We start from the raw sequence: 144179 nt of genomic DNA, 5'->3' as shown, positions 1-144179 counted from the left end.
TCACAGTGATGCACACATACAATACTTTGCCATGTCCTCTGTCTATCATTTCTTTTCGTGCTGAAAAATACTCAGTCGTGCAGCAGACAGATGTTTTGATTTATCCCTCAGTGCCCAAAAACAGTGGCAACTTCACAAAACATCTACTGAGCCCTACAAGCTTCTTTTATTTAGAAACAGAAATGAAACAAAAATTAATTAGTTGATTACCCACACAACACACTAGCAAAATTAATTGCAATAAATAGTCCATCACTTTCAGAAAGTTCAGTAGGGTAGGAAGTCTTTGTCCTAACTTATGAAGACCGGACTTGCAAATGTGCAATGAGTTTGAGTGGGATAAACACCTCTCCAAAGGGCTGTTCTGGAGGGGACACTTGCAACGTCCCTTCCACTGACAGGCAGGCCCCAAATCTTGGCTCCTACTTTGAGACCGAAAACAGGAGACAGGGGATGAAGGAATGGGAACAGGGGGCAAAACATGCTCCATTTCCATCATACTGACAGCATATAACCACAGAGAAATCTCCCACTGCAAACCTACCTTTTATTGACATTAGAGGAGGATTAGAAAATCAGTGAGAAACCTGTTAACATGTCAGATTTCCCTGATGGCAATGAGAGCACTAAGACATCACGGGAGCTGCTCTGACTTGGTGCAGCACATACTGAAGCCCCAGTAAACTTCCCTAAACCACCAAGTACACAGGCTCTGCTGCTGTTGAGTTTCCTCTTGATGCAGAAATTATAGATTTCTCTTGCTGCCTGCAGTAACTGAACTTTATCTTTTAAACACACAGAAAGGAGTCAAACTCTTTTTGTGAAATCATCTAAGTTATAATGCTTACAATGTCACTACAGCCTTTAACACAATTTGTGCAACATCATCAAGAAGTCTGATGGAGAGATAGTGGACAGCTTAGGGAAAGGAAAACAGAGTACAAATCATGTTCAAAACATATACTTGATATTTCTTCAACAACTTGAACCTGGACCAAAAAATCATAAGTATGTCAGTATTATTTTCTGGTGATATCTTTGAATGGAAGATAAAGTATCTTTTATTACCATGTAAATACAACCTTCTAAATTGCCACAACTCAGAAATAAATTACACAAACATGTATAAATGTCAGGAAAATGGTTTCCAGAATAAATAATGTTTTGCAACTCTTCATTTAGCTATACAATGTTTTCTAACTTTTTAAACAAAAATAATTTCCAAACTATATTTTTAGACAATACCACTTATACACTGAATTTCTGTGGAGTTAATTATAAAATGTAGATTTCAGTGATTTGAAAAATCGCATGCCTTTCTTTTAGATAGACCTGCCAGAAACTAGGCTCTTGTCCTGCTGGGGGACTTCAACCACTCCAGCATCTGCTGGGTGTGTGGCACAGGGAGCTGTAGGCAAACCAGAGGAATCCTGATATGCTTGGAGGATAACCCCTTGAGTTATCCAGGTAATACAGTGGGTGAGGAAGGCCAAGGCAAAGCTGGAGCTGAACCTGGCAAGGGACACAAGGAATAACAGGAAGGGCTTCTACAGTTAACCAGTTCTACCTATTAGCCAGAAAAGGAAGGTCAAAGAGAGTGCACTGCACCAATAAACACAGCTGGCAAACTGGCAGGCACGGATGAGGAGAAGGCTGAGGTACTCAATGAACTCAACTCAATTTTATCTCAGTGTTCACTGTCAGCATCTCTTCCCACTCCTCTCAAGTGGGTGGAATGCGAGGTGGGTTCTGAGGGAGCAAAGTCCTTCCCACTGTAGGAGAAGGTCAGGTTCATGACCACATGAGGAACCTGAACATACACAAATCTATGGGGCTGACGAGATGCATCCCAGAATCCCAAGGGAATGGGCTGGTGTAGCTGCCCCACCACTCTTCATGCTATTCAAAAACTCATGGCAGTCAGATGAACCCCCTGGTGACTGGAGAAAGGGAAACATTGCATCCATGTTTCAAAAGGATAAAGAGGAGGACCTTGGGTACTACCAACCTGTCAGCTTCATGCCTGTGCCTGGGAACGTCATGGAATGGAGAGGTCCTCCTAGAAGCTGTGATAAGGCTCACAAAAGACAAGGATATGATCTGTGACAACCAGCACAGCTTCACCAAGGGCAAGTCCTGCCTGGACAACTCAGCCTTCTACAATGGAGATGACTGCATCAGTGGGCAAAAGAGCTATGGATGTCATCTATCTGGACTTCTGTCAGGCCTTTGACACAGTTCCCCACAAACATCCCTCTTGCTAAATTGGAGAAAGATAGAGTGGATGGGTAGGTGGTTTGGTAAATGAGAAATTGACTGGATAGTCACATCTAGAGGGTTGTGATAAGTGGTTCAATGTCCAGATTGATGTCAGTGGCAGTTAATGTCCCTCAGATTTCTGTACTGAGACTAGTGTTATTTAATATCTTCATTAACAATGTAGACAAAGGTATTGAGTGCACGCTTGGAACATGTGTAGATGCCACCAAGCTGAGTGGCATGGTTGAGACACCTGAAGGATGGGATGGCATCCAGAGGGACCTAGACAAGTTGAGCAGTGGGGCCTTGTGAATCTCATGAGGTTCAACAAGGCCAAGTGCGAGGTGCTTCACCTGGGCCAGGGTAACCCCCAGTATCAAAACAGGCAGGGGAATGAAAGGATTGAGAGCACCTCTGCCGAGAAGGACTTTGGGGGGACTCAACAATGTGCACTTGTGACCCCAGTTCATTAGAGAACAGAAGTGGATTGAAAAGTCCTTTCACACACACAAACAAATTTAGCAATGTGAAATATCCCTTAAATCACAAGGGTTACATGGAGCACAGTGAGGCCATGCTTATGAGCCCAGCACATCTTACAGAATAGGATTTTTCAGCAGCTCCATTTCCATTGTGGGGTAGGTAAGAATTCCAAGTGCACAAGAAATGTGGGTGGCCATGGAGAGGGCAGGGCCTGGGAAATGCTCTTGGTTTTTCAGCAGAGGTATTTGAGCCTCATGGCTCACTAAAGGACTATTTTACAGCTTGATGCTCTTCCATGTTTCTTAAGTATATTCTATATTAAACATGAACTAAAATAGACAGAAGCAACTTACCATAGAAATGTTGAGGGCAGCAAGCTGAAAGTAGAAGAAAAGTATTATGTTCAACCATGCCAAATCCTGCCTACAGCTCTGGAGTTTACCTAAGTTCAAGCTAAAATGAGGCTTACAAACCATCACTAAGAAATAAAAAGCCCTGTGGAAAAAAGCCTTCCATATGGGTTTTTTGACCTGTCCACATCGACCAGCCTCTCAGGTGTTATTTCAGGGGCTGGGAAGGGGCCAGAGCTATAGCCTCTTCCAAGTGGAGCTGTGGGAAGGGTTTAGCTAAGCACCAGAAGCTCTGGGGAGAGAGATGAGAAGGCAGAGATAGGAACCTTAGGTAAGAAGGAGATGTCAATGGGTACAGCAAAGTTTTGGGCAACCAAGTGCTGAAGAAGGTGGAGGAACCCTTCAGCTGGGCTGGTTTCATGGTGAGAGCACTCTGGACTGCCATGTCAGGCTAAGATTAAATGAGACTTAATTAACAGTTCATTGCTGTTGAACAGAACACAGCTGCCCTACAAAGCCAGTTTCATTCAACTGTGCATTAAAAGGTGAGATTAATGCTTCTAATAGCTAAAATCCATGCTCCTGATTTCCTGTTAGTTTTCCTTGTTTGTTTTTACACATCTTAGGAAAAGCAAGAAGGTATCCAGAAATTAGATTGAGGACAGACTGTGAAGAACTAGCTCTTTAAACTTGTTTTATATCTTGTTGAATTTTTACAAATTCATTTAGCATTTCTTCACCGTGCTGATCAATGTGTTACAGTAATGTACTTATTGGTTATAAAAAATCATTCCTACCAATATGACAATGACACAATAACCAAGACAACAAGATACTAACACAGTTAGTCTTGAGACTCACAACTAATTAAAAATTAGTGAGGCACTACAGACATCCTGACTTGAAAAACAAAAACTTTGGTTTTCTTGCCATGCAGTTCAGAAAAGCTGATGAAGGGAAGTACAACTGATTAGCTCTCTCCTCCAGGTATAAGTCCAAGGTGTCTTCAAATGGAAGAAAAAAGGTCTTGTGCTGTCAAATGCCCTGGGAGGGAAAGAAGCCCAAGCTGCCTGAGAGCAGCTTGTATCTTCTTCATCCCATTTGTGGCAGCTCCATGTGACTTGCTCACTGGGTGTTAATAAACTGCTCATTTTATGGAGTTTTATTAAAATATGAATCTGAATATCCTTTAGGGAACCCATTGTTTTGCTGTTTCTGAAGCTCTGTCAGGAATGAAATCTGTCCACAAGTCTCACTGCAGACTGCATGTCTTTGTTATATCTGACATAATAGCAATAAAATAGTGCAGCAGAGTTAAGACTTTAGAACTTGGGGGTGTGTCTTGAACATGGGGTCCAAGTTAAGGCTTTAGGAGGGGCTAAAGCCTTAGTGTGTCATTCCAAGGGGAATGAGAGGGGCTCTTGTATTTCCCAGCAGATAACAGAGTTTCATGGGGAAAGAGAGCCACTCGCTCTTGCATTTAAAAGCCCTCAGGAGGGATTAATGACATCTGGTTGATGTCTGTGCAAATAAAGACACACTTCATGCTGCTGCTGCAATCCCAGGAAATGGGGGGAAAGTGAGTTTTTTGCTCATGTCCAATAAAAACTAAATGGGAATTTAATCTACAGGTACTTCTCTCAGAACTGATCAAGAAGTAATTGAATTAAGCAGACAAACTGCAGTGGCAAACCCTGAGCCCAAATGTGTCTTGATCAAAAAGCAAGTGCTGATAATGCATGCGCTGCAATAAAACTGATTAGGCCACTGACTGGGAGGAAATTGGTGGTTTTGTTGTTGTTGTTGTTATATTGACCAGATCCTCTAAGTCCATTAATTCCTTAGACCTGTGCTTGGGTAACACTTAGAGCACTGCAGAACCTGTTATTTGAGAAATAACCTCGGTAAAGCCACAGATGCAACATGCAGAGATAAATGAGACAGGAATCAAAGCCACACAAGCTGGCTATCTTTCTTCTATCAGAAGTGAGGTGAAAATCATTAACTAGCTCTCAGAGGGAAACTTAGGCAGAAAGTCCAAGTGGATGGGCAGGAGAAGAGGTGCTGCAGTGTAGTGCTACCTATTTCAGGTAATTGAAAATGCATTTCAGCAAGTTTGCTGTGGTTTTCATTCAGAAATTATTTAGCTTTGATCTTTTGCTTTCCTTTCCTGATATATGCTAACCACCATCAAAAATGCGTTGTGATCAGTGCAATCTCCTCATAGATATTTTACAGAACATGTGACATCCTGAATACTATTACCAGGTTGAAGTAATTGTCATCCCACTCTTGCCTGTCTGTGATTCTTTAGTAGTCCTCAGGAGTCCTACAAACAATATCCAAACTACACAAACACCACACCACTTTTCCTTTCTGTTTACACAAAAATATACATTTGTACAGATAAACTTAGACCAGCTGATTACTGTGGAAATGACCACCAGCCAGAGGGAGGGAACATCTGAAGGATAATAATTTTATCTTCAGCTGCTTCTGCTGGGAATGGGAAGAGGCTTTAACTCACTCTCCCAAAAGGGAGTGAACAGAAACTAGTGTTTGGGGTTTTTTTAACAGGCATCAGATTTCTGTGCAGCATGAGCCACAAGTAACTCTGCAAGACCATGGGTGAATGAGGATCTGAGCAGAAGTGGTTGGGTGCTGAAGGGCAGAGTGAGGCTCTGTAGTACACAACAGGAGACTACAGAAATGGGGGAGACCTTGGTGCATGCCAATCACAGCCAGCTAGCACAGCCCCAACTCCCTTCTTCCCACTAAAATTTCACAGGAGCAGTTGCAAAAGAAGTGTTTGCTTCATCAGAGTGAAGTATTTTCAAAAGTTCTCAGTGATATAGGAATGAAGGTGTCTCTGGCTTACAGCAGTTTCCTCCATGCTTTTGAAATCCCAGCCTGCTTGCCTCACATACTCACACGACCTTCATGACTGCTGCATCCAAGCACCTCACCGTCTTTCAGACATTAATCTTCCCAGCAGTCTGTCAAGCAGCCTGGCTGTACCAGCTCTGCTTTACAGCAAGTGATAAATGGCAGTACTGAAATCAAGACCTAGAGACACAAAAAGACTCAGGCATTCTGCTGCCCAGCATGATGAAATGTGTGCCAGGGGAGGTTTAGGTTGGACATTAGGAACAATTTCTTCACATAAAGGATGATAATTATTGTTTACTGAAATAGGCTGCCTGCAGAGGTGGTGGAGTGACCATCCCTGAAGGTGTTTAAGGAGAGACTGGACATGGACAAAGTGCCATGGTCTAGTTGACATGGTGGTGTTTGGTCATAGGTTGGACTTGATGACCTCAGAGGTCGTTTCCTAGCTGATTCTGTGATTCTGTGAAATGTAACATGATCCAGCAGCATGTATAACCTGCTGTCTTTACAGTACACGGGGAGGCTCAGGGATGTACAGCTTTCCTTCCAGTGCCCCACATGGGCTGCAATCCATGGGCAACAGGAGGCATGTCGCTGCCCCACGAGGTGAATGAACCTTCACATCCCTTCAGGGCATCCAGGGGATGTGAAGGTTCATTCCCACTGTCACACAATCATTTACATAATAAGGTCCTTTTGAAGCCATCCCAACTACTTGACACTTGTTATAAAGCTCCTGCCAGATGCCATTTCTTAGGTAACCAGAAGTTTCTCATTTCTGACCTAATTTCTTTGTCACCATTTCTTTTTTTTTCTGCTATTAACACTGCCATTTAACCTAAATAGTTATTTTCTCTCACTGTGATTTCAACACATGATTTTTTTCATGAAGGGCCTGTTTTCTTCATATCATTAAGCCAAAGAAGTCACTCTCAGTCTCCACATGGAAGATAGACATCCCATTGCTTTGATCACCCTTAGAGCCTTTCACCACATCTGCTTCAGTTTATCTTTTATTAAAACACAGCTGATCAGAGCTGGAACCAGTTTTCTAAACAAAATCATGCACAAAGCCTTGCACAGCAGTGCTAATGCTTCCCATCTCTAGGGGGAAGATGTTGTCTGTCTCATCCTAAAACATGAGTGTATCTTTTTAGGTCACATTTATCTGCAGCTGTAGCACTCCTGCAGCTGGGCTCAGTTGCTGTGAGTGCTTGAGACGCACCAGAGTCCAGCCTGCCTCACACCTCCCTGCTTGTTGCATGTTTAGCAGCCCTGGAATCAACACACTTAACTCATCCCTGCTTCATGCTTAACTCTGGCTTTGCCCACTGTGGTCTGTTGTGAAAAATGCCCACGGCCAGCACGGGAAGGAAAGGGAAAGCCACCCCCTCTCTTTTGGCTATTTTGCCTATCAACAGGAGCCCAAAATAGTGAAAAGACTCAAACCTGACTCCCATAAGCCTGAGGCTTTCACTTCCAGGTGCTGGTGTCTCTCTATATTTTGGGCAGGTTTCACTGAAGAGGACAAGACAGCCAAGAGAGGCAGCCCCACTTGCTTTTGTTTTTTTCTCTAGCCAGTGCTATCAGAAACTTCTGACTGATTAACAGAGGACAGTCTTGTGCTTCTGAAGTGCATATGGCCTGACACCCAGAGCAATTTCTAGAGCATAGAGGCAAATACTCCAAGGAATACAAATGCAATAAGAAACAGTTCCCTGAAGCTCCCCATCCCTGCTGCATCCAGCTGGTTGGGAAATTAGTATTTCTTTCATTATGATAATTTTCATTTAATAATTAATATAATTTCATTTAATTAATATAATTTCATTTAATAATTCATTAATATAATTTTCATTATTATAATTATAGTCCAATTTTAAATACCTGCCATAACCTTCTGGAATATGTACACAAGCACTTTATGAAGCCTTAAAAACAAAATTAAGAAAATATCTGTACAGCAACAGGAATACCAAATCTTCTGGGGTGTCCAGTGGCAGCCTTCCTGTTCTTCTGGGATTAAAAGAAAACAAATATAAACCCAGCAGAGCATAAAGCAAAAAGTAATGAGCATGCCAAGGTATCCTTTGATAGAGGTATCAAGCAGGAGTGCTGTAATTGTTCAGCTTAGTTCTTCATTTTAAGAAACTTCTAACACTGTGAAGTGTCTTTGATCTGAACAAGGGAACAAGTGTTTTTGATATGGAAAAAAATAAAGGTGCTTAGAGAGGTACAGATCCTGTGCTTCTTGCATAATTATAGAAACGTAACCAAAATGGAGCTCTTTGGTGACTACAGGCATCTTTGATGGCATTTGCCCAACAAAGTGATGGGAGAGACTCTGGGAAGGTGTGGGCCAGAAGTGTACTGCACTTGTGAAGAGATGTATTGTGGTCTCCAAACTGCCATCAGCATTTTGGAAACAAAGATGTCTACCTCTAAACAGAGGTGATTATGCAGAAAACAAATTTAGAACTTATTTTTAAGTCAGTTCAATTTTTATGTCACAGCATTTTTTTGCCTGCATTCTTAGCATTGCTCTGGAATGACAATTGAAACGGAAACTACCTCATTTAGTGAACAGCCACACTTCAGATGAGCTGTTTGAAATGCTGTGTGAAGGAACCATGTGCCATATATTTCTGAGACTGCAGTCAACAAGAACATCTCATGACTGACTGCATCAAAGTTTCATTTAGAAATAAAAATGATCCAATCTCTTTCTGTAGGTAAAAGAAGTCTTAGCAAGGCTTTCTGTCCTGTCTACTGTGTGAAATCCTGAATTTGTCAGCTGGAGCTGTAGAAACTGAACCCAGATGCATCACCAGTACTGCTTTTTTTCCACTGTTCTTCCCAAGTGGACTGCAGGCTTACCATGGTTGTTGCCATTATTAGAATTTTCAATTGCAAGATGTGATATGACACTATCTACACAAACAGGAGGAAAAAACTAGCACATCAGGGGCTTTCCCCTGCAAGTCAACAAGCATCAAGAGCAAATGGAAAATACCAGATCCATCAGTCATGCTGGCATCCCAATCCCCAAGCACCACAAGGCTATTAGGGACAGAGAAATACTTTGTGTCACATATTTGAATTACTGTGTCATGGTGGCCCTCAGTAACACCCTGTAAAAGGTCCTCAGAAATGTTTCCCCAAACTCTCAGGAATGTGACAGAAACAGTTTGCCCTCAGCCAGGCTCCAAGCAAACAGAGCACATTGTAAAAACCACAGTCCATAACTTGCTGCATCCCACTTGGTTACAGATGCAGATGCAGCCATGTACACACATCTGGCCATGGGTGCGTGACAGCTGTCACCTCTCCAGCTATTGCTCTGGGACATTAAGTTCTGCATGCAGCAGTCAGTAGCTGGAGCTGAAAGCAGTGGGATCCAGCAAAAACAACTTAGTTTTGCAATGCTCATCATCCCTTCCAGTGTCCCACCATAAGTGTAGTAAATAGATGAAATTAAAGCAAGAGAACAGCCCAAGGTTCCCACGTATACTAAAACTGATGGCCACCAGATTCACAGAAGCAGTGGTGCAAGTGGTATGAATTAAACTCACAAGTGTTACTCATTTTTCTGGGTGCAAAACCCCCTATTTTTTAATTCAAATATGGAGGGAATCAGCAATACAGTACATGCAGAATAAATTAGTGGTTCATTCCCAGACCCAGCAGGCCATAACTCTGCCTGCCCAGTTGTTGTTTCTATCTGGTTTTGGTCTCTGTGACTCATAAAGCCAGCAGATGATTTCTCCAAAACCGCAGACATTGGTCCTTTCATCTACTTCTTCCCAGCTGATCTTCAGCTCATTTAGGTCCTTGCTAATGTTTTGTTGACACAATGCTCTTGGTCATCCCTGACTTGTCTTCCCAAACATTTTCTGGACCCCGATGGTCACAGGGACCTGCCAGCTTTCCACTTCAGTATCTTCCTGATCTAATGAGCTTTCCTACCATAGCTTACTGGCTGTGGTCTAGCTCTCTCAGACATTTCCAGACCCATAACCCATAACCCGTATGTTCTCTTAACTCTTATTGACACAATGCTCTTGGTCATCCCTGACTTGTCTTCCCAAACATTTTCTGGACCCCGATGGTCACAGGGACCTGCCAGCTTTCCACTTCAGTATCCTCCTGATCTAATGAGCTTTCCTACCATAGCTTACTGGCTGTGGTCTAGCTCTCTCAGACATTTCCAGACCCATAACCCATAACCCGTATGTTCTCTTAACTCTTATTCCCTGTCAACATCATGAGAACATGTAAATGACTTTAACTCTTACCACCCATATTTGGTTTTCCCCAGGAAGAAGAATATGTCACTGCTTTACTGTTTTACCTGTTGAAGGGTTTTTCCACCTTCTCTCCTTGATCTCTGCTCTGGCGTTTCTCAGCACTACTGGCCTTTACTGTCTCTTGTTGAACTGCTACCGCTCTTTTTCTCCAGTAAAAAGCAAATGAGAATTATCCAGGCCTTCCTGCCATGTCAGGTGCTGCACTTCTGTCTGTGTGCCAGGAGTAGGTGCTGCAAGGGACCCACACACCCAGGGCTCCTGCCAAAAGCTGGCACTACCCCAGTGCTGCTGTTCAAGGCATCCCTTTCACCCAAACAAAAAAGAAGAGGTGATTACCATCACCTTGGTCCAATTCCTGATGTTACCTTATAGCAGCTGGTTGTTTTGGGGTTGGTGTTTTATGCAATGTTCACTGTTCACACAGAGCTGCAGTTTTTTCTTCTGTTTCTTCTAACATCTCCCAGGTGCTATGATCTTCCCTGGGGTCTCTGCAAACCACTGCTACTCTGAGGAGATCATTGCCAAGACTTTATGGGTAATGGCTGGCCCAGGCTCCCCAGTGCAATTTCTTGTGTTTCTGTCACCATCTGTGTTTAGGCCATACACAACCTCCCGTCTCTGAAGCCTTCTCATCTATCCCCATCGTCAGGCACCGTCCCTTCCCACAGAGCCAAGCTTTTCTTGCTGGCTGAAGACCAAACTCCAATTAATCATAGAATGGTTTGGTTCAGAAGAAACCTTGAAGATCACCTAGTTCCAATTTCCCTGCCACAGCCTTCAACTAGACCAGGTTGCTCAAGGCCCAAGCCAACCTGACCTTGAACAATTCCAGGGATGGGGCATCTACCACCTCCCTGGGCAACCTCTTCTTCACCACCCCAATGGTAAAGAATTTCTTCCCAAGTTCTAATATAAGCTCACCCTTTTTAAGTTTAAAGGCATTACCCTTTGTTCTATCACTACATGCCCTTGAAGAAAGTCCCTCTCCAGCTCTCTTGTAGGTCCCCTTTAGGTGTGGAAAGGCTGCTTATAAGGCCTCCCCAGAGTCTTCTCTTCTCCAGGCTAAGCAATCACAGATCTCTCAGACTGTTTCCGTAGGAGAAGTGCTCCAGTCCTGTGAACATCTTCATGGCCCTCTGGACTCTTTCCAACAACTCCATATCCTTCTTATGCTGAGACCCCAGAGCTGGATGCAGCACTCCAGGCGGGGCCTCACCAGGGAGGAGCAGAGGGGCAGAATCACTTCCCTCATCCTGGTGGCCACATTGCTTTTGATGCAGCCCAGGACACAGCTGGCATTTAGAGTTGCAAGTGCCCATTCTGAGCTTCAGCGTGCCCAGGTGGCCAAGAAGGCCAATGGGCATCCTGGCCTGCATCAGCAGTGGAGCTGGGGAAGGGTCTGGTACACAAGTCTTTAAAGGGATGCCTGAGGGATCTGGGGGTGTTTAGTCTGGAAAAAGAGAGGCTCAGGGGATACCTTCTCACTCTCTTCAACTCCCTGAAAGGAGGTAGTAGCTAGGTGGGGGTCAGTCTCCTCTACCAAATAAGAAGCAATAGGACAAGAAGACACAGTCTCAAGCTGTGGGAGATTTAAGTTGAATATTAGGAAAAAATGTATTTACCAAAAGGGTGGCTAGACATTGAAAAACATTTCCCAGGGAAGTGGTGGAATCACTGTCATGAAAAGTGTTCAAAAACTGTGTGGATGTGGCACTCGGAGACATGGTTTTGTGCTAACATGTTGGTGTTGGATTAATGGTTGGACTCAATGATCTTAGAGGTCTTTTCCAGCACTTCAGTTCTAAGCTTCTTGTCAAGCCACATTCCGAAGTCTTTTTTCTAGGAGCTGTTTTCAATCCATTCTCTTCCCAGCCTGTATTTGTGGCCTTGCACCTGTGCAGGACCCTGCCCTTGGCCTTGCTGGACTTTACAAGGTTGATGCGGGCCCACCTTTCAGGCCTGTCAAGGTCCCTCTGGATGGCATCCCCTCCCTCCAGCAAGTCAGCATCCCCACATAGCTTGGTCTTGTTGGGAAAATTGCTGAGGCTGTACCCAATCCCAGCATCCACACTGCCAACAGTGATGTTCCACAGCACTGATCCCAACACTGATTCCTCAGGAACACCATTCATCTTGGGCCCCACATATCAAGCAGGTAACCAAGGCATTCCCAGTTATTATTGCAGTTAGCACGTATGTCTCTGGCTTGGCCAAGCCATGGCCTCTCCAGAGATGCCTCTCATCCAGAAGATGCCCCTCTGGGACCAACCCTGGTGTTGTTAATTCTCACCACACTTCCACGCTCACTGTTTTGCCCAGAGGAGGTCTGAAGAGCAAAACCCACACATTTTGTACAGCACAGCTCACCCCAGCAAACCTTGAAGTGGTGGTCATGCCTGGAAAAGCAGTTTTATCTTTCATTTATCGGTTTTCTCACTATGTATCAGAATGCAAAGTGGGGTTGTGGGGGAACACAGTGAAAAATGATACTTCAAAAGATTTCAGCATGAAAAGGTTGCTACATGTTTCTGGCACAGGGGTCTGAATTAGAAAACTCAAATATGTAAACACACCCAAAATGGTACAAAAGATCAGGCCAATCATATCTGCCACATGACTGACTTTATTATAACTGGAAGTCATACAGGTACTGAACAAGGATTTTTTTAATTCTTTCAGATATTTTGTGAGCTTCAGAAGGGAATTCTTGGCATGAATACTGCTTGAAAAAGGGCTTTTCAGCAAATGTATTAACCTTACAGGATATGCCAAAATGAAAAAGCTGTCTATCCATGGATTTCCTGTATCTTTTGGCTTGTCCATACAATAGAAAAAAATTGGGGGGGGGGGTTATTTATGATTATTATTTTGGAAGATCAGTAGTGCACTTAAGACTTTAATCCTGGTAGCTGAATTGTACAGTCAAACCACTGACCTGTGGACTACTTGCAAAATAGAAAACTTACAAAGGGCTTGACAAAGATTATTTCTCTCTGCAAAGCCACAAAGGTGCCAGCAGGTTTGGGTCCAGGTGCCATCCTACAGCTTCCCCTTGAGGACATGGAAAACAAGGAACCTGCTCTGATTTTCACCCTGGAACCCTTCCTGTTCCAGGAATGGCAGCTAGGGCAGGGGGAGGCTGAGGCTCCCTTGGGGCTGAGCAATGAGCAAGATCCTGTGGGTTGAGCATCCTCATCCCATCCCATCCCATCCCATCCCATCCCATCCCATCCCATCCCATCCCCACCACTGCTTCCAGAGCTGACACGCTGCAAACCCCCCTGGCTGGGCTGGCGGCACTGCCTTCCTCTGGTGTGTGAGAGGCAGTGCCCACAGTTTCATGTCTCAGCAGGCCTTGCTCAGTTCAGTGGTAATAACATGTTTGCTACAGGATGTAAAAATAGAAATGTATGGATGTGGTAATCCTTCCCTGAAAGCCTGGCTGCTTAGGGAATGGCTAAACAGGCAACCTAACCCCCATCACACTTTCTTTCATGTTTTTCATCATCTCTAGCTGTACCTGTGCTGCAGACTGAAGGTGGCCAAGTCTGAGGGGTGGGGTTGAGAAAAAAATAAATCAAGGACTTTGTTTAAGCAGGTTTTTCTGTTAAAGAAATTGTGTCAATTCAGAAATGTTACATCTTCATGGAAGTAGTTTTAGCTACCATTGCTACAAGCCCTGCCTTAAGTCTTTGGAGCTAAAACCAGATCTTAGCAAACAAACTAAAGTATAATCCCTCTTTTTCAATATACTTACCTGTGTGAATTGCTGGCATATAGCACACTGGCAGAAAATCACTACTTTTCACTCAGGTGTTTTTTGTGTTTTTTTTTTTTTTTATACAATTAAAAGAAAGAGGGAAAAAAAATTAGAAAAGAAAAAAATATGCCGAAAAAATGGGGTTAGGGAGGAGGTGGTGTGTTTAGGCATATCTAACAGAAATAAAGAAATTATCCTCAATTCTCCTTCTCTAATCAGAGATCTGTTCATCAAATCCACTTTAAAGAACTGATTGAGTACATTGCTGGCCAGTTTTAGATGTTCTCCACATGAAACACCAGAGATGCCTCTTGGTCATTTTTTCCCTTTCAACAATGAAGGCAAGGAAATCAACAATAGCCAAGGATAGGGGAAGCAAAGGAAAAAAGCTGAACTTTGGTAATACATGCACAGATTCCATCACAGCAAAAAATACAATCAGTCTAATAGCATATCCTAGGCTGAGTATATATATAATAAAGGCATAAAGCAGTATACAGTGCTTATTGACAATACTGGGGTAAAGTTAGTTCAACTAGAAATGTAAGCGATGAGGTAGTTTTTGATGTGATGATGCTGACAGTGAAGGAGAAGCTCCTCAGCTCTTCCCTGGTGCTGCTGTGCTTTCCCCTGAGAGCACTGCTGGCTGAGGGAGTAGGTGAGGATCTCATCCTGCTCACTGCATGTGTCACAATATTCCAGTGGAATTTCACCTGTAACAGCACATAATCCAGGGGCTGCAGTTTGGACTGGACAACAGCCTTTTGTTCCCAGCTCTGTGGCAGAGCAGAGCTGCTCCTGCTCCTGGCACTGTGCCATGGGGCTGTCTGCTTGCTCAGTGCAAGGCCCTGCCTGTCAGCCACACAAACAAGAGATGCTGCAGGCACAGGCACATCTGTGTCACTGCTCATGAAAGGTTTTCCTGGTGACAGGAATGCTCTGGCCAAACTGACAGCACTCTGGTCACAGCCTTTCAAATTCCTTTCAAAACCCTGAGCATACCACCACCACCTTTGAGGAGGTTTGCATTCTTTCATGGCCAGGAAGATCTACCCATCTGTGGGACAGAGCTGGAGCCCCTGTACTCTCGTGTCATTTTCACTGGCCTGTTTATTTCTGTGTGGGCTTGCAACCCAAAAAGCCAACTGGCCTTTTTGGCATTCTAGGCTGCATCCAAAACAGCCTGATCAGCAGGTTGAGGGAGGTGATTCTGCCCCTCTGCTCTGCTCTTGTGACACTCCACCTGGAGCACTGCATCCAGCTCTGGGGTCCCCAGCACAGGAAACACACAGACCCTTTGGAATGAGTCCAGAGAAGGGCCACAAAGATGATGAAAGGGCTGGAGCACATCCATGAACACAGGCTGAGAGAGCTGGAGGTGCTCAGCCCAAAGATAAGATTCCAGGACAACCTCATGGCAGCCTTCTCTGACCTAAAGCAGGCAACAAGAAAGCTGGGGAGGAACTTCTTACAAGGGCATGTAGTGATAGGATAAGGGGGAATGGCTTTAAACTGAAAGAGGGCAAATTTAGATTAGATATTAGGAAGAAATTCTCTGCTCTGAGGTGAGACAGTGGAACAGGCTGCTGAGAGGTGGTAGATGCCCCAGTCCTGGAAGTGTTCAAGGCCAGGCTGGATGGGGTCCTAAACAACCTGACCTAGTTGAAGGTGTGCCTGCCCATGGCAGGAAGACTGGACTAATGACATTTAAAGGTCCCTTTCAATTCTATGATTCTATGATTTATGTTTAACACCCCAGCCCTGTGAGGTTGTGCATCAAACCCCAACAGTTTTCAGGTCTAAGAGAAACCAGACCTGGTTCCATGGTCCATATGTCCACCTCACAGCCATCATCACTGGGCTCTCAGTGGTTTGAAGATATCAGGACAAAAAGCTTTCCAGGAGTTTCTCCTACTGTTTATACTGCCTGAAACAACATTTTTCTCCAAAAATCCCTAGATCTCAGCAGCCAAAAGGCAGAGCTGCATTTACCCTGGGACTAAGAGGAGCCAAACAAGAAGGAAAACAGAGGAGCCTTGCAGACAGGAGTCTAGAAGGAAGACATGGGGATGGGGTGAGCCAGAGCTTGCTCAGGGAGCCGCCTGCAGCCGTGGATGCCTCCCTGCCTGGTGCTGGCTCCGGCGGCCCAGACGGGCAACAGGAACCATGACTGGCACTTGGCAGCAGGATAATTATAATCTGGGCTATGCAAGTGTGGGTTAGCTCTCACTGAAATAAACTCCTCGAATCTAGGATGAATATCAACATTGTAGGCACAAGGGGCAAGGCAGTAAATTGTAGTAGGATGAAATACCTACATTTAATTATGCAAAATTATATAGAATTTGAGAGTTTTCCTGATGCATGCTATTTAAAGCTATGCCTAAGCGCACTTCCTTGTCTGAATAAAGCAGCGTTTGTTGCAAGATGTGGGCTTACTTTGTAGTTTACAATTTATAATCTTCACCACATTTTGTCACTTTCTTATTTCTTAACTGAGATGTTTCTGAACATCTTATTTCAAATAATAGAACACAGCTCAAGTGCTGCACTATATACAGCCTCTTAAAAACTCATGTACAGGGTTCTGTTGATTTTTTTTCCTCCAAGATACTGATACTTGAGTATGCTCTTCACTTAAGTGTGTAACACATGCATGCACAGACAATAGTCATTGCTCCACCAGCCTAAAATTCAAGCACTTGTACACCAGGTGGATGGTGCCAACCCCACTGATTTTCCTTGCAAATAATTTTTGATCAAACCAACCAGGAGCATTTAAATAGCCCCGGACCAGCCCAACTGAGCTCATTCTTAGTCTCCAAGGTTTAGCCCTGCTTTGGGACATTGCCTTGGGAGCTCTGTGCTGCACTCTCATCATGGTGGGGCTTGCAAATTACAAAGTAAGGAGCATCCATCTCAAGGCAGAGGGACACCTAAATCGTTTCCAGTGTGGGCAGAGGAAATGACTGGCTGGGGAAGCTGAAAGGGTTGCCACCCACACAGTTCAGTGGCCCTAGAAATAAAAGAGGGTTTTATGTGCAAAGAAGAGCCTGGAATATTCCTGCCTGACTGGCTTGGCATGCAGGATTGTGCAGAGAGTGAGCTTACAGCTGCAGGCCAGTAAGGATGCACAGGATGTCAACAGAGAGACAGAAATTTTGTTTCAGCCTCAGTGAGCACAACATTTAGCTGGTGATGGTGACCCAGACCTGAACCACTTATTCACATGCAGAGACACATGGGAATATCTCTGATCTGATGATCCTGCCACTACCCAGCCCTGAGCATCCTCCCTGAGCTGCAGGGCTATCCTGAGGGGTGGTCAGTCCTGCACAAGCCTTGCAGCTGCACTGGCTGGTAGGGCCAGGGCCTGATGATGAGGCAGCAGATCTGATGTCCTCCAGGTGTACAGGACTCAGGACAGTGGAGTCATGGCTCTGTTTCTCAGTGTTGTGGTTTAAATCCAGCCAGCAACTAAGAATTGCACAGCCACTCACTCCTCCCCTCCACCTCCCCAGTGGGGAGGAGAATAGGGAAGAAAAAAGTAAAGCTTACGGCTTGAGGTAAGAAGAGCTTAATAATTGAAATAAAATAAAATAAAATAAAATAAAATAAAACAAAATAAAATAATAATAGTAATAGTAATATTGGAAAGGAAAGAAAGAGATGAAACCCAAGAGAAACAAGAGGCACAACACACTTGGTGACCAGCTGCTGACTGATGACCAGTCCATCCCCAAGCAGCAATCCTCGTGGCCAGTGCCCCAGTTTATACATTGGGCATGGCGTTCTATGGTATGGAACATCCCTTTGGCTAGTTTGGGTCAGCTGTTCTGGCCCTGCTCCCTACCAGCTTCTCATTTGTCTCCTACTGGCAGTGCATGACAAACTGGAAAATCCTTGAATTAAGGTCAGCACTACTGAGCAAAACCCAAAACATCAGGGTGTTACCAACATTATTTTTGTACTCAATTCAAAGCATCACATTGTACCAGCTACATTGTGAAGAAAATTAACTCCATTCCAGCCAAAACCAGGACACTCAGATACAGTACCAGGTCTTCATATTCCCAAGCAGTGAAGGGGAGTAATCACAGACATAGCTCATTGCACGGGACTGCAGCAACACTTACTGAGCAGATGTTTTCAGCATAGTATCAGAATTAATGAAAGAATTAAAGAGCTTCATAAATAATAAAAGAACAAATCTCACTTGAATTTAACTATTTCCCCTGGCTGAAAAACAAGCAAATAAATCCAAAGAAGCTGCTTAATAGATAGCCCCATATTTACTACTTAGTTGAAAAATCTTAAGATTTCATCTGTGGATATGTTTCATGTATGGATATTTATGTTGACAGGACAGTGGAAGGAAATGACTGTAACCTAAGGATTGCTCGTCCCTAAAAATAAAATGAATCAAATTCATTGGGAAAGATACTTTAAATTTCAATCTCATGGAGCCAGATTCATTCAAGAGCAGCCTCACTAATTTCAGTGTGTGAGCAGCCTCACTAATTTCAGTGTGTCTGTAGACACCACAAACATCAGTTTTCTTTTGCGGCTATGCTCCACCGAGATAATTTTAACTGCATTATTAACTTAAACTTCCTCCTTCCCAAAGCATCAGGATGAATGCAGGCAGTTGCTGTGCTGCCACAAAACAGCTTTGCAAGAGCAGAGGCAGATGAAGCGAAGGGGAGTGAGCTGGTGCAGCAATGACAGAAACCCAGACAAATCTGCACAGGGCATCCCTTAAGCCGCAGTACTGTGGAAGCTGAGGCTCGGTTTGCAATGCTGACAGCAAAATGCTCCGTGATTTCACTGCTCGTAACACAAGATGAATCACATGTTCTTCGTTGAAAGCTAATTAGATAAAGTGTCATCTCCCAAAGGCTCAAGCTGTGCAGATGACAACAGCCAGATCACTGCCTGAGTGGGTGTTTCACAGCCTGAGCAGTGAATTGCTGTAAGTCACCAAAGCTGCCTCCACCAGGGTGAGAAGGAGCAAGAAGGGATGGGGATGGGACACGGTGGCTGCACGCACCACAGTAGGGAGAGATGCACAGTCTGTGACATCCAGGCTGGCTCCCTCTCCCAAGGGACTGGGGCTGGGACTGGCAGTGGAGTGGGAAGCCTGGGAAGGCTGGAGTCACTGGTTGAGGACAGGCATGGCTATGCCCCTGCAACAAGATGCTAATGCCTTCCTCACACCTTCATCACCCTCTCACTCTTCATCACCCAGCAGCAGTAGCTGCCACTGCTCTGGTACTCACTCCATGACCTCCCTGGGCCCAGCCCCCTGCCTGGGGCAGCAAAACACCCAGCAAAGTTGTGGCTTGGCTGTGGCATGGTACCAAGCCAGGAAGGGAAGGACCAAGGAGGAGGCCAGGGCTTCAGCTCTGGTTTGTAAGGCTGTTCAACATCCACTTGCTTCAGTGGCCTCTAAGTCAACTGTAACACAGCAAATGAGGAACAATAGTTTGGTTTTATTAAAAAAAAAAGAAGTCTGACACAAATTACTTCAAACATTTAAAAGTGTTGTAGTTGATGGAGTAACTAGGTTGTTGGCAAAATGGGAGGGGGGAAACTTTACTCAAGAGATGGGTGGGGGAACTGACAAAAAAACATTTGAGAGGACTAAGTTTTGTTTACACTAAGCTTGTCCTTAGTCCTTTTTGTTCTCCATGTATTAACATTTGAATGTCAACCTGCTCACACTTTCCTTCCCAGGCTAAATTCTGCTCTGTGAACAAACCACAGGATCAGTAGGTTACAAGAGATGCCATGAAACCATCAGAGCAGCACCTGCACAAGGCTGCACATTGTTCCTCCACTGCCTCACCACTCTCTTGAGCGGCATCTTTGAAAATTCCTGAGGCCAAAACAATTTATTATGTGACACACACATCTCAATCATCTTATGCTTAGACTTGAGGCACTACCCTGCAGCAGGCTGGATGGAAGAGAAAAGCATACAGCACTATGTTACTGCCACAAGTCCTGCTGGGGGCACCTTGTCTGCACCTCCTGCACAAACCATCCAAAAATTTCAAACATATCTGTGTTTGCCCCTTCTTGCAAACCCCTAGACTAGCAAACAAGTGTGAGACAGCCGAGCTGCATGTGGAACACTGTGCACTGCAAATGCAGGCAAGCTTGGAGTCACACAGTGCCTGTCACGTCCCAGGTCATCACTGAAACACAATCTCTAATATCTCCCCTGTGCAGCTGCCACTGAGACCTGCCTGGATGCGCTGCTCCAGCCGTGCCAGAGCCCGTTCCTGGCTCACAGACGCGAGCGGTGCCGGTGTCGCAGCTCTCACAGGGCAGGGCTCTGCACCCCCTGCTGCCCCCGCCAAACCAGAGGTACCCGGGGTCCCACAGGCACAGCTCCGCACAGCCACAGCGCCCTTCGCCGGCCGCAGCCGCGGCAGGGGCTGCCTGGAGCCCCAGCACGGCTGAGACTGCAGGGCAGCAGGGGGGAAGGGGCTGCATCAGCTGAGACTGCAGGGCAGCAGAGGGGAAGGGGCTGCATCAGCTGGGACTGCAGGGCAGCAGGGGGGAAGGGGCTGCATCAGCTTTAGCATCCACAAAGTCCCGTCTGCAGCCCGGGTCAGTCTCAGAACTGCCAGAGACTACTCAAGCCTGGAACTAACCGCGGCTCAGGCAGGGCAGAGCTCACCAATGCTGCAAGAGAGCAACCACAGGCAAGTCAAACAATTTCTCTTTTCAGCAAGTACTCAGCTGCAAGCAGAGTGCAAGTAAACAGGAATGATTTAATTACCATATAAAAGTAATTAATTACACACAGGAATCAACAGGGTTGCCTTATGAGACACTGGTGGCACATTACTGTCAGCTGTAGAACAGTTAGCCACAGACCTACATGAGCAAGACCAGACACTAGTTTCTGCTCTTAGAGTAGCAGAATTATTTTGGCAGACAAAAATAGGGTTTAAAAACATCACCAAAGACCATAAAGCAATTTCAAAGCAAGTAATATAAAACCAAGGCTGGGGTTGCTTCAGTGCTGCCCTTGAAATATGAAAATAGGCAGCTGATCAAATTAATTGGTATTGCTCATCAGGAGGTTTAGTTCTTTCTGTTAGAGGGCTGGGGATGACTTACATGACCTGAAGTATGGATTTGGCCAATGCTGCTTGTAGCAGCTGGACTGAAGGACAGATCATCCTCCCCCAGCTTCTTCCACCACTTAGTGCATGGCCCCAGCATCCTCAAAACGCTTCATGTGCCTCCTCTCCATTCTATCCCTTCTGCCAAAAGCATAGAATGAGAAATTTTGTCTGAAGTTAAGAATCTAATGCCTACCTTTGGGCTGTGATCCCATGGCAGCCACAGCCACTGGGGAATTAGATTCCCACTGGGGAATTGCTGCCCACACATTTAGCAATGGTGCCCCAGACGACTTTGAGCATGGTGAAACATGTACCTTGAGTACAGCAGGTGTCACCAAGCACTGATGGGAGACTTGAACCTTTCCAGACAAGCAGCTGAGGGCCAGGCAGGACACCTTACAGCACCTAATGTGGCACCATGCAGAGACCAGTCAATGGAGTCAGTTCAGCCTGCAGAATGAGTCAAGATTACCTTAAAGGAACTTAGTACCAGCTCAACTGCTCTGCTCAGTCATACACACCTAAATCCAGACACATTTAGGTGGCATAATCCTGAGTTGAATCCCACACAGAGCCTACAGAAAGCAAGGGGACTCATCTCCCATTAACTCACTCCTGTTGCTCATGGTTTTGCTGAAATAGAACTAGGTCCTTTCCCCGTTACCTTCAGATAATCATCAGAAACCTTGTGACATATGGCAACCAACTCCAGCCAGGTAACAGTTCCAAGGCTGGGGTTTTGCTCTAAATTATTCTCCTTGGGGAACTAACAGGCCAGTGCAGCATCAGCCCATCACCTAGGAGATGACACTTTCTTTCACACACAACATCATGTATCACATCTTATGTACCTACTGAAGATTTGCCCAATTTACCTGGAAAATCAAGGAATAGACCAGTCTCATTGCTGGCATTTTATGCAAGCTCACAGAAAAATAGTCAGACATCAGCTATCCAAAGTTCCAGAAAACAAAGGGCTCCATTTAGATGCCTGAATGCCAGCATCTATGCTATTTGAGATGCCCTAAGGCACCCAAGATACACAGGGGGTTGGCAGATACCACATAGGACCTATGGAAGCAGCAGCTGGAGACATGGAGACCATGCAGGATACCCCAGGGTGTCTCAAATGGTACTTGATGCCAAAGCACAAGCAACTGAACCAAGTTCTAAAAATCATGTTTCATACTGAAGTCAGCTGTAGCCCTCCCATATCTAATCAATGTGTATCTTGCAGAGCAGCTAAGCTGAAAAAGAGCTACAAAAGAATTGCATCCTTATTTCAGGTCTGCTGAAATCTGGCAGAGCTTACAGACTGTGTCAGCTTATTTTGTTATGAACATATAATGCTCACTGAACCCCATGAGCTGCTGTGATAACAATCTCTGCCAGCTTGCTGAATGGATTCCTTTCAGTTGCTGCCTCTGAAGTTATGTGGCTAGAACAGAGCTTCTGCAGTACACCAGTGCACCAGGAACACCAGGTTTTAGCTAAGGGAGCAAGAAATCTGTCTGGAAAGATTAATGGGCTCAGAATTGATTACCAGACTGTAGGAGCAGAAGGTCATTGTGTCAAGGCTCCTGGCTACTGCAGTGAGAATGTACTACTGGCTAATCCTCTTACAAACACACGCACTTCCACGAGGAAGAATACCTCTAATGATTTAAGTCCAATTTTTATATAATCAGCACACTGTTTATTACTGTGAGGCACTACAGTCTTAACTGAGCTAGATGACAGAAGAGGATACAAGTCTTTCATCTGCAGTTAATAAATCTGGGGTCCCAGGAAGGCTGTGTAGGTCTTTCATAGAATAATAGAATAACTTAGGCTGGAAAAGACCTCTAAGATCATCCCAGTTCAACCATTAACCTGGCACAACCAAGTCCACCACTAAACCATACTCCTAATGTCAAAGCTACACATCTTTTAAAAACCTCCAGGCATGGTGACTCCCCTATTTCCCTGGAGCTCTTCCAATATTTGAAAACCCTCTCAGTGAAGATCTCAGGACCCAGCAATAAACTTTGTACCATAAGTATTTCCAAAAACTGGTGTTAAATGAGCATGACTAGGTAGATTACTAATTTTCTGGACTATCAGCAAGGAGTAGTGACATGATTTTTCCTTTAGGAGTTACTTAGTGTGAAACAATCATTGCCCAGGTTAAATCTGAGAATAAAATTAGGAGACCTAACCGGTTAAAACCCAGAAAATATGACTTGTCTTTGGATTTTATTATTAGGAAACTTAATAAGAAACAGTTATTTGTATGTACCAGCATACACCTTCCCATCCAGTTTAGCACTGTAAGTCATTTTTCTGTAGCACGCACTTAAACAGCCTCCATCCTTGAGCACAGGTTATGTGAGTGAATACTGCCATCTAGGCAGGCTTTTGGAGGCAGCACCTCCAAAAGAACACTAATCCATGTTTGCCAGGGAAAAATATTCTATTATCCAAAACAGAGGAGAAAGGAACAATTTTTATACTATTAAAACCAACACAACACCAGTCACCGAAAACACAAAACCTGCCCCTCAACCAGATTGTAGCAGTCCACATTAAGAGCAAATATTTTCTACATGTTTATTAAGAAATATATTATTTCAAATATCAATACAGGAAACCTGAATTTAAGCTTTGTACTACATTAGAAATCACTTTTTTCTGTGAAAACTGTAAATACAAAGTATATTTTGTTAAGACTATTAATTACCAAAGTACATTTTACTAAGGCAGTACTTTATATGCTTTGAAATACAGTAACAGTACATTTTTAGGAGACAGTTACTAAAATATCTATTAATGTTTTACAAAGACAGAAATAATTTTTAAAACCATTTTTCTTCATATGACCAAAATAGCTTCCATCCAGCAAAAAAAAATATAAAGTATGTAATGCGCCTATCTTATTTCAGACAATAAACAAGTTCTATACATGGCATTTACAGGAGACATACACAATTTGACAACAATCTCATTTTGACTGGATACATTAAGAACTAGCTTCATTATCAAGTGTGAAATTCTTTAGGGAATGCACAAACTGTGAAGACAGAATCTTACAAAAAATGGTAAGACCTGAAAAGATGACAGTTTAGCACTTTCCATAGATCCACTGATATTGAATGTGAAATTATCCTCCTCAAGTTCCTCCCCGGTGTGTTTCACCTGTCTCCTTGAGGATTGCCCTGAGCAGGTTTGTGTACAAAGGTATTCTTCTTTCTCTGAGAAAGACCCTCCTGAACAATCACAGAAATGTGATTATCTGGCTACAGCCCTCCATCTCCTCAACCCCCCCCAGTTCTTCCCCTATTCAGTAAGAAGCAATGCAGCATGAGATTGATTTGTACAGAGAGCAAAGCAGGCAAAAAGAAGAGGAATTGCTTTTTGCCTAGCTGCTTAGTAGCAAACACATTCCAGTTCTAGAAGGAAGGATATTGCAGCAAAGATGTATCAATTAAGCCTCTACCTCACAGCAGCAAGGCAACAAAAGCTCTCCTCCCCTCTCAAGAAAAATGCAGAAAGGGAAATCAGTATTAGGGACTATTTTGCATGAAGCCACTCAAGTAAAACACTGATGCCACCAGGTAAAGCAGGTCTCTATCACACAAGTTGGTCTGGCTGTGTAAGGTTTATTGTGTTGAAAACAGTCACATTCAAATAACTTCTTTGGGTTCTTCCAAAACAATAGCAAAACGAAGAGACTACATGAGCATAACATGTTTTATTGAATAAAATTCTGCTTCTAATATTTACACAGTGAAGTCTAGATGTAACCTAGTGAAGCACGGCAATGTGCAATTTTCATTCAACATCTGGAATATCTTTGAATACATCTGAAAGTACTTACTGTAACAATCACCTGCCCATCACTGATTTCATAATTAAGGAAAATTTGAACTTGCTGAAGAATAGCCAAGATGAACATTCAGGATAGCTGAGTTAAAAGAAAAGTCTGCTATGTAAATTCCAAACCCAAAAGATCTGATTAAATGTCAAGAGTTTTGAAGGCAGCTTCTGTATTTCCCTGTTGTTCTTCTCCTCTCTGCAGAAAAAGATGACAAAATAAATTATAAATCTGAAGACTGAAACTAATATCTGCACATTAAACAGACAGCTCACTCCAGGGTAATCTTAGTTTTTAAATTCATAATGTCCTAACTTCAAGGTGTATGAACTAAAACAAATTACTATCAATTACTTACTGATTTTGTATTAAATACTATTTCATGTCTGCCAGGGTAGACCCACAGAAATTAGAAATGCTGCAAATGATACGTAGAGTCAGCACAGCACACCACTAATTATTGCCATTTACTCAAAGAAATTTATGATGAACTACCTTCCCTCCTACTCTAGAATGGTCAGCATTAAATGTTTTGTATTTTTTCTACTAGATATACTCTCATTCTACTATTACAGAGAAGAGGGGTCTGGTAAAGAAACTATAGGCAACACCTTTCCTGTTTACAGGGATTTTTTTAAGATAATTTCATTATTGATCTTGCTTGAGTTCTCAGCAATGTCTGAATGCAAGTATAGATTTGCAGCAACCATACTAACAGTCTAACTCATAGCTCTAGTAGAGTGGTATCTTATATGTGGACTACTCACTTGTAAGAAAGACATGATTCACTGACCACCTGTATGATTTTTGTCATCCAGAAGGAAAGGATTATAAACCAGGAATGTTGTGTCCTACCCAAGTTTCTAGAGGTTGTTTTATTCTAGTGGGTTACAGATAGCTCTTATTAAGCAGGCAGTCTTGTCTGCCACATTTTTGATTTATGTATTGAAAGAAACAGGTTGTTAGTCCCAGGTTAAAAAGATCTTGCACAGTCTCTCATATCTTATTTACCAAACAGGGAGAGAAAGTACAGTTGTCCTGTCCTCAAGCTAACCTGTATGAAGTCCTGCCAAACAGCCAGGAGTGCAAGGAAGACACAATTACTAACTAAAGTACCTTCCAGGTCCCTTCCTGTTTCCCAGCACAACCAATTTCAACTGCATGCTCGGAAGGAAAAATAAATTTAAATCAGCCCCATAAGATCCCCTAACATCACCTAACCTTTAAGCACCAAGATTAAACTTCTCATACAATAGTTCTGCAATGAAGTTCAGTGTGCTGCATTTTTAGAGACTAAGTTTGTATCAGTAACAGTGGCTCTCCATGAACACACACACTCTTATGGAGGTAAAGTGAAACCTAGCTTTAAAATTCAGAATTTGACAAGAAAACAAAATATACAAATGTGGTAGTAAAAGCTGCAAAATTAACAGAAATGCACTTAAATACCTGCCATTTCGATGCTACAGTCAGCCTTCAATGTATTTGTGAACAAGAGCATATTTTATAAATCTTGTCACTGTTTTCTTTGGTTTCATGGCTATCTTCTGTTTCTTCTTTTAGGGTTCTTTCCCTCCTCAAACAAACAGCCAGACATTGTTCCATTTAACCAGGAAATGTATATCCATCCTAATCTCACTGCTTTTTTATCTTTATCTGTTTTCCAACTACAGAGAGTTATCTGGAGCACAGCTGCCTATCTGGAAGCTATTTCTCATATACCTAACATCGCTAGAAATTTTAATAACTGAGGAGCTGCTGAAAGACAGAGACTTTGCTCTTGCCTGTCTCGTTGGTGAGGTACACAGGACACATTAACAAACACTGTCTTTACGCAGGAAATCCATCTGTACTGACAAACTCAAGATAAGCAACTACCTGTGTGTGAAATGCTGTCAACAGAGGCTGAACAAAACTAAATGTACATTAAGATAATAATGCTAACTTTAGAAATTATTAACCACAGTACCCAGACATTTTTACTTTTCTAGTTCTCTCTCCCCTATCCCACTGGGGGGAAATGAGAGAGGCTGTGTGGGGCTGTGTTGCCAGCTGGGGTTAAACCACAACACCAGCTTGACCACTTCTGTAACTCAAAAGCCAATCCTACACCCATCTTCACCTCAGGGAAATCCTAGCTGCCCTGTCTCTCCAACAGTAGGACAGGAAGGGGTCCAACCCCTCTAACATCCAGAAGGACTGGCTGTGCTCAAATCCACACAAACTGTATAACCATTTCTTAGAGTAACATATGAGATGGTTTGGAACACTTAAATTCATCACTGCACCAATGGCAAGTAACAAATGTTACCATGAGTACAAAAATAAGCAAATATAAAGCAATCCTTTAATTTCTTAGAAACGTAAGTGAGCTACCTTACAGGCAAACTCTGTGGAGTTGACAGCAGAATGGAGGTCTGTTGCAACTGCTGTGTCAAGTATGTAAGACCAATGTATAGCAGACAGGGAACATTAATGTTCTCTCATAGAAAAACACAGAAAAACTTTGAGCAGCTCGTTCTGTGACACTAACATCTAGTCACACCAACCAAAATATATGGTGCTACGGGCCTCAACATCTGGGTGTTTTGTTAGACAAAGCAGAAAGCAGAGTCTTCTGTGTCTTGACACTGTTTTTCAGACAACCTCTAATAAACCTGCTCCTTAACATGCTAAGTCCAGGCAAATTTTTTAGACCAGGGTCAGTGTGGATTTCCAGCGTCGAAACTGGGTTGTGCGCAAATTCGATGCCATCTCAGAATCCATTTTCCCTTCACTTTACCATCCTACAGAGGAACAGGGGGTTAACTAAGTCTCTGAACAAACAAATGCCCTCAGTTTGTCCCCCTTTTTTTATAGAGGACCAAAGGTTTGGTCCTTTGGTTTCCTCTGAAAAGGAACAAATCAGAGGCTATCTAGCATGAGCCAGTAACTTGCCTCGAGGAACAGATACAACCAAACCATTCTCCTTATGTAAGATACCCTGACTTTGCTACAGAGGTGCCAAACAAAAAAGGAAATAAATCTTTAATGGGGTTACTTCAACCCAGAACAAAGGCAAGGACAACTGTTATAAAAAGAAGAGCACTGATTACATATTCTACAAAAAATATGACAGGTCCGAAAACAGCTTTACTTTTAATTCCAAGGAAATGAGATGCACTAAGAACTGCATCACCAGCTGGGCAAGGGAGGGGATTGTCCTGCTCTGCTCTGCACTGGGGCAGCCTCACCTCCAGTGCTGGGGGCAGTTCTGGGTGCCACAATGTAAGAAAGACATTAAACTATCAGAGAGTGTCCAAGGAGGGCAACAAAGATGGGGAGGGGCCTTGAGGGGAAGCTGTGTGAGGAGCAGCTGAGGGCACTGGGCCTGTTCAGCCTGGAGGAGACTGAGGGGAGACCTCACTGCAGTTACAGCTTCCTTGTGAGGGGAAGGGGAGGGGCAGGCACTGATCTCTTCACTCTCATTATAAGGCAGGACTAAAGGAAACAGCATGAAGCTGAGTCAGGGAAGGTTTAGGTTGGATATCAGGAAAAGGTTCTTCACCCAGAGGATGAGTGGGCATTGGAACAGGAAACTTAGAGAAGTGATCATAGCACCAAGCATGACAGAGTTTAAGAAGCATTTGGGACAACAATCTTAGGCATGTGATGGGACTCTTGGGATGTCTTCCCCAGGGCCAGGAGTTGGACCCAATGATCCTGATGGTTCCCTTCCAATTCAGCATATTCTGTGATTCTGTGAAATGCTCTGGTACGTCAGTAATAAGCCATTTTTGAGAAAAGTAGAACTACATTATTTTTTGCAGAAACTGCATCACTGGTAGCAATCCCATTTCTCATACAGAAACTCTGCTTTTGAAAGAAACAAAGAGAGCAGAAACAAAAAAGTCTCCTGAAAGTAACTCTGGGAGTTGGAGATGAGGGTTTGAATCCTTTCTTCCTGAGACAGGGTGGTGGGGTAACTCTAAGAAGGGGTTTAGTCTTCAATCTTTGACTTACAAGACCAATGTTTTTATAAACTATTAGAGTTAATTAGAGTTTGAGTAGTTTATTTTCTAGGGTGGCCGTAAGGGGGAATAAAACTAGGATGATTGTGAAGTAAGTGAATGAGGCTAGTTGGCCAATGATGATGAATGGGTGTTCTACTGGTTGGCTGCCTAGTCAGGTTAGAATGAGGATGTTAGCAACTAGAATTCAGAATAAGATTTGTGATAGAGGGCGGAAAGTTATTGATCACAGTTTTGATGTGTGTAGTAATGGAGTGAGGAACAGGACAAGGATTGAGGCGGCTAAGGCTAGTACGCCTCCGAGTTTGTTTGGGATGGATCGGAGAATGGCATAGACAAATAGGAAGTATCATTCTGATTTGATGTGGGGAGGGGTTTAACATTATGGTATTGGTAACCTTCTATCCATGGTTCTAAATTTAATTCACAGTTTAATATAGAGGTAAAACAGACAGAAGAGGGCACCCGTCATTTAGGGCCCACCTTGGCCCTCCTGTCTTTGGGGTCAACAGCTAAAAATCCCTTGCCCGTCCATTATAGTTTCTGTTGTTTTCTTCTTCTCATTTCTCATGCACAAGATCCATCAAGACTATATCTCAAAAACCAGGTTACTTTGTTCAGTTAAAGGAAGCACAGAATACACTGTGTTAACATATTTTCTAAACGCTTAAACTTTGGTCATTATACACCGGAAGTTCTCCCACAGCACAATTCTAAATCCTCATCAGCCCACTCCACAGTCAAATGTTACTTAGTATAATATTATAATGAAAAAAAAGATGTTACAGACTGTGAGTAACAGACACAGGAATATGTGTTATTTCAGTGTCTTTGCACTCTGCAAACAGCAATCTTCAAGCTTGATCAAATTACACTGAAGACCGTAAAGAAAAATTATTTTTATAATTAATATTAAACAGCAGTACTTCAACAGAACTGTAAGACACTACAGATGCTTCATGTATTTCCAATGGTTTGTGTGTGTTTACAATACAGGGCCAATATTCAGAGTAAACTGGGTGTTATTTGTACATTGCAGGATTACAGGCCACACTGAGGACTGAAAAATTATAAAATTTAACACTATGGTTTGCCTATCAAGTAACTCTTGAGTATTCTAATAGAGATGAAAATATATTCTCTGCATAAGTATTCTTTTCACCCTTCACTTTATACTCTTTTCACTTCTCAAGATTCAAGACACTTAATTTTTTAAATTGATTATGCAAGGTAATTAACTTTAAACACTGATTTCAATGGCAGTAGTCAAAAATATTCAGATGCCTTTAAGACTGAAGGCCCAAAGCTGTAAGAGGCAATTCTTATTAAAAAGAATTAAATAAACTAATAAATTAAATAAACAATTTAATAATGAATAAATTAATTAAATAAACAAGTAGTACTATAGGCCCAAACCTTACAGTAATCCTGTCAGAACCCTTGCAGGTAACCTGTCAGTACAAGCTGTTATTCCTCACCTGTACTATTGCTCAGTAGTTAATCATTCTTCTAAGAGCATCATAGCATTTCCATTTGTCTGGGATGTAGAAAGGCTCAAAGATGTGAGGGAAGGGAGTGTCATAGCCACATACTCTTGCAATAGGAGCTTCTAAATTCAAAAAGCATTCCTCCTGTTAACAAAAATACAGAATAAATGTTAGTGAGTTCATTCTTTTCAGGAGTCTTGAATCACAAATTGGGGTCATATGAACTTTGCCAGACAGACAGTCCTGGAACCTCAGAAGTTCTATTTATATCACTGAATAAGTAGTCATAACCAGAATAGTCTTCCTCTTGCACAAAGGTCCTAATTAAAAATACAAATCATATTAATGTTATTTTCATTCTCTGCATGTGTGCTGCATTAAATCATAGCCAGATTATATTTAGTACATCTGCTATACATTCAGACAACTCCTGCCAAGAAACAAATATTTTAGGAGCAAAGGAGTAAGAGTCTCTTTCCTGTGCCACTTTTAAACATATAGAAAAATGATATAATCTAAGAGTGCATATTATTTCTTGGATAAAGGAACATAATATTCAAAATTCTTTCAACTCTTAGATTATTAAGGCTCTGTCTAAGCATTAAGTAGTTAGGAAAAGAAGTAGATTTGCATATCTCCAACCTTTCAGTCAAATCCATGCTGTACTCAACCCCCCACAATTTGTGTTCTACTTGGAGATCAGATTTGATAATGATTCACAATGTTTCATTACTTGACCTAGAAGAGCACAAAATATTACAAACACCACATTAATTTGAAAGTAACCTGTAAATATGTAACATTATCAGCCTTAATAACCAAATAAATAGTAGGGTTTCCATCTTCTTATTCTGAAGTGCCAGAATGATGGCATGGACCACAAATACCTGCGAGAAGTAGATGTAGAAATAACTTAGCCAGACCAAACTGATGTTGATGCTGATTTTCAGCTCCCTTTTCTCCCCATATCATTAGTATAGGTATTTGCTTTCCAAAGCAGACAAATGAAGTGATAAAACATATCTCATCCTGGTCTCTCCTTTATGGCGTGCAGCAACTGAGAAATCCTGGCCAACTTCCCCTGTACTTGGCTCAGCAAAATGGAAGATGAAGTATTATCTACCGGTCCTTTTCCGCCAGGCCCACAGGGAAAACAGTTAAAAAGGTTTTCTACAAATGCTTGAACGAAAAGTTAAAATGCTTTTCTACAAACGAGTGCCAAGTATTTTCTCAGACTGATGAACTGTTTTGAACGCACGTTGCCTTGCAGTCCATGGCAGCCTAATTCCACTTACTGTGCTTTCTATACATCACTGTTTGGCAGTATAGAAGGTACTGGTAACACACTGAGATCTCAACCTTTCACTCCAGCATTGTGAGATGGGTTTTTCTGGACAATGAACCAAAGTAAAAAGTCCAAGAAGTCATGTGATTGCACACAGTATCAATTACACTTCATAGTGCATTAATTCACCTAGAAAACTTCACACTCTGAGTAGGTCTGAGGTAAAAGATAAAGGCAAACAATATAAATATTTTTGAGCTCAATTTCTAGGCACTCTTTTCTTTGCAAAGCAAAAGATTCACATCAGCACAAAACCCTGGAAAGCAGAGTGTAGTAAGTCCTTTATCTGTCCATGAGATAGATCATGATGTCCTACTCTGACCTGCTGTCAAGGGTAATTTTGATACTAAACAGACCTTGATTCCCATGTTGTAACTGACCAGTAAGACAAGACAATAGATTTTGGACCATCCCAAAACTGACTGCCCAATCCACCTGCCAGTTGCATTACACCAAAACACGCAAGGCTCTCAGCCCTGCAGTGCTGTTTTCAAGTGCCCAACACAGACCACTATCTAGAAGACAGACTGTTTAAACAAACTGATATCTCCCCAGGAAAGATATTAGGAAAAAACTTTAAACTTAAATGGTTTTGGAAGTAAAGTAGTAGGCATGGGATTTCTGGTTCAGTGTAAAATGTTTAGTTTTGAAAACCTGTATGAAAAAGTCATACTCTATCAGCACAATATCCATAACCTCCAAAATTCAATTAAAGTAAAAAATTATTATTTTGTTAGAAAAGTGTTTATGAAACCAACAGCTATAGTTATTAGTTCAATCTATTGAAAATTTTTTAATGTAAAAAAATCCAACAAAACATTAAATTGCTGTTCTTGCCCTGCTTCCTAACTGCAGAAGCCAAATTCTGGCCTCAGTTATTCAATATGACTTTTGCCAATTTTCCTTCATTTGCTTGATTTTCACTGAAAGCTTTCTGGAAAATATATTATTATATTAAGATATAAAGGCATATAATTGGTCACATAATTCTAGTTGAACATTCGCTGCTTAATACACTCTCATTAAGACTTTTCAAAACACCTTAAGAGCACAGGTCACAATAAAAATGTGTTTTTGAAATTCACAGCAATCAGTCAAATGTATCACACATGCAACACTTTAAAACAATCACATGCCTTGATTTTGTAGAATAGGACCTAAAAACAAGGACTTGCTGGATGTTACATAATTGTATGTGAAATGGATCCTCCAGTATGTGGTACACTCAATCTATTTCCCCAAATTACAATGTCTCAGTATGCTAATATAGAAAATTTTATCCACGTTTCTTTTAGCTTTATTTAAAAGCATATTTTACTTTTATCAGAGATACAGGTACTCATTGCTCAATCAGGGTTCTGAGTTAAAAACTCTTAAAAATCTTTGAATGAGAACTGCAGACATTTACAGAGATATATACTTGTACAAAAAGGATAAAATAAAAAATCAAGTCCATTATTGGGCATTACTGAAAGAAAACATTACTCATCCATCTGCAATGTATGGAAAAATAAAGCAATCTCATCTGCTGTTTGGAGTAAGTGCTTTCAGGCATCTAGGCAAGAAGAAGATAGTTAAGAGGTTTTTTTTGCTCCAGCCTGTCTTTCCTCTGAAGGGAACCTCTACAATTCTACAGTCACAGTAAAAAGATCTTCAAATGCAAACACTTTGGTAAGTAAGTACTGGTAAATGAGACTATTTAATGCATAGCTGGCAAATCAAGCAAATTCAAACTTGGTCTTTCCCCCATTTCAATCCTACTTTATTTTTTTCTATATTTTGGATCTATTTCATTTACCCCTGTAGCTGGCATGGATTAAAATCCATAAACAGGATTTTTTTTATTGTTTTTAATTTCTGTTGTGTGTATAATACTTCCTAAGTGAGAAAGCTTTCCTTTAAAAATAAATTACTTCTGCTATATATTATGTCCTCAGAGTCTCTCCCACACTATTCTTATTTTGCAATACTAGAAGTACCCCAAAAATTAACAGCTACTAAAATTCCAAAAGGCATCTACATGAGACTACTGATTTTACAACTCCTTCTTGAGTACAGGAATTTACTTCATGAAGGATGATAAACAAAAAGTTTATATAAAAGGCTAATATGAATACCATGAGTTAGATGGAACTCTTGATGTTTATTGTGGTATTACAGCTATTATAATAAAAAGAAGACTAAACATAAAGTCCATTACACAAGGCAAACTGTAGGAGCATTCTTCATGCAGGAATACTCATTTTTTGGCTGACAATTACAACAAAATTTAGACTCAGAAATTCATTTGCAAATGAATTGCAGGATGCAAAGCTTTAATTAAATTGTGGTCAGTACTGTCAATTAGAACTCTGAATTTTGCCATCTCATCTACAGATTATAAAATTTTAAAAACCACGCATTTAATTAAAGAACTTTTCAGAGGGAAAACTTACTGCATCAGAGTTCAGTTTCTGTTCTGGATTTTTATTCAGATTTATTTATGCTGTTTCCATGAACTCAATTGTGGGGCTTAAACAGTTAAGAAAATTTATTTCAGACCACTTTTTTGTGATTCTTACATCTATATTATCAATTACTTCCACATACAGATTTTCAACAGTAAATTACCTATTATTTAAAAAATAAGATTAAACCTATTATAGGTTAATAATGAACACGGAAATCTCATTTATAATAAAATCTGTTCTTTAACTCATAACTTATATTTTCAAAAGAAGCTTTCCAAAGACATTTTCAATCAAGTCCCATTTTATAAAATGTGGATTTCATGCAATAAAGCTGACACTAAATAAAGACTAAACGTCTTTTTCCTTGGTTTCTGCTTAAAAATGTCTTATTTTAAAAATCTACTTTTTATAACAGAAAAATCAAACGTCTTCAGTTTTCACGTTTCTCAGTTGCAGTACAATACCTTCCTTTACAGCTGCAAGCACCAAATGCCACACATTTTAAACACAATTTGCTTTGATAACAAATATATGTCACATTCCTATGAACAGTCACTTCTACGAGCTACATAAGTACTATACAATGCACCCACGAGATATTCTCAAGTTGAGATATGAGTAGAGAGAGTGATCTATACATTCTTTCTTCAGAGGAATTTTTTTTCCAACAGCTTAGCCATTTTTGTCTTAAAGTACTTTTATAAATCTTTTCCTGATAGTTACAACCATGACACAATTTTTCCTCAGAGAACTCCGCAGATGTATGTTATAAACTTTTAACTTCTATCAAATATTTTTCTCCTGTTCAAATCACTCTAAGACTATATAACTTAGCACAGATTAATAATAATCCATTTTATTTGTTATCAATTCTTTGAATATATGTATCTTGTCAAATACATAAAAATTGTTAGCTGCTAAAATTATTCATTTTGTAATTGCCAAAAGAGATCATACTTTTACTTACAAAATACTTCAGTAATTATAAAACAAAGAAAAATTTAGGGGAAAAAAATGTCCGTTCTGTGTAATTAATTGCCTTGTTACCATTAAAATGTAATTAACTGCAAATATTGTCTTTGCAGTAATAAATCATATAAAAGAGTATTTATAGAATAATTCAAATTTATTCCATAAAAGATAAAGTATTATAACATAAAATGAACAATTCATACACAGGCTTGAAGATTGCTTTTAAATTTCATTTGAGACAGCTTAAAAAATGAATGGAAAAATCTTTAATTACCCAATACACAACCGGTATGGTCTATTAAATTTTCCTTATCAAGTTAACAACAGAACCACTCCAACAGACATTGACAGCAAGATCATTAACTTGAAGCTGTTGGCTGAGTTGTCTTGGTGGCAGACCTGCACAAAAAAATTGGCACTGCATTCCCAAGGTATTCACAATACCAAATGAAAAAAAAAGGAAAACCCACAAACCAAACAAACCCAAAACTTTATTTATGTAAAATAATTATCTTTTCAACAAGGAGGAAAATGAATAAAAAGTAATTTTTATTTCTTCACAACCTAATCCTGTGTTTTATGCAAAAAGTCAAAGACTTTCTATGAAAATACTATACCACTTAAATTGATTCTGGTAGAATCTAGGACTAGAATTGAAATATATTCAACTCAGAAGAACACACAGACAGGAATTAATGTCTTCCTGGTAAATGTATAATTTGCATTGTTTGGGGAATGAGGTGCAGCAGCCAGTACAATTCTTCTCCACAAAATAACGGGCACAAGACAGATACACTCCAGAGGATGTGGAATGACTTGCAGATTATGGAATATGCTACTTTAAATTAACCATAAGAATGTCTTCTGGCAAGTCAAGTTTTTGATAATTAATTGCAATTCGCTAAATGATCACTTTCCATCTTTTTTGCTACAAATACTAGAAATACTATCTTTTTCCAAGGCAATTATGTTATGTATTATGTATGCAGAATATGACAAAATTATTCAAACAGAAGTTGTTCCTCTATATAGCAGCAAACCACCTTACAGCAAAGTTACTACAAATTCTGTTATTCTATAGGATATTCCAAGTTTCCTGTGCACTTTTTAAGTGGCAGTTACAAATATTTGCAGCAGGACCCACATATTTTCTAAAAGCATGCCCAAAACGCCAGAGCTAGAATGATTCCCCAGGCCCATGAGTATCTGAACATTCTTGCTTTTTTTAGCTACTTGGCATTACTAACTGATCTGTTCAGTAAATGATCCTGCAAACTTCTACACGTACAATAACATGGCTGGATAATCCAAGGGAAATCAACAGAGCTGAAGGGCCTGCACAAAATTATTCTTACGCGAAATTGTTTGCAGATCACAGGTCATTTTTCTGCATGAATGAGCAGCTGGTCTGTACAACAAACGTTTGTTAAGATTTGCAGTAAAGATTAACCTACTTCTAATTACTTCCTACCTTTTAATAACAAAGCTATGTAATCAAACTTTATACTTTTCGATCATCATTTATCACCTACCATTCTAATTACTTATTTAAGTATTTTGTGAAAACATCTTCTGGTTAAGCTCAGCATGCCAAAAGTGACTGGAAGGATTTGCTGCTAAGAGTTTTAATACTCAGTGAGTGGTATTTTTATTTTTACAGCTGTTGAGGCAGCTGAGAGATTCTTGCAAAGACAGCCTTGTCAGTCTACGTATCTGGCACAGTAAAATTCTCGTAGAAGTATTTCGCTCAACACACACTAATGAACTTCAAAGGAAATGCAATTTCAGCTGCTGTTACCAAACAATTTAAACCAGCACATTTCCCTTTTCATACTGAAGCATTTGCATTTTGGGACAGCACAGTGAGAATGATGCTGTCAATGTGACTGTCACCAATTCCTTCCCCAGGGCAAACCTACAGCTTGGCCAGGCAGCCAAGGCACAAATACAAAGGAATTATCCCATCGTCTCATCAAAAGGTTAGGGCTTACCTCATATCTTTCCAGAATTTTTTACATGATCACCTTTGAAAAACAGGCTCAGAGTGGAAGGGATTATTAGATCACATAAAGATATACGGAATTTCATGCTGAATTATTTAAACCAAGTCATCATTTTACTTATAAATTCAATTTATCGGAAGACGCTTCATGGTTCAAGCCCTTGGGTAGAAGAATTCTAGTGAAAAGCTTCAAGTTAATAATAAATATTCTCTCATACAAAGGCAAAATTAACCGTTATGAAATTGGACTGGTGAGAATAGACACAATTTTTATTATACAGAAAAAGTTTTAAAAGTTGGAGAAAAATGTAATGAGGTTTTAATATAAAGGTTTGTGCAAAAAATTACTCAGAAATACTAAAATAATTATATTAGAGACTGAGCTTTTGGGTACAGGTTAAACTAAAAAGCATGAAATAATTATTTCACCAAATTTCTTAGAGTAATTAGCTTTTCTTCTTTCCTGGAGAGATGCAATTTTTTATAGTTTTGATCATTCTACACTTCATTTCCTAAATTATATTCAAACAGGCTATATTGATATTACAGTGTAATGAAAAATTGCCATCAAAACAAATGAAAACAAGACCTCTAGGAAAATAAGAAATTAATACTTCATTAATTTTTGCAGCTATAAATAGTCAATGCAACTCTGTTACAAAAGTCCAAGAAATGGGCTGCAAATTAAACATTTTTATTTTAAAATGTTTAATAAGACCATAAACAGTTCACATTACATCTCTTAATTTAAAAACTGATCCAAAAATGAAGACAAAGAATAACATATTTTGGAGGCTATTAAATTTCGAGTTTCTTTTATGCCAGAAAAAATAGTTGAAAATTATTGCCCTGATTTTGAGGAGTCGATGAAATGCATGTATAAAAACAAATGTGTGGGACCTGCGACATATTCAGCAATATTACACACAGAAATACAGATAACAGAATTAATTATTTTTACACAAGAGAGAAGCATAACATAGATGTCAAATGTTTATTTTAGGAGTCTCACTGAAGTTTTCATTGGATTAAGCCCAAGTATTTAACTTGGTCTATGTTTTTGATCATTTAAATAAATTTCTTAAAATGGTTATGTGAACTTTATTTTTATGCTAAATCATTTACACAAATTTAATTTTCACCCCACTAATGAACTTACTGTTTTTAAGTTGAAACTATAAATCTTTTATATAAGCTAACATATGTCTTCTATCAATGTTATCAATTGTACAGTGAAATTTCTTAAAGAAGAACAAAGTAAAATACCGACACAGCTGCCTTAGTTACTGTGAAGCACCTCTCATCATTTTCTTCATTTCTGTTTCAGTTAGCACTCAACATAAAATTGCCATTAATGAAATGCAAAAATAATCTATTGGTAGTACTGCAGAAGGAAAATTGCAATAGAGTTCACACTGAGATTTTTTTTTCCGCCTATATGTCTGCTAAACAATAAAAAAAAGTGCTTCTCTCATGCAAGTACTTGAGAGAAATTCTCAGTTTATTCACTAAAATTTTTGCAGAACTCGATCCATCAGGACTCTACTGGACTAGACATCTGTAACAAATTACATTCAATAGCACAATACATAAAATCAGAATATCATAAATATAAAACAGAACTATAGTACAAATTAATTTACTCTTTACAAGGTCTGATTTTATTAAGCTAATTATTACACAGCAATCCTAATTTACATCTGCCCTGAAAAAAAAAAAAAAACCACTAGTATTATGCTAAGGCAGGATTTTTTGACAATTAGTGTTCCCTATGTCAGATTTTTTTTTTTAATTTATTTTTAACATAGTTCTTGAAGTACATTGGGATTCTGGCTTCATCCAGTACTGTGATTGTACAGTAGCACAAACTCTAACCTCCTGCAATCAGAGACTGTGATACATGACATACAAGAGGAAGCATAAAGGGAGAACCCAAAATGTAGAATTCTGTGAAAGTCTGGGATTTTATTTCCTTTGCTAGTGACCAAACTCACCACTGCTTGAGTCAGGCTTCCTGTCACCTAAAGCCACTACTGATGTCAGAAGTGAGGGATTAGGTGCACCTACACTGATGTGCTCGCCCAGCTGGGCAACCACAAACTCTAAGCACATTTTCAAACAGCAGTTATCCAGCCATGGACATTTCTGTGCCCACCAGCCCATATGCCTGATTTTCTCTCAACAAATGAGACCACCAGGCCGTGCACAGCTGAAGTTGGAGCTTTTTCCCCAGACTTCTGACAAAGAGTAAGGATATGAAACTTGGCAAGTTCTCAGAACTGAAGACCTGTCTTTGACATCACAGAAAGCCAGAGCTTCTACCACAAATTGATATTGATATATTTGACTGTATTGTACTGTATTGTGGTGATAATACTGTAATGTCGTTATTGCTTTTTTTATTCACACTCCTTCTGCGTGACAGGTCATCTTGAAACTCTTTTTCTAATTTCAAGTTATTCATTTCAGATCCATTCACATATAGTTTCCCCCCAGTATTACTTTAGCAAACACTTTTCTGCTGGTTACCTTTGTTTATTTTCCCAGTAAATTTATAAACAGGAGTTACATTCCTTTAGTCTTCCTTTTGAGAGTGGAAAGAAGGCAGGCACTATTAAGCTATTTTCACAGAGCAAGATCTCCACAGCTTCTGATGACCCTAACAGCTCCTGACTCATGTCACCTAGCTTCAATACTTATTTTAAAAAACTAGTTCACTACACCACTGTCTTCTGCAACAAAATAAGTCCCTACCATTTCTACCATAAGGACCTCTCCTAACACACTTGTCTTTTTATCCACCTGCAGGATACATAACTGAGCTGAAGCCAACTGATACACCAGCTCTTCCTCTTTCACCCAACAAATCATTTATAGGTTTATGCTTAAAAAAGTTAGGAGTTCCTAGCCATGCAGAAACTCTGCCTCTGAGACCCTCCAGATTGCCCAGGTTCATTATAGGATTCTAATTTTTACTATATCAAAAATAGACTGACTTTGTGCCTTCAGAATTCTGGGGTTTAAACTAAGAAACTAAAAGAATGTTAAGATCTAACTAAGTCTTTAAAAATGCTTCTCTCTACAACTTGGTAATATTTTTGAGAGCCCACCATACCACAATCCCCACATCATATACCTTGCAGTTCTTGTACTGACATGATTTTGTAATGTCAGGATTTAATCTGTCAGGTTAATCTGCCACAATCTACAGTCACTGTATAAAGCCCAGCAATTCACTGACAAATTAAATTTCAAAAACGTGAGGCTGACAACATTTTTATCAGAGCACAACAACACAAGAAAATTAGTACTTCATGCTTTTAGAAGGGAATTATTTGTCAAGACTAAAACCAATATTCAAAAAAATCCAGCCAGTACAGAAGTTATTATGGGGCTTTTCTCACTGTATTTGGTGAGATTTTTCACTGGTCAGATGGTAGAAATACAGTCAACCAATCCTGCTAACAACAGTAAGAATGAAACATGCAGACACTGCAGATATGGGCTTAGATCACTAAAGATCCACTTTAAGTGTCTGATATACTTTTTCTTGATCAAGACAAGAAACATGTTCTCAAATGTCTTCTTTTGTGGCTGACTTTAAAAGAAGTCTTCAAGTAAAGTTCACACATAGCACTAGTTTCTTGGTTTATTTCTGCTATGAATTCAGGGATACTCCAGAAATTACGGGGTTTGTTGGCTTCATAGTTTCCTATCCACTGTAAAATCAATACTACTTTGAATACTCTACAAAAATAGAGGTTTAAGTATCTTTATCTGAACAGTATATAATTTTTCAAGGCATTTCTGCTTATTTTAGTGGTCATCACAAATTATGTAGAGAAAGAAAAGCTTAGCTTGTAGTGGTTAATAAACAACTTCAGCCTAGAAGACACAGTGAATGAACAGATCAAGGGCTGAGATTTGCTGCAGCACAATGACCAGCATGCTGAAATCCAAGTTGCTGCTGTGCAGTTTTCTTATTGAATACAACGGTTTCCTTTATTCAAACATCTTCTGAAAGTTTTCCCAATTATTTGATATAAGTTTCCTAAATTATTAAGGCTATTTTCAAGACTTCTTTCTTTCTGATTTCCCTCCAGCCAAAGAATTTTTAAGGGTAAAACAGGCAGTTTTGTGTAATTCATTAGATTGTTACCATTAAAAGTCAAGCAAAGCTATTTATGTTCTTAAAAGGGAGACAATTTTAGGAGACAATCAACAGGATCTCTAGCTCTCAGGCACTGCTAAAAAGTTTCAAATCTCTCCATAGGGATATTCACTCTAAAATTAAATGTACCATCCTTCGAAGATATTAATCCTTACTGACTATAAAGGAGGCCTGTAGGGCATAGATTGGAGATGCAATTTCAGATCAATCCCAACTTAGTCATAATTTAAAAAATTCAAATCCATGCCACCTTATAGCAGTGGCAATCTCTGACATGAAACAAATATTCACAATTAAATGAAATTATTGCAGAAGGTAGACTGCTACAAAATCTGTGGTACCCAGTAAGAGTGTCCATCAGTAACAGTGAAAGAGACAATGATATTGAAAAATCAATCCATATTTCCCTTTCTTTTCAGTCAGATCCACTGCCAAGTGTGGTAAAATCTTTATGGACATAAAATACAAGATGATATATATTGTCAGTACACAGACAGTGAAAAGTCTTCAGATCTTTCAAGTTTCTCAACTACCTGGAATTCAAAGCTGGTATAATATCTAGCTTTACAGATGAATGAAGATTGCAAGTAATCAAACATATAAAAGGAAAATAAATGCCATTCATTAGGTGACTTCTGAAATTACTCCTATAATTTTGGTAAACCCATTGGCTTCTGGAAACTTCTAAATCCATATATAATGTTACATATAGTACTCAGAGCCAAATGTTTCCCTCAACTAGCTCAAAACTCCATATGAAAATGGGGTAAATTCAAATCTTCCTACTCAAAGTTAAATCAGAATTTCAATCCTTAAACAACAGTACAAGTTTCTTTATAACTTGTGCAAAGATGGTAACATCCATATTTATTCACATAATCCCAACATGCTTACTTATAGAAGAAATCCTTTTCTTAGTAGTCTCAATATAGACAGCAATTAAATACACAGGAATTAGAAGGATTTTGCCTCAGAGGAAAGTAGATTTTTCAATTCTGGTTCAACCAAGTGGGACTCTTCTCAGAGAAAAGCTGCTAAAATTGTCTTGGTAAGGCAACATTGATGATGTAAATTGGTTTTTGAGTAACAGTAGGGCTACCTCCTCTGTATTACTTACCAGGCTCCTTGCACATCTGAAACATTTTCAATATATTCTGGAGACAAATTGCTTACCTGAAGCATTCTGAATAAATGGGAACAATTTTCTGACTCAACACATAGCAATAGATGGTGTTACAACTCATATTTCAGAGACATTTTGTCTCCTTTCACTTCTGCCCTTTGGGACTGAATAGAGGTAAATCCATCAATATATTTATTAGCATATAATCACATGAATTCCATCAATATCAATATATTTTGTGGTTGACTCAGACATATGCATATGCAGACTTGAACTTGATACCTACAATACACAGAATGTGTATTGTGACACCTACAATACACAACAGTCAATGCTTTTTATAACCAGTATTTCTTAATCTCAGCAAAACAATGTTTTTAATGTAAGGTGGTGGCCAGGCTAGCAAGAATCTGATGTTTGGAACCTAATCCTCCTCAAGTAAGGTATCTGAAGCTATTCTACAACAAGCAAATAAAAAATAAACAAACAAACAACAAAGTCTATTTTTTTAATTACTCCCATGAATAATAAATAACCACAGAGATGGGTAAAATTTGAAAGAGGGACATTCTCTTGTGGCACCCCAAAAGTCACAGTGCCACTGAGCAGCAAAGAAGGGAGATCAAGTAGGGCACTTCTGCCCATGGCCAGGGTGCTCATCTCAAGGGTGGCAGCTCCTCACATAAGGATTTCATCCAATGGACATGAACACAAAGCAGAAAACAGTCCAGGGAAGAAGCTCAAACTTTCAACCAAGAACTTCAGAAATTCCACCTGGAAAGACAGAACTAGGATTCCCTGAAAACCCTCCTGCTAAAACTGGCAAAAAGATTTGACATTGGCATTTTCTGACAGAACAGTATTTTGCCAAAAGGACCGCGATTAGGATCAGTCCTAAAATAAAGACAATTTCTTTTTGTGCTAAAGAATGGAAGTGTTACATGTAATTAGCTTCCTGCTTGATTGAAATAATAGATTGGCAGGGACTAAATATTAGCAGCCCCAGTGGAATTGGTTATTCCTCTTCCAGGTCCTCAGCAACATTCATCTGTCTCCTTCTCCTACCATTAATGTCTTGGATCTAACTCTGACTTACAGAGGTATTTAAATGTAAGAATCTGAACATCTTTTACAGTTCATCTTGAAGAAAAATATTGAAACTATGTTAGGCAAAGGGACACATACATCATATTTCTACTTGCATATTTCATAAATGAATTGCAATGCTTGTTTCTCTGGAATAACACCAGTCAATGCTAGCCACCCGAGGGGCCTTCCAGGATTTAATTACTGAAACTTGGGCCTACAGATAAGTTTTTTTCTGTGGCAATACTGAACAGTATAAGCTTGACTGTATTTAGAGCAGCAGCCAATCCTAAAATACAGTTCATCCATCTCAGCTGTCCAACAAAAGCATGGAGCTTTCCCATTATAATGCAGGATTTAAGGACTGGGGTTTTCTGCCTTTTTTTTTCCCCCTTCAAGTTTTTGCAGGAACACCACATGAGTTGTCTTTGGCCTCACCAACTATTTCTTGTATGCTTTTTGGATATCACAGTTACCAGTATTTCTGCCTCCCTGATGGAACATCTTTGGTCTGAGGTTTCATGATTCAGAGCAATTATATCATAAAAACTGAATGTTAAAACAATTCATTTACACGTATGTTTATACTGCTCCGAAGATTTTTTACACTGAGATCAGATTATAAAGCACATGCAACTAAACTTGTGTTTCAACTTCAGCTAACAGACAATTCAAATACAGTAAATTGTTTTAAATTAAGAAGGCTGCATTTTATTTTTAAGTTTGTGCATTTTTATAATTATATTATACTCTAATGTATTTTGAAATTAATTAATTATATTATTTGGCAAAAATACAAATGTAGTGCTTTTATGTTTCTATTGTATTATTTAAACCTGGCTTTGATTACAAAACCTATGAACAGCTGCAGAAAGAATAATTTTTCCTTTAGTCGTAAGCTATATAAAAGAGATAAAATGTAAAAAATTAAATATATAGAGTTCCACATACCATAAAATAATTATTATCATATTTTTAAGGTATGGAAAACTAATTTTTAAGATTTACAGTGCATCAATCAGTGAGTTTTTTAAATCAAAAGTTATGGGGTTTTTTCTAAAGGAAAATTAGTAATATGGTCAACATTTTTCTGATCTTTAGAATTAAATTTAATAATTTCTAAAAAGTAATAAATTATAAACATATTAATTTAGCACAGAAATAAATTACTTAAAATAACAGTTCCGTCGTTAAGTTCTGAATGTATGTTCCATAATTCACTGTGAAATTTTATGCTACGAAATAGGCATTAAAATGGCTTTCAGATTTTAAAGCTGTAGTGCTACTATTAAGCAAAGTACATGGAAGCAATTAACTCCAATTGTAACCATCTTATGCTGTGTTTATAGAAAATTAAGCTTTAAAAATACTTATTTAAAATTGTGATTATTCACAAATATGTTGGATATGCATAAAGAGAATTAGAGGTAATCTATTATGTTTTAGTATCAAAGTATGCAAAGAAATATACTGTATTACTGAAGTAAAACCCATACATTTTCTTTGGAATATATTTCATAATTGTTACTAATATTTATATAAATATGATCACTAAATTGACTCATTATTACCTCCACTAATCACTATTTTGAATTCTTTCTACAATGTAAACAAAATTACTGGCTCAGAATTGTCAAAAAAAAAGTTGCATAGACATTAACGATTCCATCCCTGTGACTTGTGAAATGCCTTCCCATTTTAAGCTTACTTAAAACTCAGATTTCAGTCAAAGGCGACAGCAATAAATAACACAAAGGGTTCGGTCTGTATTTTTTGTGAAAGAAACAGTGCAAAACATGCTAAGGCACTAAACTCTGTTTTAGTTATTTTACTGCTCGAACATGTTACAGCCCACTAAACTGCGGACTAAAAGCAAGAAACATTTCATTTTTAAAACAACTTTTCAGTTTGGTTTTTGTGCCCTCAGGCATGGACTCCAGTTCAGCTCCCTGGGTATTTTGGCTATAGAGGAAGACAGACATCCATGCCATCAAATATTCACATTTCTGCAGTAGCTGGTCAAAAACTGTAAGAGCTAAAACAACTGATTTTGCTTTATACTTATTGTAATTCAATTCAATTGAAGACAGTGACCAGTCTGCTTCAAATGCTGCTCTGGAAGTGGGCCCTGAGAAAAGCCATCTGTTCCACTCAATAAAATCAATTTTTTGGGCCCTCTTCCACTTTTATTTCTGAATTTAAGTGCCAAACACCTGCAAATTCTCCAGGCAACTTCCAGATCCAAAATTCCCACTTCCCTCACATTTCAAGACATAAGTGCACACTGCAGTGACTGGCAAAGCTCCTCAGGGTGGAGCCCCCACAGTTAGGGGGCATCTCCAGGGGGAACAGAGCCGTCCCTCCGCTGAGCAGGCAGGGATGGCATAATGAACACTCTCCAACCTTGGGCAGTGCAATTCAGTCCCTCAAGTCACAAAGCAAACATTGAATATCCAGGTTTGGCACGTTTAAGATACCTAAAAGCAGGTTTTGTTACTCAGAAGCCACTGAATAAACTTGTGTTACTGTTTTACTACCCAGAGGAAAAAGGCAACAACCACAGCTGAGTATTACCTGAAAGGACTTGAAGATGCACTTGGACAGTAAAATATTTAATTTAGAACTGTTTTGTCAACAAAATGTCTGAAATCAGTCCAATCAGTGGGCAGTTTCTAACCTCAGCTGGCTATTTTAGAGCCAGCATCTGGTTTAAGCCAGTTGTCCAAAACTTCCTCACAGTTTGAGGAGAAGAGAGGGGAGGAGAAGAGAGGGCCCTGCGGGGCATGGCAGACCCTGGGCATTCTGTGGTGTGACTGAGACCTCTGCTTTGTGACTGCAGAGGGAGCTTATGGCACCAAAACTTCCCAGTCCCTTCACGTACCCCAGCCCAGACAATTGTCCAGTCAAGCAACAATTAAAACAAAAATTAATTTCCCTTTGTATAAAGAGTTATCACCACTAAATTTAATGTATCTGGCCCATAAAGAACATACAAAACTGCATACAAAGAGTACACAACTACCGTGAGCCCTGGTCATCCTGACCATTAGCTACATAGTGAGGTGAACCTTTGTTTTTCATACAGTGCAGTAAATCATGCTGGTAGATGACACCATAGAGCATGTCTAAATCAAGAGAGCCACTGAGGAATACCTAAAAACTATCCAGCCAAAGAATTGCAAAGAATTGGCACTAAAATCTCCCTCCCTCATGTCAAAAAGTGCTACAGGGTTAAAAGGAAAGTATAAAAATACTCTGTGGTGGGGAAATGCTCAACAGCTTTTAACACTGTAACACACTTGCCTATTAGCATGGTTATCTGCTTATCTGATATATTTGTCTTCTTAGCAAAGATCAAATATTTTCTCTGCCTCCAGGACTTCGCATTTTACAGCATCACTCAGTGCCTAGATGAAATAAGTGCATCTATCTGGGATTAATGAGTCTGGCCTCCCTCAGTTTAAAACATAGATACCCAGGTTCTGCAGCTGAAAATCCTAATTTTCAACTTTCTTGCTATAAATGCTAAGCATTTCTGAGCTGAGAAAGAATTTTCTTTCCTTAATACTCAAGGGTGAAGACGGCAGGAGAAAAATGAGTAACGGGTCGCTCACCATTTCCCAGCTACAGAAACAAAACCATCAGCAGTTCCAATCGGATCAAACACTTTGCTCTGTACGTCTGAATCAGCTTTTCCAACCAACTGAGTAGTTAGAGGTTACAGCACATGATAAAATCAAAACACCAACGGCATTTCAGAGCAAATTATTGCAAACATCAGGATCTTCAAATATTCAAATGCAGGAGATAATTCTTAAGTCTTCTGAATAGCAAAATGTCCTCACTAGTAAAATCTGGCACCCACATAGCAAGGTAGATCTTATGAACCTGAGCAAAAGTCTAAGAACAGCCTTTGAAGTTTCAATTAAGTATATTTTTATTTTCTAGAAATTGTGTTCACAATGAAGAACTAAAAAAGAAAAGTGAAAGTTCAATAAAGTGTAAACATAATTACAACCATATGCAACAAATCTCCGTAACAAAATATTTGTGCAAAAGCCCGAGTGACCTGGAAGAATATCTCTCAACAACAGAATATATTTTCCTGATACAGTCCTCTTGCATTTTAAAATAACAATCTTTGAATATTTTTATGTATACAATCTTCTCAGTCTGTACAACTATGAAAGATAAGTCACAGGTAATGCCAGTTTTATATCAGAGCTTCAATCACATTTACTTATTTTGTTGTGCTTCAGAGGCTTGTCCTCTAGAATAAATGTCATCTGTCATTTTAAAGACTACCATCTTGATTGCATATCCCCTCTTTTCATGAATTCTGAACTTTGCAAACATTCCTGAAATCCCCTGAACTCAGTCCTCCTTTTGGACTCTATTCTGAACTCCAATACTATTTTTTTCCAGTAGCATTAGTGAGATAATTAGAATTAGAATTAGACCAATTGCTTTGCACAAAAATCCAAATTTCTTTCACTGTTTCAGGGTATTTGACAACTCAGGCATTGAGCAAACACACCACTCTGATAAAGCTCATGTTATTAAGTATATTTCTTACTGCTTAAAAATTTGAAGGATTTTCTGCTTCCTTTCACTTGTTAAAGTGTCATTTTATCTATAGCACTACACTAAAACAAGTCAGATTTTTTGACAGACCTATTTCACTTTCTTGTATTTTAATATCAGAGAGAATTATGATTTAAGTAATTTTAAAAACATTTCTCAGCTGCATTGTGGGTAACACTACTGCTTACTCTTTATGTATGTAGTAATGTTTGAAAGGACACACTGCCTCTTTTTTAAGAATTATTTAAGGTTGGGATTTAAAAATTTATTTTGATATCCCTTACAAACTTCCCATTGAATATTTGCTATTATATAGGGTAAGGCACTGTTTCTGTAGTTATCTTCAGAAAAAGAGCTATATATTTAGCCTTTAATTCCTCCTTTTCACAGACACCATTACACAAGGCACTCCTACAGTCTGGTGAACTATGGCTTCTAGATACTTGGGAAACTATCTATTGCTAGATCATGCAGGATCTTTATTAAAGATGCTATGGTAGCTGAAATAGTATTTTGATTGGGTTATCATACCATAAATACTTATTCACAGATTTTTCCCTCACTGAGATTTTTAAGTGTGACTCCTTATTTTATAGCAATCTAGAGGAATGTAGATATATTCAAAGGTATTTCAAGAGTAGATTGTCCTTCTGCTTCACTTACATTTTATTAATAGGCTCACAAAATCACAGAATTTATAGGGTTGGAAATGACCTCTAAAATAATTCAGTTCAACCATTAATTTAGTAGCATTGCCAGGTCTCCCTCTAAACCATGTCCCAGTTTGCCACATCTACACATCTTTTAAATATCTCCAGGGATGGTGAATTCACCACTTTCCTGGGCAGCCTGTTCCAATGCTTGACAATCCTTCAGTGAAAAAATGTTTCCTAATATCCAACCTAAACCTTTCCTGGTGTAGCTTGAGGCCATTTCCTCTTGCCTTACCCTCCTGTCACATGCGAGAAGGTACCAACCCTCAGGCTACAACCTCCTTACAGGTAATTGTAGAGAGCAACAAGGTCTCAGAGAGCTCAGTGCTCACTTCCATCAGCTCACTCAATATCCTTGGGTGAATCCCACCCAGACCCATAAACCTCTATGTGTCTGTGTGGTGTAGGAGGTCGCTGACCACTTCCCTTGGGTTATGGGATCTTCATGCAGATCCCCCTTTCTGCCTTCCAGCTCAGAGGGCTGAATACACAGCTATTAGATATTGTCTCCAGTGTGAAATTCTTAGTCACCTCTGCATTCTAAAGCTAATCCCCACACCCTATTTTCAGAGATCAGAATGTTAATCTCAGTTCTAAATACATTCTTTATCTTATTAGAAATGCTGAATTATCCTAAATAAACAACTGTTCTTTGAAAAAAGTACAATAGTCCTCCTCTACTTGGTAAAGAATCATTTATCTGGAGATAAATGGTTTGATTCTGAATAGACAAAGCAGTGTCTTCAAGTGCTAATCACACGTAATTTATTAAAGTCTCCTTTAAACAGGAAAACTGAACAAGTACTCCTGAAAACAATGTGCTGTCTTATGAATGTTTATGAATTTTCTGAGAAGACATTAGCACTCCTTACTCAAAATTAGGGATTTTCAGCATGTAATTCTTACCAGACAGGGAATTCATAAATCATCTATTGTAAATTATGCAGTCTATTGTAAGTGATGCAGACAATTCACCTGTCTGTTATTACTCCCTCTAAGAGTGGATTTCTCCCTAACTTCAGTTTAAGTGAGGCATCCTAACCTAGCACCAAACACAAGATACAGCAGAGATTAAACACCCTCTGCATATGTTAATCAGTTTTAGAGAAGGGTCAGTTCTTCTGTGTAAAATCCCATTTCATCTGCTATTAAAAAAATAGATAAAAATCTGACCTTAATCAATTAAAACTATGTCTGACAGTTTGCATTAAGAAATTATCTATCCACAATAAAATTAAAATATTGGCTTATATTCAATTACAGAAGCAGCACAACTGCCTTTGGAGAACATTCCAAATCAAGCATAGATATATGCAGCATAAGAACAGGCGCAAATGTAATGGATTCAACATTTTCTTTGACTGCTATTAAACAATGTTTAAGTAATGCAAAATAAACAGACACCAATCAACACATCTCAGAGTTACAAAGATCAGATGTTGCTATCATTTGCAAGTGAAGCTAGCAAGCTTTATATAACAACTCAAAGTTTAAGGAACTTATTTTCAGTTGTTGACATTTTTATTGATTGCACTGACGCCAAGTGGAGGTAAATTACATGAGCAGTGGAGCTCAGTTAAGCAGTAATTCAATACAACTACACAATATTTGTTGATGAGCACCCACCTAGAGCAGAAGTCTCAGCAAGATCAATTAGCTACTTGCCAATACTGCCACGGTTTAGGGGATGTCCCTTGTATTCTAAGTCACTGCACCTCTGCAACTTTTGGAAAGACTTTGTGCTGCATTCTGCAAAGTCCCTCACAGAGTGCCCTTGCTTAAGATGCAATGCATCTAAAGACAGTAACAGTTTTGCCTGCAACTTCAAAATGCTTCTCTAATTATTTTTATGGCCTGAGTTAAAAACAACAGTTTACCATTACAGGTTTTTCTTAGATCATTTTAAAATATCTTCTTGTAAATGAGACCATATGATTGTTTTCCTTCTAGGAGTATTTGAAAGAGCTGCTAAAATAACTGAATAGTGCTGAATGTGAGAAGAGGCAAAAATAAAAATAAAAAATGACACTAGAAAGAGAGAGTAAGAAAAAACAATGAAAACTAATCTTGAATTATGCAACAGGGTCATCTAACTTGATAGTGTAGAGATCTGAAGTGTTCTCCAGAACACCCAGTCCACTGCCCCATACAGAACCATTCTGTTTCACACAGACAGGTTCCAGTAATCCCAAAGATAAAATGGATTCATACACAAAGACTTTATGGAAACTATGTGACACCAAGAATTAAGAGATAAAGTAAAAGCCTTTTGTCAACAGCAGTCAAGGTTTATCTAGCATCAAGGATCAGGAGAAATATGGTCAAGCAATCCTAGATAAGAGACGGACACTCATGTTCCAATGCTCTGCTGCTTTTCCTGCTAATTTTTCCCAAAGAAACACATCACAGATTCCCAAACTTTCCAAACTGAAGTCCCCTTTTATCTAAACCAGCTAGCAATATAAAAACCAGGATTCTAGGAGAGACAATTTTTCAGATTTCCTACTGAGCACTGTTCCATTTGTCTACTTTTTGAGCCCAATTCCAGCTGTTGCAAAGGAATGCAGTGCAAAAAAAAACAACCTTTAGACAAATGTGATGCTGAAAACCATGCACCTCTGCAGGACACAAAGTCTACTAGACTCCCAAAATAAATACCTTCTTTCCTTCAAAAATAATAAAATATTAATTCAGCTTTTCTTTTCCAAGTATCTCAAAGTATCACTGTTTGAACCTTAAAGTATGTCAAGAGAATGTTCAAAGAAAACCCAAATTGACCTGTTTGATGATGACTGGGCTTGACAGACCAGATGAGAGGTAATTTAGGTAGTGAAAGATGTTAACACAATACATAGCAAAAGCATTCCGGTCTCATATGGTCACTGCAGCTTTTCATATTGATACAATAATTGCCAGGCATTGAGTTGCTATGATTTTTTTTCAGAAATGCTATCATTAGTTTTCTTTTCTTTCCACCATAATATTCTAGATTAATTAGGAAAATTAGTTATGTAAGAATAGACTAGCCCATGCACTTCTGCCAATCCATTCTGTTCAGGCCACTGGGCCCGGTATAAACAAAACCCAGCATGGCCTTTCAGCTAAATCAGGAGGTTGACACAGGGTTGGGGTTTTTGCTTAGAGGGACTCCCTGGTACCACAAAAAGATTTATAAAAGCTGATTTCTTCCTCACATCCTGTACGATTGTAGGAATCAGACAGAGTAGGGATGTGATCTACAGAGCAATATAATCAATTCACATTTTTAGGCAGGGCAAGGAGGACGTACAGAAATGTGAATTTACAGCTGTAAGCCAGTCAGCCTAATATCAAGTTTCTAGAAAGACAGAGCAAATCATTCTCAACTGCATCTCCAAGACCACCAAGGGGCCTCAATGCCATGTCCAAGAGCAAAAGTTGTTTGGGAATGGTCAATATTAATTAAACAAGGGCAAATCTTGCCTGATCAACCCAACTGCCTTCTAACACGAGATATTAAAGATAATGGACAAGGGAAGAAGAGTAGATGCTGTACTACCAGGATTTCAGCAAGGGTGTCAGCAGCCTTCCTTTAGTCAAGTTAGTGAAACACAAGCTGCAAAAATGAGCACTGTTGGAAAACTGTCTGTATCTGTCAGGTTCAAAAGGTGGTGATCAGCGGAACAAAACGTAATAGGAGGTAATTAGTCGACATATTCCTTGGGGATCAGTGTTCACCAACAGTTTTATCACCAATCTTCAGGGATGGAGCACACAAAGCAAAAATACAGAGGGGACAAATATGGGGGGAAAGGATTGATAAGCTGGGACAGAGGCACCTCATCACACAGAAAAACTGAATGACAAGCACATCGTGGAGCACAAGTCCTACACCCAGTATCCAAGCACCATGAGCACCGCTGCCAGCTGGGGACAGCTGGCTGGAAAGCAGCTCTGTGGAAAAGATGGAAATCCTGTCAGGCAATAAGCTGCATGACAGGTAGCATCAGGCACTTCCAGCAAGGGCAGGTAATGGCATTTTGGGTTGTATTATCAAGTCCAAGATCAGACTGGTTTTAAAGACTTTGCTTCCAATGTCTATGTTTCAAGATTTTGAAAATCTTATTCCTTACATGACACAAATGTGACCCTCGTGGATTAATACTACAACTGGAAGTAGTTCTCAGCTAATGACTTCTTCCTCAGCTCCCACTGTCTTTTCTTTCACGTATTAGGACTTTTCATGGATTTTCATTTTAAAAAATAGATTAAAAAGCGAGTAAAGGAAAACAGATAGGCCAAAGTCTGACAGATACATTTTTGTCGGGTTTTTTTCCTTGCTTTAAATGAACACTCTTTGCTAATGAATCATAACACATAACCCCTGTTCATACTATATTAGTTCAAAAGAATAAAAGCCAAAAATAATTGGCATCAGCAAAGATTTCAGATTTAAAGAGAGTGAGCACAATACATGCCTTGTGTTATTCCTCTGTACTGTACCAGAAACTCTGTAATATCCCATCATTACAAAATGTGCTTGTGAAAGAATATAAAAATAGGCAAACAAAATAAAGACCAAAACACTCAAGCTCAGAACACACAGTGCACAAAGTACATTCCCATTGTATTTACCCAGTCATTAGCTATCTGTTTGTATTGTATATGGGGAAGTGCAAAGTAAATCAGAAAGCCTGCTTGCGTAGGCACTGACATCAGGACTGAAGGGTTATTAGACACTGGACAACCTTTGCAAAAAGCTTTTATGATTTAAAAACTTTCTAAAATAACAGATATGGATTTACTGTGAGAACTGAGAAATTTCTAAGCCCTCATTGCTCTACTTTCTCTAATTAACACTCTCTGCTATGGTGGGCACAGTCCCCAGCACTGCATGACAGAGGTGTCATGCCTTCTGTTGATGTAACACTCTTGAGTTTCAGAATGTGATTATTTAAAATCCATAAACACAGTCCACTAGATTATGCATTTCTGTTAATCAAAAGTCGTTATTTCTTTACCATGCCATTGCCAAGGCACACAAAAATGGAAGGAAGAGTGGCCACGACTGTGAAAATATCTCCAAGATCTGTCAATAATCTTAATGATCTTCTCAAGAGCTGCAGCTCACATTGCCAAGTACAAATGAGAAAGCAGGGAAAAAGAGTCCAGAAAAACAACAGCACAAACACATCCTTTTCAGTCCAAAAGAATCTATGGAGCAATAATTCAACTCACATTCATCTTTAGGACACACACAGACATGACTCTTTAGCAGAATGGCTACTGTAAACCTGTGGGTTTGCAAGCACCAAGAGAAGGGTGTAAAAGCAGCATGTTGGCACATATCTCCCCAAAAATTGGTTTTTACTACTATTTCTTGTTATCTAAAAAAATGTTTTGTCAAAATGGACAGAAAAACAAAATCACCTATATAGGAAGCTTAATGTGATGACTGGTTTTGATTTTTCGTGATTGATGTACAGCAGCAGTTCAGCATCATTCATGTAATTTAGTCCAGTCTGGAACTTAGGAACAAAACCTTCCCCCACCAAAAAAAAAAGAGAAAAATTTTACAGTTTAAAAAACTTAAGAGTTACTATTCCATTTTGGAAGCATCAAAACAATATTTATTTCACTATTGTCAAACTTGAAAATTGCCAGTAAAATCTGCAGCCATACTTCTCCATTTTTTTTCCTTCTGATCCGTGTACGCTAAGGTTTCAGGAAGCATAAGCACTGCCACTTCCTTCAGGAGAGATACAAAGGCATGTTGCAATATGATTACTTTTAATCACTTCAGCTGCCAGGCCAAACTTAATAGTAATTATCTCAGCCATCTTCCTCAATCGCTTCATGTTTTAATATATCTACTGCTAGTAAATTATGACAAAATTAAAAGCAAACACAGAGCATTTTGCAACTGACTGGAAAAAGGTATGATGAACATCTAGGACTCCCAAACAGTGAAGCTGTCTGGAATACTGTCAGAAATTTGTCTCTACGCCTTTGCAGAAACTGTCAGTTACCAGGATTAAAGCTGTTGCACAGTGCAGCTATTTCCAAGCAAATTGTTAAGGCTTCAGCAATTGAAGTGGGTGTAAATAACAATTTTCTAAGGAAACAGGGGGTTTCCTCACAGCCCTCAATAGATATCAAGGGGAAGAAGGAGAAGATACCACCTTCAGGTTTTGTTGAAAATGATGCTGTTTGCTCTATTCAAGTTAACACATTTGTGATATCTAGTGAGACTCCATTCTAGCCAGTATCAGAGGGGATTTAGTTATGACAGAAGGCAGCTTTGGGATGTTTGATACTACTCAGGCTGTATTTTTCCTCTCAGAGAGAACATGCTTCACATCATTCCCTATGGCTGAATTGAAGAGACTTTCTTCCCTCAGCTTGTGACAAAGAGGAAAGTAAAGGAAATGTACATGTGCTTTATTCAGTCACAATTGACTGGCTTGTCAGATCTGTATATCCAGTAAATCATGAAGCCCAGCCTTTCCTAATGTTATTCCACACTTTTATAGCTCCTTCTTCCTGATGGCTTCAATCAGCATTTTAAGTGTTTACTTCCACTGCAATCCTGGCTGTGATATTAATGTCGTCACAGTTAGTCAAGAATAGAAGTAACCTATATATTGGCCCTTATGTTTCCCATCATTTATTTCAACCTTGTTTTGATACACTGTAATCACTGGCTCTATTTTTATGCCTCTCAGTACCACTGACCTTAACTATTGCAAAGCAGGACTGCATTAAGATAGATGTTATACAAGGGCTGATAATTGGCCCTCATACCTCTCATAGTCAAAGTGCCAGGTAACTCACAAGGCAATGAGCCCTGGGCTGCTGCCTGCAGCTGGCACGATACCTGTCAGCACACAAATAAAGGACCAAGATTTCACACTTGCAATGAATTTTAAATATTGCACAGGCAATTTTTCAAGTAAAATAAATCTGATTTACTTCCACAGGTGTAAGTGATCTTCACCATATTTTTAGCATCACTCCCAGCTCATGACTCAGAGTAGGACTAACTTATGCAGAACTACATCCCACAGTGAAGCACTAAAGCACTGGAACATACGCAAACAAGCAGCTTTTTTTTTTCACAGAAACTATTTTAAAATGTCAATGAGGAGGACCTGGTTTTAATAATGTAAAATATACCTACCATAATAAATATTTTAGGGGCTGATTAAAGAAAAACTGCCCACATAATTATAAAAATGTGTAGCCTATAGAACTTCAATAACAAACCAAAATTCTATTTTAACACTGTAAAACCATTTTATTTTAGATATTCAGCAATTTTATTTAACTACCAGCTGCAATCAGATTAGGGAAGATATTTTCTTTGGCAATGCACGTTTGTATGCTTAGAAATATATTTTATTCTGGTCATAGTTTAAGTTAGTAACACTGGAATGCGAGTTTCAGTAGCAGATTTTTCTTTCATCTTTAATTTGAGCAGTATCATGTACTACCACAACTCAGACCTGAAATTCACTTCTGCAATATGAAGTCACTTGGCTGCCAGCATTTCAAGAGTTCTCATATGTATCATAATAATTCTGTATTTAAAACTGATATGCAGGATTTTCTTTAAAATTCATAGCAGCTAATTTTATTATGTCATCTAGAGTGCATTTAGCTGTGATGTTCACAAGAAGTAATAATGAGTAATAGCCTCACCATGGCATCAATTATTATTCAATTTCTGCTTACTTTCTCTTAGACTGTTTGTACACATTAAATACAAAATATATAATCAGTGTAACAGAGAAAACCCTATTATTTTACCACATTGGATATTCCTCTGTCCAACAAATGTCATATGCATGGTAGATATTAACATATTTATATCTTTTAAATTAATCAATTCCTGGGAAAGCAATGTTTTTAACCACAGGAAGCTCAAATTATGTATTCACAACATCACAGAAGTCACACAACTTTCTAAAAGTTACGTGATTGAAAGGTTCCCATGAAAACTCTGAATTCAGTATGGAAAGATTTCTGAAACATAGTTCTCAGACATCCTTTTTTGCAAGCCATCCTACCTATAAATAATGCTTGCTCAGGGGCAAGTTCAGCCCATAGGTAAGCAAATAAATCAGAGGAAGGGACAGGAAAATAATTTTTATTCTAAATATTAATTTTATCTCTACTTCAAAAAACTCATTATATTAGCATTATAGATTTCTGTATCTATTGGCATAATACACATGCAAGCCAAGTGTCAATCTCTATCCATGGGGAGGCAAATTTCATCAGCTAAATTTGCAAACCATGAAAGACATCACTGTTAAACACAAAAGTGCTGCTGCCTCAGGAAATAAGATACTCCCAAATCTACAAGCCATTTTAAGAGAACCTTTCAAACCACACAACTTCACATCTTCTTATTTCCAAAGCACTCTAAATTTAAAGAAGTTCTGAAACCAGTAAATAAATAGTCAGATATGGACAGAAAACCCAACACCTTTTCAGTCACACAATCATGAGTGCAAAATTGCTGGGTAAAAATCATATCTCTCTCAAAAGGTAGAAAAGCTTCTTTATAAAGAAGTTTTGAAATGTTAGCTATGCCAAAGTTAACTAATGATGTGTTCATCTCAGTGGTTCAATTACTTTCAAACAGAAAACTTAGATACAGACCTTCCCTTTTTCTTTCAGTACTTTCTTTTGAAAAAGTATCTCTGTGATTATGACATTTTTCTCTCATTTATTCTGCAGATGATCTATGGACTATCAACTTTAAAAGGAATAATCAGGAGATTAGATTACTTTAGAGTAGATTAGATTAACCTTTTTCACTCAGTTTCTTGAATGAGAACCACTAAGAAAAAGAAGCAAGCAATACTGTTTCAGTAAGCTTCAAGACAGATGTGGATTGATTTTTTTTTTTTTTTCATGTCAGGCCATGTATTTAGGTAACCAAATACAGACTTCTTAGTCTAACTACAGGTATCTTATAAAGGAAAAAACCAGACACCTTTAAAAAGAAAACTTATATGAGAAGGACTGGAAAACAGAAGACAGTGGAGTCTCACAAATAGCTTTTAAAAACAAAGGCTAAAATAATAGAATTTCTTTTTCTGATTGTCAGTGACAGAACCACCATAATTGTGGCATATTTTTCAGATGGTTGTGTGACGCCCACTGCACTGCACTGCATTGCCTATTAAAACTTCCAGCAAGGCAAGACACACTGGATAATGAAGATTCCTTCTTTACTGCTGCTTTTATCATTTCATGTGGCATGGGTGTAATTTTGAACTGAATCACTGTGTTAAGGAACACCGAGTTCTCACAAAAAATGTACTTCAATTTGACTAATAGGGCTTAAAAGAAGTGTGCCCAAGCTACAAGTTTACTCTTACAGTTGGATGCTACACAGCTTCATTTAGGTCTCCCAGTATATAGTAAGTACTGGATATTCATGCAATATAAAGTACAAAGCCATAGAGGATCCTGATACAATGTTGATGAAATCAACCAAATTAGAGCAGAACAATTACATGTTTCCTCTCTAGAACACAGAGTGATATATGATTCTTATGCATCTCTCAATATTATTCCTAATACTGCAATATTAGCACACAGTCTTGGCATATTATTTCTTGGCACTTTTTAGCTATTTACTTATTGCAAGATTATTCATCAATGCACAGCAAACCTAACCTTGTTGGCTGAACAAAAGAAGGTACAAAAAAGCAAAGCACTAGAGTCTTTGCTTTAAAGAACTAGAGCTTTCCAATTGTACACATGTGCAACCAGTCAAAGAAGAAAACAGGTGATTCTTAGGGCAAATCATCCTCTCCATGCACTGATATATAAAAGAATACTAAAAATGGAATAATAAAAAAGAGGTATTCAGAATGAAATCTTAATTTCACAGACTTCATCACCAGGGCCTACATTTGCACTGTGGGCAACTCAGAGCCAAGTCAATAAAGCCAGAGACACGTGGGGATTGAGAGGATATGGTATCCACATAAGAACTGAAATCTGTGCAGCTTGTGTTGCCTACCACCCCCTGGGAGAAGAGTCAGGTCTTTTTTTAATGTTGCTTTGAGTAGAAAGTCACATTTTATCTATGTTGCTTCCTAATCTGCATTACTCCAAATGTAGGACAGCAGTTTCTTTAATATGTAGAGAAGAAATGGCATGTTTTCACTAGATATAGGGAAAAAGTGAAACACTTCTGTGCCCACTTAAACATCTATTCAAGAAGACATTTGCACGCCTTAGACACCCAAGTTACTGTTAGTCATTTGCGCACACTTAGTGCTTCAGCAAAACACAGCTGGGTGATGAGCATGCCACTTGCTGGAACATGGATAAAAGGCACATCTTCAGTGATGACAGGGAACAAAATATTTTTTCCAAACAAATGTATCTGAGGAACAATTCCAGCCTCAGCTACACAGATCAGCTTTTACAGAAACTTCAGAAACTTCTATATGTAGATTAATAAAAGATGGATTTGGCTCTTTGTAGAGAAACTTTTTCAGTTTTGAATGTTATTTTATAAAATTATTCCTTCAGTGTTTGGCAAAGAGGAAGCAGCCCTCCCTCCCTCAGTCACAATGAGCATTGAACCTTCACCAGCCTTTTCTGCTTGTGAGATAAGTGTCATTATAGAAGGATTTGTGCTGTGTGTGCCTGGAACTTTGTCTCTTGCTCACCATGATCACTGTTAAGTGTGGCAAGAGTAACAAACATTTCCAACAGGATGCAGACAGATGCCAGTACTGCTATAGCTCTTCCATAAATGCTGCCTTTCAAAATCCCACAGTGGTAGCAAACAGCACAACTACAAAAAGCATCACAGGCATGGCTGATATACACATATGAATTATATGCACAACTAGGAGTACCTTAGCTCATTCTCTTTTGCTGGTGTTACATTACAGAATAGAGCTTTCTCTAGCACAGATCTTGTCACAGGTAAGATCACAGGAAGAGAGGGACACACAAGGTTCTCTCCCAGTGTGGTTATTTTTGTCATGTAATGGACCGTAACTGTCCTTTTCATTGGAAATTAGCTCCAGGCTTACATCTGCTATTCAGGCATTTTTACCTGCCTTTAATCACTTTTGTAGCTTAATTGCCTCACTGTAACTGCTAGATCCCTGCATGATTGCAATGAACATGTATCCATTTGCATTCAAAAGGACTGTTGGACAAATAAGACTATTTGAAAATTTCTTTCACTATGCCTACCTATAACAGGGAAACTTGGCACTGTCATAACTTATCCTACTGTTGTAGATCCAGATTTGAGGCTTTAAGCCAGGTTTGATATCTGGGGCACTGAGAAGCTGTGCCTGCCCCAGGGAGATCAGGCAGTTTCCTTCTCAACAAAGCAGCAGAAGCTCCTAGACTAGTTTTTTGAGGTAACAAAACTGTACCCTCCATTTTGTCTTCTATATTAAAAATCTTAATGTAGCCAACAGCAACAGTATAAAATTCACAGTACTCTGGAAGAGCACAGAAGCTCAGAAGAGCTCAAGAGGCTCTTTTTACATCTCTTCCTACAAATATATTCATCACAGAACTGAAATAATTTGATTTTATGAACATACATAAAACATCAATAAATACACACACAGTTTTACAGGCCTTTATGCAATTATTAAATTAAACCTGCAAGAAAATTAAAAAGGCAAAGTTCCTTACATATTTCTTTTTATTTTTAAAACTTCATTGAGCCATTAACATAGAAGGATAAATTTTTCTGTGTTGCTCTATAATTTTTCCCTATTCTCAATAGATTTTTATATGCTACAGGCCACTCTTCTCTAACCATGCTACTCTGCACTATGTCTGTTGCTCTAAACTAATAGTCTAGCCAGATTATTTCCAAAAGCCATATCAAATATGAAAGACCAGGAAAAAAACAGAATATACTTGCATGAATCAGCACTTTACAACCCCAAACCAACAGACTAAAATAATTTTTTCAGTAAGTAAGACAAGGTAGTGATTGTATGGTCCAAGGAAGTAAACCTGACATGCAGTGTAATTAAAAACCTTCACATTTTTCTTTACCCTGGCTTGCAAGGGTGCCTTAGTATGTTTTAACTTGTTGTACCTGTGGCTAGTAAGGGATTCTAGCATCCCACTGAGGCATTTGGAGAAATTATGCCAAAGGCTGAGTGACTTTCACCACCCAAGTAGTTTTTTACAGCTCCAGGGCACTGAAAATTGAAAGAAAGGTCATTATTACACTTTAAAGGAGACTCCTGGGCTCCCTATCATAAACTGCTGTTCAAAGCTCTTACTAGTAGTTCTAAAGCAACTCATAATTTACTAGGAATTAAAGATAATGCCAAAGAAAATAAAGCAAGTTACACATGGTATTGTTCAGCTTTCAGACAGGAGAGAAACTGATTATCCTTGAATTAGTAGGTGCTCTGCAGAGTTGCCTTATTCCAGAGCCCTGTCACAGATCATCTGTAATTGGACTAAAGTCAAAATTTCAAAAAACTTAATTTATATTAATTTTCATTAAGCAACGAGTGATTTGACAGGGTGTAATATAAAGGCCTGCTGAGTAATAGGCTTATCAGGGACCCAAAATTGCTAGAGGGAAGTTCATAGTTCTGATGTTCTCCTAGATCATCATTAGCTGTATTTACATATCAGCTAGATCTGCTGACATTACTGAACTACAATATGGTATTAGAGGGAAAAAAAAAAGGAAAAATATCACTGGATCGCACAGCAAAAAACATAAGATCAGTGCAGTTCAGAAAAGGTTTTTTTGCCCTCCCCACAATTAAAACCATTTCATTTCTATCAGCTCCATGAGCTATCAGAAATGTAAATGCTAGAATCACAACATGATTCTAATCAAAACAGTTTGCATTAAAACTGTAAATGTAAATTCTAACTTAAAGTAAGTAAAAAAAGGTTCCTTCCATTAGAAGGATTCCTGACAACTAGAAAAGTGAAAATGCAAAGGGAAGACAGTGTACAGAAAATAGAAAATTTAATTCTGCCTCAGTGCCCATGTTTTTGGTCTTTTTCAGAATTAGTATATGGAAGACTAAACACATTGTTTGAAGTTATAAATCACATTGAATGAACATGGATGTATCAACAGGACAATGATGCTGGAGCTCAGCCTCAGGCATATGAACATTTGCATGCCAAATTAAATATTAGAACATGGAAAAAATGTCCTCATTGGATACACCAAGAGCACACTTTATACTCTACACTTGAGTTATTAGGGTGAATCAAACACTGAATTGTTCAGTAGTTAAAACTTTTGATTTCACTGAACCACAATGACTTTCAGCATATTCTTCCACTTTACCACTTTGTATTGCCCAGGGATAAACTTGTTCCTCTTCAGGAATTTGCATTTAAAAATAAAAGTACTTGGCTGCACAATTCTGTACCCCACCAATACAAGGAAAACTAGTTCTGACAGGAGAAGACAAACAGGGTTTGACACAGCTGGAAGAAATGCTAACACACAATGCAGCTGAAAGTGGGACAGGAAAGGGTTATTTTGTTTCAATCCCAAAAGCTGTTGCTCAATACATCACTTGAAAATAACTCCATAGAAAGCATTCAAGTTAACCCTCAGTTTTAAAAATGCTCTTTTCTCAGTTGAATGCTTTTGTTAAAGGTGCCTATCTTGCAGGGCTTTGCCTACCATAAATGGCAGCCTGGAGAAGCAGGCAGTCACAATCTGATCACTGGCTTGAGCTCTCCCTGTTCTATCCATGGTGAGGTGTTCATGGGCACACACCCCCCTTCCAACCCATCCTTTCCATCTGTGAACTCTGGTCCTGCAGCAGCAAAGCTGGCCTGTGCAGCACACTCCAAAAAAGCAGGCATTTATCCACATACAGTGGGAACAGTCCCCCAAAACTTCACTGCTGGACTTGTTCTCTCACTTACAGAGGACTTTTAGTAAGGCAGACCTTATTGTTCTCCTCTCCATTCAGTGCCTATGGAAACTGCCAAGCTCCTGTCCCATTTTTCATGTAAACAAACAGCTTTAGCCCTATAGCACATGGGAAAAGCTTACTTCAACCCATATTTTTTAGGCAGAACAGACCTAAAGCCAAGTAGATGGGGCACAGTCACATAATGCAGAAATCCATGTCCAAATCAGTGCCAGTGGGATTCAAACATGGTTTAATCATTTGCTGCCAGAAGAACATGCCACAGGTGGCTGACTGAAACACCACCTGAAGGCAAGGCATTGGTTCATGTCCTCTGTCACCCATGGAATGACACCGTGCCCAAAGCCGGGAGGAGCGAGTGTGCACGAGCAACCTTCTGGCTGGCTACTCTTGGCCCACGCGCCCACTCCTGTGTGGACTTCTTCATGAAGTGCTTCACAGAGCTGAAAACACTTCAAGCTAAGCTGCAGATGAATAAGACATTTTGATATTTGTTATGTCTATAGAGACTGGACTAATTGGACATGTAAACACTTAATGCTTTCATCTTTACAGAAGGTATTCTGGGGCTCATTTTATGAAAATCCACCACCATTTTTGAGCACTTCATTTCCCAATGTTGAATCTTGTTTTAGAATTTGAGGGGTGAGAGCTTGTTTTAAGAAATGTATTTGGGAGGTTTGCACAGTACAGAATACAGTGTCCTGCTCAATATTTGGCTACACTGAATTCATTAAATCACTCTTCTCTGCTCAGTATTGAATTTATTCCAGCCTAGAGAGAACATAACAGTCCCTTGTAGCTGAACTATAACATATGCCACTATTACAATCATTTGCTGTTTTCATTGTAGAAGAATTTGTTCTTCCTTATGTTCACTAAAATTAAAGAAGCATGTGTAAATTGGACTTTAACACATGATAACATCAAACAAAATATCCTAGAAGTCCATTTCATCCTGTACTGAATTTCTCACATCTTCTACGGCATTTCCTAGTTATTAACCAAGACATCTGTATATGTATAAGTATCAGAAGGTAAGACAAATGAAAATTAAGATACTTCCATGCAGTGAGACAAACTAGAACAAGAGACTTTTGTGCAATAGCCAAAACAGTTTCGGCCTCATAGATTTAGTGTGAACAAAGTCCCAGGCACCACCCTGTGAACAGGCATTGCTTGTTAGATTTTGGCTCTCTTTTAAATGTGATACAGGTTCAGGAAAATGCCATCTCTGCCTGACAATCACAACCACCAAATCCCAACAGTTGGGCTCACAAGCCCAGGACTGTGCAGGCACTACAACAGTGAGGGGCAATGCTCCTCCACAGGGCACACGGTGGAGTACAAGGCACAGAATTTCTTCTTTCTTATTTACAAAAGAAAACAAACAAAAAAAATCCTAAATGTTTACTGCTATATCCAAGCTCTTTAGAAAGCTCTTTTAAAATAAAGAATAACTCTCAGTTTGATAATTAATATAAACTATTCACACTAAATTCTTACATCAAATTCCTAATCTGAAAGAGAATTTTTAAAATACTGATTTTACTGAACTTTTTAGAATCACTGTTGAATCTTACTTTTCAAATATTTTTCATAATGCATAAACCTTTTTTTTAATAGATGAATAATAAAGATTCATTTCCTTTGAGAAACCCTGGGTTTGTAACATATTGTCTATTCACTTTTATTTTCTACATTGTGTAACAAAATATGCTGACATTCAATGCTATGCAAGACTCCAGACTTGTATAGCAAAAATTGCTTCTAGTTCATCCTGCATCATAAACTGGGAGTTTGCTGAACTGTTTAGAGTCACATTTAATAAACACAGGCAACATTTTCATGTACCTTTGTCTCCAGTCACTGAATGGCAAGTTTATGCTGGTACTTCCCTTACTGCTCCCAATCCCTCACTTCAGAAATAATCTTATTGGTTTTCATCATTATGGCTTATTTCTGTATACTCTGATTTTCTTTTCCTTCAAATCCCTGTTCTTTTTTGTATTGCTAAACAATTTATGACCACCTTGAATTTACTTGCCTGTATTCTAGCTTCTCTTTATATTCTATACTAATATTTTCTAGATCACACTCCTACTGACAGAAACTGATGGTGTGATCTATAAAACCAGACTTTTATATTGCAGTTAGTGATTGCTGCTAGATGTGCCAAAAGAGTGATAGTGAAAGTTAAACAGAATAACAAATGAAGCACCACATTGTGTCAATATTTCATCTCTTCCAATTCTGCTGCCTATTGTAATTGTGATTTACTGTATTGTAATTGTGTCAAAGGAAGTTAAAAAACATTAATTCAGATGTGATAATTTTCTTACATCAGCTGAAGTACCATACTGCTGTACCTGTATGTTTTAGTGAGCCTTTTTCTTGGATATTTATGTTACATTTAGTCCAGAGCCTCTTTCTTTAGCCATCCCATTAAATGGCACTCAGTGAAAAAAGTCTGTGTGCTATGAAAAGCTGTCCAGGCCAGCCTCAATTATTTTTCTAATCAACTCAGGGAAATATATTTGAGTCTTTTTATTATTTCTCCAGTTGAATAGAGAACAATTAAAATTTCCTTCATTTCCATAATTATGTAGTTCTAACAATTTGTACCTCAAGCTCCTCCAGTTTCTTAACACACACACACATTCCATTATGTCTCAAAGGTCAGTTCAAAAGGCAATTTGTTTCAATACACCTTGTGAGAATGAAAACATTTACCTATAAATGAAAAACAATTACAACAGAATCACTGCTTTCAATAAAGTCAGACTTTAATACCAGTTTACAGCCTGTTCATTAAAGTAAGATTTCAAGTGTCACCAGCACAAAATCTGATGCTATTGACCCTAACTTAAAAATCAATCCCAAAGTTATTCATTAGTTCCTTTGGCACTAAGTACAAACACAGGTGCATAATCTGAAACTCAAACCTGGTCCCATGGATATTTCTAAGTACTGCACTATATTCACTTCCTCAAAGCACCACAGAGACCCACCGAGGACTGCAACAGCTTCCTTGGAAACCCCACCTTAACTTCTACTCATGGAAAACTGAAACAATGGAACTATTTGGAAATCTCAATATCCCAAATTCTAAAGACACATAATGCAATGTTATGAAGAAGTATTTGGGACAAATATTCTGAAAGCATTTTGTTGGAAAGGTGAAATTTTTCATTTAAGACTGTGTAAAATAATAGTTACTCTACACAGTTCCTTTTCAATATCAGTCAGTACCAGGTCATTTTATTTCAAATGTTCACACCGCTGAAGTTGTTACATTTCTTTTTCTTGTTCTTTTACTTTTTTGGGCATATTTTTCTCCTATGGCAACCTGCTTTAGGATAAAAATGCTGTGAACTCTGATGTCTTAAAAAGCTATTTCACGATACACCCACTTTTCCTTTTCCTGAAATGCTTCTCACAAAACCAGCTCATCTAATAGCTTCCCCTAATGCCACACTCTAGCAGAAAATTACACCACTTACTGGAGATTAGGCCTTATTTTGCTGTAGGAGAAAGAAATCTAAAGCACTGGTGATCAAACAGTCAAACACTGTTATATCCAATTTATAGATACAGAACGCAAGATTTGAAAAAACAAGATCATGTAACTCAACTCTCAGAAACAGGTTATTTCACTGAGTTTTCTGAGCCCTATCCTCTGACTGATACCAGTCTTCTGGGTAATTCTGAGAAACACACCGAGTCCTCTGGAAGGGCTCCTGAGGACTGAGCTGTGCTCACCTGAGCATTTCTTGGGTAGCTGACCCAACATCCCCTGTGCAGGCAGATGCCCAAGGACAAAGTACTGACCAGGCAGTGAGAAAAGAAACTGTGCTAAAAACAGGAACCGCAATTAAGTCAGAATTGCTCTGTTCCTGCAAGAATGATCATCTGTGCAACTGTCTACAAAAAACAATGTGCTAACTTGTTACTTTATAGACAGCAAATTTTACTCATACACATTTCTTTTATTTTAATAACAGCATATATTTTCATGGTGTATCCAGCTATAATGGCATCAATGTAAGCAAAAATCAAAATTCCTAAATGAAAATTTAAATTCCTTAAATGAAAACATTTAAAATTATTAGAGTAATTTTCTATTTTTAGTAATTTCAGACATTACTTACAGAGAATGGCTAGAAAACCACCAAGATCTTCCTAAGATGTACATTTCCTGTATTTGCAGGATAAGTGCCAGAGGTTATATGCTACTTCCCTGAATTTATTTCAGCTCTATCAGAAAATAGCAACCACCATGAAGCCACAATACAAGCTTCCTTTTTATCCCTTTCTCTCTCTGTTTTCCCATATCTGTGTTTCCCCAAACCACCTTGGCTCCCACATCTCTCCAGCTTTGATTCCTTCTCTAAACATCCCACAAGGCTTGAATGATTCCAAAATGCTTCCTCCTGCATTCCATACCAAGTTCCCAGTGCTGGCAGGCAGCAACTCTGCGAAATAATCTGAAGAGTCTCTTACTCTTTGTGCTAGCTGCTCCATCCTGCCTGGTTCTCTTTTCTTTTTTTCTTTAATTTTTGTTTTTAAACAGGACACAGTTACTGGGTTTATGTTTCTGTGTATTACAAATGATTAATATACTGATGATTTCCACACACAGTTCTTTATTATTTTGGAAGTGACATATCAGTGGACTTCTCTCCCAGTGCTTCTCAAACTGTGCTTTATTCAAGTTTAACCCTTCCTCTGCTGAACAGAACAGTTTTGCAAGCTTTGATACAGAATATAAAATATTTGGACTTTTAACTGCACCTGTATTGAATTTGTGCTGGTATCTGTAACTCACTTCAGAATAGCCATTGAGAGCACATATGAAATACTGGAACAAAGGGCAAAGTTTTGTCATGTAGAGTTTTAAGAAAATCATGTTTTCTTGGTTTTAGTTTTACATCTGAGCAGAGCAAATGACCACTTAGTGCAGTAACATGCCCCTTTAAAATATTCTGTACTCGACACACAACAAATCTGATTTAACATGCTCTCCAAACGCTGCTTTTAACCTCTCATATGCAAAAAGGAAAGTATTCAATGTATTTTTTCCTATAGTTCGTGACTGAAAGCCATCATTACCATTTGATCTCTTTTCCTTGAATTGCATATCACATGAAGTGTATGTGACCACTAACTTTTAAAATAGCCTATATACTTCTATTCACCTTATTTCTGTGATGAGACCTCACAGCAAGGATGGAATAACAATATGGAAACTAACCATCTAATCCAACTGGGCATATTTTATTGAAGTCTTATTGCTTCCATGTGTTAGAAGAAACTAAAGCCAACTGCAATCCCCAATTTTTGGCATTCTCAGTATGCATTGTATCCAGCAAAAGAGAATTTCACTTTTTGTTTTCATTTTTACAGCACAGTGATATTAGACATACAGACTTAACTCGATCATTAAGAAAACAAGATTTTTAAGTGAATAAGAAAAGCAAAGTCTTTATTATGCCTAAAGCAATACTGTTCTTTAAAAGTTGTAACTTTTTATTTTAATCTCTTTTGCAGTATAATCTTTAAAGAACTCATATCAAAATTTTAGTATGGGTGATAGAATCTTCTAGAATGGAGATACATAGTAATTATAATATGGTTATAACACAGAGTCAAGTCAGGCAATTTATATGAAAGAAACTTGTCATGGATAAATGCAATGCCAAAGAGTTATATTCAAATTTATTCTGAGGGAGCACATGTAATAGACCAATATTTCTTAAGATACAAAGCCTAGTTTCCTAAGAAAGATGAATATAAAATTATGAGCAACTATAATAAAACAAGTATTTTCTTTTATTATTGACAGAAATAAATAGCCCTCTACTAAAGCATTTTCCACTTTGTTTTCTAAACAAGTGATATTTGTCAGATATACTTCTGATATGAAAAACAACACCTCAAGCAGGATCAATCAGGTAAGTGGCTTTCTCAGTGGAGATCAGAGAATTAAAAACTAATATTGTAATTTCAGCAATATATTGGGCATCCCATGTTTTTCCAATTATATTTGCTGATAAGATTTTTTTTCAGCTCACTTTTTTATCCACCACATATGCTTTCCTTAGTTATTTGGAAGATTTTAACTTTGCTGCTCACCTTAGAATATCTTTCTCCTCAAGTGTTGATAATAATACAAGATGCTAGAAGACAGGCTCTTTTGTTTGAGTCTATTTCACATTTTTGTGAGAATTTATAAAGAAAATTAATTTCCTGCACTCACAGCTGGCAGTACCTTATGGTTTTATTAGTCCTAGTTTAATCAGAGGCTGTCTACTGAAGAAAGGAGGTCAAATGCTGATCATTTAGAAGGATGAAAAATCATAGAATGGTTTGGGTTGGAAGGGACCTTCATCTCAATACAGCTCCCTGCCATGGGCAGGGACATCTTCAACTAGACCAGGTTGCTCAGAGCTCCTCCATTCAACCTGGCCTTGAACACCTCCAGGGATGAGGCATCCACAGCTTCTCTAGAAACCTGTTCCAGTGCCTCACCACCTTCACAGTAAAGAATTTCTTCCATATATTTAACATGAATTTCCCTTTGTTCAGTTTGAATCCATTACGTTTTCTTATCACTAAAGTTCCTGATGAAGTGCCCTTCTTCAGCTTCCTTGTAAGATACTGGAGAGCTGCTATGAGGTCTCCATGAAATCAAATATTTGGTTCTTAACACAGAAAACATTTTGGTAGAAAAAATGAATTTAACTTAACATGATTACATTAAAATTAGTTCAACTACTCTTTAAAAGAAACTGTACCACCAAGTAAAGAAACATAGTATTCTGATTCCTTCTGCATATTTAATTCAGAATTACACTCCCAGAACTATTCCTTCCCATAAAAAGGCTAATTACCAAATTTTAATAACTGCCTACATGGTTTATATTTTGAATATTGGGAATTTTAAAATCCTATTTCATTCTAGTCCTTTAATTTAACTATCCTAAAATAATCAAAATAGAGTCATCAAATAGCGATGTACACAATTTGGATGTTTCCAGAAACTGTAACTACTGATGTGCACAGGAAAGAAATCAAGTTAAAGGGGAAATTTCCAGGGAGGTACAGGTATAAAACTCATCAGAAAGCTCAGGAGGACTTCCAAAACCTAATGCTGCAGCTGTGACACTGATGGACATCTCAGCCTTTCCAAGCTCCTCTGTGTGCACGAGCTTGACACGTGCATGAGCATCACCACAAACACGTGAACAGCTTGTGCAGACTTTTCTCAAGAGGTCTCCGAGCACTGTGTGTCACACTGTGTTGTACTGTACTGGACATGAATGATTTTCCTTTGTCTGATTTCAACATTCCTAGCATGCATTTTTAAGTAGCTCAAGGGATAAGCATATGAGAAAAATAAAAAAGAACATTAAAACCAGACTACACATGAAGATTTTCCCCCTGCATCTCACAGTGCACATTCTCCATGTTTTGCTGTGAAAGTTAAATTTCTAGCTTAGCAGACACTATGCACAGTGCCTAGTAGGAACATCATTTCTCATCTGTTCCAATAAAGAAAGGCAAGTATGCAAAAAACTGCAAAACAGAAAAACTTTAAAAAAATATAAAACCTCTACTTTTAATGTAGTATTAAGTATTTCTTCTACAGGGAAACATTCATCCACACAGAACACTTAAAAACAAATAACCTGTGTACCTGAACTGTGGAACTGATTTCAGATGCAAATCCTCCTGTCAGGGGAGCCTCATGGCTAATCAGCAATCGCCCAGTCTTTGCCACCGACTGAAAAGGAAAAACAAATGTCCAAAATGTCACCAAATTACAGCTCTTGTGATTTCTTACTTGTACTACTCGTGGAATATATGAAATATGTGACTTTGTTAGCAGTGTTAGAACACAGCTCCTTTTCCCCTCTTGCATTTCCAGTGAACAATAAATTATCCTCAAATACTCAACTGAGTCATTAATAGGATGGTTTTATACTTACTATAAAAGTATTCACATTTTCCACTCAATTTTAAGCAAGTATCAAGAATAAATTTAAACCCGTTTCATATTAATTTACCCTATCACTGCAAACTGTAACATTTCTGAAATAGAATAAAGATTTTAACAAGTAGCCAGTAAAAAATTGAGTCCTCAAAATACTAAAATATACATACACAAAGAAATTCTTCCCTGATATCGCTGTACAAATAGATCCTATATAGCATCATAAACCACTGCTATTCAAAAAGTTGCTAAATAAAAATTTTAGCAAGAAACGTGTGGATTAGTGCTGCATATTTAAATTTTACATGGCAACTAGTAGTACCATTTTCTAATTTTAAATTTCAATGTTTGTGCAGTTGTTATGTAATACACTTCATAGCTAAATAAAGAGCATAATATATACAGATGACCTAACCATCTTTGATGAAAAACCAAAACTGTGCTCCTTGCAGACTGTAATAATGAAAGCAAAATATTTTTAATCTTATGGGAAATATAAACTTCATCATACAGAAATATATTGATGTTTATTGGAACTATGCTAAATCGCCTGAATCAAACAGTATCGGATACCTTTAATAAGAAATACGGTAGCAAAGTCTCTGCTTCCATGACATGCATTTTAAAATTATTATAATAAAAAGGCTCATTAAAAAGTTTCATAAACTTCTAGATATGCACATGAAAAAAAATCAGATTATTGTGTATGTTAATCTTTCAAGAACAGTTGCAGTCCGACATTTAAGATAAGTACATAGTGTACTGCTGGTTGAATATTATCTATTAGTGGAATGGCCCAAGACAGTGCTTGCTATTAGATCAGACCTTCTGAATACTGTGATCTTTAATTTAATGTCTACACCAGCACACTCTCCAGTCAGACAGCTCCATGTTATCTACACAATAGGACACAAAGGCAATACCATAATTATGCAGCTTTCTCTCTGATTCAAGTATTTTACTAACTCTTTTGCTTTTCTAGCAATGACTCAATCAGTGGCTCTAAGCAGTTCATGCACAGATGTACTGGCAACTTGTAGGCTACCAACATGTTCTGTATACTGTACGACGAAATGGTCTGAAAACATTCAGAGCTAAACAAGACAGAAAAAGTAATTTCAGCAGTTGGAAAGTAATCCAGTTAAATAGGCTGATTTCTGGGGTATTTTTCCAGCACTGGAAATTCATATCTAAAGGAACAGAGGTATTAACTGCACTATAAAACTGTCCAGTACATCAGAACAACAGTTCCACGAACAAAATGTACACTCTAGTTTTAAGCTGATATGATTAAAACTGATACAATCACTTGCTATAGTAAAACTGATACAACTAATCAATGTTAAAGTTCGCTCTGGTTGTTCATTTTTTTTTAAATCCTCTTAATTTCAAAGAAAGATTCTTTTGCATTACAAGCTGTCATTAAAGTTACAGATTTTGTTTCTCAGATAACAGAGTATAATCTAACACTGTCGGTATATGGGAAAATTCACATGGGGTCAGACCAATAATCCGTCAGTCCAGTAAATTATCTCCCCAAAGAGATAATTTAATGTTTAGGGTAAAATAAGAATGTGCTCCTTCACTATGTCTCAGTCTCCAAATATTTTCACATCTCCCATTTCTTGAATTCAATATTGTCTTTTATACTAAATAAGTAATAACTTTTATTCATCTGTTCTCAAATTTAATCCATATAAATAAAGAAAATGCAGGGGGGAAGGGAAAAATAATCTCTTCTTGGTAACCTGCTTCTACTGTGTGAGAAATCCTTGTTTTTACATGAGATTCCCATGGGCTCCAAGGAAGTCCATGTCTGTGGGAGCTTGTTAAGAGTGAACAATCAGCTGTGATCACCAAGCATTGCATACAAACAACTCAGCCCTACTATAATACACTATATGCACAAAATCATGCAGAGGTTTGGAGTTTTTAGAACCCAACCAACCCTACAGTGCGTTTTTCAGGAAGACATGCAATCTAAAGTATTTCTAGTGTTTGTAAATGAGTCATACCTATTGGTAAATTGTTCCAGTTTTTACATCCCTTCCTGGTTAGAATTTTGCACCCTACTTCCAAATTAATTTGGGTGACTTACTTTCAAAGCTGCTGCTTCGTGTTTTATTTCTGTTTGCTAGAAGGAGGCACTATCTATTATCATATTTCTGCTCCCAAATGAATACATTAAGAGTGTGATCAAATGGTCTCTTAAATATGATTTTGATAAATTAAGAAGACTGAGCTCTAAATCTTTCAGCAAACAGCACATTTCCAACTCCATCATTCTTGCAACCCTACCCTGAATCATCTCCAGTTTTCTATGTCCTTCTTGAAGCACACCCATCTGGAACTAGCATTCCAGATTTTATCAGAACATCATCAAACGCAAAGATAATACAGCTGCAGTACTGCAGCTCTTGGATGTATGAGGCCTGTTGGCCAAAGCATAACTGGACAAGTCCAGCTTTCACTGATAACTGGAACTCCCTGCTTGTAGGAAAGAAGGTTAAAGGACAATGGCTTCCTGGAATAAAGATGAAAATACAGTGTGCCTTTATTATTTCAAGACACAAAATTATATTTGGATATACTGAAAAACATCTTATGTGCCTGAGCTTAGCTCAATTAATGAGCATATCTTTATCAGTAACTGTCTATTTTATTGTTTTCTCAGCAGTTTCTTACCTCTAACTTTTTACCAGTAATGGTTATAATGTTTTCCATATATTTGACAGAAATGTTAAAAAACAGGTTCCAAATCCAACTTTGCAGGAACTTGAGACTATTTCCATTCACTATCACATTCACCACACAGTTACAAGTCAGCTCACTACTAATGTCCTACTTTTCAAACTATGATAATTTATTTTTGAGCACCTATTAAATGTTCTCAACGCTGAACAGTTGAGCATGTATTTCTAATTACGGTTGAACAGCTGCTTATTTCTTGGTAGTGTCTTCTGAGCTTACAGATCATTCTCCCCAACTAATTTAGTGCAGGTTTTTTGTGGAAAAACTGATCCATAAGGTATCAGACTAAGAAATTCCTGGTCAATAAATACTTTCAGTTAGCAAACATTTTGCAAACATACTGCAGTCCTTGTATGCCCTCCTAATTTTAATTATTATCTTGTTTTTTCTGTCTACATATGACAGCACAATACAGTAATAACAGCAGACAATAACAACAGATGGGATTCTTCTAAATACAATTTTTAAATATCTATAATCATGAAAAAATATTTCAGTTGGCATAGCTTAGAACAAAGCCAGGCAAACACATTCATAGTGTCCTAGAAAGCTAACATTTAATTTCAATATCTTCAAATGAAAATTTAATCTTACTTCCTAGAAGTAAAATAGTTATTCAGTTAAAAGTGCAAATTTCAAAACTAGCTGCTCTACTATCTACAGGGCACCACAGACATGGTTAGTGATTATTTGCAGGTATCATGATTGTTCTTTTATAAGGCATTAATTTCACTTTATAAATCTATGGCAAAACATTAGTTCCTGTTAATTTAGACAAGGGGATTATTCAACTGCCAGGATACCAAAGCCCAATATTCAGAAGAGCATTTAGAATACAAATAAATGCAGCTCAATAACATCAGATAATGGAGTCCTCAACCTTCAGATTTCCTAGGAAACGTCACTGCATAAAACCAGAGAAAACAGTGGCTAAATCTGCACAGTGTAGCACACTGGCCAGCACATAATCCTACCATTTTAGCACCTTTTCTGAAGGTGGACAGATGGATTGGTTTTATTGGTCTGGATTAGGTAGAGAAAAGGATGGCCTTTCAAAGAACAATGTATTTTGTCCCCTCACAACCAAACATTTGTATTTCTATAAAGGATAGATTTGCCCCACTTCCCCAACATCCCCATTCTGTCTTCCAAAACCGCAGTCTTTACAGTTTATTACCTAAGTAAAAAACTGAGATTTTGAAATGCATGCACATTCTGCATCTCATGAAGATTATTTTTGAAAATACATCTTCAAAAGTGTGGTATGCCTTAAGAGATTAGCACTGATAAAAATGTTCCTTCTTTACAACTAGAAGTGTTCCTTGCTGATCTTTAAAGTCTACATATACTTCAGAGGGCACCAAGAGATTCTGCATGTATATCACATCTCAAATTAAATGAAAATTGAATTTTTTTTTTTTTTGCTATCTTCAGTAACAGACCATAAAGGGAAGTCAGAAGCATTATCCAGGCACTTAGAGAGCATGGCTTCTTGTATCATGGTCACTCTGTGCTGTCACAGCCAAGTTCAGATGACACAACCCTGGGCTTCCAAAAGGGACAGGTCCTACCCTGCCCAGAACCTCTTTTTCCCAGACCATCCCTGACATCCCCTCAATGCTGAGAGGGCTACTGGTGAAGTCACTTGAAGGGGATAAATCTGATTTATCCTGTACAGTTAGTACAGAGCAGCAAACATCACTTCAGAGACAGATTTTGAGATGGAAAGTACATCAAGATTTGCACAGAAAAAGCTTCAGCAGTGCTCTCTCCTTCTGGAAGGCAGCAGTGACCCAGGTTATGGCACACCAATGCCACCTCTGCTATATCCAATCATTAGAGAAGAGACTCTAGGGCTTTAAACTATTAAATTAGTCCTCCAAAAAAACACAGAAACCAATACTTTTCCACCTCAATTTCACTGTCATTTCTGTTTTACATTGGTGTCATTCACAAGAATGACAACTGATAGTGCATCAGAGAAAACAGCTAACAGCACGATCTAATAAGGAAATGCAAAAAAACCTAATGCCTTTGCAAAACAAATGCTTTCAGCGTGCACTCTGAAGGTTTTCTGAGATGCAGCCCAGTGTTTTTATAGTGAAGCAGCTGAGCAAATTGTTTTCAACCTGCCTGACCACACTCTCTATCCAAGAGTTTCTATAATCACTTTTCTGTTCAACTCTCAATTCATTTTGTTGGATGTTTTCTCCTCTCCTACAGGCACCGATGACAGAAGGAAACAACACAAGCCTGGCACTTCCAAGCACTTTGAAATCCAAGTGCTAACACTACCAGTAACATGTTCTGCCCTTACTTAGGAGAAAGCAGCCAACCAAAATGAGTTTGATGCTAAACCACATGTAACACTACTGCTCTCCACATATAGCAACACCACAACTACCAGTGTAACCAGCTGGTTCACTAACACAGACGCTGCCTTTAGAGATACTATCAAAGTCAAACTTTTCTTATAAATAGCTGATATTTTTCCACAATGGTAAGCTAGATATTTTCGTTAAGAAGAAAATTTTGTTCTCAGAAAAAAAAATATTTTCCATCTCTTACAGAAAAGGATTTTTTTAAATTATGTTCAGTTTCCCCTTTAAATTTTTGCATGCCTTTGATTGTGTTCTTTAGAAACTATAAAAATTTCCTGCATAATCAAAAACTAGCTTTCCACAATAATTTTTAAAAAGCTGGCAAGAACACTCAAATTATATTTTTAGTGTATTCCATTTTGTACTGAGCATGTATGAAGCAATTATAAAACTGTATAAAAATGAACATTAATTGATATGTGCTTTTCCCGAAAACAAATCAGAATATGGAAGCTTTAAAAAAATTACTTGGTAAAGTTTCAATAAATGTCTTGAAAAACATTTTCCTTTTTCATTTTTAGACCAGCTTAAATGAATTTGTGTTTGGAAAACGTAAACCCTGAGGGAGGCTACTCTCCCCAGTCCATTAGTTCTACCTCCCCTTTAATGTTTCAATAACAAATTGCACAGCAGCATTCTTGGTACTGAACACCACAAGCACAGGGATAGAATTAAGATCCCAGATTTCTATTCAGCACTTCCCACTGAGAAATATGTAACTTAATCTGCCAGATAAATCACCGAGGATTACATTCACTTAGCACATGCAGATCCACAGGATGACACATCCCAGCTACAATGAATTGTTTGTGCATGGGACACACTGACAGTCTAGAAAATGCAGTTATTCCGTCCCCTATTTCCAGACATCCCAGAGGATGAAACCCACTGGATTTTTGTGATGTCTGCAAAACCAAATAGATCCTCAAGCACCATTTTTCCCCCCTAGGGTCCTAAGAAAAGGAATAGAAAGGAAGAGGAACCGTTTGTGTCCTAGTAGCCTGGACACAAGAAAATCCTGCAGCTTCCTAACAATCATGTTCTAGTTTGCAAATTATAGCCCAAAAGTGCCTTCTCCTAGAAGCAGGAAAACTTGGAAAAGTATGCCCTCTTTAAAGGTCCAAACAACAAAAACTCATTCTTAGCATTGAAGAAAAAATGAAACAGGAAAACAAAATAACATCATTTGCTGTGGGTTTCAACAGAACTAGATTTCCAGAAAAGGAAAATGAGAGATGTACTCTATCACAGTGTCTATGATCCATTTCCAAAGTTGACTGAAACTCATTGAGTCATTTTTCAATAAAACCAAGACAATTCCCAGGTAAACAAATGACATGAAAACCATTATTTCATCAGTTCAACAGCCCAAAGCATGAATGAGATTTCTTAACTACTGGTAACAAAGCAGTCAGCCTTACCCTTCTGTTAAAGATTCTCTTAAGTATAACAAATATTATCACAGTATTGCAATTGTATAGCAGAGAATCCTAGCCTAACACTGGCAACAATCTATGAAGAAAAGATAAATCTACTTGGAAAGAAAAATACTTGGAAAGAAAAATAAGTCATTTTTATTACACCACTCAGGAAGGCCATTGGACAAAAAAATCTTTAACCAAAACTTCTCAAACAATAAAATGAAAAAAAACATAGGCAATTCTGTAATAAACTAGTATGCTGATTAACAGCAGGGAATGGAAAACAAGTCTATCACCTTTTTAGCTTGAGACAAACAGCTAAACAGTTGCCAATTTGAACTGACCCACATTAGCAGAGCACAAATCTTAGTCTTCCTGTTACTACTTAACCAAAATTGAGGCTTCTAATCCACTCCTGTCTGCGTTTTCAGCTGACGCAGCCAAGGTCTGTGCTTTCTGACCTACAAGTCTGGAATTCATGGACTGCAGATGGCACAGCCAAAGCTGCTGGGACGGGCTCAAACCTACTGCCAGCTTTGGAAGCACAGAATGAGTTTCCCCAGAGCAAAAGGATCTGTGATAACTAATTTGCATGTCAAGAATGATGACAAGCAGATCCTTTACAGTTCCCAGACTGCAAAGAGCCAAAGAAGAAGATACTTTGATTCTGGTTTCTGTCAAGGAGAAGCAAAACAAAAGAGATGACAACATTAACAGGCAACTGTGACAAGGGAACCAACAGAGAACAGTCATCCAGTAATGTTGAACAAAATGTGTGACCTTCGCATATCAAGAGTGGTAAGAGGAGCTGTCCTGCTACACAACCCCGCTCTGACACGGGCCCTATACCTTTACCTGCTTTCTCTGAAGTAAAAGATGAAAACAAGTAAAATCCACAACACCCTCTCTCCAAAAAAACAACCAAACAAAAAACCACCACACAAAACCCCAGAATTTTTTAGTCTCACCTCCTTTCCAATTGATTTCAAATCACAAGACCAGATAATAGAGAAAATCAACAAAGACCTAAAGTATGAGGCATTACAACTGCAAGTATCATTCAGTGTACAAAAATGTAGAAAAATTAAGAGAAATATTAGAAATGTATTTGCTGCCCAATATGATGTCTATCTGAAACCAAATGATTAATGCCTAATCAAAGAAATTATCAAACCACATACTCAAGTATAGTATGTTGTAGACAGCTGCCATGCTGTCTACTCAGCTCTTTCAAAATGCATACTCTGCATTTGAATATTGGCTTCCAATAAGGAGCAAAGCTCAAAAAAAGAAACTTAAGTTCATTTTACATAGCCCCTATAAATCTGTTCTCTCCTAAACAATCAGTCCAACTGTGCTTCTACCTGGCTGCTTCTTTTACCAACTCCTTAGTATTAGCGACATATAGCTGGAAGAAAATCCTAATGAGAGCTCAAAGAAAGGGGAAGCAACAAGTAAACAATTTGGAGCACAGAGAGAATTTGGGCTATATTTTTGACAGTGCAAATGCAGAAGCAGAAGATGATGCTACCAGTAGCATGGATGAAGGAAGGGAGGGAGGACAGGCCCTAGTACAGATCCCTGCAGTCCTTGCTAGTCACTGGCTTCCGGGTAGAATCCTGGGCTCTACCCACTAACCATGACTATGCAAGCACTCAAGCAGTATTTTACCTACCCAGCTGTCCACTGGACCAGAGCTGTTCATTGGATACAGGAGTATTCTGAGAGTATCAGAGTTTTCTTCCAGTCAAGGTGTCATTCACTGCTCATCCCTTGTCCACAGATCCAGACATTCATCTCAGACTTAGCCTTAGCAAGGCCACACTTACTTTTCCTCATCTCATTAACACATTCAGAAATCATACAAAACATTCAGTTTGGGTGAAGTTTTATCAAAAGCAGCTTAAAAGCATTTACTGATAACTCTTTCATGAAATACGTCACATTTTCTTAAATTTGATCACGAGATGCAACCAAGAGCTCACTGAAGCAGAAGACATGCACCTGTGAGCAGTCTGAGTGCTGTCAGTAAGATGACCCACGGCTGGGAGCACTCCAGCAATCTCAATACACGTTTTCAAACCTGCATTCTACATCATTATTTAGAAAATTTTGCTGTTTTCTTCTTGGGCAAATCTGCAGTTGCATCTGAATAATGGGGTAGACTGCATACCCTTAAGCAGAGTTGCAGATGACACCAAACTGTGAGGAGCAGCTGATTGGCCAAAGCAGCTGTGCTGCCATCTTGAGAGACCTGGACAGGCCAACAGGAACCTCGTGTAGCTCAAAAAAGGGAAGCACCTGCCCTTTGAGACAGAGTAGAGATCCATTCTGAATTAGGTGAAGTGTCTAAGACAGGTGAAAAGCCTGTGAGGCCAAAGCTGAAAGAAAAACTGCAAGACAGAGACAGTGAGGAGACAAAAAAACAAAAACAGAAACAACCACAAAGTCGATTTGCCCCGACCTAAGAATTCCTTTGATAAAGAAGAACTGGCAATAAATGTCACACAGAATGAATATGTATGAACCCATTGTGAAACTGTATGTATATGCATTTAGAAGGGAGATAAAAGGAAACCTGAAATCCTCAGGAGTACGCATGCCTTTTGAAGAAAATTTTCCTCTGCATATGTTGATGCACACCGTAATAAAAACATACCGAGCTTTACAACTTCTACAAAGTTGTGAGGTTTCTTCTTTTCTCCGCAAAACACCTTGGGGAGGAACAACTCCATGCACCTGTGCACACCGGGGGCTGCACAGCTGGAAAGCAGCCTGGCAAGAAAGGGAGATGGATGTCCTGATGGACACCACATTGACCATGAGCCAGAAATGTGCCCCTGCAGCAAAGAAGGCAAATGGTATCCTGGGCTGCATTTGGAGGAGAGCTGACCATACAAGGGATGTGATGCTGCCCCTCTGCTCAGCATTGGTGAGGCCACAGCTGGAATGTTCCATCCAGTTCTGCACTCCTCAGTAAGACAGGCATGGACATACTGGATTGTCCAACACAGGGCCACAAAGATAATTAAGGGATTGGATGAGAGGAGTGGGATGCGGGGTCCTCATTGATATAACTACAAACCCAAAGGGAGGGTGCAAACAAGACTGGGCCAGACTCTTTGCAGTGGTGCCCAGAGGCAGAGTTTCTGTTGTTATGCTGATGTTGCATTCTGAAATCCACATCAGGACAGATTTTTTCCCCAGTCGTATGTATGGCAGAAATAGTTCATAAAGAACTAATGTGACCACAACAGCGAAGCACATATGAAACATCTTGCAGAGAAATTTAACACAACCATAAAATCTACTGACTCAGCATACCAGGATTTTAATATTCCAGTAGGTATCATTTTACACTATAAACGCCAAAAATAATTCCAAAATACTAATGTGGATTCTTCTTGCACAGCACCAAGAACAATGCTGTGGCATAAAGATAGTGGTGCAGAGAGAAAGAAAAATGAAAACAAGCACAGGAGTAATGCAAAGTAACATGGAAAATTTTTTAAGTTGCAGTCAAAACCAAATGGGGTTGCTACAGGACTAGATAGAACATCCTAAGAAACAGTGAAGAAAGGATAATAAAACAGTTGTGGCTTTTATATCCTACACAACATTGTCAGCATATGACTGAGATGATCAGCATAGAAATTTATAAGCTTCCTGCAAAGCCAAGAATCAAAGACAGATCCCCTGTGTGCAGAGTAGCATATGAAGAGCAGCAGAAAATTCCTCTCCAAAGAACTTGCAATTTAAATAGCTGAGACTGTGAAAAGCGAAATGAGGTATGACACATGGCAGGGTGCACCTCAATACAGTTTGGGTTGCCTGATATAATTTTTAATAGAAGAGGGTTAAAGTACACTAAAAGGACTAATATTCTATCAAGTAGTGACTAACTCTCCAATGCCTTTCAGTAAACTTACTCTTGTAATCCAACACTGCTACAAACTCTCGTAATACTTTTATAACATCATTCTACATACCCTAAAACAGATAACTGCTGAGAAAACAACAGGTGATAATAACAGTCATGGATTGTGAGGACAATGAAGAAAATTGATGTTTTGTGCAGATGGACATTCCTGCTTAACTTAAAAGTATTTAAGAACACATTAATCAACTTCATTAAGAGATGGGCAAAGAAAAAGTACTTCTGGAATTCCACAGCATGACTTTTTGACATCCATAAGACAAATTTCTATGTACAAACTAGACTGAATTGGTTAGGGATGTAAACTGATTCAGTATTCAAAAGTTAATTTAAAAATAAAACTCATCTGGCTTGTTCTTATAACTTCAGATACACTACAATGATTTAATTGCATTATTTTCCTCCACCTCTTCACATCTCATTTACTTTCTGGCACTGGAAGCTCTCCTTAATAGTGACAATTAATAATTTTAATATACATTTGGTGCAAGAGTATGTTTATTTCTGAGGACTCCACATACAATCTGCTAACACTACTGAAATAAGTAGCATGAATGTTAAAAAAACTTCTTTTAACCGAATACCTCTAGATTTCCCATTCATTGTGTTCTAGCAATAATTATGAGCAGATTCCTTAAATAGACATTTGAAGTATAATTTCAACTAAACTCAAGGAAAATATTAATGAATCCACTGTATTGGTAACTCATGACTCCTCAGTACTTTGAACTATGTTTGCCTACCTAACCACAATTAAATATATCTATTCAAATAATCCTTATTTGTGTATAGCCTAAAACATAACATTTAAGAGCAAAGGTTTCAGAAAACAGGAACTTTTGCAGCAGCTTCCAACCTTCACCAGTGTGAATAAAACACTTGGGTAGACTTATCCCTCCCTCACCCTCTACATCATTTAATTCCCTGTCTATGGGAGCAAAATTAGAAAGTCTCAGGAAATACAGATGAACAATACTGCACCAAAGAGATCCTTTTAATCCCAAAATCTACATGGACACATTATAAGACACCCTTCAAGTCTGTGAGGCATCACCACATTCAGCTGACATTCCATGGAGAAAAGTCCTTTTCTGAGTTTTAATTAATTGTTAAACATACTAATTAGTGCTTTCATAAATCAAATTGCTACTTCAGTTTTTCTATATTCATGTTCAAATCCAGCACTTATTTTAGGTGTTAAGTGTTGTAAATCTGTTAATAAATTAAAATTTGAGATTAGCTAGCCCTCCTCTTGCCTTTCAGAAATTACATGCATATTGTTTATTAATATTCTCAGGTTTTGAAAATTTCATCTGTCCCTCAAATTCCTGGAATAATCAAGCTGACATAGTGCATATTCTTTTCACTATAATACTTTTTTTTTAAAAAAATAAATTCCAAGCTTTCAAGTCTGAGTGTTTTATGAGGTTCCTCCAAGATAACCTTTAAGGAAAGACTGCAGTCTTCTAGAGCCAAAAAGGTAGGGAAAACATCCACATTCCATAAGATGAAAGTCCCAAAATCTTAGAGGGATCTACCCCAGGACTATGAAGATACCTAAACCGCTGAAATACTACGAGCCTCTAGCTAGCTTCATTTATCTCCTTTCTTCACAACCACCACCATTCTCTCTGTTCAGTACCCCTGCTCTTCCAGGTGCTCTGATTCTCAAGTAGAGTCACATCAAAAAGTCAGACAGTGAAACCAAGTTATAAAACAAGAGGATGAATAGTGCCTCAGCCATTCTTTTATTCTTGAAAAACAGATGGGATCCTGGGCAATTCTTAAAGGCCCTCCATGGACAATCCAGTGCTTTGTAAGATCCATAAATCCTCTATTAATCCAAATATTGTACTATACTTTTTGTATAGAATATATTTTATATATTTTCTCTATACCAGATAGAGAACTTCCCCAGCTACTTTGGAGGATCCAAGAATGGGCCAGCTAATTCACTGCCATACTCACACCCCAACAGACACACAAAAACAATGTTTTGGAACAAATCTTGGCAGTACTTATCCAGAAGCAAAACAGTATCCTGCCAGATATGACCCACATAACAAGTCTCCTCAGAATAATTTTACTGAAGCTAACTATAGGTTTGGAGAACTTGAAAGAAGCCAAGAACTGTTCTTAAAAGAAAAGAGAAAAATAGAATCAGGTCACCAATAAAATAACTAAAACAGACTGAAATTTCATTGCTGAAGACAATACTTTCATTTCCCCCCACTGAACTGGTTAGTAGCTTTTAACACAATTCAAATAACCCTGTAAGACAAATAGTTAGAGTGTCCCAGCAAAAACCTGCTTTGGTCCAAAGAGAAAGATTAAAATAAAAGTGATGTTTCTTAAATTTGTAGGTGAAGAGGAAGACTGTAAGAATATAAGAACCTGAAGGCAATACAGACGGAAGAAAATGAAAAGCACAGGAATGTCAATGAAGAACAGCAAGAAAAAAGAAAAGGCCATAGCAAGAGAGATGCCAAGTTCTGGAAAGAAAATATCTGGATTCTGAAAGGTATGGAGATAGGAACTGAGAAAAGCACTGGCAATACCAAGTGTGGTATACCCCTCGTTTTTTACTCTGGCTCATACTGGGAATTACAGCATGACCAGGACAGCAGCAAGACTTTGTTTCACCAAACCTCCCAAAGAAGCAGGAGCTTCAGAATCTCTGCATCCAGCATCTGCTTCATTCTTATTTCATCTCTGATAGCACAAATTCATGAAGTTCATCACAGACACCTGAATTCATTTCACTGCAGATGTTGAACCCACTCAGGCTTTATTGGACTCAGTATCTGAATAACTAACATGGATTATACAGGAAAGCACAAGACAATATAAGGGAAACATCTGAGCAAAATAATCACTAAATAATTACATAAAAATATGAAGCAGACCAGGATGATCAAGTAGAGGTATGAAAAAGAGAGCTGAGCCACCTCTGCCCCTTGCAAAAAGAAGCATTAGCAGGTGAAGTGATAGATATAATTATTTGAATAACAGATTGTTACAGAATTTTATGCTAATTAGCTTGCAAACCTATGCTTTAAAAATTACTGTATCCCTTGTTTATGTTCTTAATATATTTTTTCTGTTTTACTTCCCATTTATTTTTCTAAAGCAACAACCAATTCACCTTCTCCTTTCATTCTTTCAGCATCATATTTTGTCCTATTCTCTCTTCTATCTTTTGTGCTCTCTTCATTCAAACTATCTCAGCAATCCTCATGTCATTTCTTCTACAATCTCCATTTTTTTTCTATCAGTTACACTCTCTCCCTATCTGACCAACTTCAACTTACAGAAGAAGGAACAGTCATTTTCAAGACATGCATTAATTTTCAGTCTGTCAGCCAAGAAAATGAGGGTCCCGCAACCTGAGCTCATTTTTCTGTCCATTTGTCAGTGTCCTCATAGACATTTTGCAGCCAAATGCAAGTCTTAAAAATATTAAGTTCCTGAAAGCTTTGTAAAAATCAGTCTGTCTGAGGAAGAATAGTACTCCTACTAAGTTCATAACCTCATGAAAGCCAAGCTGCACTTAACACTCTCTCTCCCACAGCTCTTTATTGGTAAGCACCAATAAATTGTCCCTGTCACTTTTTGTCTAGCCATCCATTTTAGAAAGGAGCTGAGCATCTTAATGTAGGTAAATGGAGAACATGGAATGATGGAAGGCAGGAAATATCGGACATAAATTCATAGAAAAAGTTTCACTCCTCATGTAGTAATTATGTTTCATTATTTATCATAATGTTGTTATCCAAACTAAAGAAATAAATTAATTTCTGTGTCTTCACAGCATTACATGAGAAGGGAAAATATGGTAAGGCCAAATGCAAAACCCATGGAACACATATCTGAGAGCTCTCTAGGGGTTTTTTTCAGGCTTCCATTTCATGGAACAGTCCTACTATGCCATTAGAATTTCTAAATCATCAACACAGAGTTGATGATTTAGAAACTCAGTAATTTGCCCATAATTTCTTCATTTAAATTTCCATGAAAATACCATTAAACAATAGCTGTTTTCTATTTAAGCAATAACTCTGTTGCTTTTATAACAATCAATTTGACCTTTTTGATGTCCATCACTCAAGCCACTAATTTGGATATAACTTCTTTTTCCCAGAAGACTACAGCTACAGTGCTTGGGATAAAGGTAAATAATACTTCTCAACATCAACTGAAAAAGATCACATGGTGACTCAAGTCTATATAAATTTGCAGGTTTTATTATTCCTGTTTTCTGGACCAATTGTATGTAACAAAATGTCTGAATCATATAAAAAAAGGTTAATATTCAGCAATCTTTTCTTTAATAGATAGACTTGAATTTTAGAAACTCTGATTCTATTTTCTGGCAAATGCCACTATTATAATCTTCCAGCATGTTCCATATGTCTTGCATATCCAAGCTAAAATTAATAAAAATATTAGATTACACTAAAATAAGAACTTCTAATGCTCAAAAACATTACTGTGGTGAATTATATGCTGTTTAGGGCTACTTGTATTCAACCAAAGTCATCCTCCAATTATTCATTTCCATAAAGTTTAATGGTCTTTCAGCTACTGAGAGCAACAATAAGCCAATGACATTTGATGGGTTAGCACAGGACAGTGAAACATTAGCACACACAAAAACTGTCACAAAATGTAAGCATTTGCCACTGACCTCAGTGGAAATCTCTTTAGTGACAAACACCAAAATCAAGCCTCATATTTGAGACAGGTATTTCTTGACACATAACTGAGCTTCATTTAATCGTTACATCAAAACTTGTAACATGCTAGTCCAAGAATCACTAATTATAGTCATTTTAAAATGTAGACAAAAGAAATTCTACATATAGATCAAGAAATACATTTTATTTTTAAATAGCTTCTCCTGGTGAGCAGAAAAAACTGTGAAAGTAATCTGGGGAAAACAGCCTGATATAAAATTTTTTTCATTGATCACTGATCACCATAGCATTACAATGAGACAGCAGCATGAGAAAATCATCAGACATAAGAGTTTGCAAATATTCCTTATCTATTTGGTATATACTCCTAAAAGAATTAGCTATTTGGCTTCTTCTGTTCAACATGATACACAGGCACTTGCATTTTTCACTTACATCAGCAGCTTAAAAGACGTTGAACCCTTTAAATGCTTATCAACTAAAAGGCAGCAGTCATCTTTGTACACAGCAGAAAAAATAATCAAAGCCTGTAATTCATTCACTGCAGAGTTCTGACTATTGCTGAATAATAGCCTTTGTTCCCTCCTGTCTGATTATTTCATATTCCTTGCATATCTGAGACAGTCTTTCCTCTAAGCAGTTTGAAATGTCACAGTCTTAAACTATGTGTCACATGAATATTTTTCACCCAAATTGCTAAGGCAGTTTTTATGTTTGATGCCAGAAGGAATACAGACAGAAAAATCATGAAGTTGCTGTAAGGACCATACAAGGCACAAATGAGACCTTCCTGTCTTGAAGCTTTAATTTCCAAATGCAATATTATTGAATAACACTCATTCCCAGTCTGGAATTAATGCTGCATCACTGTAATCACTGAAATGCCTGTAGAGATCCCCTCATTTACATCCTCTACATATGCAGGGCCAGAGAGAGAAGGCATTAAACACAGATCTATGGAAATACCAGGGAGCTTTGTACATCTCAGAGCAGGACAATGAAAGAAGCATAACCAAGCTTGTCAACAGAGCAAAACTATATTCAACCAGAATGTCAATTCATTTTTGGAAAGCAGTAATTAGCAGAGCTGTAGTTTTGTTAAGGATCTCTAAAAACCTTGGTTTGCTAGGGGAAGGGCCAGAGGGAAGACCAATTACCCAGCACTGTAGGTAGCAAACAACACATGGTTGTTTACTATTTTTCTCCAGTTTTTTTTACTCTGAGCAACATTTGCTTACAGAAAAGCATTTGCTACACACCACTTCTCACAGAAGCTCAGCAACTTACTGCCCCAGAACAAATTCTGTGTGCTCTGATATTCTTTAGAGGTCTATTTGCAAAAAGCTTTTCAGAAGCCAGTTTATCACAGTTTCTGGAGTTCTCAGGTAAAATTTTCTTCAGTGGAATGCAACCATTTCAGAGAAAGACTGTTGGTTAGTCTTTGTTGTCACTTGGTTTTCTTCAAGAGGAATTGGTTAAGCAAAAGTTTAACAGTTAGAATGCTATATTTAGAAAATTGAAAGAGGGTACTAAGGGAAACTTTAAGAAAATGAGAAAAAAGACCTAAAACTTTAAAAGTTAGTGGAAGATCTAAATAATTCATCAGACAATCATAATTATCTCATGCAACACTGGAAAAATGAAAGATTAATACAAAATTTATAAAAGGGAAGATCACAGCATAAAGAAATCGAGCAATTTCACAAATATCTTAAAGGATCTGTAAGACACTTGACTAATGCAAATCCCAATTTCTTCCTCAATACTTCCACATTTCTAATGATGTTTACTTATGAAACCATTGAGCCTCTAAATTATGGAATTTTAGATTGCTCAGAGCTTCTTACTTGTTTAAAGATCAGCATTTCTGTATTGCCAAAAAATATTTTATTCCTTTAGAACACAGATGGTGAAAACTCAAAACTTCATCACATCAGCAATTTCCTCTGTACTTTGCTGAATCATCAGATGCTCAATTGTGTCAGTTCTGATATTACTTTAGGTGATAATGAAATAAATACTAAATTAATACAGGAGAGAGGGGGAATGTGATTCTTCTACAAACCTTTATTTTGACTTTTTCCCAACAAAAAAAAAGGTAAAAAAAGGTATTTTATTCTAGTGTGATACAGGTCAGAAAATTTACGCTGATGACTTGAGCAAAACAAGTTACAATTATACTAAATATGTGAGAAGTAGTGATGTCACAGAGAAAAAAATATATAGCTAAATTTATCTTTTCTATTAAGTAAATCCCAGTGTGCTACTAAGTAATTTCTGAAACAAGAAAGGGTCTATATATTAGCTTTTCAATTACCCCAAGTAATTGCCTTAGAAAATCTCTACATTTTGAAACACTTCAATATTGCATCTATGCAACTAGATATAACAGCCAAAATTTTACAGGTTTAACTTCAACATAGATACATCAATCCTGATGATACTTACATGTCTAGATCATCAAGATGATACTTTAAATCTAGACACATACATACCCAGTAACATATGCATTAACTACTTCAAATATATTTTGATTGTCCAGTAGAAAGGACAATTTACAAGTGACTAGGCAGACAGATCACTCTGAAAGATTTATTTTCTTTCACTGGAAAATAAAACTGTATTACCACAAACTGCTGACAGTGTTTTAAGATCCAAAAATCACATCTTCCCCTAGCCAATCTATTATTTAAAACATCACTGAGCTCTCAGCCAAAAAAATGACAGTATCAAGACAGTTTTCTAATGTCAGCAAAACACCATAGCTGGTAATCAGAAATTAATTGTTTCCATGGGCTTGTTAAAGCGCAACATTTTTTCCCATTATATTGCAAATGGTTCCATATTAACACATGAAAACTAGGTCCCACTGCTGAGCTTAATAACCTAAATTGTTTTTTCGCCTCAACACCATCTTCCCTGTAAGAAAAAGCAGTTAGAAAACACACATCTTCTAAATTTAATTTTAAAATTGAAATTTTTAAGAGAAATGTTTTAAAACTTTGGAAAAGTTTTAATAAATCAATTTTTCCCTTTATTACTAAAGTAACGTACCAGTTTAATGGCAAATAAAAAATAGATACCACTTGCTGTTTAAACTCAAAACTGATTCCCCTTTTGCAGCACAGCCATATATGTCCTTCTTCCTTAAGAAATCTGTAAGCTTCCAAACACAGCACTGTTGTAAATTTCAAAGTCTAGGGAGCATGTAAAAAAAGGTACCACAAGTGCCAGATGTGATTTTACAGTTTTGTCATATGCACATCAAGGAACTTACTAAAACTGGCAATATGGGGGTTCTCAGCAGGACAGAGAAATTAGAATGCACATTTATAGCACAATCATTATACAGTAACCAAGTGGTATTAAATTACCACTTCCTCTTTTTCTCATTAAAAAATTGATTAGCATTCTCTGTAAACTTTTGTTAAGTCTTAAGCTACAAGACACAAACCAAAGCACAGTTCCAATTTACAGCACACTTCACTGCTGATCCAAGTAATGTGACTACAGTTTAAACAGAATACTGCTTAGGCAAGTTAATAAGCACCTCACATATGAATCAAATGGAAAAAATGAATTAATTGCATAATCTTAAACTTATATCAGGGTAAGCATTCATTATGCTGACAGCTTCCTCAGTAGGCTCAATGAACAAGTCCCCTCACACTACACATTTGAAAAACTTTTGAAGATTTTTCTTATGTTTAACATAGTTATTTTAGATTGCTTCAGATTAAGACCTTCCAGTACTTTATTAATTTCTGACTGCCTTTCTTATTTATTGTTCTTCATATTCTCTCATCAATGAGATGAAAAATCAGTCTGAACTAGTTCTCCCCAAAGACTTTTTATAACTTTATGAATAAAATCTCTTATTTTAAATTAAATAAATTGGCAAAATAACTATATAACACCAGCTCACAAGCTACTCAGTTGATTAATAGCAAAAGCATTTGCAGAATAATCACACAAGTAGAAAAGTAGGGAAGAACAATGTCAAGACAATAAAGGAAATTTATTTTGTACTAATATTCACAAAAAAGCAGAGAATACCCAATTTCCCAGCAGATTTAGCACTGTAGTGAGATTCATTATGCAGTAAGTAAAATTGCACCACTTGCAGTACTACAGATGGGTAGCTCTTAGTTAAGTCATGGGTAGAAGAACAGGACATGAATCAAGCATATAACATTCTAGCACTGCCAGTGGAATCTCCTGCTTTTTCTCAGATGTCACTGGTCCATCCTGCATTTCCTACCACTAAGGCTCGGTTTTTTCCATTCTTCTCAAAGTAACGATGATGTATACATGCCACGGCTCAAAGCACTTCCTTTCTCTTGGCTCCTCATTTTAACTAGCTTGTACTTCAACTACAAAGACTAGAAACTATTGTAACACATCTCTGTGAACCAAAAGGGGACCTGAAGAAGAGAGCAACAAGAGCAGTAGCAAATGTTGCAACAGTCATTCCTCCCGCTCTTTGTGTCTGGGAGAGACTAAGACAACCTCTGTAATCAGATACTTCTTTTCCTTTTTTTCCCTTTGTGCCTAGAAGAATCAAGTTGAGTAACAGCAAAGCTTTTCTCCTTTTCAGCACAGAAAACAGAATAGGCTCAGATGCCAGTAAAAAACAGGTGCAAAGATCTCCAGAGATCTTAAAGGGCTGATATTAAAGGTAAAGTAGATGAGCATCTTCCAAGAGATGAAGCCACATGGTGTCACAGCATTATTAATCATTTGCTGTACCCACCATACAAACACCAACAATATAAATGTAATTTAGCCGGGAGCAAAATTTCAAGCAGAAGAGACTAAGAGTTAAAGTTAGTCTCTCCCTTAAAATTGTCATGTGTTGTCTGAAAAACAATACCCTGCACAACAGGCAGCTTTTCAGTTCTGTAGGGTTAGTTCTATAGAACAATTGAACAGAAATCACAGATAAGGGGGAAAAGCTGCTAAAGTACACTCCTAAAATGTAGCACCACCGAAAAATATAATTAATTATTTTGTCTTATAATTTCCTTTTATGGTGAAGTCCTCAAGAACTTTGAAACATACAAAGTTTAGGATTCTCCAAACTGCACATCAAGTGAAACAATTTCTGCAGTAACAGCTTTACATATCAAAAGTATATTTTGCAAACAAAAAGCTAAGAAAATGAAATTAGTCTAATTTGCTTCTGGAGAGAAAAAAAAATGCAGACATGGATTTTTTCCATGTTAAACCACTATATAACCATGCAATAATTAAATACACGCATCTCATTCTAGGACATTTTTTGTGACATTACAAACCATCCGTTTTTTGGTTTTCTGTATCTCCATGCAAAAGTAAAATGTCCACCGAGCCCAAGCAAATTCTGTCCTATTCTATCATATTATGAAGTGAAATATCATAAATTTCAGGACAATGCAAATTACATACATAGGAAAAGTAAGCAAATTGCAAGGTTTTCAGATTACTTCAACCTCCATATGATAAAAACTAGTAGAGTTTTACAAGTAGTAGAGGACACATTAACATATAACCAGAATTTCAAACATTTCAGTATGGTAAAGGTCTTAATGTATCTCAGAGCTATCAAAAATTATATAACAAGAAGTTATAATACATATAACCAGACAGTAACTGTTCTATCATAAGGAGTCAATAAAGTAATCAGATATTCAGGATTTCATGCATTAGTTCAGCCCATTAGATTGCAGGGGGCAGAATTAAACAGCCCAAAAGAATTTCGAGAGACTTGGGGTATTTTAGGAGTACTCCATAACAGCTTGAAAGAAAAAGTTACTCTGGAATAGATTGAATTTATTTAGAAGAAATCCAATCACAAATTGACTGTGCTGAACACTGTTGCATGGCAGACAAAAAATGAAAGCAATCTTTAAGTACAGACTCTTGAACACAAAACAAAGATGAGAGGGTTAGGAAATATTTGTCCAGTTCCACATTAGTAGTATCAGAGAAAGTAGCAGCATAATGAAAACCAAGTAATACCAAGTACAGCTCTAAGACCTTTGGAAAATATCTGAGTATATATATCTTAAAGAAAAATAAAGCCTTCCTGCAAAAAAAATTTAACAATATTTGCCTTTGAAAATCTCTGTAGTCTATGCTTTTATTATAAGCATTTCAGATTGCCTTCACTGTGAACATAAAAATACTTACAAGAGGCTAAATACAATGCACTGTGCTATTAATAAAGGCATATTGTTAGACAATAATTCAGTAAAAAGTAGATTAAATCTTGGCATGATCAAATTCAACATCATCTTCAGAAGTACCAAATTACTGTAGAAATACTTAAAACTTCATTCTCATGGGGTAAAGGTTAATAAAGCACAAATAGGAAGAATCTACAGCATGTGAATCCTAAAAAAAAAAGTAGTCTAAAAGAGCAGCTGGATCAACTACGTGATAATGGCAAGAAAAATAGCTACAGACATTTAAAGAAAGGCAATACTGTAGAGAAGCAATAATTATGTCTGTGGAAGAATGATTCATCTATGATTACCATCATGGAACTTCATCCCAACTTCCATTAGAATTCAATCAGCACCACTTGCAAGGAAAAAAATAAATGCACATACTGGAGCCATAAAATAGCTTCTAACCATAGACTATGTACCACTACCCATTTATTTGCATAAGTGCCCTTAAATCTGAAGGTTGTAATACATTATGTGAGCAAAAGGGAAAAGGTTTGATGAAGAACTGATGGACAGTATCATCAGCACTATATGTTAAGAGAAACCACTCACTAATGACTTTTCTCTACCGATGCTTTTTTCTAATCAGACTCTTTCTCAAGTATCACTTGTCAATATATAGGCAAAAAGACTGAGAACTATTTTTATATTGGGAGGGAGAAAGGAGAAAACAGAATTATATATAGACAAACACCTTGGCACTGAGGTACTTCCCTTAAAAATCAAGATGCATAGGAACAAAAAACAAGGCTTCAAAGCTTTCTTAAAACATAAACAAAGACATGAATAATTTATTTCTAAAATGGTTATGTATATATTCTCGTAACTTTAAAAATGCCTGCCTCCAAGTATGGCTCCAGTGTTCTGCTTCTGGAAGCCAAGCAACAGTCCACAGCATGCTCTAGTAACCTGAAACTACAAGACCAAAAGACACAAGTTTCTTATGGAAACAGTGACAAAATTAACTGTCATCATGCAAGCAGTACAACTTTAATCATATTTTATAGGTGCAAGATCCATTCAATAAGAAATCCAAGGAGCAACATGTAAAATGGCAGAAGATCAAGAACAGATAGCCAAGAAACATAAATCTGATCCCAGGATACCTGTGCTACAATTGTACAGTTCAATGCCTGGTGAGTGTAGTTAATGCATAAAAAACCCACATCAGGGTTGCTGATCTTGATTTTCCTTTTATTCACAGTCCAAATAGATGAAGTAAACTTAAAGGAATGGAACAAGCTGGTAGACCTATAGGTCTGCTAGGACATGCTGCCTATTAAGCATAGGACATGAAAGATGTACTACTGAAAATTACTCACTGATGACATCTGACAAAAATGCCACTTGTGCATTAAGGATAATGCTTCAATACATGATGGAAACAAAAGCTCCATCAAGAGCCTCGATGAAAAACAGGCACAGGGTTGGCTCAATCTGTATTACCCCCAGGTTCCCTCTTTGGAACTCTGTATTTCTTCTGCTCAGATTTGCTCTTTCCAATGAGTAGCAGATGGGTTTGCAGCCTGACAAGCATTTTTGCTGACCTCCATGAGGGGGTCTGCAGAATCCTTCCTGAAGAGGAGTAAAGTAACACGGAGTGCCCAGAACTACATACATGCCTTCACTTGACGGTAGCATAGGATCCTAAAGAAGCAAATTCTGAATTACTATTCTCAACATTTCTTTGCACTAAGGTAGCAACCATTCAGAGACAGTTAAGATGACTAATTAGGTATCATTGTGCATGGCAAATACTTACCTTCTAAATAATTCAAAAAGGTGCATTTGCAAATTTTCACTTGCACAGTTAAAATGGCAGATTGATACTAATTGGTTCAACATTTAAATTGACATTCTTGCCTCCGTTCAGGGTGAATAAGCTACAGTAACTTGCACAATCCTTTAAGAGTACTTAATTCTGAGCTAGATTTCCTACTTCCAGTAACACATCTTTTTCAGTATAAAAAACACTACACCTACAGAATTTTACCCTGAATGTAACCAATGAAGCACTGGGAAGTGTGCCATGGACTTTTAAATCAATACCACACCATCCAGCAGTTCATACACAGGAAAGTCCACACAGCCTAATCTATTCAAAGTGTCCAAGAAAATCTGTTAAGTATAGTGAAGGAAATAAAACTTCTGTTTGAAAATTTCATTTCTGAAAGGGAGAAAAAGTGCTTTTAAGCAATTTTGTGGCTTATAAATAACCAATTTTATAGACATTTCATATATCACTCATGTTTCAGTTTTCTGAGCAGTGTCCTTCATGGCAGCTTATTCTTTCAATAATAACACAGCTAATCAATCAAGTAGTGGAAAAGTGTTATCTGTCTGGATTAGGAACTGACATCTTTGCTGTGGCTGCACTAAATGCAGATGCCTGCATGCACATGCAACAGCTGAGGAGTCAGCAGAGCATTTAAGGCTTCTTTATCAGCAGGATATGTTGAGAAACACATTCATTTCATGCATTCGTGTTTACAGGTGAAGGTATAATGGGAAAAAAAAATCACTCCTGATCCACATCAATAAAACACACAGATGTAGGATGATGTCAGAATAAGCACAGGGAAAGCATTCTCTCCCTCAAAAAAATACAACTCTATGGACAGCTAGCTCATCTCTCTTTGAGTTAGAACTGCTTACCACTTATACTCCAATCCTAGTGAATAAAACAAGAGCTATAGTCAGAAATTAGTGAAGACTGTCAAAGTAAACAAAAGATCTAAAAAATTTCTCATCAACCACAATGACATTGTGTTTTGAAAATGTATACATAGACAAGATGCCCAGTAATCTAAGGACAGCCTTTGCCATTACACTTGCTAAGGAAGCAGCTAAGGCAGCACATACCCTTTAAACAAGCTTGTGTCACTTTTCTGACACATAACAACAAAACTTTTTAAGCTGGTTTATATAGCTACATATTGGGAGTTGATGCTGAGTTTACTTTCAATCCTGCACGGAAAAAGCACATGTTTGCTTTTGCTTTATGTCTCATTCAGAAGTAATATACTGGGAAGCCTGTGCATGTACAATGTGTACAATCTACCCCATTTTTCTTGCAAAACACCTTAGAAAGATTACAGATCAGCATGCATTTTAATGTACAGAAATGTATATAAAACACACAGATTCTCTGCTTTTATCCTAGTATAAATGTCAGATATGTTTTTTAAACAGCCCAACTACTTACATCCTTTATGTCAGCAGCAGGTGTCATTTCTCAGGTGCAAAATTAGAGTTCAATTTGCCTCATCTAACATTAGGAAAATTACAGTTTCTCTTTTTTTTTTTAAAGACCAAACTTTTAAACCATGACATTTCCGGAGGCCAATTTATCTCATGAAAAAAAAAAAGACTGCTGATGCTGTTGTGGAAGTATCCTTTCTCTAGAATAGCTCTATGAGCTCCTGTAATTTCATTTCTCTTTCATTTCTCCTTCTTAGACATCTGAAGATTAACAAAAGAAAAATCTAGCCCCTGTTTGCATGCTGACCTATAATTCCAGGAATTGTACCAAAAAAAGTTTCAATAACTGCTGGGAGCCATTAGAAGTCCATGGTAGCCTGCTCCAGGTAGGTGCAACCTCATCTCCTCATGCAGATAACAAATGCTAACCTATTTCAAAACTGAGAAGAATCTCAAAATCTTAAAAATGCAAAGAAAATATCAGTAAAATTAGGCAGCAAGTTTTATTCATGCTAACTGTATTTATTCTTTATGTTTATTTATGTTTCTCTCAGAGATATTTATTCACAAACGCGCTCATAGGAGCAATGCAAAGCCAAACAGATGCTTAACTTGGCTAGAGGAGGCCTCTGCTGGCAGTTGTGAAGTACAGCTTCTCACAGTTCTAGGCAATACGCATTTTGAGGACAATTTTTGGTATTGAAAAAGCTAATAAAAGCAGACCAAGCAGTTAGATTTGCAGTGAAAATCTCCATATTAGTGCTCATCTCCAAAGCACTAACAATTTCAGCCTATCCCTCTTCCTGGCTACACCACAGCTGTGAAATTAAAGTTGCATGTATTTCCAGCTAAGACTAAAATGACAGCCTTTACTGATCACAAAGGACACCACTCCCAGCAGTGAAACTGAGGGATGTATTTTATTTTTACAGCAAAACCCAAAGTCCTGGTCTCCAACACCACACAGACTCCCATCAGCCATGGACCATGCATTCCAGCACCAGCAGAAGGGCAATAAGGTTACAGCACATTATGTGCACCACCATCTGCATCCAACAGACACATTTCAAACACACAAGTGAGACAAGGAAAAACAAAAAACTGGCTTGATGTTTATGAGTGCTGACACAAGTAATAGTCAGCAACAACAAGTCAGACCTGTAACAGCTGATAATTTGCTTATTGGTTGGACTGGAGTAAAAGTAATTCCATTATCATTTAAGAGCCCACAGAGAGAACATAAGCAGACCAATGGACAGCTGAGGACTTTCTCTGGAATGGCCAACTTTTCTATTCATCTTTTGGACCTTGACCCTGGCATCTCAGGATGGGAAAAACAAGTCACATCACCCAAACTGATGCTGTAAGCCACTGTCAACTGCAACAGCTGCCACATGCAATTCCTCTTGGGATGAGACTAGAGCAAGCAGCTAGAACTGTAGTTACATTCATCTGTTTACACAAGTAATTACCTTAAAAACTGTCCAGGATGCAAATTAAATTAAAAAGTTTCAGTGTTACATAATGCAACCAACTAATGCACAAATGCAAACCACAAATTATTTTCAGCTGAGCAAAACAGAAAAGATCTAAAGAAGAAGAGAATTTAATATTTCTCCCATCAGCCAGCAAACAGCCAAACTAACATAACAGCAATGCTAACTAAAAACATTTACTGTTTGGTATTTATTATAATAAGCAGCAGAACTGCCTAGCCAACAGGCACTATACTTTTTTTCAAATGATTCTCTTAATTCTTAATAGTAAACATATTAACAGATTTAAAACAACAGGTCCATCTATTCTATCTTTTAGAGATATGGAAAACCTCTCCTACAAGGAAACACTAAGAATTGGGATTGTTCAGCCTGGAAAAGAGAAGGTTTTGGGGTGACCTAATTGCAGCCTTCCTGCATCTGAAGGGAGCCTACAATAAAGATGGAGAGCATCTACAAGATGCTCTACAAGAGCATGTAGTGACACAACAAGGGGGAAGAACTTCAAACTGAGAGAAGTGTTGGATTAGATATTAGAAAAAAAAAAAAAACACCTTCATTGCAAGGGCAGTGAGGCACTGAACAAGATGCCCAGAGAAGTTGTGGATGTCCCAGCCCTGAAAGTTCAAGGCCAGGCTGGATGGGACTCTGAGAAACCTGATCTAATAAAAGATGTCTCTGTCTATGTCAGGGGAGTTGTAACTACATGATCTTTAAAGTCCTTTTGGACCCAAACCATTCTATGGTATTTTTATTTATGCTACAGTTACCTTAAAAGATGTTCAGGACAGAACATGAGCCAAAAATCTTCATGGAGTATCCAAATTTAAAGAACATATCTGCAAAATACTGAACAACTAAAGCTCTGCACTTCCTCTGCACAGCTACATTTTTTCCTGATGGTGTTTCAGTGCAAGTCCAACCCAACAAAACAGATTTAATTGCTCTTTCAAAGAGATACTGTTTTCAAAGAATGACAGCTCAAATCTTCAAAGAAGGAAAAAAGAATTACCAAAAAAAAAAAAATCATTTTACTTGTCCAGAAGAGATTGTGAAGGATTTATTATGGCCAAAATTTCACTTCATATCGATGATAGTAACTCAACTCATTTCATTTTTTACAGTTAAAAAGTACATCCAAGTAACAAGAAATACACTTCAAACAAAAAAATGAAAACACTTCAATAAAGAAGATCAAATTGATATGAGGCAACTCATAGCTACACATTTAAGTACACAATTTGTAACACATCCACAACCGACAGCAGAACGCTGCCAATAGCAAATGCACAACATGGATCTTTCCTCCCATAATCTATTCCATCCCATCCCACTGGCAGTCCCTCAGATAAATAAAACTGAGGAAAAATACAAGCTTTGCCATAGAGTAGCAGACCAATGGCCCATCTTTCCCTTTATCATACTTAATGTGTGTATATGTTACCTGACCAGAAGCAAGGCCCTTACTGAGCAAACACAGAATGACAGAACACTTGTCTACACAATTAAGATATTCCAAGTACATAGAGTCAGATATGTGCCTGATCTGCCCTATTTAAACATCTGTACAATCTGAGTTAGCTGTACATGACACCATATTGCCTTAAATTAGAAACTGCAGGCAGAGAAAATATTTGATGGCCCATGGCTGCTCTCATCCCTGTGGTACACTACAGTTACTAGGCCTGAGTTAAGAAAGTGGAGACATCTCTCAATCTTCTGAGTAATTTGTTCAGGAGCATAAAATGAGTGAGTCAACCCAGCCTGAATTAGGACCCAAGGAGTTGTTAGCCATGGTCCTGCAGGACTGTGGATTTGCCAGATTAAGGAAACTTTCAGCTCTAGCAGAAGCAGTAAGTGTTCTGTTAGTGACATCAAAAACTTCCACAAAGAAGAAAAGGAATTTCCAGTACCCAGGAATTTCAATCTAGATAGTCTGAGAAGAATAAATGCTGCTTTCTCTCCCCAACTCGAGAATTCATATACCTTAAATAAAAACATTTATTTCTAAAAATACAGATAAAGAACACTAAGGCACATTATTGCAGACCTATAACTAGATGAAGATCTTAATGTAAAACAGCAAGAAAAAGAAAATATAAAGATTTTCCCAAGACAGCAGGGATGTTAGAAAGACAAAGACTCAGAAATTGTGGAAAAGCAATTTTCAGGTGAATCTCTGATCAAATCATACCCTCTGCTTGAAAGTAAAGAACATGTGTTCTGACATTATTTTGAGCCTTGAAACATAATTCTCTTTCAATGCTAAAGTAAATGTCTGGTCCATGTAATGTGCATGTACTCTGCATTTATGATACAGAACAAAAATAGAGAATATATACAAAGAAAAAACATAGGTCTTTTTAAAACAACCTAGGTTGTTTTTAAATGAATATGTATCATTTCCTTACCTTGCAAACAGTCTCTGTATCCCATGGTAAGATGGTTCTCAGATCAATAACTTCACAGGACACACCAAGCTTTTCTTGAGCCATTGCTGCCACCTCTTTAATCACATGTACCTGAAAAAACAATGTATCATCACCAAATAATCCAAATTATGCAAATTGCTCTAAATTATACATCTGGAATACAAGCAGTAATTTAACATACCACCTGCATGTTGAGCAGGGATGTTTCTATTCAATAATAACCATTTAGTATTTACTGCATTCTTCTTATTCAGTACCGAATTATTCCCAGTATTTTAGCACCACTCCAAAAACTCAATTAACTGAAGAAGCACTGAGAACAAAATTTGCTTTCTAGGGAAGTGTCTTTCAGATTATACCTTACCCACCAGTCAAGGAATCTATTTAGTAGATTTATATCTACTGATTCACTACTATTTAGTAGTAGTGAATCACAGTAGATATAAATCATCCACATCTACACCCATCCTTTACATAAGGTGTATTATGCTAAGAACAGAAAAGAAAGAAATACTCTACACATTCAAAACTGTATCTTGACATTAGGTTATAATACACTTTTCAGCAAAATGTATCTCAAGCATTGGTTTCCCTAAAACAAATATTTGCAAGCAAATGCTCCAATATGGAAAATAGGAACTGTTACAATTCAGATTATCCTCCACAAGTATCTCAGCAAGAAGCATTTGCTCATGAGATATGCGGGTAGAAAACTTTCTTAATATGATGTTGCCAATAAACTCTGGTGCTCTCTTTATTGTTAGAACATTTCACAATACAGATTTGGATTGTGGCAAATGACCTCCATCAAGCAACTCCTAGGCATAGCAAAGAGATTGAGCCAAGGACCATCCCCAGAAATCAATTCGGATAAAGTCATCTTCATCTCGAAGGCAACAGAAATTTAGCAACCTGGACATGGTCAGGCAACGTCAGTTGCCTGAAGGTCAGAGGGCATTAATAAATCCTACGCAGACCCAAATAACAACAAAAAGCACAAACCCAGAGATCAGTTCAAAACTCTTTTGTCACAAAAGTTGTAAGATCCTCTCCTCTGAAAGCTTCTCAGATACAACTAGGCCAAGAAAACAGTAACTTCTGATTAGTCCACACTAGACTCAAATTTCTTTTCTGTAATTCTGGACTATGAAGATCTATTTTCTTAACAGCTTTTTCAGTATTTGCAGATCTTCATCAGGGGGGCAGGGGAGGGTGGCCAGTGATGTTCCTGAACAGCTTTGAAATGTAACTGTTAAAATCAAACCTATACCAATCCCTACTTGTATTAAATGTCCCATGGATTTTTAACTTTCAACAAAGGGACCCAAGGTTCTTTAAATCATGCAGTGAAAAGCTATACTTTTCTTTCAGCGTACTATTTTGAACTTTTCTTTCCCACTACCTTCCTCAGAGTTACATCTCACTGCCCCATTCTTAAATCCATCGTTTTCATAATCATAAAAAAATCATTAGCCTGATGCACAGGTACCTGTTCTATACTTCCAGAGTCATCTTCAACCAAAAATGGGTAAAAACTTACACAACAAAAAGCAGGTTTCATAGAAATTTAAACACTGGCAAACATTCATCCCAGCATATAGTGATGGAAGACACACACATTTTAATGTCTGGCCCTTGAGTTTGAATGCAAACATCCCCTACCCTCTGGGCCAGGCTTTGCTGGGTGACAAACAGCTTGTAAGAGAGTTACTGACCTGAGTGCCCCAAGCAACCATTGTCACATCATTGCCTGTTTGCAGCACCTCAGCTTGAGACAGTGGAATCTTGTAGGGCTCTACAGGAACTTGTTCCACTGAAAAAAGAGAAATAGGGGAGAATAAGCATTAGATTCCTTTATTAGTCAATATTATCCCATAAAAACATATAGTAAAACTTTTCTTCACTGTTAGAGCCATCTAAAATAATAGACTAAAATTTCACTGAGTATGTTACTGGTGCCCAGTGACAGGATGAGGAGCAATGACCACAAACATAAACAGAAAAAGCTTTACCTCAATATGAGGAAAAACTTAATGTTGAGGGTGGCAGAGCACTGAAAAGGCTGCCCAGGGAGTTTGTGGGGTCTCCCTCTCTGGAGAAATTCAAAACCCACCTGGATGAGTTCCTGTGTCACCTGCTCTAGGTAACCCTGCCTTAGCAGAGGGGTGGGACTGGATGATCTCCAGAGGTCCCTTCCATCCCTAACAACTGTGTGATTTCATTAGCATTAGACCAAAATAACTGAGTATTAGCATTCATTTCAAAGGTTTAGCTGCAATTCAAATTCTTTTTAATTGGACTGTTACAAATATGTTCAGTGTAGAGTTAAATTTCTGTTATATACCACAACAAGATTATGCATCTATACACATGCAAAAGATAGTAATGAGTTCTGACGTACATCCAGTCAAAATGTCAGCATCAGATTTGGAAATGGACACTGCTACAGCTGATTAAAAAAACTCAAGTAACCACTAATTGATCAGAATTCTTGATTATTCTAGTAATCATCAGAAGAGTCTTGAAATTATACTTTAATACTCAGACAAGAAGGATCATCTGTGCCAGCATCCTCCTGATGCTCCAAATACAGTGCTCTGAAGTTTTATGTTTAAATTGAGGTTAAAAGTTTTCAGAACCTACATAAGAATGTCAGCAAGAACTTCTGATTATAGCAGTTTTAAATAAATCTAAATATTTTTCCTTTAAAAAATGTTACCTAGTCACCAAAAATACACCACAATTTAAGAGAGAAAGCAAGAATTAGGTATCTTATCTTCCCCTAAGACATTCAACATAGCTCCATTCAAGACTCATTTATGAGTTTTCAGCTGGAAAAATGATAAGTTAGGTCAGTTGTGCTAGTTCTGAATCAGTGCTCCAATGCACAATACATTGACTGGTTTAATGACTAAAACTATGATTAAAGACATCCATATATAATATTTTACAAGAAATACTGGTTTTGATCTAAAGATGAACTTGTCTATGCATCAGCAAGCCAAATAATACTTCTTGAAACATATTCTAGTGATAAGTAGAAAAAAATAAATCTTCTAAATACACAGAAACAATTTATAAAGAAAACACTCTGCCTTTTTTTGTTAACATATTTCATAGCTCGTAAAATACATATTGAGTTCCTGCTGAACAAAATTGCTTCTTGAAGTAACAATGAACAATCTCCCTGAGTGAGAGCAGTAGTGAAGTGGTTAGTATTTTTCCTTCCCTGTTATGGTAAATACAACACAAGTAGAATGACCTAGGTTTCTTTCTGGCTTACAAGTTCCAAATGTAACTTCAAAAAAATAAAGTAGCAAATAATTTTCAATCCTGGCAGACAATTTTCTTTTTTCTTGTTGATAATGATCTATAAATACCATGTCTATTACAGAACCAGAGAATGACTCAGGTAGGAAGTGACCTCTGGAGATCACCTAGTACAAGCATCCTGCTCTGTAACAATTTTTTTAATAACAAGTGGCTAGAAAAATATAGGGCTGGGAAAGAAAGGGGAAGAAACGCACATCCAGCAGTTGCTCACTGCACATTAGTGGCAGACCAGGTTTCTATGAATTTTGCACATTGTACAACCCTCAGGCAACAGAAAGAGATCCTGAAAGATAATGAAACTCACAACTATACTAATTGGCATTGCATGACTGTCTTTGTCATGGAATGGTCACCTACATGAAACCTGGAGAACAAGAAATGGAAAAAGATACCACAGGACCTTCAAGTGGAAACCCAGGATACTGACAAGAATTAGAAGGTTCTGAAGAGAGGATGAGCCAGAGGAAAAACTAGAAGGTGTACATGCTACAGAAATAAGAGCTTTTTCTCTGTGCAATGGTTTAATCCATTTAGGGAAATAAAATACAACATACAATTACACAAATTAACTAATTTCTTACTATAGCTGAACCATTCTGCACTAAAATGTCCATTAAATGAGCTCATCTATCATACATGACAATTTTAAATGGAAAATTCAGCTTGTCAAAAATTTACAGGAAAGTCCCATTTGGAATGATTTTTCTTGATTGCTTTGCAAAAACTCCTTTCCCAACTAATACTGATGAAAAATAGGACATGGAATTATTCTATTAATATTCTTTCATAATAATTATCTAATCCAGGATAACAATGTTTACGTACAAAGCAGCCTGTTCATCTATTACTTAAGAAATCAAGTATTTTAAATCAAATGTTTCAAACACAGACTTCAAATACAGCAATTAACAAAAAGTTGTAATTATCAGTGAAAAAGGGCCATGACAATTTTAAGAGGGTACAACATCTGTTGCATTTTCTAAAGGAGCAGTCTGAACAGCAGAAAGAAAATACATGTTTTCTCATCTTACCTGCCTTGTCTCTATAACAACCACTGATGCAAGTTATATTTATTTCTACACCACCCATGTCATATATAGTACAATTAAATGAAACTGAAAAGGTCAGAAAACATCAGAGTAGGTTCTCCACAAGATGTCTAAACCTGATAATGTCAGTGTGACTCATCTTCTCCTTTGATTCATAACCATTATGTTCTCTTGACACTGCACAGGCTGTTATAAACCAAAGCCTCTTTTTCCTTTTTAATTCAGATATTTTCTTAGTATATCTGATATTTAGGGGGACATCACTGCAGCACTTTCAATAACACTATGATCTCGTAAGTTAAATAGCAACAGAATTCTCTCTTCACACGTGTACTTGCATATTTAACTCTAGATTTTAACTCATAAAGGTTTACATTTCTTTGCTCCTTCCTAGTATAAGACAATAGAAGGAAGGAAAATAGATAGGATAATAGATAGAAGGAAAATTAACATATACAATACTTCTGATAAACACTTGTATGGTTATGTGAAAGAGAAAGCATCTGCTCCTTGAAGGGTGTCTAGAAAAGGATCTTTACAACATAAAAGGGGCTAACAAAAAGAGAGAAAAGCCATGAGGAAGGACATACAGGGAGAGAGACCTTACCACAAAGGTTGAGAGTTGCAGTTACAAAAACCAAACCTGCTCAGTCCCACTTATTGATAAGGGTATGGGGCATATGGGAGTGTTTCTTTCAGTAAAGCTATCTGATGGGATGATAAAGAAAAAGGAGAAAAAAATTGCAGACATACATGAAGACAAATATGACTACGAAAATAAAGAAACCTTGTCAGGAACACTCAAAGAAGGGTTATAAATTTTTGGTGGCTGGAATGGAGTGGAAGTTAGGATTTTTGTCATTATTTTAGTTTAATCTTTTTCCTTGCTTGTTTTAAACAAAAGCATTATTAGCTTCAGGCTTCCTGAATAAGGACAGATACCCTGTCTTTTAAAGACTATCCCACCTACAGTTTCTTTTCAACTGTAATTTCAAATATATCAACAACTCTGAACAAAATATCACAGACAAATACTTAGAGGTCTCATAGGAAGAAAGAAAAGTCCATTAGAAGAAAATGACAAGGCTCAAAAGTCTACATTAATTTTACAGACAGAAAATCTCCTTTCTCATTAACATCCTTAACACCTTAATTTTTCAACGAAGTCCCTACACACCCACTGTAACATCAGTCACAAAGCTCTCTGAACAAACATGTCTATTCACATGGAGCAAAAAAAAAGCTATGGTAGGGGCAATATAATTTCATTATTCAATGAATGAGCCATCATCATGGAAATAAAGAAACTTATTTTCATCTGGAACAACAAGATCCCAAATCTTAGGTGAAGTATTATATCATGCTAAAAAGAAAAGAAAAAAAAAAAAAGAAAAATTAAGTAATAGAGAACAACTGATACCATTTTGTGTTCTTGTTTTGGAAAGCCTGCATGTTCCCAGCCTTCAGAAAACCCTGTACTGTCTTGAGACACTAATGGAAAGCACAATAAATGCAGACATAGTTCAAGCTTACTGTCTAAGTCAGAAAATTGTACAAATTCAGAAACTTTCTCCTGCTAGAATCAACACATTCACATGGGGTGTTGTAAAAATTTTCTTTAGGAAACACAAGTAAGTCACTTTTTAAAACTCTTCTTTCCACCATTTATCTTATTCTTGTTTACCAAGTTTGTGTCTCGTTGCTGCTGCATCTTGATCTTATCAATCATGATGGCCCCAGTGCATTTCTGAATTCACCAGGCCACCTGGTTTCTATGGTGGAATTACCAGAAACCCGGACTGTGGCCAGGAGAATAAGAATGAACTCTAAGAGAGATCAATTTTATAGGAGAAACTCCCAGACAGCAGTCATCTTCCAGGCCAAGCTGACCTAACCCACAAAGGATAGTAAAGATGACAAACTAACGATAACGTAGAGAAAGGTTCACAGTGGAAATAAACAGAACATAAAAACCATTGTAGAAATAATAAAATAACCATGTAGATGAAAGAAGTTACCTGTTGATACAAATGTACTATATGTACATTTGCATATATTGTACATACATTTGCACATTTGTACATATAAATTTCAACTTACACCACTAAACTGATGTTCTTAGAAATTTTAAGACAAAAAATCTTGATACAGTCTCTTAAAATTAGCCATCAGAATGCAGGAGGAAATCACTGTCTTTCAGAAATTACCAACAACAGCAATGCTGTAGCTGGTTACTGACCAGCACATACATCACATTAAACACTATTTCAGCACATCTTTACTCAAGATTTCCATCACAAGCCTGATTTATATTCAATAAATGATCCAGTAGTTGCTCTACAAGTCATTTCCTCAAACACAAAAACCTCCCTATATTCTCAAAAGCTGTGTGATTTTGATGTGCAGCCTTTCATGCCAATATAAAAGCAAGTATTTTATTAACTCTACAGTCTGTACTTGTGACTTGTAAATATGGGGGGAAGGGGGAGAAATAAAGGCCTGCTTTAAAAACACTTCATCTTTTTTCTTTGTTTAACAGGACTCAGGCTCATTTTTCAAACTACTTTCTCTAAATGAGTGGACAGAGGCCCTTCAGTTGAATTTTAGTAAGCCTTCAAAACACACTCAACTTAAGGAATGCAACATCCTATGGATACATCACACCCACCACACTAAAAATAGCTGCACTTTTAAATTTACATTGCTATTGGGATTTCTGGGCTTTTTTTTTTTATTTAAAAGCAAATAAGCAGTTTTATCAGTAAATATCCTATTTGATCCTGAGTTACATTACTATTTCTTTGTAGTTTTGATGTCTGTTTTCTAAATTTTTCCCTTATTACTGTCTGTCTAGGAAGAGGATAAATTCACTGACAAAATGGATGCACTGATGAAAAAGTGCTTTTAAAAGGTCCAAAGCAAAACAGAAACATTTTGTCTCTCACTCAAATACAGTCCACACAGAGTCAACTTATAAACTGGACTGATGGATCAAGCAGAGCTTGCATATAAAGCCACAGGACAGGGAAATGCTACAGGTAAGTCAGGGCTTCTGTTCTATTTTATCAGTTCCTCATCCTATTTCTCTGCCTGTCTCCACATGCAAAAATTTTAATCTGTTTTCTGTTCTGTCAAGTTTCTCTAGTCCAGTAGAGAAAGAAGAAGTAACCAGCTAATTTTTAGAACCAATTCAAACACCATCATTGTCAATTTCCAATGTTCCAATATATTACATGTAACTGAGAGCTGTTAAAACTACTCTGAATCAGAAAGGTCACTATGACTAAACACAAAGTAATGGCAATCACATTTCCTTTCAAATAAGGTTGAAAGCTAAATGAGGAGATTTTGAAGATCTTTAGAAATTAAGCATTTCAAAGAAATTTTAACTTTGAGAAAATGGTGATGGTGGGGCTCAGTTCTTTTGGAAAAATAAAAACTGATCTGGAATCTTTATTTTAGTATTTAGAGTTACCACAAGAAAGCAGTTCAAATTCTGCCAAATTTATACTGGAATTTGATAATGAATAATACCTCTTAGTTCTACTTCTTTTGTTAACCTTAGACTGTAAAGCATTCCACTTCCAAAGCTAATTGAGCATAATTGAGCATAAATCAGACCGAAAATGTTTATCTTTGCAGTCAAACTTCAAGAATTTATTCAGTTTTCACAATTCCTCTAAAAACCCATACCACTTCATAGCTAGAGTCAAGACTTCTACTGAAGCATTGTTTTAGCTGAGGCTATTAACATACATGTGCAAAAAACCCCAAACATTGTTCCATTATTGGAAAATACAACATACAAATCTTTACCTGCAGCTCTGTAAAGTATTTTAGGTTCAAAGAATATGCATGGATTTTTATCCTCTATGCATGACAGCAGCAATCCTTTGGCCTGCAGAGGACTCCTTGGAATAACAATCTGTAAAAATATTTTTAAATAGTTTAGTCAAAATTGAAATTCTGCTAGAAACTGCCTCATAATACTTAAAACTAAGCAATTATTTGCTTTAAACAAATCTACCTACAGATTGAGCTGTTCTTACAAAGCGAATTGACATCAGTGCTTCATTATTAAAACACACTCCAAATTTTGAATTTTATTTTGTTCGCTGATGATGCTTCAATAGTCCCCTCTATATAGTGATTGAAATACTAAGGTGCTCAGATAAGGTAGAACTAACATCTTAACAGTAATATTTGAGGTAAAAAGGAACATAAGAATGTCAGTCAGATTAATATACATATATACATAAACTTAGTGAAGTTACTGTAGATGTACAACAAAAAATGCAGCTGAATGATCCTCAATTACTTGGGTAAAATTTCATCAGAACAGACCCTAAAGGTATTCAGACTTAGTCCAGTAAGTTTTGAAGGCTACAAAATAGTTACTTAAAGCTGACTTTTTTTGCTTACAGTAGAAGCTTGAAATTTGTTCTTTTTGGAAATAAATAACCAATAAATACCTTAAATCATTATCAAGCAAAAAACCTAAGGCCTCCAGATGTAATCCAAATACTTGAAAGGAAACAGTATAATTCATTTGCCAACAGAAGAGTTAACTTTGGATGATCTAAGAGAATTTCAATTATGAAAAGAAAATTACCAAATTATCACAGTTAAAATGAAAATAGAACCCAAGAGCCAAATTCCCTCAAATCAAAAGAACCAATTCATTTCCATCCCAGAGACCTCAAAGAGCTGCAAAATGCAGCATGAAGTCTACCAGCAAACACTTTTGTAGATGTGAAGTTAGAAGTCACTGAAAAAATTAGTTCTAGCACTTGTTAAAAAAAAATACATTTTAATTACAGCCATGGCATCAAAATATATTTTGAGAGTAATATCATTTATTTATATAAAAATAATATAAAATAGTGAAAACACAACCTAAATCTCCTATTACATGAAATTAACTTGAGAAGTGATTTTTCTAAACAAGGGAGAAGCAGTTGATTAATATTTCACCAAAGCATTTGGTAACAGACACATGGGAAATTACCCACATTAGTACAGCTCCTTAGGAATGAATCATTTTTAGGACAGACTTTATTTACCTTATTCATTTACGATGTTAAATCAGAACATGGCAATGAAGACTATTCCAAAGCTGGAAGCCACTACACTAGAGAGGATGATACTAAAAAGACCCAGTTCACAAAAACAAACTGAAAAATACATATTGAAAGTCACATGTTTAAGGACTACATTTTTGTTACAGATTTAGAACTCAGGAGTAGAAATTCAGATGTGAATTTATTATCTGCTCAAAAAATGACTAGCATACTACGCAGTTAAGTCCTAAAAAAAAGTAACATAGCCAAGGAACTGTTAGTGCTATTGTAAAAATCGCTGCTGGAAACTCAACTGGAATACTTAATGTTTCTTTCAACCCTTTGAAAAGAAAATGAATGAAACAGATGTCAAAAGAGCTCCAGATACTGTTAACAATTCTTTGATACTTTGATTTCTTTAGTCTAACAAAACAAAGACTAAAGAGAGTACAAGTGCTTTAGGCTATAAATGGACAGATAAGTTAAACATACAAGTTAGTCAAGAACAAATTTAGGCTGGAAATCTAAAAGAAAGCTTCTAACCATGAGAGAAAATATTCGTACAAGGGAATGCAGAGAATCAATATTAATGTCTTCCATGTACACTCTCACAACAGTGGACAGAAGATACAACCATCCAGTATTGTTTTCAAACCCCAATAAGTTTTCCCTAAGTACCAATGACCACAATCTTTCCCTGAATAACTAAAGTTGTACAAACTCCACTTGGCTTGAGCAATACAAATTCTACCTGCCACCTAAGAAAAACATAAAATAAAAAGCCAGAAACCTCTCACAAAGTTTAATAAGAGGGTTGTTTTGAAAGCCACTCTTGCCAAAGATCAAACCTTACCCTTCTCAGCTTGTAAGACACTGACTTTCCTCCTGTAATATGGAGAAAGTATGCTTAGATACGGGACATTTGAAAATGCATCTGAAACACCAGTTCATTTTAACTTCTTGATTTCTATTTTAAGGGCCAGGGTTATTCATATATACCTTCAATCTTGAAACATTATGAACTGTACCAACAAACAGCTTTGCAAAAAATATTAAAGAACAACATTGTTTTCACAAAGCAATAATATTCAAAAGATAGAGTCTAAAGCACTTCTCTGTGCACAAAAAGCTAGTTGATTGCTCCATCAGCTCCACAGAATTAATGTGCCTTTAACTAAGATGACGGATCGTAGTGGTAGAAACCTATTTTAGCATTTTACCCAAGGAAAAGTGAAAGAAAGTGAAAAACTAACAGAAAGATCAGAGGTGGGAACAAAGAAATCATATTACACGGAGTGACTAAATAAAATTCTGACTTACTAACTTGTTCATAAGACTAGCCATCAGCCTAGGTAGCTGGTATGAATCAGAAAGAGTATTAATCACCAGAGTGGACCACTAAACCTCATCCTTTGGTTTAGTGTATAGAAATTTGAGATTGATCTACAAGATCAGCAGAAATTAGCTGGACCTGGAGTCAGTATTTTAATTATCTAAGCTATGTTTTGCTTTCATACAATAATAAACTACTTTAGTTTTAAACAAGCTCTAGAAAACATTTGATTCAATAGCCTGGCAAAAGACTTTGTAGATGGCATTTGTCTATAATCAGGAAATACTTTCAAGTTCAGAAGATGACCTCAAATACCATAAAGAACACCCAAAGACAAGAATGTATAGAATTCCTCAAACAAAATTAAAGAAAGTGTGAATGATATAGGTTTGTTGTTTTTTTGGGGTTTTTTTAAGAGAAGAACAAGTAGGAGAAATGGCTATGGCCTCCCTGTAGATGAGTAATATCTGAAGCTTTAGGACACCAAAATCATACAGAGACAACAGTATAAACAGCAGATAAACAATGAACATGTGTCTTTAGAATACAAATACTGGTTCTGCTTAAATCTTCTGCATTAATCTGCCCTGAGTCATTGCTCAATGGACTGGATGCCAGCTAACCGAGAAGTACAAGTTCACAGACAAAAATTTGGTCAGGAAAAAATGAAGAGCTGGACAAATTCTCTTGGTCTGAAATGATTATATCCTGCACTCCCTTTCTCTAGGAAAGTTATCCACCCAAGCACTAGGTGTCTTCACTTCAAGGGAAGCCACCATCTTGGGCAGAAAGCTTGTCTGAAGTTCTCACTCCAAAAATCACCAAGCAGTTGAGTTTGGCAAGGACCTCCAGGGGGTCATCTGGTCCAATGCCCTTGACCAAGCAGAGGCATCCAGATCCAATTGCCTGGAATCACATGCAGACAAATTCACCTACAAGAATGGAGACTCTGCAAATTCTCTGAGCAATCTGTGCTTCATGGTGTTCAGAAAGAACCTCTGGTGCTTCAGTTTGTGCCTACTGCCCACCACTGTCTTTCATATAAATTAATGCAATAATGCACTTAAGAGAGATGCAGAAATTTTAAAAAAATTTAAAGGAAAGTACTACTTTTTGTCAGCTTTTAGGTTCTGTACTATACTGGACACAAAACTATGTAAAATGTATCTTTGTAATGCAAAAAACCAGACAAATACAAAATGCTATGTGTACTAAAGATTGCTTCAATAATGGCTAGAAATTTTCAAACACTTAACAGAGCTTAAGTTTTCTAATAGTTTTTAATTAACATATTCTGATATTTTATTCTGGATTGACATGTACTCTTCTTCCCCCCTCTGCACCCAGACTCATTGCTAGTCAGGTCCATCATAAAACAAACAAACAAAAAAAACTTCATAAAATAAGAGTTATTATACCTTTATTCCTGGACAGTGAGCAAAAAAGGCTTCTGGACTTTGAGAGTGATACAGTGCACCATGACCCACACAGCCCCACGGGGCTCTAATGGTGAGGCTTCCACAATTGAACAGATCTCCAGAGCGGTACCGATATTTGGCTGCTTCATTAACAATCTGGGAAGATTTATACACAAAAGTAACATTCAGTCCAATACCTCTAGTTATGCATCAAGACACTTCAATACATGCAATGTAACTACATCATCTGTTCCATGCATGGGATTCAGAGGATGACATTAGAAGCAAAGGAATACTGTAAGTCAGCACAAAGACAAACATTTTCCAAGGCAAATCAACCAATAATTTTTGTGTTCAAATTAGATGCCTAAGCCTCAAGGGCAGCCTTATAATCCAGTTCTTTCATCATTCTATACTGTCAATCAGCCCAGTCCAGATCTGTACTTTGTCCTGTGGACACGTGGCCAGCTGCAGCTGTATGCAGAAATGAGACTGTGTTCAGAAGACATAGGCTGTTGACTTTATGGCTGCTGAAGCCAACACAGCCACAAAACCAAAAATTAAAACAAACAGACAGTTGCCTCAAACCAGATCTCTAATTTCCATTATTTAATAAGCCTTCAAATTGGCCATGGTACAGTTTACTGTTTACAGTACAGTACTAGCACTGTTTGCAGTTTACGCCTGTTTACCTAAAGCATGCATAAATATTAGTAATACAGCTGTGGTTATATTTGCAAAAATTACATATTCAAACCAAGTACTAATGCTAACAGAAGAGTAATTTAAACAGATGTAAGATTTATTTTAACTGCTCTCAAATTTATTAGTACCAACCTGATCAAATGCTGGAAAAATGTAATCTGCAAATTGAATTTCTGCAATGGCTGTAGCACCTGTAACAGCAATTCCAATACCAAAGCCAACAATTCCTTGTTCACATAAAGGGGTGTTGAAAACTCTGTCTTTACCTAATAAAAAAAAAAGAAAAAAACACACAATTCCTTTAATATAACCAGCTCTAAGCAGAAAACATTGTCCCAGAAATATTTTACTTATAAACAAGTCACATGCAACTAAGCATGTCGCTGTTTAGATGGGCTTTTTTAGGTGCAGCAACAATAACCATCCATTAGAGGTACAGATACTTTAACTTGTAACAACTTAGAGAAAGAAAAGGAAAAACTGAATGAAAGCTAAGAACAGTTCCTGTAACTTACAACGTTCTGAACACTTGAAGGAAAATTTGTTCTGACGTATTCACATTTAAACATGCATCCCCTCACCCATGCTTATATGGGAGTGAAGACTTAAAACTGTCTTTAATAGTTTACAATAAAGGTAAATGTTGCTTCTTCCATTTTTTTTTTTCCAGGCACTGACAAGTAACTGTCCCTGCTCAAAGGCAGACAGATGCCCAGGGGCACCTGTACAAAAGCACACTGCCTCTGGCCCACACTCCCCATCAGCAGTGCCCATTCTCACCACCCTTCTCTGCCAAGGTAAGGTCACATTTACATAAGTTGCTTTGTCCCCAAGGAACTGCAGTTCCTGCTACAAACCCAAAACATTTCCTTTCATTTCTCCCCTATGGGAGTGCAAAGTTTCTGTGCCCCAAATATGCATCAATCTAATAGATGACTGCACACAAAATTGTTCAGTTCATGAAATTAAAAACAAGAAGGAGTGGGAGGGAGATAAAACACCACTAAAAATCCTGTATAAGACTTATTTACAATATTTTCCAGCAGTACTTTTCTGCCAAGGGAGTACAGCAGAAATATCTTGGTCGGCTATTAAATCTTCCTTTTAGAACACTGGGTAGACAGTAGGTTTCTATAGGAATCCATCATACATGAAAATGCCAAGACTTCAAATTGGATGGAAAAAATGTGCACAGTGCACACCAGTGGCTATGAAATAAATTAAACAATAACAAAATAATCATGAATCAACTAAGCAAAAAACCAGACTGAACTAATAAGTGGGAAAGCTGTTACTAGCCGGACTTCTAATTTCAATATCTCTAAGTTCAACTATAAAAAGGAAAGCTAACAAAAGTTTTCAGAAAGGGATGATTAGGGAAAAACCATTGTCCAAGTACTAGCATTATACTAAAGAGAGGTATGTTTTACAAATCTTTAAAGGACACATCTTCCATTTTCACAGGTCACCCAGCACACCACTGTCACCCCTTGTACCCTGTCCATATGTATGTATGAATGTATAGATATATCAGTGAATATGTTTTTGGCTCTCCCTCTGCTTTCCTTTTTTTTTTTCCCCTCCACCAGCAACATTCATTTAAAGCAAGTAAAAAAAGAAATGCCATCAAATGATACTACAGTGTTGGTGGTGTCAGTGAGGCTACACAAGCCAACAGCAAGTCCAAAGAGCTGCCACAATTGCAGGACACACCATGATTTCTCATACAAGACAGTGGAAACAAAGAGAATCCAAGATTAATTTTCCCTCTAGAGGGACCCTTCATTGTGTAAATTGTTCTCATTCCTGAAGGAGCTGTAATCTCAGTTCCTATATTGCATTCTCTAGTGCACACTCTCCATTGACAGACATCATGGCCAAAAAACAGGAAAAACGTCCTGTGTAAATGTGTAGCTGTCCCAGGCCGTACCACCACAACTGTGAAGGTGCAGAAGCCCTGTACCCATATCCATCTGTAACACCATAAACACTTGGCAAACACTTCCTTCCCTCCCTTTTATTTGTCTAGCATACCATGAATTAGCCATCTTGATTCCCTTCTCTCGCACTGACACAATTAATTTTAACTTAAAACAAATCTTATTTTATTAAACTAAACATGTATTAACAATATAAAGGCCTATGGTAATGTTGGTCATTTTCTTTCCTACTTTCTATTTTCCTGCTTCTTATAAGTCCACTGGCAGATCACTATTTGTCTCTTCACTTGCTTACAGGATATTTTGATCTAAGGCTTATAGCTTACCTAACCTTGTTCTTTACTAACAGATTTTTCAGAGTACACTGAAATAGCCTAATACACAGGTTCCATAAATAAATAAAACTCACACAAAAATTGAAATGTATTTGAACAATCCTTTTCAAAAGGAGCTTTTAACTAATAATTGATACAAACTTGAAAATTAATTATTTAATATCAATTTAGGATGGTTAATTAATTTAAAAGCACGTTAACCCCACCACACTAGCATGTAATACTATAATTCAAAACATAAAATACATCCTAATAAAACTGCTGAAATACTAATGAAATATTAAATGAGAGGTATCACATTGCTGTCAATGGAGTATGATGACAAAGGAAGTGAAAATCATAAAAGCAAACGTGAAATGTAAGGAGACAGCTGTAATGTGAAGAGTAAAGCACCTAATTTGGAGTTTCAGGACTAGAGGTACAATTCTGAAGCACCATGACTTAAAACAGAAAAGAGTGAGCAAGGGAACTCGATGAATGAAATTTATTACTCAGGAATGGTTTTGATTGTAGCATTAAACAATAATACTGACCACTTAAAAGAAAATCCTAAAGCACTTTACTATATATTATATCAGAAAACAACTTCAGGCAGAGTTTTGAGGAGTAGGGCTTTCTTTATAAAATCTAGCCCCTTATGACAAAAAAACATACACATTGTTAGGGTAAAACAAATATATTCATTTCCCCAAACATAAAAATTGTATCATGTTGCTTTAACCTTCTATTTTTATTGATACAGCATGAAAATCATTACTAAAACTAACACAACATATTTAAATATTTAGCATTTAAATGCATTAAGTCTATGTATTTTTATCTATTTTACTTCATATTTTCTTATTTTTCACTTTTTTTCAAAACACAAAAAGGAAGCCCATTTTGATAAACCGCCATTCACACCATCCTCTGCAAACCAGCAGACTCAGATTTCAGCTGAAATCTGACTGAAGCAGACAGACAACCCAGAGATACACTTTGTGTTTCCATATTTCATTTCCTTACCAACAAAGAAACACTTCCTAAAATGTGTTCCTCCTATGATTTGTATCAGCCATACAGCATAAAACAAGCTACCACCAGCTCAAGGAGGTGACTTGTCAGCCCAGGTGAAAGCAGCAGCTCTGCATTTTCTGCAGCCAGGTGCGTCAGCCCCTGCAGAAGACATTACACTGGTGTGCATTTCAATTAACCTGCCTGGCTTCACAAACATCCCTGGTTCCAGCCACCTGAACAGGTCGGTGCCCTTTGCCAGCTACTGAGGGAAGCAATACGGCAAACATAGAGGGTTATGGGAAAATAAAGGATGATTCTTCTCATCTCTCCTTCCCAATAACTAAGGAGTATGACTAGATGCATGCTCAGGAAGTTAAAAAAACACTCTAGAAGTCTTTCCTAACAGAGAAAATCTGAAATTATGAAGAACAAACATCAAAGAAAAAAGCAATACTTGCTTCAATTTTACTTAAATAAAAAGGAGTGATCTTTGTGATTTTCAGAACAAAGAGTATCCCATGAATGTTCAAATTACCACAGATCCTTTGTGTAAGAGACAAAAGCTTTAAGGCAGTCTCACAGTCATCTTCTCATTCGCCAGGAATAAAGAGTTTCATAGCAACCTAACAGAACATGTTTACAGACATTTGTAGTCAATTATTGTGCATTAATGTTTTGGCTGCTTCATCTCTATTTGTTCCAAGCCATCAGGAAAAAAGTATTTCAGGATTCTGCAACAAGTCATGTTCCTGTCTTAATTTAACTTCAAAAATGAGATATTCAAACAATATTAAATCTCCTATAATGTTAACACACCACCCAATGCTCCAACTCTGAGGAATTTTATATCACTCTGCACAAGTCCACCCTGGAATATCTGGATGGTTTAGGGAGTACTGCTGGTGATTTAGCAAAAGGAGAACTGTGCTTTGTTTTCAAAATACAGCTACATCACCGGTGCTAAAAAAATGCATAACACATCTTAAAAGATGTCTGTACTCAGCAGTATTAACAATATATGTGGACAGCATTTCATTTGTCTCAATGATCTCACTGACTTCCATTTAAAACATCCATAAGAAGTCAAATAGAAAAGTCTAAGAAGTTAAATATATTAGGAGTTCAACCAAAGCAGTCAGGCTCCACATGCAGAAAGGACTGGAAAGAAAAGATGAGTTTTTTTGGTACTCACCAGGGACTTTGTGTAGAAAATTCAAATAGGAATTATTAATTCCCAATCAGTCCTGCCTTCAAAGATCTTTTTTAACCTTAAAATATCTAGGATTTTTCACAGATGTACTTGTACATCAGTTTACTAATTTTATTTCTTAACATATTTAAAACAATCTATCCAACATTTAAGCTTTCTTGGTCCCATCATCCCTTTTAAATCCATTTTACAACTGGTGACACTTGTAGTCTTCCATTTCTCTGATACTATGAAAGAGGGCAAGCCAAACAGCAAGTAAATTTTGGAGCTCCTGGGTTAACAAAAGTAGTTCTAACAACTTACTCATTTTAATCATTTTGTTCTACCATTTTTTCTACTGATAACCTAGTCACAGTTCTCCAGCTTTAAAAAAATAGGCCCTGCTGCTCTGAAGGGAATACCAGTAAATATACATTAACTTTACAGTTTAATATAGAAATTTCCAAGCTACTTGTCCAAATCAGGGCTTCAGGCTCACTGACACAGAGATGGTTTAATTCTCAGTCTTGAAACTTTGCACACCAAATGCTGTGTTGTTTAAAAAGCTGCTTTTTCCAGAACTATCCATGCTACAGTACTTCACCTGATGAAAAGTGATTGTATGAAAAGGATTTCATACATTGAACTTCTAAAGATGACTTTTACCTACTGGGCATAGAATAACAAAACTTAGAGAATTTAGCTATATTCCTCTCCTGTTCTTCCCTAACCCTGTATCCTGCAAAAATCAAGAACATTTGTGTGTGCCCAAACATTCACACCAGGCTTAAAGGACCCAGCCATGCCTCTGGTATAACTCAGCCAACCCCAGGGCTGAGTGACCAGGTCTCAGCCCTCAGTCAAGTCAGTGTGAAGTCCCAAGTCATGTGCAGTGAGCTGGTCTGTTAATAGGAGAAATACATGTATCCACACACACTGTGTACACACTGCCTATGCCTTCAAAACTATTTCAACATTTCATTACCTTGAATTAAAAAGTCATTCAAATGTTGACTATTTAGCAACTAACTACATCACATTCCCATTATATTTTCCATAAATACTCCAAAACTTCACATTATGGCAGTAAGATACAAAAGTTAGTAAAAAAAAACATACTGCCAAAATCTGTGAGCAACTGACATCAGGGTCAGAAATGAGATTTGCATGCACTAAACTAAATTAGCTTCTTCCTATTTTGCTGCTGCAAAATCCACTATCATGCTCTATTTTGCAACAAAAGAGCTGACTTCCTATTCTAGTTTTAAACAGAAGTTTCTAGACGGAAGTTTTGAAGATCAAATGACAGATAAGTCTTTCTTACTTGGTTTCACTTGTTCACAGGTGATTATGCTTCATTTTGGGCAAAAACCAGAAAAACCCACAAAAAATGCATTCTTCTGAACCACTTGTCACCCCTGTGTTGCCCAAAGTAAAGGACACCTGTTCTGCCTGGCAACTGGTAAGAACAGGAATTCTTTACAGGTTTATATTATATGTCACTGACATATTCAACACTTGAGAAAAGCTCCTCAAGTAATTTGGAAATTTGGAACAGCTGAAAGATATATTTCCCTATTAAGTCTTCCCCAGTTACTAAATCATACATTTGAAGAAACATGAATGTTTGAACTAGTAGTTCTAGCTCAAAGTGTTCTCAACAAGACATTCTTTGACCTAAGATGATGCATTTTTCTTCTAAGAGCTTATTAGATCACAAGTACACTTTCACCTCCTCTCCCCCAAGATTCCCTCAGGAGAAAAGCCTGTTTACTGCATTTGCATTTAACCCTCACTCTCACTGACTGCAAATACAAATCAGTCAGGAGAACTGCTGAAGTACAAAGAAAAGGTTACCATGGACAGAAATTTTTATAATCTGCACAGTTACCAAATTTCAGCTTTGGAAAGAAAACTTTCTACTAAAACTTAGTAAATTCTGAAAGTTCACAGCATGAATATAAGATTAATAGTGTCCTTGTCAGGCTTACAGAATTTTGGATTAAAGAGGACCCAGAAAAATTCCATAGATACCTCTGCCTTCCTAAAGCAAAGAGTGAAGATTTCATTTTTAGCCCTCTCCCCCAGTTCAGATTTCCTGTCATTTGTGACAAACTAGCAGCCACTGAAAGCTAAAGAATAAAACAAAAATATTAAAATATATTATGTTATTCTCTCCCTTTCTCAGGGAAGAAGTGGGAGGAGTTGGGGGAGGTTAATTCAAAGCTTTGGCTCTAGCTTTGAATGCTGGTAACCTTGCAAGTCATTTAATCCTCCCACAATGGAAGAACAGCCAAGCAGTAATATGAACAGGGGGAGGAGCAGATTCTTTTCAGGTACACAGTGTCAAGTGAAAGAATGATGCAAAAAAGTAAACGAATTATAAAAAAGAAAAAATCTTCACTATGACAGTAGTCACATGGTGGAATAAGCTGTCCCAAGAGGTTGCAGAAGCTCCTGCCTTGGACATGTTCAAAACTCACCTGGACAAGATCACAAGCAAACTAAACTCTGTGTTGAGCACTGACTGGTTCTAAACAGATGACTTTCAAGGTCATCTCCTTACATCTCTCTATGGTTTATTAACAGCCCCAAGCAGGGCTTCATGCTGACTGTCAAAACTTTTTATGCTTGTCCTTTTTACCTGGCCTGTTCATGGAAGCAATTCATGACATCAATAAAATTGTACTCAGTCAGATCCATACTCTTAGGAAAATATTTAAATAGATGCTCACATCTCAGTGGCAGATTTCCTCACCAGAATTTCTTTTTACTTTTCTAAGGGACTCTTGGAGGAAGAGGAGGTGAAAGAGTAGTTGTGATCTAATGAGCTCTTGGAAGGAAAACACATCATCTTGAGTAAGAGAATGACTTGTTGAGAACACTTTGAGCTGGAACTGCTACTTTAAACATTCATGCAGGCTGCCCACTCCACACTGAAATCCTCCTCATCATCTGGCTCACACACCCAGTGGCAGCCTAAATAAAAAAAAAGAGCAATGCCTAACTGGACAAAGCATTCAAATATTCTTCCAGCTATGATTAATAACATTCCTTTGTCAACTACAAAAAACTTTTGCTGCGTGAGAAGCACACTTGCAGAAAAGCATAACTGACATACAGTTTGACATGAGAAGATATGCCAGACGAAGCTATGCCCCAAAATTGACATCTACCAAATACTTATAGGTGAGTATATGCAGAGGACAACACACCAGCTTAAATTACAAGGCTTAGGTCAGTTCCATGCATTTTCTCATCATCTGCAACATGACATGACATGAGAGAGATCCAACAGGAAACACAACAGTTGTCAAAACTAAGTTTTGCAACCTGTCAATGAAAATTCTGCTGTAATAAGCTGCACACACCATGTGGATGACAAATCAAGAAGTAGGCAAAAATGTTAAATAATACCAGTTACCCTCTCTCACATTCTTCAGTATCAGTAGTGTAGATGTAAATGTGAAAGCATGTTGGATCTACCTGGAATTGTGAAGCAAGTATTTTCAAGACAAGAGCAAGGATTTCATGCTGCTGTAGAAGTACTCAGGAGCAAAGAGCTCAATGACCAGAAACCTGCAGTAATGAAAACCATCTTACAAATCTCACTGGTAACCATGCCTGCCCTTTTATAATGCAAAGCATGTGCAAGGGAAAAATTAATAAAGTAGTCTATACTTGGTGCTTCCATCTAAGTGTGAAAACCCTGTGCCAGGTTTTGAGGATTTAATAATGTTTCTGCAAACTAAAAAGAAAAGAGATCTTCTATAATAAATGACTAGCAGGTTATATCAAGCTGGTCACTGGAAGATGGCTCTGAATCAAGTCAAAATAAGATTAACCTGCACCTCAAAGTTCTTCTGCTGCATATCTGAGTAAACAATTCCCAAACTTGGATACTAGTCTTGATTTTTTCCACCCTTTTAGGCTTCAAGAAAATTACTTCCAAGAAAACTCTTGAGAGTTTTATTCCCTGTAATAAAGCCTGCAGAACCTTCTTAAGTTGAAATTACCACCCTCTTACCACCAAACTCAGAGTAGAAAAAACAGCAGACATATTGAATTAACCCCAGCTGATGAGTGGGATAAATAAACATACAGATAAACAGAGGGAATCACAGGACTAACCAAAGAAATTGAGAATCATTTCATTCCACCTAAGGAATTGCAAAGGCATACAGAGAGATGTCTAAAAGAAAGTACACAAAATGTGCTTGTGACCTCATATTAACACAGACTGCAAAAACTAGTTATGCTCATCAATTCCATCTTGGGTCTTTAAAACATAAAATTTCATCCTCCTCGACATGATATTATCAAAATACTGTTTTTACATGATTCACTAAAAGTATTTTCTGAAGTGGAAAATTCCATTTTTATGAAGTTCAGCAGCACATACTTTTTTGCCCAGCAATCTATCGTGAAATATCTTAAAAATGTGAGAACAGCTTTCTCTTTTTACTCTGCACTGAATATCAAGTTCTATATTAAAAAATATATTCCTTATCTTTCCCTCAAACAGGTTTAAAACATAGGAAAAGAAGCATAATAAGTATTAGCAAGCCCCAAATAAATAAAATACAGTTTTCACAGCAGGCACACTATCAGAACAATTTAAAAGAAAAGGAAAACAGAACTAAAATAAAAGCCATTTAGCTCTGACAGTGACGGATTTATATTATTATCCCACAGATAAAAAACATGTAGAAAGACATACTACATTTTACCAAGTTTTTACATTTTACCAAGTTTTCAAATAACTTTCCTTCTAACTGTAAATCTTCAAAAATGAATTGGCTATTTAAGATGAAAATGAACAAAATGTACTATTGCGTAATGAGTCCGGAACACGTTCTCCAGATGTTACTGTTCAAAGACATTTGTATAAATCAGAACAAATCCAGGTCTTGCCAAACTGTTCTGGAAGAACCATGCAAGCAAACTGCAGAATTCTTCACTTAAATCTATGCAAAAAGAAATGAGGATAACCAAACCCCAGGCTATTTAGGTTTTACTCAATATACACACAAGTAGTCATTTTGAACTCTGAATGAAATGTTTCACCCTTAGCTTACATCCATGATGTCAAAAATTCTGAACTCCTTCCTTCTACCACATGCAATATTTTAGAAAGGACCAGGACCTATGTCAAAGAAGAACCATGTTTCTCCAGCAAGCTTGTAGTCTGCTTTTAAGCATCAAGATAACATTTTTCTATCTGCTTATAGAGTGAAGCCCTAACACTTATGCTACTTTAGGCTGAGTTTTTCCTCTTCCTCATAATAGTCTATGGTTACGTTCTAAAAGAACGTAAAAAACACCACGATTACTGATTCAAAATTCCACATAAAAACCTCAGTGTCTTCCCACCTGTTGAATTAAGACCCAACTACTAGTAGCTTTTGGGAGGCAGAACACACTGCCTTAATATATTGCATTACTGACCATCCAAATTGTGTTCTTGTACTTCTTACCTTTGCACTGTAACATGTGGGACCACAAAAACCCAGAATCTCCATTAACAGATATCTGCTACCTTACCAGTCACATTAAGCGTGGTCTACACAATAAAAAATTTTGTGAAATCACTACCAAAAATATATACAATATAAGCATTTTAAAGTATTTTATGTATTTTGGAGGCGAACTATCAGAATTGTTTTAAAAACAACCCTATACTATATATACTCCTATTAGCTCAACTTCAAAAGGTTCTCCCATCATTTCATGCTATTAAAAGCCATCAGGACCTTAAGCAGTTTTTGCAAGCACATCCAAACTTCAGCCAACAACCTTCACCAAATACCATAAAAACATGTGGACAACTCTTATCTTCTCACTCATGCTTTCCTCCATAGGCTTTACTTAAAACACAGAACTTGCTTTCAGGAGCTCTCTACAGCTAAAGCTCATAGAATAATTTTGTGCTCAAGTAAATACTTATCTTCAAAGAATGACTACTATTTTTTCAGAAAAGCTGGTGCCCTTTGGGCATGGCTAAGTACAGCCATTTCCTGGCCAAATAAACAAAGACTTATGAATTAGTTTACTGGACTATAAATAAACTATTCATTTACTGAGAATGAAGTGTTCCCTGAAAACTCACACAGGTGTTTACATCTTAGACACAAGATCTACAGAATAACAACCAGGGATTACAGTGGATCAGTTGTTGTAAATAAACAGTATTGCTCAAGACAAGCTAGCATTATCTTGGGATGTAAGAACAGAGAGCTGTAAGCAACCAGGTTTTACTCAGTAAAACACATGAGTAAAGTATCCAGTTTTGGATGCCCTGTATCCTCCAGCTGCAGCAACCAGAGTTCAGAGAAATTGATCAATAAAGAAAAGCTTCAAATCATAACAATAATCCTGCACTGGGACCATATGTGTAGGAAAGCCAGAGAAACTTCACCACTGAAGGCTAAAAACAGCCTTTGCCAGTTGATGTCTCCTAAAACATACCCTGTGCTTCAGAAAGAAAATATTGTAAGGAGGAGAGAGAGAAAGAAAAGAAAAACAAATATGGAAGTGATAAATAAAATCATTTTTAAAGCATCCAGCTGATTGCTAATGTGGCTAGGTCATCCTGACATAAGGAACATAAGGATACTATTTTCTTTCACAGCTACAACTGTGGTTTCATATGTAGTTCAGTCACTTGCTTTTTGCTGAGTTTGAAACTTGCCACAGGGGAAATTTCTGATTCAACTCTCCTTGTCCTCACAGGATTCAATACAAGTGTTACCTCTTCTCTTGATGCTCCTTTTTTGCCTGTAATTTATCAATTTGCAAGAGAATATCCTGAACTTACTTAATAGACAGAAATTAGTGTTGACAATCTGCTCCCCATCTATTTCACACTTTTTTAAATATATGGTTTGGAAGAAAATAATCCTAGCAGCTATATTTACACTCCTAGCTGCATCAAAATAATAACAATAATAATAAAGCACAGGAAGGATTATATATAAAACAATCCTATAAGCTTGAAAATATTAGGGAAAAAAGAGAATTAAATTTCAAGTTACTTGTGCATTCCCCTTCCACTCTACATAACAAAACTGTAAAATGAGTAAGGAGAAAAAAAATGAAGCTGCTTATTACACATTTACTACTATCTGCATGTATTAATGTCTCTAGCCATGTGTGTACCTCAGTATTACCTAAAAAGAAATTATCTGAGATTGATTTTGTTTTGTCCTACGTACATATAGGAGTGACACACAGTTGTTCTTACCAAGTTTCATTTTATCAAGCATCCACCCAGCAAAGAATTAGTGGCTGCACAGCAGTAGATTAGAAAAAAAACTTGGGGACTAAATCAGACTGACAAACTGACAGCCAACACTGCATTGCTAATAAAGGTTGCAAACATCCCTCTAGAACATTTCAGCAATGTTACACAGAAGCCTTGGGAAAAGTACCCTGTTCTAATTGACTGTGTTTGAGGGTATCATAAGCTGCTGTGGGCAGTACATCTCCGTGTGCACTGAGACACAAAAAGAGGGGAACAGCAATAACAGAGAGCAAACAGAATAGATAAAAAATAAAAAGCTATGAGTCAAAACCTCTCCAATCAGTGATGGAACATTAACCAGAAAGGAAGAACCCTATCTTCCTTTTGTTCATGCTGTGATCACACAGAGGATCCCAAACAGTGACACATTAACCACACAAGCAAAAGACAAATTCATTTCAAAATGTTTCAAAAGAACAACTGCTGCTGTATCTTCACAAAGATCAGCTTTGGCATCTCAGTCAACTCTTTGTGAAGTAAGTTCAGAACTCCTGAGGGACACCATTAGGCCAAGTCTCTTACACCCTGGGCAAGCATTTGCTTCTGGCAGAAGATACCACAGTGACATCCTCTTGGAACTGAGAGAAACTTTGAAATAAAAACTCCCATTCAATGTATTCACATTCTACCTGTATTTGCAAATAATTGCAAGGGAATTAAAATAGCATTATTCAGGAATTCCCTACTGAAAAGTAAAAGACTCATTTACAGTACTCTTTCAGTCAAAAATAATTTTCAATAACTCAAAAACTTAGAAAACAATCTATTCAGGCCTGTAAATACTAATCTACTAATTTATCTAACTTATACAGTCACCTAGACTCCCTTGATGGCAAACAGAAGGACATTCCATGACAAGGAACTGCAGATTGCTGCACAATAGGGAACTGAATGGAACCTCAAAAAGTATGCAAACTTCATCTGAAAAAGTGAACATATAGACTAAAAAAAGTCAGCTCCTACTCAAGCACTGCTATGGGGAAAGACCTGCCAAGCTCACCTTTCTTCTGTTGGACTCTGAGTTCTGAGCAAGGACTGATCCTATTCCACAATCTCAAAATATCAAGCTATGAAATAGCCAGAAAGCTCGTGATCCTTACTCTCGCTAAGGACAATCTTTTGACATGGCAGCAAGTGCACATTAGATTCTCCCTTCAAGTGCAGGCCAGAATTGTATGAAAAAAAAATCACCACAGAGGCCAAATGACCACAGAAGCACTTCGAGATCAGGAAACCCTCAAGCTGAAGGTGTATGTAATTTTCACTTCCTAGCCACAGTAGGATAGAGAGGTCTTTTTCTTTTTTTTTGAGTTACACAAAAAACACCCGCCCTAGCATTCATCTGAGTTACATCCTTTGCCAATCACTATTTCTGCTATTCTTATTTCTCAGTCTTCACTTCTGCCCAATTTCTCCACTTTTACCTGTGTTTTTTCCTCCCATTTCTTTACCTCCTATCATCTAATTCCTACCTCTGATCTCCTCTATATTTCTGTCATGTGGATGATACTGATCTTTACATGTTGCTACTTTACTTCACACTTCAGGCAGAGCAACAGGACACATACTCCCATTCCAATATAGTTGTTTCAAATCCATTTGCAGACTCAAAAACAAATGGACAGCATTTTCTCTGAAGGATTGGCATAATAATGTACTTCCCTTTAAGAACAAATTTTAAAATGTTTGCACACATTACCTAGGCTATGGAAACACAGTAGGCAGTTTACATCACACTGTTCTTAGGACGGGAAACACCTCCAGAGAGCAGGACTATGGAACAGCACACATTCCTTATTTCAATAAAGATACTCTAAAGGTTAGAGGATGTAACTTCTGGAAAACAGTGACAATCAAAAATCTGTCAGAGGGTGATGGGGAAGAAGATAAAAAATAAAACATGAATATGCCTTCCAGGGTACCAGATCAGAGAGAGGGGACAAAGGAAAAAAACTGTACAACACTTATTTCCCTTATCTGAAAGGAGCACTCTGCATAAATATTTCAGAAAGTCTACTCATTTTCAGAATTATACAGTGACAGATTTTTAAACATTCAACTCAATGCCAGAAAACTGGAATAATGTATTTTAGACCTTGTCATAAGATGCATAGGAACAAACATACCATCTTTAGTCACACTGTCATGAAAATTAAATTTCCACACATTGACTTACTTACATACAATTCCTTAATTAAATATTTTTAAACATAATTCCTGGCAGCACATTAAAAATTCATATGCTCAAAAGGTTGCATTTATTTCCTTAAAAAGTCAATGAGCTTTCCTTCACTTACTAGTACAGGCTTCTGGCTATGTTTATACAATGTAACTCTCCACTGAAAAAAAAAATAAGCAGCTTTTATATTTAATGACCAATTTATTCTAAAAGCAAATTTTTTTTCTGTCTCTCCAGAGAGGCTTCAGCAACATTCTGGACACCAACCAACATCTCTATAATACTACTACTGAGTATTACTATATTATAGTTCTTCCTACTATAATATTAGATTATATTTAGACCTTAACCTCTATAGAAGTGCTTTAAAATGAACTATCAGTTTTTATCAAAATAACAACTTACAGGCAAAGACTGCCACCTAGTGATCTGAATTATCTACAAAGAAAAAGAAAGTAAACAAATGAAACAAAAGTCAGCTCCTCTTCCAGGATAGAAGGAAAAAACCCCATATTTTATATCAACATAGAGAAACAACGTCACATTATGTTACTTGCATGACCTACTATAATTTGACAGTAAATTCAGGAGGGGGATGGGGAAAGAGTCAGTAAGTGTAGGTTATCTGCCTCATAAGATTCATTAGGTTGGTTAGTTGTCACTTCCATCTGCAATTCCTCCTTATTTTACAGGGAGTCTAGCCTTTTCATAATACAAGCATTCCATCTAGAACTTATTTAATCTCTGAGATTGCACTGATAGGCAGACACACCCCTCAAAACACTGTATTCTTTCCATTTTTGCACTTTCAGTCTTTTCTGTTTCTCCTCAGCATTCTAACTATATTTTCAGTACATGCTCAGTACAGTTCATCTTTGCCATTCCCTCTTCCGCCACTGCCTGTTTTCTACAGAATTTCACTGTCAGTGAACAAAGAAGTCGAGTTATCTGTGTCCTCTTATCTGCCTTACAAAACTGAATTCCTATTCTGTAAGTGAGTCCTAAAATCAGGACCTTATTTTCAGACTCTCTTCCTGTTCAAACTTGTATTTCCTCTTATTCACTCTGAAGAGGTTAGTACCCTTTTTGAGCAAATGGCAACACTAGTTTAATTAGTCCTTGTTCAATGTTCATGCAAGTACAATTGTAAGTTGTATAACTTACAATTATAAGATATATAAGTACAATATATAAGTACAATTCCCATGTTCCCTCTCACATTTTAAAGGAGTTCTTTCCAAATATTCCTGAAGTCACATAATAGCTTCCTCAAAAATCTCATTAAAAATCATTGATATTATACCCATGAAATAAACCTGACCCTAGCTAGACTGCTGATGTGCTGTGACTGCTGCTTATCATGCTGATTAGCACAGTGTAAACAGTCCTTTGCACACCCTCAACAGACCCCCTGTGCTCAGTCAGGGCTGTCACAGTCTTTGAACAGCACTGGCACATTGGAATACACTACCAATAAAATATTACTACAAAGATTAAATAATCTCTTTTCTTCATGCCAATATTTTATGTCTGTCTTACATCAAAAAACCAATCAAATGACCCCTCACAGCACTACCCTAACAATATAAAGTTTGTCCCCTCTGTCTTGTAAACTGGAGATGTTCACTAAAATCCAAGAAGGTTGCTTATGCAACCATCTGCTTCTTTTACTTATTTCCCAAATAACATCTGTTGCCTGTGTTTCCAGCAACTGGTTGCTGTCTCAGAGGCCTGATTTTCATATGGAGTCTAGTACCCACAGTCAATATATCACACCAGTTACAGAACTATACCTCAGTCTCAACAAGCAGCACTGAAGATCAAGGCTAACAGAAGGTCTATCACTAATGTGTAAACTAGAGAGCAAGAGAACATCTACATAATAATTGAAGCAGAGAAGCAAGGCAACAACATATGTCTGTGCTTCAGAAACTTCTTAGAAGTATAGTCTTCATCCTCTCTCTTTTTGGTTTACTCAAAAAAATGTGGATGTTTGTTCTCCAACATGGCTGTAACACATCTTAATGATTGTTAAATAGATTTAATCACTTGCTGCACAAGGTCCAAGTCATCTCTGTACCTTGAAGAAAGGAAGCTGCTGAAACTAAATATGTTATAACCTCTTGTTCTCTGTAATAGCCCAGTGGGGGAGTAGCAATTGCCAAATTAAAAGCTGTATCATGTTACTGTCTCCACAACCAGTTTCCAAGACCTGTAAAATGCTATACACTAATTAGCCTGCTTACATGAAACATCAATTTTACGGTTTTTTAGCATTCCAGTAACAACACTTCTCACAGCAAAATGGGTAAAAAAAAGAGCAGTGATGTTAATATGAAACTGATGTCAGATTTATAAATTACATAAACTTACCATACTTGTCTCGCAAGCCAACTGTACATCTGAAGACTCCACCAAAGGCCACGTCTTCACCAAATATAACTGAAAATAATAACAGCAGTGGAGGCTAACATTACTGCAACACATCTTACTTTCAAAGGCTTTTATATGAGACACTAACAAAAGTAACTCCTAACACTTCATTTCACTTCAAGATTCATCTAGACCTAAGAATTTCTCATGCACAGCCTGACTATAACAAATGAAGAACACGGTTAATGAGGAATCAGAACACAGCTGTCTCAAAACAGAATTAATGAAAATTATTCTGTTAGGCTTTCATTAGCTATCTACTTTTTTGAAATATCCTATAGTAACACAGTGTCTAAAACTAAATGAGTAAAATTACACTCAGTCACAAATGAGTCATTGACATTAAGCCTTCTGCTTCAACTGGTAACCATTTTCATTCTTCATCCACAGACTTCAAGAAATACAATGTTTTGAAAACCATCAAATTGAAGTTTTTTTCAAAATATCAATCCAATAAGAAATGTAAAGCCTTCTTCAAACATACTTGCCAGACCCCTGAAGAGGGACTTCAAAGGAACTCCTCTAAAGAAAACATGACTACTTAATAACTAGGACAGTTCTCAGTATTTAACACTACTATTCTTGTAGTTAACAAACTTTTATTACTTAAAGCATTTGCATTTAAAACTTGGCTTCATATCAACTAATCTATTTGTGGGGTTTTTTCCTTGAATTTAGGGGATGGTTATGTCTAATTTTCTTAAAACAGTTTTGTTATCTGCTTCACAGAAACAACTATTGCCCAATTAAAATTTTTAAGCATATAAGATGTGCAGCAATATCACCAATAGCTGTTTGCATGAACCAGGGTGAGTTCTGATTATTCCACAATTCTTCAATATTCTCCATATTCTAAAGGATACAAAATAATAAGTTAACCTTCTTGCCTTTCAAATACTATTCTTAATTAAATAAAATAAATTTTGCATTAGAATCAGTAAAAGGGATTAGCATACTTGTGCTAATCACATCAGTGACACCACTTAAAGAAAAATAAATTCTATAAAGCCATAAAACGAACACACTCATGGTGTGTATGATTGCACTATGTCCCTAAATCACTTCTCTAATTTTTAACAATAATTTGGGTGGGGTTTCATGTACTTAAAATCTTTGCAAGTCCTTTCTGTTACTCATATGGCTGACTTTTGAGCCAGCTGGCATCTACAAAAAATATTCCCATTTAATGCTGGTATTCACAAACTCGAATGGATTTACTCATTCAGTTCAGCCACTGAAATGTATTTTCTTGGAGACATTCTAATTCTGATCAACACAAATATGAGGATTTCCACACTTAAACAACAATTGCTCAATTCCCATACAACTAAAAACATATGAAGGACATGTTTTCCATTGTGAAAAGTCCAAATTAGTTCAGTAAGTGCGGTGATTCTGAGAACTCACATCTGGACTGGAGAACACCAACATGGTCTTGCAAAGGGCTTTACAAAGACTAAGCCCTGCAAAGCTGAGGAGCAAGACTGGAACCTTAGAGCAACTGGTTCTCTAAAGGCTCAAGATGATATATGAGTCTAGTCTCCTGATGGACTAACACTACTTGCTTTTATAAGGCTGATTCTACAGAAATGGCAAGAAAATCTGTTCTTGTCCCTAATTTACCCTCAGTTGCCTTAATTTAACCTAATTGAGGAGCATATAGAAAGCTGAGATTGAGAGGGAACATATACAGGCATAGTACTGCACACAACACACACAAGAATTTGTTCCAACAGATTAGACAATTGGTCAAAATTTAGACTGAGCAGTGATTCAAGCAGTGACAAAAAGGGCTACTAACAAACTAAAAAGCAAACCCAAAATTACACAAGATGATGCAGCCTTAGCAGCTGTGTGTTCATGGCATGAAGCATCTCTTTCAGATATCTGGCCATCATCATGCCTTTGTTGGGACAACAGAAGCAAAAGACCTCCTGTTATATATAAGAATTAAAAGTGGAGTAAATAGTTTTGTGCAATAGTTTACAATAAGGCTTTTAAATCCTGCTATAATGAAGTAGCATCATCCAAGTCATGGTTATCCAGACCACAAAAGCCTAGGAAATCTTACACTGCTTATGGACAACAATGAACAGAAAACAGTAAAGCTATAAATTCATTTTGGAGGGCAGGGAAGAAAGCAGAATGTACAGAGCGAGGAATATATGGGCTCTCAAAAAATACCGGTTTTAGGGAACAGAAAGTTTAAGAAATGTAAAGTAATGTTTACATTTTTAAAACTCTGACTAGTGGGACTCAAGCTGCCCTCAAGGACAGTTCTTATCAGTAATACTTTAAACATGGTAAATAATGTATCTTCTGTCCTCACTTTCAAGTGAAATACACAGAGCTAATACAGAAGATACAATTGCATTTTAGACCACATAATCCGTTAGTTATCTGTTAATGCAACACATTTTTAAGATTTGAGATCAAAGTGTAGTAATAACTTATTTAAAAACTTCACAGGCCATGAGAAATACAATAAATATTATACATAGATAGGCAAACCAAAACACAATTTATATAAAGCAAAATACACTAACAAGTGTAAGGTACCTGCAGTTGGATCTTTGGCTAAAGCATTGTCCAAGGCACTTGTTATGGATTGGAAGAGATTCATCTTCTGAGTTTGCCCTGTGTGAAAGTGATCATTCCACAGTTTAATTTGGTTCAAAACATGAAGTACATTAGAAAACACTAGTGCAAACATGTCCAAAACGTTAACCATCAAAAACAAGATCCCTGTTAGGAATACCCAAGATTCATTTGTTGAATAAAATTAAATTACGGGATAGATGGGATTGAGCATGGTATACTTGGCCTTATCAAGGACTATAACTCCACTTCCAATTCCTTTTTCAAAAATCTATGCTCTTGCCTGGAGCAGATGCAGCTTTGCAAAGCTCAAGCACTGGGAAGAATGCCTTCCTTTTCAAAGGAAGAAACCAAGGTATTATTGAGGACTGAGATAACCCCCTTACTAAAATTTACTGAAGCTTACTTTATCATTCTTTAATCACATTTTTTTAAGCTCCAGCCTTTCCCATACAGACATCTATTATTATCAGAAATTTTCTAGACCACTGGCCTGCTCTCTGCACTGCAGTTAGTAAGTGTCTGAAGCATCAAATCCTTACTTCAAAGAAAGAAACTTGGTGCTGAAGTAAAGCAAGCTGTTTCATTCAAACCAAGGCTACCAGAATGCCCTTCTTCATTCCAGCACTTCTGGGAAAAACAAGAAGACCTGAAAGCAAAGATGGACCAAAACAATAGCCTAGTCCTCACTGCTGTGACCAATTCAGACTCTCCAAGCAAATAAAATAATTCTTAAAAGAAATCAAGTAAGTAAGAAATTGCTTGGCCGACATTTGATAGATCTTTAACTGACAAAACCTCTGAAGTCATGACTAGAAGCCACAGTCCAGGAGAATTCTACCTACCAACACACAGAGTGTGTAAAATTAAAGAGATAAATAAGATTATTAGATGAAGATCCCACACAAACTAACGGGAGTTAGAATTCAGAAAGGTGAACTACATTCTTTTCCCAGTAATTATAGTACCTCTCAACAAACATTCACCTTCCCTTTCTTCTAAATCTTTAAATAATGTTAGTATTTTTTGTTAGACTCATGTCACACCACACCTGAGTAGCTGCATAGTTGCATTCCTACACTTGGTAACTTCACTTATACTTTAGGTGGCCCTTTAAGGAGAGGAATATGTGCAAAAGAAAATGTTATGGGAACTGTTCAAGTTATACAAAAGCCCTAACAAACAAAATTTACAAATTCAAGAGAGGAAAAGCTCAGGAATGGCAGCTGCTTCTCTCTTTCCCTAGTTGTCCACATTAGTATTTAAGTTACCTTTCCTACAAGATACCATCCTTCCAGTATTTGATATAAATAAATGGCTATTACTTAAGCAACTTTCAGAAACTCCTCACTATGACAGTTCTAACCTATTTCTCTTGCTTATAACACAGGCCTTTGTATAAGGCCCACAGAGGAAAGGGGAAACGAACTGTGCCTTTTCGATTTGAGCTGTGAAGTTGGAAAAGCAATAGCTCAATAATATCAGGATCAGCATTGCCATAATTTTATTTCACTTCCACTGCATTTCACAGAATTGCAAAGTGTATTTTGACTCACAGGGAATTAGATTTCTACTAATTAAAGGCAATAATTGGCATGCCACTCCAGAACTTCTTTGCATGGTCTCAAGCAGGGACCTGCCATACACGAGCTTCCCCACGAGCACCTTGTCGTCCGTACATCTTTCACTAAGGGAAACTCTGTTTCTGTTGGTCCTGATCAAGAAGCAACACCAAGGCATCCAACCAAGTAACAAGTTTTCTAGAGGACAGTGAGGTTCACGTGATAGAAACAGCTGTTCGGCAGCTGGCAAGCTTCTTCCAGGAAAACTCAGCACTAGCCATTTCCAGGAATGCATCTCAGAAATAAAAGTCAAACGCCATGCGCTGCTCATTCCCAAGTTATCTGTGTTTACTCTCAACCATGTGACCACGAGGATGACCTCGAAATTTTCGGCGGACAGCAGTCTTTATTCACCATAGGTTTATTATCACACTCAAGACCTAAGCACGCAATACAAAAACCAGGATAGATGTCAAGTCACTAAGTTACTGCTAGAAGCTTTTGGTCTAGGACAGGGGCCGAGGATGGCCTGGCAGGTCTGAGCCCACGATGGGCCCATCTGGTGCAGCTGTGGCTCTGACAGCCCGAGCCATTTCGCCACCCCACTCTCGAGGGGCCCTGCCGGCCCCGCCAGCGGCCTACGGGCCCTTCCCACCCCGAGCCCGGCATTTCTGGGACAACCCGCGGCTGGAAGGGCCGAGGACACAGCGGGGTCACGCGGCCGTGCGGATGCCCCCACCGGCCCCGGCCCGACAGTCAGCGCCCCACGGGGTCCTGGGCGGGTTCTGCGTCCCTCCCTCCCGTCCCGGACGGGGTTGTTGGCGGCCTCCGCCAAGAAGGCGGGGGTGACAGGACGGACCCGGCGGCAGAGCGAGGTTGAGGCCGGCCTGCGGGGTGGACGCCGGCCAGCCGCGCTCTCACCGTACTCGCTGGGCGCCGGGTCCGGCTGGAAAGAGAAGTGCGCGGCGGTCCGGCGGGGCGCGCCCGGCAGCGGGGCCAGGCGGCCCCAGAGCCCGGCGGGGAGCGCCGCACGCAGCGCCCGCCCCGCCGCCGCCATCGCCGCGATGCCGGGCCCTCCGCCGGCAGCGCGTTCTAAAGAGGCGGGGTCCCAGACCGGCCTCCCATTGGCCAGCGCCGCGGGGGCACGCACCAATCAGCGGCGGCTCCGCGGTGGGTGGAGGGAGGGTGGGGTTTGCTGCGGTTTGCTGCGTGCGCGCGAGGGGGGCGGCCTGGGGGGGCCGGGGGCACGGGCACGGGCACGGGCACGAGCACGGGCGCGCACGCGGCAGCCGTGAGCGCGGCCTGAGGGCGGGAGCGCGCTGCTCCTGCGCCCTCACAGTTACCGGGGCAGCTACAAGGCGCGGCCATGGGCACAGGCATAGCCATGGACGCAGTCAGAGGCTCCGCCCCCGGCGGCCTCGCCTCGGTGCTGTCACAGTCACAGCTGAAACCAAAGGCTTCACCTCTCCCCTTAAACTCTTTTCTTTTCTTCCACTGCAGGGTTTGTCGTGTCACCACCCCAGAATCGACGAATCGTAGACTGCTTTAGGTTGGAAGGGACCTTAGAGATGGTCTGGTTCCAACAGACCTGCCAGCGCCAGGGACGTCTTTCCCTAGGCAAGGTTGCTCAGAGCCCGTCCGACCTGGCATTGAACGCTTCCAGGGATGGGGCATCCACAGCTTCTCTGAGCAACCTCTTCCAATGCTTCACCATTCTTGCAGTAGTATCCATTCTTGCACTAATATCCATTCTAAACCTGTACTCTTATAGTTTGAATCCATTCACCCTTGTCCTGTCACTTCATGTCGTTGTAAAACTCTCCATCTTTCTTCTAGGCTCCCTTCACAAATATCTGAAATCCTCAAATTCTACCCCAGCAGCTGCCCCAGAAGGTAAAAAAGAATTCATGGACCTGCAAGTATTACCTGTTCCACTCTGTCTCTCAGAATCCCTCTCAACTGCCCATCCAACCTGGCTCTCAGTCTGTCTTATTTTAAATTCATTTTTTCCAATGTATTTTCTTCCAAACTCTCTTGCTCAGACCTTTGTTACATTATTTTATTGAAATTAAGATCTTTCATATGCACATATTTTCTTTGTCAGGTTTTATACAAACATTCTTTCTAATGTTCTCCTCATCAAAGTGTGACAGTGTCACATTCCTTCCATCATCCAGGTGAATCTCCTTGGTCTACTTGGTCTGCTTTTGCAGCCTCCATTTCTTCCTCTGTACACCCATCCTTGCTGCCTTTCAGTTGTCTCCAGATCAATCTTTTTTTAATTTCCCTTTCGTTAGTGCTTCACATCTTGTCCCTGTGCATGCCTCTTCATCAAGCCCTTTCATGCAGCCTCCAATGCATGTGACAAGCTTTGAGTTGTTCTTCCCTGTCTGTTTTGATGTTATCTGTAAGACTAACCATACTGGCTAGCATCTTTTCTTTCCTCCAAAAACTCTAACTCAATACTGTGCCTCAAAGAAAAAGGCTAGAAATTAGAATTATATATAAGTGGCATCACCTCTTTCAAATGAGATGGCTCATATGTAACCCTGTGTGAACAGGGCCTGGTTTAAATACTGGAATGTTAGATTTCATGTCTAACATAAAATATATATAACTGTTATGATTAGATTTCTTTTTCTGTCTGAGTTCCTAGCCATTACTGAATATACTGTAATGATCACAGTTCCACTTCATTGAAGACTATTGTTTCATTATGTATTTTGTGAAAAAATATTTTTTCACTTAGAATTTCTTAATCATTAAGATTTGTGCAAAATAAAAGGCTTAATCCTCCTGCTAACTGGGGAGAATCATGCACTTGCTCTTTAACATGCCCTTTATCCTTAGAGACTGCTGAAAAAGCACTCAAATTGTGAGTGATTGATCATGGGATCAAACAAGTTTGAGCATATCCCAGTATATTCCAGGGAAATAAGGCACTAGTTAAGTTTCTAAAGGGAGTGAGAATTTTAAAAAACAATAGAAGAGCCATCTTTACAATGAACAAGGAGTATAAATGTCAAATGTTGAGGTTGTTTCCAACTTCAACTGAAGGCAACATTTGATGTTTGAAAAAGTTTAGGACCTGGAAAACAAGTGATATATAATCATGTAATATGTATTGCTAATAGTGGAAGATGTTAAAAATATCCAAGTTTACGATTCAAATGTTTGTGTTTCTTTCAGAAAGCAAATGTATCTGAGTAGGAGGAATTTAGCTATATTTCACATCATGGAGGCAAAATCTGCAAAATCTAAAAATGGAGAGCAATAGTATAGAAAGGAATTGCTTTACAGGTGAGTCTGTCATCTATTGCTAATGTGTCAGTTACTGTGAATATCTAAACTCATACTATAACCTGTCAGATATATCCTGCTTATGTATAGTTAGTAGATACCATGCTGTGCCTCTTGTCTCCTATACCTGGTGATACATGGAACTTGAAAGGGAAAAGAATGGTCATGTGGCCCAGTATCTTACAGAGGGAGTTACAGCATTTATGATGGAAGGGTGGAAAGAAAAAATATATTCAGTAAGACGTTCACCTGCTAGTCAGACCTAGGTAAAAGAGAAAAAAGTATCTGAAGACATACTAACGCCTAAATTGTTGATGCCTTTTGAGTGCAAAAGATGGTTTGTCCACATGGCCTTGGATATTTGCACTGGTAATTAAAAAAAAAAAAAAAAGAGGGGGGCAATCAAAGAGTTTTATCCAAATGTACATTGGCTGAACAATATTTTAGTGGAGTTTACTCACAGCATTTATGTCTTTCCAGCTCTGACAGGGTAATAATTATATCCATGTTGTTGCTGGTGTATATTGTGATATTCCAGCAACTTCAATTACATTTTGAAGACATTTTTCTCTTTTGGAAGTTGTTCAGTCACTTAGGGCCACTTCTGTTAAATCTGTACAGCAGACATAAAGAGCTGAAATCAACTGCATTCCCCATCTGTGTGTATTAGTCATTTTGCACATCCTTAGTATTCTTGACAACCATTAAAAAACTCTGGCAGGGATTACTATTATTTGTGATTTTAGCAATTGATGAGGATATGGTGGTGATTGCAGACCCTACTGACTGACCCAGACCAGATTATGCCCATATTTAAGCCAGCATCAATGAGATGTAACTCCTTTGAAGTCTATGTTGTTGCCTCTGATTGACATGGATCCAGCTGTGAGCAAACTGCAATATTGGATTTGGACATAAACATATGGCTCCAAGTCTACTATTTTTCAAAGTCTCTCCAAATTTTTACATAGCTTGCAACTGAACCTTAAACTTGTCACATTTCCTTGTAGGTGTTACTTTAAATTACATTTTTGTAGATGATGAAGCATGCAGGAGACTTCTGTTGCATTCCTTCAAGCATAGTTGTTTTCTCGTCACATCTGTCTGACATGTTATAGTGTTACTGTAAGTTTGCCTCCCTGCTCTGTGGTTCATGGAAGGAATTTTATTGCATTTTTCCACCCCAACAGCTGATTAGCTGTTTCACCCCCTCTTATAGGAGCTGCTAGTAAGCACTCATGTCACGCTACTCCTAGGTCCTGGTGTTACAGCTGTTTTCATGCTTTGTTTGCATGTCTTCCTTCTACCCTATTGTCTGCTTTTTCCTTCTTTTTCTGTGCTGATACTTTGGAGCTGTTTTCTCCCATCCCTCCTCCCTCAGACAAATGGGAGTTTTTGTTGATTAGGGACAGTTATTTCTTTCTTGGATATGTGAAAAAGAGAAACTGTACCATTTGGCATGACTGGTTTTATTGTCAGTCCTGTACAGATTAAATGTGGGAATAGTGTCTTACCCCTAAGAATGAGTAAAACAAACTGAACAAGACCAGAGCAGTAATGGTTTTGATCAACAGGACTTAGAATAAAATGGTTTCATCTTAGGTAGTATAAATGCCAGGAACCCTTTTGCAGTTTAGCAGAGAAGTTATTATTTTACACTTTGATAAAAAGCAGGTCAAAGCAATCTATCTGGAACCAGACAAGTTGTAGTCTGGCAGAGAGCAAGGGGGGGGAAAAACGGAAAAGAAGCTTTAATGGCATAGTTTTGCACTCATTTTCATCTAAGGTCAGAAATCATCCAGTTACTTCTGCCATATGACCCACCTCTGTGGTAAGACAGTGCTTCCCACTCAGTCTGGAATAGTAACTGTGGTTTTCATCACCAATTGCTTTTTAGATTTTTAAATACTGCTCTCTTAAGTTGAAAATAGTCCTATTTTAAATTACATGAGTAATTCATAACATTAAGTGATTCAAGGCTAGAAACTGCAGTGTCTATCCATAGAGACGTTATTCTTTCTTTATACGACATTTCAGTGTTTCATAATTACAGGATGAGAATCCCACTCTGTTTAATTCAATCAGTTTTAATTGCCTTGAAACCACAGAGCATATTTAACTCTATTTCCTACTAACTTAATCTAGAAATACCTGTAAAGGGAAATGATTTCTCATACTTGACAGTTCACAATTCTAATGCCAAAAAAAGTCATAATTAAATCAAATTTGTGCAAGGAATGGGGATCACATTTTTATCCTGGGGATAGTTAAATGTAGGAACAATTTGCCTGAGAACATGTTGGATTCTCATCACTTCCACTCTTCAAATTATAACTAGATTTCTTTGTAGAATATATACTGTAGCTCAAAAAAAATTACTATCTTGATAGCAAAACTACTAGGTGAAGTCATACTGAAATAATCTTATTAATACCTTGCAGTTCTAAAATACTTGTTCTTCAGTAATAAAGTGAGAATTGCTATTTGACTGGTCAAGAAAGTATGCCAAAAATCTCAATCAGATTCAGAAACATGTGGAGTGATGGATTTTTCAGGTATAGTGAATGTATTTGTGTGTATGTGTATATATATATATATATATATCCACATATAGCTGACATTATAAGCAGTGTTCAAAAAACAAATATACAGAGATGGTTTTAAGTAATGGTCATGTGATTTAAAGAAGTCACATTTGGATTCCATGAGTTCCCAAAAGTTTTCCACAGTGTTCTGTCTGCTGCTGGCTGGTGCTGCTTTAGAGATAACCATGTACCAAGCAACACATTCAAGAGGTTTAAATAAGTGTTTGAAGCTATGTTCACCTTGCCACAGGCTGGCCTTTAGCTGCTGATCAGAGTGAGAGCTGTGATCATTACAAAAGTAATAAATCTCTCCCCAGAATGTTAATAGTAATTTCTGAAATTAAACATACCAAATGTGTACTCTACCAGCCAGTGAACTAGTCCTACTGCAGCCATGTAATTGTAAACTATGCCAAACTTCTGCATGTGGAGACATCAATTTCTGTGCATCACCTGGCCATTTTTTGAACTAGCACCACTAGCCAGAAAAGCAACATTTCATAAGTCAGTGCAGTATCCAGACCCATGTTTCATAGCTGTCAAGCATGAGAGGATTGAAGAGAACTGTGTTCAGAGTATGAATAATCAAAGCTACCCAAAATTAGACCATACTTTAGGGATACCTGTGCTACTAATTTCATAAAAGCCAAACCCCATACTCAGCTGTCAGTTTGCCTAAATTTATTCCAAAGTGCAGGGGATTTTTTCCTTCTACATATCTCTTCCTTTTAGTTTGACCATCAATGCAGTTACAGAGTGTTCTAGGTGTTTTTTCTAGACTAGGTTTCAGGTATTGGTTCACATTCAGACTCTAAAGCTGCTTTCATTGTGACACTGCTTTCTGCACCCCTGCAGTCACCCACTTGCAGCTGTCTTTAAATAAAGTACCTGGTTGCGGTATTTATTATTACTTCTCTTTTCCTTTACCCAATCAATTTTCATCATCCCAGCAAAAAATGTCTAGATGCATCTTTTCATTTTAATATAGAGTGTATCTTTCTGTATTCTCTTTTGATTAAAGATTTTCATCACCACAGAGTACCTGAAAATTCTGTGGGTCACCATCAAGACTTAACACTCATGCAATTTGTATGGGTCTAGGAAATCTAGGATGGGTTCAGCATTTCTATGTCCCATTCAAAAAGGACAACTAGGTTGTGGCAATGTTCTACATTAAAGCTTTTCTTTTATAGAAAAGATTTGATCTGTGCAGAAAACATAGTCTCAAATACATATATGGCAAGCTTCTGCCTAAGTTTAATTTAGATGAACAGGATATCTTTAAACAGGTTTTCAGTGACACCCTTAGGCAGCACAGGGATTTAATGTAAAATACAGCTTCACTAAAACACAGGATTTAGACTAATTTAGGCAGCCTGGGTCTCACTGAAAGCCAGAAATGATAATTCACATTTTTATCCCTAACTTTTATCTTTCTCTATATTTAAATAAATATATCAACATCTATTAGAAACAGCATAAATTGAGAATTGTCTTACTGGTTTGTAATTTTTAATGTATACCATTAGGTGGCAGGAAACAGTAAAGATTTACTTGATGAAATACATATGTTGAAATACAGATCTATCAGATTGTTGTCTCCACCCTTTTTGAATCAGATTTCCTACTGTGAACTGTCAAGAGCTTTGTTTAGCTAATTATTAAATGACTTACCAACAGGGCTCACTGCTTTCATCAAAAGTGCTTCAGATTTCATTTTTGTGCAATCCTTTTGTGAAATAAGGAGGAAAAAAAACAAACAGAAAAAAACAACAAGGCAAACTCATTCCACTGGGAGTTCCTTAAAAATTAAACATCAGCACTGTTGTGTATCTACTTCTAATCTCTGTTTCTGGTCAGGCTAAATCTTCTGCTGGAAGAAACCCTTAGGCCAATCTAATTCAGTAAGCATTGGTGGAAGGCAAGAAAGTTTATTATTTTTTGAGAGCCTTGGTTGTAAGGGCTATGCTTGTGTCTGGGTCTGGCTATAAATAGGGATCTTTTACACAGCATAGGCACAAAAGGATTGAACTGAGAAGGCTTAGACACCCAGGCTGACAGACAGGTGGCTGCAAGTAAAATACAGGGAATTTATACTACTAGCAACTTTTATGTCTCTAAGTCTAGTTGGCTGCTGATTTTAGAGTTGCAATGGATGTCACTGGTGAGAGGGTAGGTGGCAGGAATCACAGGGCAAGACTTGTCTGCTTGATAACTCACTCAATGATTGATGTATGGGAAGTTAATTGCACTACTAGTGACTCTGTAGGAGATAAGGAAATCTATGCTCAGCATTTCCCAGAGATGTGGAATTAAATCCCTTGCAAGAGTATCCCCTAAAAGGTTTATTCTTGTTCCCTCAAACTCATCTAGTGATGCTGGTAGGAACTGTGCCACAGATATTGTCACTCATGCTTAACTGGAAAGACCCAAAGCATATTTTTCCATATGTTTATGTAATAATTTAGTGCCAAATAAATGACAATTCCAGAAAATACTATACAGCTGCAGTTTGCCATTCCCATTTGATAAGCGAACACCTAAAAGGAAGATAAGCACAAGAGAGATATTTTGTTGATTTATTATTGATTAGTCTGATATGAAGAGAAATTCAGCTCAATGCAGTTTTAACGTGGCAATGACATTCAAGAGACGGAAATCCATTATTCACAGAAAAATGTGTGGTAGCAGCTCAGAGAACTCTTAACAGTGTGTCTCTTTTGTGTCAGGCAATTGCCTCTGGAAGCAAGGAGTCCTTTTTTGGAGTCCTTTTTTCCTCCTGTTCAGCCCCAGCATTGCCTGAGAACACTGAAAGTAACTACACAAGCTATAACCTCACTATTTGTGAAGTCCACATGTCTTCTTGAGTTAGAATTCAATATTTTTAATCTCAGTCTCTGAGTTTTAGTAGTTGTATTGTATCCACACAGTTCAGACATAGGCAATCTTGTGGGAAACTCTCTATCTCAAACAGGAATCTTCAATAGTTAAAAATGCCAAACCCAATAATAATAATGGTACCACAAGATGACCTAAGCAACAGGATTGCAGAAAATCAGATTCCTTCCAAATATAAATACTTGATGCCTGTGCACATCACAGTCCCATGGCCACCACAGCTGTCAGCATAAAAGGTGGGTCATCTTCAACATCAATTTCTTTCCCTCACAAATAATAGTTACAGATTTCAGAAAGCTGCCAAGCAGGATTGAATCTAATTCAGCAAGCTATCAGCATGTTGAAGCATGCTATCGATGCTGACAGCAGTATTGGTTCTCCCAGTGGATCAGTCTAGCAGTCAATCTATCAAACACCCGGCCCTGTTTCTACCTTCTAACTGTGTAGATCACAAACCTCCCAGGAAAGATGCAGCATAGCCCTGGAGGGCATGGGAGAGGAGCTGCAGTGTGTTAGGAGATTGAGCTTGGACCCTGTGTGAAATCAAACAAGCAATATTTTTTCTGGTGCATTGTGAGTTGTTCAAGAATCAAAAATTTTTGTCTTTGAGAGACTAATGTCCCTCTAGTCACTAAGTCACTAAGCAAGTGTGTTTCTCAGAGGGAGTTGTGTTCAGTGGGGCTGCTCAAGCTCTCCAAAGGACAGGCTGCTGGGAACAGGTGGGTGCTAGGCAGTGCAATATGCGATGCAAGCTGTGTGCACATTGCAATTTGCCCCTGGAGTCTGCAGCACACTGCGAGCTCTGGGGTGGATTGGGCATGAACTGATCTGTGTATGCACATCCTGATGCTGCTGCTGGGCTTTCACTAGCCCAGAGCTTAACAGGACATGGGTTAATCCTGGGCTTTGGTCTGGGGCAGTGGTGGTTTGCTTATCTTTGTGGGAAAGGGAGGAACAATCATAACCATCAAGCTGATCTCTTACAGTGCTTTATGTTTTTAAAACCACAGATAAGTAGTATGAAGTATTTGCATCTCCACAAAGGAAAGGTCTTTCCAGTCTGCATAATTCAAATGTGAGTTACCATATGCCTGAAGCTAGGAAACATTATTTATATATATTTATATGTTATCAGCCTGTTTTCCTTATGTTGTTCTTTACAGTTTTATCAGAAATGTTAAGAGTTGCTTACTCAGCTGAGCCAAAATATTGAATATTTCTTTTTGTACCTTTGGTCCTCTCATTGTTGTACAATCAGATGTGAAAGCCTGCTCAAGAGGAGGATAAATATGTTCTGAGATATTGTCACATTTTGGGAATGTAAGGACCTAAACAAGCAGTCTCCCTGGACTCTACTTAGAATTTACAGTTGTTTGTAAGAGTGGGCACAACCACCTTTTTGATTTCTTCTTATCTGTGTCCAAGAGAAAAAAGTTCAGCCCCCTTTGCAGGACTTTGCATCTTCCATCCACTTTCTGAGGTGGATATAATAAAAAACAGAACTTGAAAAATCATCTGCCTCAAGCCCCTTACACTCGCTTCAAAAAAATCCCAAACTATTGGTGTTCTGTGTCATCTCTTTTTTATAGAAAGCACCAAACAGCTTGGTTTTGTTTTTCTTAAACTGCCCATTTAATAAACTGTAGATTTGTACTTTCCTGTGCTTTCTTTTGAAGATACCTCAGTAAACTAAAACATATTTCAAAATGTAAGACCATTGGTCATAACTAACTCAGATTAACGAATGAAAATAGTTTCCTTTGAAAGAGGGATCTCAGGCAGCACGGTAGAAGCAAGTTAGCTAGAGAAGTCAAAATATTCTGGAGGTCAGCAGAACAAAGTGTATTTCCTAGGCATATGATGGCTATGTGAACACTTAAGCTATCTAACAACATTCTCTGTATTCCTGATAGGCTTCCCACATCACCCAGAAAGGAGATTAGTGGAAAGAAAGAAGCACGCTTTCTTAGGACACTTTCCTTAGCATGGCATAAAGGTGATAGCAAGAAGTAGGATGGGATAGAAAACAGGAGTGGATTTGCTCAGGTCTGGAGATACTGGAATGATTTACATTGCAGTAGAAGAATGCCTAGGGTTGTTTTCCTTCAAATGTGCCAGGAGGTGGTACAAGACCTACTGGTGGTTTCATATGTATTGTCAAAGCTACTGCCTACGACTGCACACATTCAGCTTCTTGTGAAAGACTGTTACAGGCAAGACCAAAGGAAAAATTACTCTTGCAAGGAATTTTCTACCTACCCAAAACAAACAACAGCAAGGGTGGCTTGTGTAGCAATTTGTAGGAGGAGATCTGAGAATTTTCATCCTTTCTTTAAGGCTGGGATCTAGGAAACTTACCTGAAGGGTAAGAGAGGAAGAAGGATGCAGTTGCAAAATTAAAACAAAAAAGACTAACTGATAGAGAAGAAAAAATTGAGAAATTAAATTGCAATAATGGAAAGGGATATGAAAAATCAGGCAGATGATGGAATGGCAAAAGAGAAAATTAGGGAAGACAGTTGCAACAGAGGAGA

General features: G+C 37.9%; 1 protein-coding gene across 2 annotated transcripts; it reads right to left on the bottom strand.

Annotated features, from left to right (window-relative positions):
• Nucleotides 1–24812: 24812 nt before the first annotated feature.
• BCKDHB (branched chain keto acid dehydrogenase E1 subunit beta) lies at nt 24813–133919 on the bottom strand. 2 transcript variants are annotated; one of them, XM_064707447.1, is made up of 11 exons: nt 133784–133919; nt 131262–131339; nt 128643–128711; nt 112460–112593; nt 111623–111778; nt 107628–107736; nt 101145–101242; nt 99409–99519; nt 70605–70691; nt 30532–30684; nt 24813–25241 (listed from the first exon to the last, which is right to left on the bottom strand). In XM_064707447.1, the coding sequence occupies exons 1-10, from the start codon at nt 133917–133919 to the stop codon at nt 30544–30546; spliced, it is 1119 nt and encodes a 372-aa protein (XP_064563517.1). In that variant the 3' UTR covers nt 24813–25241; nt 30532–30543. The 2 variants fall into 2 exon arrangements, with proteins under 2 accessions (XP_064563517.1, XP_064563518.1); XM_064707448.1 differs by lacking the exon at nt 24813–25241 and adding an exon at nt 27692–27829.
• Between the last annotated feature and the right edge of the window lie 10260 nt (nt 133920–144179).

Source organism: Zonotrichia leucophrys, chromosome 3 (genome assembly GCF_028769735.1).
Source record: "Zonotrichia leucophrys gambelii isolate GWCS_2022_RI chromosome 3, RI_Zleu_2.0, whole genome shotgun sequence".
NCBI lineage: Eukaryota > Metazoa > Chordata > Aves > Passeriformes > Passerellidae > Zonotrichia > Zonotrichia leucophrys.
Note: the sequence above shows the minus strand (reverse complement) of the source record. Positions and strands in the feature narration are given on the sequence as shown.

Coding starts and splice junctions, on each gene's coding strand:
- BCKDHB (XM_064707447.1), bottom strand. CDS start 133,919: ATGGCGGCGGCGGGGCGGGCGCTGCGTGCGGCGCTCCCCGCCGGGCTC. Junction 128,712..131,261: donor AGCCAAAGATCCAACTGCAG/GTACCTTACACT, acceptor TATTATTTTCAG/TTATATTTGGTGAAGACGTG. Junction 99,520..101,144: donor TGGTTGCTTGGGGCACTCAG/GTCAGTAACTCT, acceptor TTGTTTTTTCAG/GTACATGTGATTAAAGAGGT.